This window comes from Hippoglossus hippoglossus, chromosome 3 (genome assembly GCF_009819705.1).
Source record: "Hippoglossus hippoglossus isolate fHipHip1 chromosome 3, fHipHip1.pri, whole genome shotgun sequence".
Lineage (NCBI taxonomy): Eukaryota > Metazoa > Chordata > Actinopteri > Pleuronectiformes > Pleuronectidae > Hippoglossus > Hippoglossus hippoglossus.
This window is the reverse complement of record NC_047153.1, coordinates 16365550-16500627: the sequence shown is the minus strand read 5'-3', so window position 1 is coordinate 16500627 and position 135078 is coordinate 16365550. Positions and strand designations below refer to the sequence as shown.

The 135078-nt window shown below is 42.2% G+C and overlaps 1 protein-coding gene across 2 annotated transcripts; it reads left to right on the top strand.

Annotated features, from left to right (window-relative positions):
* Positions 1 to 62947: 62947 nt before the first annotated feature.
* Positions 62948 to 134589, top strand: mafa (v-maf avian musculoaponeurotic fibrosarcoma oncogene homolog a (paralog a)). Of its 2 annotated transcripts, XM_034577953.1 has the most exons (4): positions 62948 to 64670; positions 72512 to 72577; positions 81892 to 81895; positions 87751 to 87760. In XM_034577953.1, the coding sequence occupies exons 1-2, from the start codon at positions 63703 to 63705 to the stop codon at positions 72537 to 72539; spliced, it is 996 nt and encodes a 331-aa protein (XP_034433844.1). In that variant the 5' UTR covers positions 62948 to 63702; the 3' UTR covers positions 72540 to 72577; positions 81892 to 81895; positions 87751 to 87760. The 2 variants fall into 2 exon arrangements, with proteins under 2 accessions (XP_034433844.1, XP_034433833.1); XM_034577942.1 differs by lacking the exons at positions 81892 to 81895; positions 87751 to 87760 and adding an exon at positions 133088 to 134589.
* The last annotated feature ends 489 nt before the right edge of the window (positions 134590 to 135078 follow it).

The following is a 135078-nucleotide window of genomic DNA, read 5'->3' as shown; positions in this document are numbered from 1 at the left end:
TCAGGATTGGGTTTGTAAGTTCTGAATGAAAAGAGGGTGATTTTTACTACAAATGTTAGTGGAAATATCTGATACATACGATAACAGGCAGATTAAAGGTTTAAGAAACATGAAACAAAGCAAACTTTTGTAAAACATGGGTCCTCGTAAAACCAGCAGATGTCAGTGTTGTCTTTGGATGTGTCCTGTGCCATAAAGACAGCCAGCGCTGAACCTTCACCGTAGACTCGGGGTGAGGTTCACCACTGCATGTTTAAATATGAAAAAAAGCTTATTTGTCTTAATATTATTAAGTTTTCCTTTTTTGTGCCAATGTGTTTGTCATTCAAGTTTACTACCTGGTGACACTGTCTTAGCCTTTAGTTTGCTGTAAAGGAGTTAGGCCTGTTGGACTTCATTGCAACATTTTTAATTAGACTTTCAACCGCATAGATTGTAAGTTTGGGAGTTTTGCGCATTAGCCATGTGAGTGACGGACAGTTCAAAATTAGAAATTAGATAAAATCATACTTTATCTCAAAAATCATAGACAGACACACTTTAAAACATTGTGAAAAGTAAAAACAGCTTCAATACAGCTTTACAATTTATATATAACACAAATCTATCCAATATTCCTTCTATTTTATTCTGTTTTCTCTGCTCAGTGTGTGTGTGTTTGGGTGGGTATATTTTTGTGTATGCATGCGTGTGTTAAGAGGGGATGGAAGTGTTTATAATAGTGCATCTTAGCTAATTTCAGTAATGTGATCCAGCCTCCACTAGCTGACAGTTTAATAGCTATTATTTGTGTCACACTCTCTCATAACACTCGTGCAGTAAATTGCTATATGTGCAGGAGACTGTGCCATGACTGACATCTTATCTTTCCATATCGTATCTATTGTTTTAATTAAGTGAAAGCAATGGTGACATTTATTGGTTTCAAAGGTACTTGTTAATGGCAGTATACGAAAAAATGATGCATGTAAATTATCAGGGTTTACGTTACGTAAATAATTTGTAAACCCTTTCCTAATGATTACACATTATCTTCCCACTGTTACTGTCAATTCATTTGACTACATCAAAAATAAAAAACACAGCGTTGGTGATGCAACGTCACTGCTCTCTCGACGAATGCCTTCTCTCTTTTCTCTCTCACTGTCATCTTCAAATTTTATGTGTGTGTGTGTGTGTGTGTGTTTGTAGTGAGATTTACTATTAAAATTACAGAGGCAGACTTCATTCTGTTGCCGATGCTCCTGTTTAAAGTAATGCCAGTAGCCAGTGTGTCAGAGCTGAAAGTCCTCACCCTGTCTGTTTGAACTATGGACTCAGTCCGACGTCTTTAGTGGAGCGTAATCATGTTTTTATATGATGTCACTGGTCGTTCCTGTCATTAGCTTGCCACCAGCTTGCCAGTTTGGGGAACATATTCAATGTTAGGGCGGTGCATGTGTTGCATACTCCACAACCAGCCACTAAAAGTGTATCTGTCTCCGGCACACCAGTTTGTTCTGACAGGCCTGCCACAATGATGACTGCATCAACCAGATGCGGCAGAGCTGCTTGCAAGCCAACCCTGACACGCCGTCAAAAAGAGCAGCCAGCCGTCTTCATGAGCCTTCTTCTGCCCCATCAAACCTCAGAGCCCATCTCATCCTGTACACGCTGCCACCATCCACCAGGCTGCTTCTCTCTGTTTGCTTCCCATGCTGAGTGCAGCCCACGTAATGCCTTCATTTAGCATGAATGTTGTTTTTATTCGAAAATTCAGGGGCGTTAAATGTCCTCAAATTATCTGCAGATGATCTGAACTCCCCACAATGACACTGTGACTGTCCTAAGTGAGCATGATGGAACGTGATTTGGGGAGTTTCGTTATGATCAACACTCTTGGCACCAGGGGAGCTTTTATTGGCAGCCAAAGCAGCCTCCCCCCTGTCATGCTCAGCTTCTGGACTGTCCTTTAGTTCACTGGAAGACAGGCGAGAGATCAGTCACCAGGACATAAAACACTTACAGAGACATTTGAAGAGTCCTCCAACTCACAAAAGATTGAGCATGATGTCACCACTTTGATCAACATCACATTTAGGGGTTTGTAAGCAGCTAGAGATGAGATGCTTCCTAATAAAAATCTGGTAACACTTTCTATTAAGGTATATTATTCACAATTAACGAGTTACTTATTAATAAAGTAGGTACTTCTACTTTGTTCTTAGAGCACTGAATGGAAACGGGACCTGTACATCTCAGTAGACTTCCATTCTTCTAAGATGTACCACATTATTCCAGAATAGAGTCTGTTTGAAGAGGAGGCAACCTTAGAATTGGGAACCTGTGTGACTTACTAAGCCCCAAACTACTTGTGAATTAGTTATAAGCAAGACCACAACACTACACATACCTGTGAGCATCTAGATATATACGTCTTCCTGACAATAGAAAATGTACATTTACAATTTACATAAATAATTGACTCAGATTAAGATTGAGATCTTATTTGCAGGTGAGACCAGCATAAAGAAAAATAAACTAATTTGTTTACACAACAAGATGACATTAGCCTGCCTTATGTAAAGGCAGGGTTGTTAATTTTGTTTCTGGAACGTTTTCGTCTTATTTATTGGAATCCTTTTCATGTCCCGATAACCATCAATAAATAAAGTCGTCTGTAAAAAAAAAAAAGGAAAAAGCTGGTGTGGCCTTCACAGAAGTGTATTAAACACGACCAATCATTTCATTTGGAATCTGAAATTATTGATTGGAGCATCTGTCCGTGCTCTCACTGCGCATGACTGTGGTCTCTGCTGGGGAGACATACACAGCTGAAGCAGAGACGATAGCCAGAAGTTAGCGAGCCAGTCACAGAAAACTTGGCTTCTAGCAGTTGTCAGGCAGTGTGCATTCATGTGTGTAGCTTTGACGAGAGGGCTGACGGGCGGGGGTGGAATGCATTTGTTGCCCTTTTTTCAAAGTGAAGCCTGCTCTGGCTATCTCATCCAGGATTACCAACCCTAGCTTTAATAACATGGGTTTGTAGAAACAGAGTGTACTTCTTCACAGAGGTAGCCAGCTGAAGCCAAATACTGAGCATGTTTTCCTTTGGCGGAACTGGATCATTAACAGATTCAGATGAGTTCAGGTTAGGAGACCTTTGTGGACATTTTACGTCAAGAAACATGCAGCTAAGATTTTTAAACCATTGTAATCAGGCTTTAAAAAAAACCTTGACAGTTGGTTGAAAACGTGAAACAAAGCCGTATAACATTCCCATTTGCTCTTGTCACAATTACTATGGCCACTAGAGGGCTTTGCCGTTTGAACCCAAGCATGACATTCGGAAAAACTTGCTGAACCGATACAGTTTAGTAGTTTGGCTGCTTTCATTAAGCTTTGCTTAAACACAGCCTGATATAATTCGAGAATAAATATTTGTTTTAAGAGGTCTGAGACACATAAACAGGGGGAGACAGACAGAGAGAGCATAATGCCAAATTCTAACAAAGCCAGGAAAAAAAGGATCTGGAAAACAGATATGTGATAGAGTGATTACGCACAAGCTACAACTGTCCGCCGTAATATCTGTTGTTTTGGCTGCCAAAACTATCATAAAAGTGCTGAAACTCAAAAGAGTTCCCCGGTCAGAGGAGTGGAAGCAGTTCCCTCACCTCAGGCCATCATCACGGGTGATCAAGACTGACATGCATCACCACAGGCTTTCGTGTCCAATAACAACACCTGTCTGACTCTCTGGGTGAAACTAGACAGAGGAATGCCGCTACAGATAACATTTCATATGTGCCACATTGCCAGAAGACATTGTGGCATAATGCACCAAAGAGGAGAAGAGATACGGAGAATCATTCTGGAAGTATATTGTTGAGTTTGATAACAAAATTCACGTGGGAACTTTTGAAATGTTGCTAAGTAAAATCTAGTGGCATGATGTATGCATGTATTCATACATACAATACAATATGTCTGTACTATATGTCCTGCATTTTCAACCTTCAGTTATAGTACTGTTCCACGGCAGGTTTTACACACTCACCAGAGGTAATTGGCTCCTATTGTTTTCAAAAATCAATAAAAAGCAGCTTGCAGAAGAGATACTTTGTCTTGGTGGTTCTAAAAAAATATTTGTAGGCCACATAACATTATAATATTAATTAAAATAGCATCATAAAGAGTTTTCAGTTTGAAGACATGATCGGATGAATCTAAATCTAGCTGTAAGCACAATCTGAGAGGTAGAACTACTTGAAAGCAAAGATTTCTGGGTCTTAGAAAAGGTGAAAAATTATGGAATACCTCAATGAAAATGCTGCTTGTACACAGACTCCTGGAGCTGATGAGGATCTTTGTTAACATTTCTTTTATTGGGCAAAATATGTGTTTTTAGTTTTTCAACTACAATGACAAGAAATCACAAGACCAAGCTTTTAGAATCATGGCAGCAGCTCTGTGAGGCCGCACTTATGGTAGTCAACGGGTTGCTCTGACTTTTATGGTCACATCATGCACGCAAGTGTTTTGATCGCCACCTGGTGGCTGGCTGCAGTATAGGTTATAAATCCCGCCTGCTGAGACTAACTCGCGAATGGTTGAGCGTGTGTTTCCATTCCCTGATTTCCACTGCGCAGACTCTGGCTCTTATCCGGGATATTTTTGGTTCATTTCTGGATAGTCAGAGGGAAAGGAGACGCGTTGTCCATCTTTATATAAAGTCTATGGCTCACATCAGCATGTGAACAGGACACACTCACTTGACAGCAATAGCATGCTGATGTTTAATGAAGTATAATGTTAACCACAGTCACCATCTTAGTTTAGTGTTTCAGGATGCAAGAAAACACACACAAAAAACAGTAGAGGTTAATAAATATATAATTAGTTTTTAACCAAATTACTGGACAAACTGAATTTTTAACCTTAAGAGCCTCTTAGCATTTGACTTTTGAAGGGGACAGGGTAATGAATCTATGAATGAATCCTGTTAACAAACTTCACAAACATACAGCAAAGAGGCTGAAATGAGAGCACCTCATTTCAGCAATATTGTATAAAGAAATATGCATGAAAAAACAAACCACAACAGCCATGCTTGATGAAATTACAGACAAAAAATGGTCTCTGATGAATTGGCACTTAATTACTGCTTGATTAGCATAATTATGCATGTTAATAGCATCTCAAATGAATTGCAGTTGTCAGGGGGGAGGAAGCATCTGTAGTGGCGGCAGCCTGATACATATTTTCTCCTATCCAACAGCGTTGTCTAACTCTTCCCCTTAAGTGTTCACCATTAATCACTACACACTCCTTTTCCTTTGGAGTGAAATTTGGCATTTTGGGATAATTGGGCTATTATGGTGTGCTTGTCACATCTGTAATAGCAGGCTAACGAGCCCCCTCGTGTGCTAGTATTCAGAGATGATGGCAGAGCATCGGCACTGAGTGGCATGGCAGGTAAAGATACGGCTCAGTCATACTGACACATATGATCCCATTATTTTAGCTATTACTGTATATCATCATACTAACATCCCAAATATAGGCTAGATTTACACTGCCAGTCTGATACAAACTGATGGGTGGTTGTATGACATGTCAGATTTGATTGTCCACAGAAAAAAACACAGGTTATACATTTTTCCAACAACATATACAAGAGTCTATTGCATAAAGATTTCAATTCCAAAACAGTTTTACTGGCTTGTGGCCAGACTCAGTTCTGACACCTGGGCAAGTCTTACACAGACATCTCTACTAGCAGTGAGTGCTGGAAGCAAATAATCTGCTTCCTTCCAACACCATCAGTTAGCCATGTACCATAGTTAAGCCATATCTTCATCTATATATGGGAACGAAGCCTATTACTGTATTTAAAGCATCACTATGTAACTTTGACTCAGCAACAGCGCCCGCTGCAAGCCGCACATGGTGATTCATTCTGTTGAGCTCTGTGAGCAATTAAATCTTCTTTTGAACAGAAAACAAAGCCTGTCCATCTCTTGACCAGAGCACTAACAGAACTGAAACACAACTTAAACTTTGAATATTACCCATGACGTCGAACTTGCTGGGCCTGATTCTGGCAATTTGTGTTGTGACTATCAGTCAGTTCCCACTCATTAAAGTTACGTAATGAAAGAACGGGCATTTGAGTCGAGGTGTGGGAATGAAAGCGGCGCCATTCTCTCTATTCCAAGTCAGTGAACCATCAAACTAATTTTGAAGCTGCTATTTTAAGGTAAAAATATGCAGAGAGAGAGGTAAGACACAGCAATCTGTGCAATGAAATCGTATGAACACATCTGACGTGTTAGTTTCTGTTGTGACACCTGTAAAAGTTTGAAGGAAAGCATGTTCTGGGTTGGAGTTACTGTCTCATCCTATAGCTAGCACCAGTCTACTGTACTGTTCCCTAAAAACAGCAACTTGCTGCAGAATGACAGACTTTTCTTGTCTCAATAACCTTTATGCTGTGAATGTGTGAATCCGTTATCCTGCGAGAATCAATTGTGTGATGGATTGCATTGATATCCCTCTCTGTGGCTTGCATCACAGATTCCAGAGATGACACAACCAATTTGACGGTAAACATTTCCTCCCACTGCCACTTCATCTGGCTCCTTATTATTGGCAGACGAGGAGAAGAGTGGAGGGAGACAGGGGACACAAGAGGTAGTCTCAAGGTTGCAGGTGGCAGCCAGGAACACTTATGGATTGAGGCAAAGGGCACAGTCTGAGATGAGCTTTGACTGCCTCATTAGAGATTCTCCTCAGGAGCATATCGCATTTGTAATCATCTCTAATCGCTTTTTGTTTGAAACTGTGTCACAAGTAACAGTCTCCTGTAAGTGAACTCCAAGAATATATTGAAAATTGGTGAATTGAAATCAAATACCTATAGAGCCTGTACTAATCAATGTCAATACTTTAAGATATGTGTTGTAACATCAATATAACTGTACAAAACATACTTTAACTTAAAATGTAAAAACCACCAGGTTTTAGGTAGGTGTAATTCGTGTGTATAATTAGCATGGCCATTGGCCTGTGTGGCAGGGAGCGCCGTGTTGGATATTAACTCACTGACGTCTGGTGGTCTGTCATTACCACAGACAGCCTCTTAATGCCCTAATGGCTCATTTACATTATTGATGAGGCAACCCTGTGTCACCATAAACACAGACTATTTAAAGGAAATAATTTTATGCAAACTACATATTGATGCACCAATGATCAATTGGCCCTTGTTTTGTGTGTTAATAATATGCAACTGTTGCAGGGTGAAGTACATCCTCAATTAGAGAGTTACTCTGAGGGCTGGCTGCGTCCAACAAGAAGTGTGACTGCATCGTTTGTTCTGCTGACGAGAGGCAGAACCAAAGAAGTGTCTTGAATGAGAAGTGTAATGTCTTCAATTCAACTTCAGTCCAGTGGACGATTCATTCTGACCTGTGAATGAATGTGATGTAAGTGCCTCCCCTTTCTTCTTCTTATCACAGAAACACTGGAAGATGCACCCAGAATCTAAAGCCCATCTATCTATCCATCCATCCATCCATCCATCCAACCTGGCACAAACATTCATTCATCCTTCCATCCATCCTGTTTCCATCCATCCTGTTTCAATCCACAGATCCCTCCATCCATCCTAATATGGGTAAACAGGTTAAACTCATCCAATAATCCAGATTTAACCCATCCTTCTATCCATCCATCCTGATTCAATTACCACCAATGTTTAGTGTCATGCATTTTTTCACCCACATCCTCCACAGGTTCTTGAATAAATGATTCCACTCATCATCAGATAATCAGTGGTCAATAAGTAGTTAAGAATGGGCTCATAGCACAATCCACCAGATGTCAAATTTGCTGGTACCAGGAAGATGAGTGTGGACTTGGTTTTACTTTTTAACTACTATATCTAACTTTGGTCTTGATCTTTATGTGATCACAGTGGAGTTTAGATTTTGACCACAACATTACATGGAAGTTGATTATATTACATAATGTAATTCATTGGTAACTAATTTCCTTGTTGATTTAGGACGTGTACGATAAGATCAAAGATACAACATTTATGACGACAAGAGGTGTAGCAGTTATTGCCACTTCCTTATGAACAGAATCTACATTATATAATTGCATTTCCTCTGCATATGTATCTTTGCTGAGGAGTCAGAGCCAGATGACATTTCATTAAGCTTATTCATTCTTACTTAAAGAAATTGTAGATATCCTCAAAAAAGGTCAAAGAAGATAAATGTAAGGATCTGATTGTTCAACTGCCTCAACTGCTCTTTAGGGATATCTCTTTTTTTCCAAAATACAATAATCAATATTGTGATCAATTACAATTTGTTGTTCACACAGTGATTCAAATGGGGTCTGCCAGGGCTGTTATTGTGTCCCTGACAAATTGGGGACATTGTTTGCATGCAGGGAGAGTGCCTGTCTGCCATAGAATAGCACACAGCACACAGAGTGACATGGAGGATTTGTCTTTCTGATTGATTGGTGTCATGCTTAAATGCTCATCAATCTCTTGATTTTTAAAAGCCATTCGTGGAAGAATCAACCCAGCGTAGACCCACTGTTTGGTGCAACAAGGTAGTGCTGGTAACTTCAACAACAGCTACTTTTCCAGCGGGCCTGTGGCAGAATATCGTCATATTGACTGTGAGCAGACGCTGGGGACAAGCTTTTCCGTGTATCATCATTTATATCTATGACCTACAAGGTACATGGATGTCACCACTTCCTATTCAATCAAAGATAGATGACCAATATAGATCATTTAAGTCTCTGAATACAACTACACGGCTCACAGTACCTCAGCCCAATGGATTACTCCCTTTTGTCTGGAAAGGTCCTATGGTATACATGAAATCCTTGTTTCACTGCTTATTTTCCTGAAGGTATGCACAGACCGCCAAAAATGTTATAATTGTGGTAAATTAATGTCCGTCTTAGAGGTCAGCCACAAAAGCCCCTTTGCCCCTTTCCTTCACTGACAAGGTATCTGTGGCAGTGCCTGCCTCTCTAAATTAAGAAGCCCATAAAACAGCTCCACTTTCAGGATCTCAATCATAGGGTGAGGACCCATCGCCACCCCTTAGGCCCCCTCATAGCCTGCTGAGCCCCTTTTAAAATGAATTACCACTGTCTTCACTAGTGACCACGGATCCTGGTCAGATTGATTGCAAAATATAAAATGTCCCTCTTCACTTTTGGCCCTTACATATATATCAGCCAGGAGGCCCATCGTTTATCAGGCCCAGTGCTAGTATTAAGTATGCTGACTGCTACCATTAGGATAACATATAATAATGTAAAAGGCTTTGAGGAGGGGGTCTCTGGGTCTCAGAAGCAGCTGTCATGGCCAGAGATTTAGACCAAGCTTAGGAAAATTTGTAGCGACAGTATCAGAATTTCCCTGAAGTGCTACCTTGTACTTCTATAATAACTGTAGTTGAGGAAATATGGAAAATACAAGGCAGCACTGCATATACATGCATGTAGCACTTGTGCAAAAAGCTGTACATGTGCCATTGACCCCATACATTCCACTTTCATATTTCATGAGTAATGATGTCAGAGCTATAGTAACTGGGAAAATAAGGAGCTGGAGTAACAAAAAGTTGTAGATTACATGAAATGGAAGCCAGTGACATGGGTCTTTCATGATGTGACATCATGTGAGTCCAGTTGAAGCAAAGGAAAGTGACAGTGGTTGTGACTGCATGACAAAGTGTCAATCACACACAGTGAAAGAAAACCCTCCCCTCTTCAGAGCAGCAACTTCTCCAGTGCCTCTCTGCCAGAGCTTTTCTGAGGTGTCAGACAGCTGGTGTCACAACTGAAGACCACTGTAATATTGCTGGTCCCCCTTGGAAGGAATCCATTGCCGAAAATAGCGTTTAACTAGCAACTTTGCTTTTTAAGGAGCATTGCTTTAAACATTTTAACCCTGTGTGTGTGTGTGTGTGTGTGTGTGTGTGTGTGTGTGTGTGTGTGTGTGTGTGTGTGTGTGTTTGTGTTGATTAGACCTATGTTATATATTTTGTTGACTTGTGTACTTACATTATCCAATTATCCATTTTCCAACAATGTTCAAACCCCCAAAAATCCACAACTTTACACAAGTTAACAGGACATTTGATTCAGGTCGCCTTAACTTACGTCATAGCCGCTTTAGATTTGCTCGTCTACGCCCCAACTTCTGGGAAACCGTTCGTATGACAAAAGAAAAAAACACTGTTAGCCATTTAGCCAGTTAGCCAGTTAGCTAGTTGGCTGTTTTTACCTTCAACTGTTTGAGTTGGTCACTTGTTATGGATCACCATTATTTGTTGCCATTTGCTAACATGCGTAACATGAATACATCCTACAAACATACATGATCAGCCATGAACACACTGCTTCACGACCTCATCGAACTAGGTCTTTTGTAATTGTTAATAGACTTTAAAGTCTTCCAGCTAAAATGTAATGAGCAGTCAAAGTTTAGATGATGTTGGTCCGAGCTCTGATATTAATGATTAATGCTTACCTGAATGACCATGTCCGTAGGAGAGTGAAAATATTTTATTTATATTATATTTTATATATTTGGTCGTGTGTCCTTTTAATACCCTGTCGGCTCTTGTTTTTGAGGGTGGAGTGAGGGCAACTGGGCCACAAAAAAATCTAATAAATAACCAACATTCAAGTAAACCTCGGTCAAAACCTTCAACATAACAGAAACAGCAGCCATTGGTGAAACAAAGACTAAGACATGTGAAAGGAAATGCAAATAGGTGTTTGTGAAGTGGTTCTATTTGTCTACTGTTATAGAAAAAAGCCTGCCTCCTTTACCTCACTTTAAACACTATAAAAAAAACTGAAGGAAGGAGACAATAGTGACCGTAATGTTTTGATATGCACAGAGATTGGGTAGACATTACTGCAGTCCTGATGCAAACAGCAGCCGAGCGGTTTGTCTGTCTAGCTGATGGCAGAGGAGAAAAGGGCTCCATATAAATGGGAAATTAGCAGGGAACATCGTCAAAAGTAATTAACTCCCCTCAGCACCACTGTCCATTAGCCCTGACATGATGACACGGGGGGGAAACATCCATGTCAACTCTGGCAGCCGCCTGCGCAGATCAGATAAACATTTTTTTGTTTTGTTTTGACGCCTGATTACAAAATGATTAGCCAGCGTGGCTGTCTCCTCCTTACCCTTCACCTCCCCTGTGGCTTGATTGACAGACGAGGTGATATGCTGTTGGTTCTGTGCAAGCTGTCCACCACCCTTACTGACACACACACACACACACACACACACACACACACACACACACACACACACACACACACACACACACACACACACACACACACACACACAACGTGACATGACTTTGGAGCTCTTGCAGTTATATCTGCGCTAACATGAATATGTACTGACTCAAGTACAATGTACATTTGACCATTCTCTCTCTTATTTTAAGAAAATCTATAAATCTATTTTGATCAAATGTGTTATATATTATTGTATATTTCTATTATTATATCATTTTGAATACACACATGCTGTCACAACTACAGTAATTTGCTTCCAATTGTATGATTTTTAAAAGTGCCCTCACAAGAAGTGTACTATATTGTATCTATGGTGTTTGCACCATAATTGTTTGCTGCAAAATTCAGTCATCAATCAGTATTTTGAATGTGAAATAGCAAAACCTTTTTCCTTGGGTGTTTACCAGGTTTAACATACTGTCATATCCCTGTGGTCGATCATTAACCAGCGACTCATGTTTGACACCAGCTTTATACAGCGTTAGATAAGGCACTGATAGCCTTTCTGCAGAACAGTGTCATAGAGTACACTCGTGCACACACTCATGCAGACACTCATGCATGCTCTACACATTTCACCAGCGCATACGAGCTGTGTTTGGTCACATGGTCCATTGCTTAAATGAGCTAATTATTATGAGATTATTGTTGTAATTATTTTGGAAACAATTTCCTCCAGTGGTTGAGGTGAAGCCAAAGAAAGTATTTGATTTGATCAGTGATGGAATAATGGATGACGGCCATGTGATTACTTGTGTAGATAAGAATGGATGGAGCACAGATAGATGCCCTTGTGTTTGTTTCAGTAGCAGTAGGAATGTTCATTGATCACCCATGAGGCTGGAGGAGCTCATATTTTGATAAGGATGTGATAAAAGCATGATAAGGACAATATCTAAAATCTTTGGCTGTATTGATTTACTGCTGGTGTTTGTACAAATGACATTCAACCACCTCCTTCCCTCCGAAACCATTTCTTGGATCGAGTCAGAGGAGATTCAGTCTCATTATATGTATGATAAAACTATGATTTATTCTCTGTAAATGTGTTAACAATATTTAAAATATCTGTTTGTACTGTCTGAGTAGACTCAATGTAGCATATCTATATTTAATACTAGCAATTTTGAAACCCATTGTGCTGCACATGTAGCTGCTAAATTCACTAATTTACATTTACATTTGGTGTCAACAGCTTTATATATTTTCAATGTATTTTCAAACAACATTTGCATGTAATTATTTGTCGTTTTCTGAATTTTCTCAATCTACAGAGTGATGTATCCAAGTTTTGAATGTTCCTCAAAGTTTTAAACCAATTGACTATTCATTATAAATTGATTAAGTGTCTTTGAATACAGAAAAACATCTTGTATGTTGCAGTAAATATTGCCAGCTCCTACAATGCTATGTCAACCTTCATTTTCGCCCAATAAGAGTAATAAAAGCCAATGTTTCAACTTTGGACCTAATTCTCTGTAACTGTAACCTCTTGGAGTACTACCAACATCACTGATGGGATTGTATTATGGTTCCATAATAGTAACACATTGCTGTAAAGTCATTATATTCATAAATTAAAAGGGCACTTTAAACTGGTCCATATAAAAGATTGCTGTAGCTTGAATAAACACTGTACACAACATCAGGTGCATCGAGTTTCTCTCTTGCCCAGAAGCAACACAGAGGACTTTGGTTTCCTTTCCCAAACCATCACCTAGCATCATCCTTCAGTAACTGTTGTGCAATCAGACAGGTGTTTATGCTCGATACGCCCTAACGTGCGACAGAATCATGTGCTGCCGCACATGGTTCTGTGCCTTGACCTTTGGTCTCAGGGTGGCACGGGAACAGCAGTCACATTTTAAAGCATGCTCTGGATCCTGTTTAAAAAATAATTAACTTAGTCACTGTAGGAAAAATAAAGATTAATGACAGACCTGCCCATGAATGCCCCTATAAAGACAAATGTAGTTTATTACGAATAAACTGAGACCATGTGCATTCCTGTTTTTACCTCAGTCTGTACCAACAAGAAGAGAAGCATTTGATAACATTTGTGCAAACATGTTTCACTATTCATCTGCTGTTAAGTGTTAATAATGTGCAGAACAAGTCAGGACTTGTTTATGATACAAGAAGATACAAAAAGCTGTATAAATATTCTTAGACAGAATTTATGAGGGTTCTCCTTCAGAGACTTGGTGAAACCTTCAATATTCATGTGGAGATGTGATGAAGTCATAGCTCGGTTCGGGACTGGTTCCTTCATTATTTTACAACAGACACCGGGTGCTCGGCTGATTATAAATCACCTTGGAAACACATGGTGATGCAAAATCCATGATGTGAACATCATGCTTAGAACCATATTTAAGCATTCAGGAGCACTGCTACAATTGCCTGTTAGCATGTATTTTGCATTTATTTACCAATTAAAAATGCATTTGGTATGGATTTGAAAGTACTATGCAAAGCTGCATTGCTCCTGTAAACAGATTATGGTCCTGAGGGACAGTGTGGTATTGAATGAATAAATAGGCCTACTATGATTTATGATAATGCATAAGAGAACCAGGGCTCCTACCCTCAGTCCCTTTACTCCAAGTGGGGACAGGGATGTTAGCATATTGCTACAGTACTATTACATTTCTTCAGTCCAGAGGAAACATGACTTTATTGTCTCATTTAAGCAAATTTGTATGTGATGTTATTTTAATCATTTTGCATATTGTATACCATGACTATACAATATAGTCATGGTAGTAGGTTAAATGCAATCTTCTTCGAAGACTGATGTAGGAAAGAAGAACTCATCCTGTGTACTTACTTTCGCTCTCTTTGCTCGCTCTCTCTCTCGCTCTCTCTCTCACGCACTCACACACACGCATGCACCCGCACACACACACACACACACATACACACACCTATTACCACTTTGCATTGACTTCCATTCATTGTGGACAGCCTATAATCATTACTAACCTTAACCAGTAGCTCATAAATTATGTTTGGCCTCATTATAGGACCAGGCTTTGGTCCACATGAGGTCCACTGGTCCTGACAAGGTCTGTGTTTATATTGGAAAAGGTTCTGAAGGGGTAACAAAAATGAGTACACACACACACACACACACACACACACACACACACACACACACACACACACACACACACACACACACACACACACACACACACACACACACACACACACACACTTAAGTTTTTTCTTATCTTTCAAGGAATATGAGAATCAGGTTCACCCTGGACTCTGATCTCCCAGCTTTGGCGCACACACAATCAGCAGGGGCTGCACGGCCCATGTTAAACAGCGAGTGGATGGGAGTGCTCCACGAGTGGGATAGAGGTGTTCGTTAAGGCCTCTTTCATTTCAGTTGACGGGCTGAACACTCCTCAGAGCAAGGGGAGATTTGGGGCTTCACTATATGTGACAGAAGAGATTACAGAGGTAATCCTGCCTGCTCATCGGGGAATCATCTAGTCTTAAACTTACTCTTATTAACTGGTTCACACTCACAGTTGGTGTAATTAACCAATCTCTTAATTTACACCCATTTGATTTAGTTTCTGTATTCAGCAGAGCAATTGGACTAAATATCTTTTATTCCTTGGCTAAGCTATGTTTCTTTCTAAGGCCCAGCTATTATCCTTTTAGCTGTCGGTTTGCAAGACTTTAGAATTAGTAGTCGTGTAGTTTTGTTTAACAATAGGCCTATCCAGCAGTACACCTAATTACAAGGATTCCTGGCTGACTCCAAGGTTTTCTACCCCACAGACTCGTCAGGCAGTGGTATAGTGAGACCTGGGCCAAACTGTTAAAACCAGACTTTCATAAATCAGGTTTGAAGACATTTTTTCCCCTCCATTTTGGTTGTCCATCAACAAAAACACTTCCCTCAATGTATGAATTTCAAATTTCTGGGGCCTGTACTAGAAAGCAAGATCTGTGGTAAGTGCAGGTAACTTCAGGTTTGATAAATTTATTCTGGGTTTTCAGTGATATTGAGCTGGTTCTCTGCTTACACGGGTAAATCACCATCATGACTTAAGCTGCATCTCTAACCTGATCTGCAGCAGGTTATAGCAGCACAATTCCTGTGCTTATTTACAGTATATCCTTACTTTAATTATTTCAAGTGTGTCTTTGCATTTCTTGGTCAATTCAGTTTTATTTATATTGCACATAATCACAACATACCTTATCAGGGGCGTATATGGAATTTTTTGGGGGGATTTGAAGAATGACTTTACCAATTAAATCTGAAGTAAAAGTAATAGCACCATTACAATAAAATATTACCCATGTTGGCTAATGATCTGCTAGTTCTGGTTAAACAGTAACCACCCACATAGCGTGTTGTAAGGAGTGAAGTGGATCCACCGTCAAATTGGCAGTGAGGATTTCATATCCAGTCTTACAATGGTTGAGTTAAATAGTATTGTGAGTGCACAGGAGAAGATGAGAAGGTTTCAAACTGAAGTCCAGGGATTTGCACAGGAAAACTGTTATGAGCAGGACCAAAGGAAACCACGTGCATGTATGGGGGCTTGTATTTGAGAGCAGGGGCAAGGTTATGGGGAAAAGAATTGCAGAATCCAAATATAAAATTTTGAAATATTGCTTTTAAAATGAAAGACCACAAATTTGAATAAGATAGGAGAGAAGTGCCATGTCTTTAATCACGGTTCCGTTGTTGACCCTGCGTCTGCATTCCACTGTGGATGGGAAATGCCCGTTATTTGACATGCATCATTCAAAACACAGATTATCATAGTAAATTTACAAGATTTGCACGTAAGCAAGCCTCTGTAGTCTTTACCCTGGTCCTTTTTTCTTTCTTTTTTTTACAATACAGTAGCCTAAATGTCTGCAGACCATGGACAGGAAGACAGCAACACATTATCATGGCTGTAACAGGGGTGTTTCCTCCTGCTGGCCCACGCTTTGGGAACCTTTGAAATGTAATTAGATGTTATCTGTCAGTAAAAAAAAATCTCTGTCCGGGTCATCTTGTGCGTGTCATGTGATTACAACGTTGTCCTGATAAGGGAGGCTCTTCAGTGTGAATGAACATGTGGCCTTTGGCCTTGTATGATTGTTTCATTATGAGTGTGTTGCTATGACTGGTCTAACAGTGAGCCTGCTTCAAATAACAAGAAAGGGGAAAACTTTATCATAATAACAGAACAAATAATAAATACTTTCATAGGAAATCTTAGTCACATTTTCTTTTATCTTTTTTCTTCCTAAACTGTAATTTTATTAACTTGGTGCCACATAGCAGTGAAGCTAAAACTGTGTTCCTGCCTCTTTTTCAATAGGTCCACATCAAACAGCCCCCCCACCCCCTTCTTTAATTCAATGAGACCAGTGTGTTGGTACAGCAGGGGTGTTAATGTGAAGGGTAAGTAGTGGAGTCACACTAAAATGTTAACGCCATGGTTAAGCAACATTAGAAGAGAACTAACAGGGAAGAGTGTTGTTTTTATAAAATGAAGAAAAGGTTTTGAGTCCTAACTTCCTTTGTTAATCAGATCGCTGTGGGCTTGACTTTTGTAAGTAAAGCTTTTTTTAGGGTCACACACACATTTGCTTGTGAAATTTCTGTTAACGTACGTGCGCATATGCTCACAGAGAAAAACCCTGTGCATTGAGAAATACAAGTGAGACACTGAAACTAGAACAGGGGAACTATGGATCTGTGGTGTGGTGTTGACAGGAGCAATATCCATCAGGCAGAGCTGAGGCCGCCCTGCTGTCTCCCTGTGATTGAATTAGAGTTGGTCGAGCATGGCTGCCAGCTACAAGAGAACCACAGGTGCTTCCTGGTGCCTGGCCTCGGAAGCCTTCGACAGTTTACCCAAGTTCAATATTGCTCCATGTTATTCTCAGTTGGATAAAGGTTTGAAGGGAAACTTAGACACATTTAAGGTCCAATATGTTAGAAAAATACCAAATCCTCCTGTGATTGGTTCAGAATTTTAATGTTTTCATGTGGATAACTCTGATGCCATAAAGTGAAAGAAACTTTAAGGAGATAATAATCTGCTTTCCTGTTTTCCAACACCAAACAGCCACAGTAGGCTGATATACCTCCACACAGGCATATTGCTAAATTAATAACATTCCAATTATTCCGTAAGTGATATTGATTGTCTACACAGAAATGAATGTTTTCCAGCTGAAGTGAATGTAAATTGGAGATGAGATTGGTTACTACTCTTTTCAGTCTGCTTCCTAGAGCACAATGAATGGACAGAGACTGCAAGGTTTTTACGTTGTAATAACCATATTCACCAAAATCAATAGCGCAGGAGAGGAGGCAATAATGCAGGCTAACTGAAGGAAATGAAATCAGACACAGCAAGAGAGGACACAAGTAAATAAGGTGATTTGTATTGAAGAGTAGGCTTTTCATTAAGCACAGATCCTGCGAGTGTTGGCCTGCATCATTTGATTTGGGGACACTTTTTTTTATAATCCTCAACAATAAACAAAATATTCTGGATCAGCACTTTTTTTGCGATTGCTATTGTTCTCAACAAAATAAGCAAGTCATTAAGAATTTCCTGTGTTTTACATCTACAGTGAGCTTTGCACAACATGTTTTCTCTTACACACACACACACAGCTCCCTTTTCTCAGGTTTCACCCATTACTTCAATTTCTCTACACTGTTCATCATCATTATTGGCCCCTTTTCAGTTCTTAATTAAAGCACACTACCCCGCCCTGCTTTCCACCCCAGTTCTGAGACCCCTGTGCAGTAGGATTATGGGATTACACCAGTAGGGTCCATGCCTGTGAAAGCCCTCTGTAGCAACCCGCGTACAGCTCGGAGCCCCGTGGCACAAAGGAATTCCAGGTGGAATTCTTCAGGAGGACTAACGGAGCTGTGGCCTTTGTAGGCAGCACAGCAGGTCTCTGCCGGCACCCGACTGCATGTTTCCATACTGAACTATACAGCGAGAGAGCACAAAAATGATTATCCATGTATTCAGTGAATTGGAATTCCATTAAGTCAGAATACTGAAATTGCCCCCGAAGAGGTGTGTGTGTGTGTGTGTGTGTGTGTGTGTGTGTGTGTGTGTGTGTGTGTGTGTGTGTGTGTGTGTGTGTGTGTATTTGGGGGGTGGGCTTGGAGTTGCTGTTTGCCCCCTTAAGTGTGGCAGAATTAATAAGACTATTACCTCAACAATTACCGCTCTGTGCAGCACCCAGGATTCATTTCTGTGGAAATTCGATGCCACTAATTAAAACTGTTGCCATCGCTCTGGCGTGAGAGTGATTGTCTCAGAAGATACATTCCCCACCGAATTACAAAGGCAATTTTATGAGTTGGAAAACTGAGAGCAATTATTTTAACAAGCATAAAGCATTTTCTATCGAGCAGCAGTCCCGGCTGATCTAATATTAGTGCTTGTACTATAAGCAGAAAAATAAAGAGTGAAGCCAACACGGGGAGAAAATGAGGCTCCTTCCTCAGAAGGCTGTAAACCAGGGAGGTGTCGACCTCCCGCTGCTGCTCTCTGTGTGGTCACAGACTGTCTGGCCATGGCCAATGTAGCAACCATTTTTACAGGATGCACACACACTCATACATGCACTCACCCCCCCCCCCACACACACACACATAAGGACATAATATATTACACAAAGTGCGCGCTCACACACACACACACACCAGACATGAAGACACCGTTTAAACGCATGTATGTGTATAAAACTGCGTATTTTATTTACACACTCATAATGAGTCATTCAATCAAAACTAGGAAAAACAATGGAATCTCCCTCACAAATGTGTTTTAGAAAATGTTAACATTGTTGGAGTGAAACTTGGTTTCGTCCTATTAAAAGTCTGGGACTGTGTGGAAGCATTAAAGGGGAATTGCAGCGTTTTGCTACCTGGACCCTATGTTTTAAAAAAAGGTTTGAATCGGTCCATTAGATCCTCTCAGCCAGCAGCCGCAACCTGGCAGCAGTGGGAAGAATCTGATCAACTTCCACGAAATGTCCACTTAAAGTTGTTTTTTTTACCAACATTTATAAAAACAGGGCCCAGGTAAAAAAATCCTAGAATTCCCCTTTAATCTTAACATGAAACCCACATTTTACACTTGTAAGAAGAACCTGAATAGATTTCATTTAAACCCACATTTCTGTTTTTTGTAATATGTTTGCCCAGTAATGTGTAAAACTCACCCTAAAGTCTTCTATTCATACAGATTGAGGTTTCATGACGCTGCATTTTTCTTAATGAAACAATCTAGGAAAGAGAATATACCATGATTCATGTCCACACTGTACTCTGGCTGGTTTGGTCTGAGTGTTCCCTCATTTAATGAAATTTAATTAGAGCAGATTGGATAAACAAAGGATAAAGACATTGACCAGATTTCTGAATGTTTTCATTATACGCATGTACGTGCATTACGTGTGTGTGTGTGTGTGTGTGTGTGTGTGTGTGTGTGTGTGTGTGTGTGTGTGTGTGTGTGTGTGTGTGTGTGTGTTTTCATGTGTCTCTTTACATCAGTAATTACCCTGGCATTAACAACCAATGCTATAAATCCCTGCTGCAATTAAATATGTTTTGACACAAGGGATCTCCCCAAACTTATCATTACTGATGTGCAAATTACACATATACCTCTGACATGCGCCCCCAATTAGTCACTTTGTACTGTTAATTAAGCAGCATTAATCTTGTGTGTATGTGGAAGCTGTGAGCTGAAAGTGGCAGCACCACAGGATGAAATGAAATAAAGAGGGTGGAGGTGCATGGGGGCTGTAGTGGAATGTGCACGTTGAGCCTGGACCCGGTATATTGTACTTTTATGTCACGCTTCAATACACACAGACAAAGAGATGATTAGGGATAGACGTCACTGCATGTGTAGAAATATGTACATAATAATCTCTGCAGGATATGGAGGACATTCTGAGACAATAATTATACACGTGATTGTCATGATCAGTTTTTAAATTCAAATGAAAATACGGGAAGTGCTTTGAATGTGATTATGTGTTATTTCTGTTGCTAATACAAATTTAATATTGGCTATGACTAAGTTTCCATATCAGCACCTGTCAGCTGAATGAATATACATGTTGCCTTGTGTTTACTTGCTCAGATCCACAATCGGCTGTGACCTACAGTCGTGACCCGATCGCTCCGACTTATAGAGTGTGACTTTTCACACTCACCCTGAGCAGTGCACTGCCTAGTTATTGCCAAAACACAAGAGATTCCTCTACATATCCAGTTGGTGCACATTCATCAGGCCTCCCACCCAGTCCGACGCTGTCCCTTCATCTTCCATTATATTTCCAATTAGGGTGGATTTTCAGGATTTAACATCATTTTCCCAGGTAAAACCCACTGTTTACACTGACAGTGTCTCTACGGGCGTCACTGGGAGTTTTTCAAGCCGATGAAACTTGGACCATTAGTGGCAGGAGAACTGTACTGTCACACATACAGCAGTGGAACCTCTGTACTAATATTCATGACACAAGGTGGTGTGTGAGTGTTAGCTAAAGCCTGTTCCTTTCTGCTGAAAGGAGGAGTGTGTGCTTTCCATTGCAATAGATGTTTGAAGCAGCGTCTACTTTTATCCTCTATACACTTTTATTGTTGATTCATTTTTTATTTGCAGCTATGCAAAAATGTATATGGTTACAAACGATAACACTAGTTAAAACAGGCAGATAATGGCTTTTGTTTTTTCAAGGCATAAATTAAGACATGATATAGTGCAAAGTAAATATTGTCTAACAAACTCGCCCTTGTGTATACTGCATATCAACATTAGATTTAGACAGAACATAATTTTTCTGTGGTAAACGGATATGTACCATAGTATGCGTGGAAAAGCTGTTTATCTGACTCTGTCCTCAGTCTCCTGCACATCTGGCCCTTAAATTACAGCTGCTGAAAACGAGGAGAAATTTACAGTGATCTTGACAGGGTTTCAGACTGGGCACGGAGCCCAGTCCCCTGCCTCACACAGCCTTGGAGCCCTAAACACACATGGGGGCCATTATTTGTAAAGTAGCTGTGGTGGCACCAGGGAATGATTTGAAAGGAGCGTGTGTGTATATATGTGTGCGTGCATGTGCATGTATGTGTGTGCAGGAACATGCGGCCAGGGTGTGTTTACTCTCCGTTATCACGTCCACACATCTCCAGTAAGTGGCGGGGAGAGAGTGTGCTGTGTCTAGGCGGCGATATGTGGAGATTATCGTGCTGTTCAAACCCCCAAACTCTCCCACCCACTTCTCTCTCTCCTTGAAAATGGATTATCTTTTCAAGTATTGTAAAGCACTTGAGTGAAATGTTCACACACGCATTTATCTCACTAGTGATTTGGCAGTGAAACCCTGCCACATGTGTTTATTATAGAGGTAGATAAAGCACAACTTAGTAAGGCTGCTCGGCTAGCAACGAGATCTGGAGGTTAATAAGTGATACTAGAGTGCATTTAAAAATTGAACATTGGAGAGCACTTTAACCTGAGGACGAAACATGGGCAAACAAAGTCACACAACTTGACAATCTTAAAAACACCTAAACACAAGAGAACCATTGGAAGGGCGGGGGTGACACAGCAATAAGGGAAAAGGGATAATATCTCTGGCGTGCAGCCTCGCTGTAAAGCCACTGGTTGGTCATGGCTCTGGGCTGTAGACGGACCGTCTCCTCACAGTGCTGGGTGAATTAGGCTGTGGTTCCTCAGCGAACCTCAGCCAGCCTCAGCAATGTGCTAAACCCAGACGTGACTTATAACTACCCACCAGAGATTTGGCCTCTGGACCGGGACTCGCACCGCAGAGCGGAAAGGCAAAAGAAATTTCATCACAAACACCACAAAAAGAAAGTGGGACAACTCATGACATATGTACTGCTATGGTAAGCTTCATATAATTGTACTAACTTCTCTACTCTCCAGACTGAGTGTGGTCGAGCTCTGCCAAAAGGCACAGTTCTGACCAGCGGCCGCCTTGGCCGTGTTCACCTTCGTGGTCCGCTGGTCAGTGCAAAGCCACAGGGCAGAGATGTTCTCCTGAGGTCTCATGACCACAGCTCCGAGGGATACTCCCAAGTGGGACAGCGAGTGGTTGGAACTGGTTTGAGAACATGATCTTATTTTAATATGATGCTTGCCATTCCAAATTTTTTCCCCAAATAAAGGCTTCGTTTTCACTAAATCCTTGAAAGGAAAATAAAGTGTATTTCTAGGAAGACTGAGGAATGGAATACACCAAGGCCATCTCATCATACATGCTAATGTGCCTCAATGAGAGAACACTCAATGTCTGTATGTATAGCCTCCTAAAAGTATAGTGGAAACAAATCAGTCACAAGGCCACAATTAAGTCATTACATAACAAGTGAAACCACAATGTCAGTGCTGTCCCACATGCACGCACGCACTCCGGAGTGACTCTAACGCTCTCTCCTTGTTTAAGCATGTTCTGATAGTTTAATACACAACGTTGAATGTAAGCTGATACAGGACGCCTGCTGTTTTTAAAGTGCAGCTCGTATCACAGAGGGTAACGCTCACTTAATCTGACTGTTTGTGCATCGTGCTTTCCTGCTCGCCACAGAATCTGGTTTTCATGCTTCAGTTATTAGATGCCATGCCGTGTTATCATGCTCTGGTTTGCCCCCAAGACATAAACTGACGTCTTATTCATTGGGCCTGGGAAGGATACTCATTACAACAACTGTTAGTCAGAATTAAGCCATTTTACCTTTAGTTAGCGTTGGCTTATTTCCACTGAATGTGAAGTAGTGATTTCAGAACATCTCCAAGAGGTATTTTTTTAGTCCTTGGGCCTGACGTAAGAATTATTCACCATCTTTGATGAGATTTACAGTTTAATTTGCAGCATGCAGTCATTTATTGATCTGGAAAAGCTTATTAGCAATCCCTCGCACATGCATGCTGAACAACATGTATCTGTCATCCCTCGCATGAGCAGCAGGTTCCTTTTGAGAAATCTATGGCTTTATCAGTTACACTGTGGGGAGTTGAAGAATGCTCCGCTGCCACAATACGCCGCTGTCTGGTCTTTACAATACACATATTGACACTTACAGCTTCGGGTTATGCTCACACCATTCTGCAATTTGTAGCGTGCAACTACAGCCTCACGACTTCTGTTCATTATTGACTAATAAAACTGCCAAATGCTCACACACCATGCAGGCCCAACACTTCTTCACGGTAATTACTCATCTTTTTAAAGTACAAAACTCATGTGGTGTACATGTCATTTCATTATCTCAGTGAGAAAGTGAATATTTTGAAAGCATCCAGCCCTCACTGGTTGAAGATGAGACTAAATAGGGGCAATATGTGTAAAATCCGTGGAACCTCCAAGTTGATTCAATCTGATTTTGATAAATTAAACTAACATGATTCAGCATCCGGAGCTTAACCCAATATACACGATGTCGTTGGCTTGGAGCTGTCACAGACTCTTCTTTGCTTTCTGTTTGGATTTGAAAACACCCATTTATACCTGATCATTTATACTGCTTCAGACTAACACATTTATTGGCCACCATCAGTCTTGCTTAAAGCAACCATGCATTAGAGATGGGGTTGCTGGGGGGAAATTGCCCTAGTTTGATAATGAGGCCTGCAAGAGATAGGCTGATGGTGGTGGGTGGGCTCGGGGAAAGAGACTTGGTAATTAAACTGTACAGGTGATTCATTCAAAGAGAAGGCAGTGCATGGGAATGTGACAAGCAGTGAAGATGAAGCTTAATTGCAAATGCTGGCTGCAGCTAAAATGAATTGTTCTTGCTGGGGTGTCTGTCTTGGCAGGGACCTTGCTGTTCAGATGAGTTTATCCATGAGAGACCTTACTGCTTTTACTTTATGTGTGTACTTGTGCTAATACAAAATACATCAATATAATATAGCTCATGTTCTCGGAACCAAAAGCACAGGGAGGAAATAATAGCCGATGCAAAGCATGGATCTATCTCGTTTCTTGACTTCAATGTGGGTCATAAAATCCATGAATAAAACTGATTTATCTGACGTTTATCAGATTTGTTTTGTGAATATTTCAATGATATGAGCTCATATAATACAGTGACAGGATGAATCTGCTCTTACTGCCAGTCACAAACAGTAAATCTATTGTTCATAACAGATCTATTAAAATCCAGCACGCAGCTGATCATGGAAAATATTAACACCTAGGAAAAGTGTTTCATTTGAACAGTTTACATCAGTTAGTATTGTGTTAGTCCACTTTCCTTCAGAGTTCACTAACCATCTGAAATATCTCTTCTGTATCTCAGTTGTGCAACCAGCCAGTTCTTTATGAAGGTGGAGAGCGTCGTAGGCAGGACAATATCCAGTGAATTTGATAAAATAACTGAAAAGGAGGAACGTCCTTCTGGAAATAACAATAACATGGACACTCATGTGCAACTTGAGTTATTTTGAACTCTGATCTAAAATGACTTAATGACACTTACTTGACTTCTTTTTTACCAACCTGAGCTCCAAAATCTTGTGACAAGCTGTTGGGTGATTCCATTGTAAATAGCTAATGGCCACAGTATCTCTGGCTGTGCCCAAAGACATGTTGAGTCTCAGTGTTGCCTGACAATACGGGATGTGACTTAAAAATATTCTTCTTCCCCTATCATGCATGCATTTTAGAATGGTGTTGTGTGTGCTGGTACTGACAAACAGATGGAAAATGTCCCTAATTGCTCTCCCCTGTCAGTTATGGTATGTGTATAAATGTCCTTCAGCATATGGCGATTCAAAAAAACTCATATTTACCAGTTCTCAGCTGCAAAAACTGTAAAATAGGAGAAGTGAGAAATAGGAGAATAAGAGCGCTGAAATGCAGAGGATAACTCAAACATAGAATCCCATATGAAGTAACGGATTTGCTGAGTTTAATCCTTTATCAAACAGACTACACAATGAAGCTGGGCCCTAATCTAAGGGAATTCACAGTCCATTTCCAATGTTTGGGCAGAGTGGATCCACAGGGGTGTCCATGGCCTATCACTGCTGTAACCTTGAGGAGGAATCCAACTATTCCACCCACTGCTCTTATTAGAAATAAGTCTGGTCTGCACTTATTTCATGCTCAGCTGAAGACATCTCGAACACGAACATGTGGAATTAGTAGGTTCTTTAGTCTGACAGTGACTGAACTCAAAGTGTTCAGTTATTTGAGCAACAGACTGGAGAATAATATTGGATTTTAAATTTCTGTGCCATATAAGCTTCTTCTTGATCCTCACAGACATTACCAAAACCTTCTGAAAGTCACTACATCCATTAACTTGGTTAATTTTGTCAGGTTTCCACCGCGTTCCCTTACATGTATTCTTTAATCACGACTAAGCGAGGATAAAAAGAAAAAGAACCAAACTAAATTTTATGTGACCAAATCATGAAGCAAGTGGTTGAATATATTCTTGGACAACAAAGTGAGCGCCGCGCGGTTTCAGCGAGAACCCGCGTTCGCTTCTTATCGGTGAATAATTAATTCTGGAGGCTGAAAAAATTTAGCTATTCATGACCTTGATAGTGGGCACATTAAAGAGGGGAGCGTTTGCTAAACGTGAAATTATATGCGACTAGAAAGGCGTAGCTACATCACTGGAGTCACCCCAGAGTAAACAAACGAGTTCAGCAAGCAGAGGAGGGATTACCATATCTCCACTTAACTTATTTTATCCTGTGAGAATCATCAATATTAAAGGGTAAGGAGAGGGAGAGAAACTGCTGAGGTGGGCTTTTAGCAGCAGGGTGAACCACTGTGTTTAAGGAGAGAGATAAATGAGAGATCTCCCTGGAATCTACAAAGAGAGTAAACATAGTCTTTTCATCTTTTCTTTTCACCGTACACGGCCTCTACATTTTCAAATGGTTTAACTCATCTCGATGTCACAGCCGTCCTCTTTCCCACCGCCTCATGTTGGCGAACTTTTTGTGACGGTTAACTTGTGTGTCAGTTTGTTTAACTGTGCAGAAATGGACACGCAAATATTGACTGTATAGTTTTCACATATCTGCAGCCTTAATAATGTTTTTATACACGTAATTGTGGCCGTAATCTGCAGCTCATTGCAGTTTTGACACTCGGTGAGGGTGATTCTAACTGAGGGCTGACCTGTGCTTGTGTGCCTTCGGGCTAAAAAGTCAGTAAATATGCTGTGTTTGCCCGTCATGCCAGTGTAGTTTATATTGTACAGAGGTAGATACTGCCTCAGGACTGTCAGAATCAGGTTGGTGTCTTTGGCATGTAAGTGAATCTACAGGGCACCAAGCAAAGTGCTGATGTGTGGACTTAACTTCTGTTCACGCCACCTGTCAGTCAAAAACCTGGGACATTGCACAGTCTCTACAAACAAGAAACAAAACCTCCGAAGACACGTTTCATACATGTTGCACAATGCCACCACGCACTCCTTCTTCTCTGTAAGGGAGAATATTAGGGACCTGTGCACATCTGTATGCCCTCGAGCCAGTGGACACACGCCAGGCAGCGCGGATACAGCCCAGGAGGGGGCCTCCAGCTACCTGCCAAAAACCCAGCCCAACCTCCAGCTGATATTAGTTATCGATATTTTACTGGCTGCCATTAAAACTTTAAGAGGCTGCGATTAGATGCAAAAACAAAGGAGATCCTTCATGAAGTGGGGTCACGTGGGGTCGTAAAAGATGGCTTTAAAAGGCTTTATTTAATGATATAAAATCCGCCCCGGTGTGCGAAGCTGTGGGGTGGGACAGCTATAAGAGAGAAGCTTCTGTAATGTGGTCTTCTGCCAGCTCTTACTACCTGAAGCCACAAGATTTGCAGTATGGGCGAGCACCATTTGCTGCTCGACTGCAGAGAACTTCAAAAGAGAGCTTAATGTCTTACACTATATAGATGATTATCAAATATCAGGCAGATATAGGTGGGATTTTAACAACTATATGTCTAGACTGTTAAAAATTACCTTTATTTCATGCAAAAAAAACACAAGTGTGAGTGTTGTAAGCAAGGAGCAGTTTGCATGTTCTTCCTGTGCCTCCAGGGATTTCCTCTAACTTCCTCCCACAATCAAAAAGACATTTTGGCAGTTTAGGTTAATTGGCGACTCTAAATAGCTCATTGGCATAAATGTGAGCATGCATGGTTGTTTGTCTCGATGGGCGCCATTTTAACGATCTAAGCACATGGTCTCGAGCGCACGGCATAAGTGCATTTAGAGCGTCCAAATCCTAAAAGGGTCGCTGCCCCAGGAGCAGGGTTCAACAGGGTTGTATTTCATCTCTAATTAATCATAGGTGTGTTTTGGGCATTAAATGCAATAAACCAAATGCATGATCGCTTTCTGTTGCCTCAGGGCAGCAATACGGCAACAATACTAACTAATCTTAAGACCAACACACCCATCGACACTGAGATGAGTACGAGTGCCTTTTCTATTCAAGCATTGTCGGTGGTGGACATGAAGGTACCAACTGTGTCAAACCTGTAGTCAAACCAGCTGCTACTTGCTCCACCTTAGAGCCCGAGCTGCATCAGAACCCATCAGCCTGAGAGAAAACAAACTGACAGACATTGTGTTTTTTGTGTCTGTACCCGAACCTTCCCCAAGTTCATGCATGTGCAGTGTAAAAAGGTTAAGTGGCTAGCCCAGCCAACGTGATCGATCCCCGCCCACACCCAAATATCATTTCAATATTTTTGTCCAGTATCCAAAATCTCCAGCTCCCCACAAAAGCATCAGGGATGCAGCCATTTTTTTTTTCTAATGGTAAATGGATTGATGGATGTTTCTGATCCATTTTGAGATTTTCAAAGTTCTAGTCTTTTTATAGCCTTATGACCTAAGTCATAGTGCCTTCAAACTGTCACCTATACATGTCTTTTAGCTGCATATAATTCATACAAATTAATATTATTTTCATATAGAACTGATAACTAATATTATGAAGTGCTATTCTGGACAAAGCTGTGTTTTGTGATCTGTGTCTGTGTATGTCTGTCCCATTTGACAACGCTTCCTAACTTCAACAATTCTTTCAAATAATTCCTCTGCTAGATGCAGATACGTAAATATATATTCTGTGTGTGTGTTTCTGTTTACATCCTTATGGATGCTTTTGTGTTGTATTGTTCTGAGTGCGTGGGCTGAGGTTGGCATGGACACTGCGGAGTAGGAGGTCTCCTCTGGCATCATTTCCATGTCCTCTGACCACCGTCATGACAGGGAAGCCACAATGATGAGGAATTTTAACATAGCGGTTACGGTAACGAGAGCAGGCCACAAACAACGCCCCTTGGTCTCCATTCCTCCCCATCCAACTCTCCTTATTGTTTTTCCCATTATATTTTGTCTTGCTCACTTAATATTCTTTCCTTCCTCTGTCTCTCTTGTCTTTCAGTGTCTCTTTCCTCTGAAACGCCCCCTGAAGCCCTCGAGGCTCTGGCTCGTCTGAACATTATCATCAGAGGCCGCGTGAGGCTGAGGTGAAAGACGAGCTTTACACAAAACAACTATGACAAAGCTGTCTGTTATTGTGGCACAGAAACAATGGCCTCATACAAGCTTTTGCAGTTAACACTGGCATTAAATGCTAAATAGCGGTAGAAAGAAAACTGTATGTTTCTTTATTCCTTCTTTTTAAAGCAGGTCAGCTCCCCCCAGATAACCCCAGATGTATCAGAGAGAAGGGAATATGTTTCAAAGTAGGTTCAAATAAGGTTTGTGTTATGTGTTTGTATGCACATATTTTTGTCTAGTGTCCGAAGTATCAATTTACACACACACACTAGCATGCATGTGATAACCCCATCAATGCTACTGAAGTTACTTCGCGGTGCCTCGTGAATTAATCTGGAGATGATTTACCACCTTGGCTTCAATAAGTCCACAGAGAAAGTGTTGACATTGGAAAAGTACATTTATTTCAATTTATTACAAACTCTGCGGCTTCATGTTTTTGCCATTTCACAATTTACATAAAAGTATTTATCTAAAAATGTCGTCATCACATCGTAAATGAATATGTACGTATTAGAACGTTTATTCCCTTTGGGCTCACATGTATGGAAAAGATGAAGTCGCATTGTGATTATTTTTTTTATGTGTTCATTAAATGGACTTTAACTACGTAAAGGTAATTTAGGTTAGCACTTTAATGGCTTCTCCTTGTCTCCTGCCAGTGGATCCAAGAATGAGACAGTGAGCCGGCCTCCACACCAGACATCGAGCTGGCTGTAAGACAGCAACTTGCTCCATCACTCCACTTTCTGTTCCCCATCCCATGTAGTTCTTTTTCTTTTTATGTCTTTCTCCGTCCTCTTCCTCCTTTCCATCTTCTCAAATGTCCCATACCTCGACGCTTCCATCCATTAATTGCACGGCTCCCTGTGTGCTGTTACCATTCCCAGGGGAGGTTCTACCATGAATAGCCAGCCTTGGAGGTTGGCTCTCTGGCCCGGCACCACGTCCCATTTGGCGCAGCTATGGTGGAAAAGCCGAGTGGTGACCACATAATGACCAGTGTCTGAGGGCCTAGCTAATTTTTCATGTTCAAACAGGCGGCTGACTACTAGGCCCAGACTGAGGCTAATGTAGGGCTTGTCAGTTCCCTCCAGGGGTCATAAAACATGGCAACCTGAGCCTCTGATGTCTTTCACAAAACGTGGGACGGCCTTCACTTGTGGCAGCAACAGATTTTTTAAAATCACATATAAATGCCAGACACACATCCAAACAACTTCAACGACAGACAACAGAGTATTATGAGTTTAGCAGCATGTTTTCATGAGTGCTAGAATTGAATATTTCTTCGACAGTCTCTGGTGACTAAATAACCCAGGGCCTACAGTACAGGTATCCTGACTGTGTTAATTGAAACAAAGAAATATCTTATTGACTTAGAATGATGACATAAACTTTTGGAATTGTGTTTTTCCAACAAATGAGTAGTTATGTGTCAATGAACACATGCATCCTGTCTGCAGCTCTGGCCCTGACCTCATTTTTAAGAGCTCTGAAGTTCATTTCCACAGAGGGAAAAGCCACATATTTCCCCTCCTGGTTTTTCTTCTTGTGGTCAATTCGCCCTCGTCCATGGACTGTGACCCCCCGGGTTGCTACACTGGATCCTGGCCTGTTAGCTCAACTTCACCCATGGGCGTTTGTTTACATTTCCCTCTGACCAGGGGCCTGTTCACTAAGCCGAAAAACCGCAATCACACTAAGCGGTCAGATGACAGCCAACATCTCTGTGAGTCCACCCGAGTTTTCAATCTATCACGGGGTGGCATTTGGAGCGTATGTCAAATGCAAACAAGTCTCCTGGTAGCAAAGTGGCATATTATATAATCAAAGAGCGAACTATATTAGGCAAAAGACAATGCGGACTACAGTTGCAGCAAAGCAGGAAGGACAGCTGGTTAACAGTGCATTAATACCACTGCCCATCATTAAGGCACGGGTGGATCTGATTTAAACGTGTGTATTGATTTAAAAATGATTTAAATGGACTGCATTTATATAGCACATTTCTAGTCTTATCGACCAATCAAAGAGCTTAACACTACAAGTCATACTCACCCATTCATACTGCACTTGTGCTACTCATGCAGCACTTGACTACCACAAACACACTCTCACACTGATGGGTACCTGAGGGCAATTTGGGCTTCACAAACTGACACACAAACTGGTGCTCCTGCTTCGTGATAGAGTCGTAACACAGAGCTCTCGACAGACCAGCTGCTCCTCTCCTTCAAGCATTGTGATGCTGCTGTTGGCTCCATTTCGTACAGTTCTCCTCCAACAAACTGCACGCAAACCATGCTTCCAACAGGCAGAAAGACAAACATCCTAAATACATTAGTAACAGTCCTCTTAGTGCAATAAAAGAAAAGGGAATATGGTTCTGGAAGGCATTGCATCCTGATGGCTACACTCAATGTGAGTGACTTGAGATTTTAAATAGGTTAGGTGGAAGAAAGCAGCTAACACAAATGTGTGGTGCTGTCTAGAAACACTAATTATTTGCAGGTATAAAAAGAATAAGGCACACAGATGAGCTGGAGTAAGAAAAATAGACCACCTCTATGATGACCCACATAATCCATTATGTAGATGAAGGCAATATTCATCTCGTGTGTTGTGTGGGTTCTTGGGAAGTTAAAAACACAACTGTCTGGATTTTTCCCCCCGTGTGTGTGTGTGTGCGTGCGTGCGTGCATGTGTGTGTGTGACTCCCCCTTTGCATCTTCATGTGCGCAGTGTACAGTGGAAATAACAGAAGGTGTAACATAAATCCATAATGAAGGATTGCCACTATAGTTATACCATATAGACACTACACCAAGTATATCCTGTTGCCCAAGACAATGTTGTGTACAGCTTCATCTAAATGATTATGAGCAATCACCTTTGCACCATTGTGTGATGTTTGCTTCTGTATCCTGCACACTTATTTTGCCACCCAAATTTTAACGAAGTATTTAGCAAATGCGGTTTTATTTGATGCTATGGCAGGATGTAACACACACACACAAAATGTTATTAGTCCACATCATTTTATAAAGAATTCAGATTATGCCTGTGAACCAAATCTGTCACTAAATGACTGAAATTGTTATAACGAAGGAACTGAAGGGGATTTTATATTCATCATCTGTTATCTCCCATAAATGGTTAAAAAAAACTAACATGCATGGTAACATAAATCAATGGGATGAAGACTAATATCCTCACAATAAAAATGCAAATTTGCTTCATGAATTCAGTATTTTTCCAATGAAACTAGTATTTTGTCAGATATTTTGGAGATAGACATTTAGTCATAAGGATATTTTACCGTCATCTGCACTTAAAGGATTCCTGTTTGCCTCTTATCATATTTCATCATCGTAAAAAAGGCACCACAAGCAGTTGTCGGTGTGGTAACAATCGCAGACACAAAAAAAACATGTGGTCGTGCTTCTGTAATTCTTTTACCAAATCCATGACATGTGCATCACACATAAGAAATACTGTTGAGCTGAAAAACCCTTGATCTCTTACTTGAAATGTCTCTGTGTGGATTTCCTGTGTCAGGAACACAGAGCCACTCTCAGCTTTTCAATCAACCTGGACTTTTTCTTGAGGTCTTCCAATGAAAGACTATTGTTATGGCGGTACAGGATGTAGAGCTTTGGTATCTTCATGTACATCATACATATAACCTCAGTGTACCCTGTGGCCTCGAGGACTGTCTGTCATTAAGTGAATGAACAGCAAACTGTTTTTAACGAAAATGCTGAAAAACAAATAAGTCTGGTGCTGCCTCGTCGAGCTCGGAGAACAGGGCAACAAAGGATGTGCATGTGCAGTTATGTCTTCAGAGGTGGATTACATGCACTGTAAATGAATATCAATCTTAAAAAGCCTCAAGGGTTGGAGACAGACTTAAATAAACCTGCCACTAAAGTGAAACTGGAGCGGGGCGTGTGCTTTCTGATGCAGCATGCTGCACGTAAAGGTTGGTCTCAGTAATCACGAGGCCACCCTGCTTGTTTAAGTTGTTTTGCTTTATTTTGGGAGGGACTATAGGACGAAACTCCAAGAATCAAAGAATGGAATTTGATATAATTTTCTTTACAACAAACAAATGTTGTGCATTGTACAGGGTTATGACAATTTGTGGATAAAAAAAAAGAAGAATGTTGGAAATTCAGATGGATATGATATATGAAGCTGCGCTGAGAGATCATGGGTTTCTCCTGCCTGCCCAATGATGGAGTTGTGTTACGCCAGCGGCGGGAAATCTAATGCAAATGTGACGCAAAAGAGGGCAACCTAAAGACGAGTTAGGAAAAAGAGAGGACAGCTACACCACTTCTGGTTTTGTGGCTACACGGTAGCTGCCAAAGCTGAGACTAACCCAGCAATTCACCCAAATTCTAGCCTCTTAACTCACGGTATCTCTAACAGATAGATGTAACACACAGAAGCAAATGAAGAGGAATTTATATGAACAGATGCATATATGGTAAGATATTCAATAGAGGACTCCTTTATAAAGTTTTAATAGAGCAGAATTTAAGGCATAGTCCATTGAAAAATGAAAATTCACACATCATCTACTCACCATTGTGCAGATAGAGGGGTGGGTGAAAGTGTTTGAGTCCACAAAACACTTTCGGAGACTCAGCTGTAAACAGTGTTTCAGCCAAAGTGACCTCTTTTTCAAACGTAATGAAACTTCATAAGACCTCATTCATAATTAACTTGAAACAGCGTCATTTACATCAGAGGACATTTAGGCTAAAAACACGGTGTCAATTTCGAATTTTCATGTTTCAGTAAACTATCCCTTTAAGTTTTAGCAGGAGTGAATAGCAGTGGAAAAGTTGGCCTTAAAAAGGGACAAGATTTAAACATCTTACACAATCCTTTTAGTTACATGACAAAGAGAAAGCAACTGACTTTCTTATGTATTTGCATCTTTGTGTCACTGAGTTCCCCATTGTGGCTTCCCATTGGTTTGCCACCTTTGTGTGATATATGAAAATAAAAAAAGATTACAGATAAACAGAGACCATCTGAAGGAGACAGACAAAGAAACCTCAAACCTTAAAGGACACACATTGTTTACGTCTGCGTGTACGTGTATTTTTTTTTTGAGTAGGGGAGGAGGAGGAGGAGGAGGAGGAGGAGGAGGAGGAGGAGGAGGAGGAGGAGGAGTAGGAGCTGTCAATAGCTTGTCTCATCTACAGGCGGACCTTCCATCCGTCAGGGCTTAAGTAGTTTTCCAACAGTACATTGACCTTGAGTGCCTGGTATCGATTTCCTGTGGTGTCGCACTGAGAGGGGTCGTTACCACATGGCCCCTGCTGTGGGGTGTGATCAGGAACAGATTCCTGAAATCCCGATGCGATGGTGATGGATAGCCAGCCTCTGCGGACCATCAATCCTCACCTACCGTAACCAGGGTGACACCTGCACTGAATTTATCATCATACAAGCCACAGACACGGAGAGTACAGTGTGATGCAGTGTTACGGCGTGAGATAAACTTTCCCCCAGGTACAAACAAACACATACACGTCCAAGTGTACTGTCTGACCTTAGCAGAGAGGCATATCAATGCATTACCTCCCCCAACTCATCGCGGACGGTCCTGGTGCTATCTACAGGGGGACTTGCGATTAGAGCGAGGATAACATTTAGATTGCTGATGTGACAAGATGATGAATGAGTAGATAAGAGCGTGTCCAGATATGTTTTTTTTAGCAACATTTAAAAGCAATCTACACTGTAGTAGCTTACAATCTGATGCACGTAGGAGAAAGTGAGTGAGGACTAAAAGGTTGGGCATTTGGAGCAAAATTTTTAAAATAAAGAACATGACCTTACGTGAACTGGCCTTTGTTCTCGCCTTTAAAGCAAATTATTAAAAAAGCAGAATAGAAGCCACGAGTTGTTACTTTACAATGAGAGAAAGTATATTTTCACAAGTTAAACACACCCCACCCTTTTTTCTCACACATGTGGAGTCCTTTCCCATCTACGGTGTCTTTTGTATCATATTTGTATCACATATTTTCTGTGTCCATCTTCTCACTGGGCAACAAGCACGGCTATTACGGCTGTTGTCTCAGGGGGAGCAGTCTCTGGTGCTTTCCAGACCACAGCTCAGAGCCCCGGCTGCAGGCCCCATGTGGAGGAGAGGGGCTTACAAGCTTTACCCACCAGGAGAACACTCCCTCTGCACAATGCTCCTTTTCACCGAGTTCCTTCACAGGCGTCACACAAACCCACCATGAGAGTGAGCCAGAGGTTTGAGGGAGCACACACACACAAGCAGAAGCAGTGAGCACGCACAGTACACATACACGACTATTTCCGCATTCTCGCACCTATCTATCGCCTTATTTCATCAACTCTGACAGCAAAAGAGATGAATGCAATGCATCGCTAATAGAAAAAAGCAGCACCTTGATCCCCAAACTTCTCGATATGCAGATGCTTAGCTCCCAACATCCTCACACTAAGACGTGGATTAGGTTGCATCAAAGGATAAAGGCTTCTAATCAATCGATTTTTTTTTTTTATCAAAAGTAAAACTTCAAGTTATTCTTGCTTTCGTATTACAACAAACTAGAAAGTTACTACAATGTATTTTATAATAGCTATATATTTAGAAATATTTCACTTACAAATGTATCATAATATACTTGAAACTGTTCCTTTCATTATTGCAAGCATCCAACAGTTCACCAGATAAAACAGAGAAAAAAATACATGTTGCTGTGATTACTGTAAAAGCCAAGTTTCTTTTTATCTGCTAATCCTCACAGTTTTTCTTTCCATCATTGTTCTTTAAAAAGACACTTTGAAATGTTTCCCTTTGATCCACTCCGTCTGACACTGGACCGGCTCCATCTCACCAGTGTGATTGAGAGCTGAGGAAGACAGGACTAATCTATGCACACGCAGGCTTTCAGCAAGTTCACCGTGCTCCGGAGCGCCACGCTTTGATAAGAATGGCTTTGAATGATTCCTTAAACTATTGATTGGCTTGGGGATGACATTCGACAGCAGAAGAAAAAAAAGACAAAAAAGAGAGAGATCAAATCGGAGGATTTACACTAATGTATGATACTTTAAAGGGAAGATTTAAGGTTGGAGGTTTCCCGTTTGCTTCCTCATTTGAATATCACTATTTGCTTTAATTTCATATGTTTCAATTACACATCTGAACCTTTTTTGTTTGTGTGTATGCAAAAAATAATTAAGCCCTAGGATAAAATTTCTAAATTAGGTGCAGAGGAAAAAGTGCTGAAAATATGGAGATGTGAATAAATTTGAGCTCAACACTAATGGCAAAGGAGAGCACTTAAAAATAGACCTATACTGGCATCAAGTTTGCATATTTTCCTACATATTTGTGGTTTCAGTGTGGCACAGTAAATACATAAATAAAAGCATGGGGTTGCAGTGTTTCTTCCTGTTTCCACTTGTGGTGTCCTTGTCCGTGGTCTGCTTCTGGCTGCTCTGGCTGTTGTACGAACAGCCTCCTTCAACCAGTTATTCACTCCGTGCACCACATGATTCATCCAGGGAGGTGCAGATCACCCTCGTACAGCAAACTAGTGACGAGACTTTACTTATTTCCTCCACTCTTCCACCACTCGTCTTTCTCGCTGTCTTTGTTTTTTGATGCAGAAGAGTTAGGGTTGTGATGTTCTGATTTGTTTCATATAAAAACTGTTGGCCTCGACACATTTTCATTGACACAAGCAGAATAATTGAGGCAACACAGGCGATCTTCGGGACACTAAAATCCCTACGTACCATTCATACCCCTGTGGTCTCATTCTCTGTCTTTCTTTCTCCTTTCTCCACATTGACAAAAGTGTAATTTGAACTGCGTTTCCCAGGGGCATAATTGTTTACTTCCTACTCACAGAATATGCAGCTATTGATTAGTTATCAGACCCTAATTGAGGTGTGGGCTCCCTCATCCTAAGATGTTCAAATCTATGATTGAAATGGCAGATAATAAATGAGCTAATAATACTTGTTAATAGTTTTGGCAACTTGTCCTGCCACCTGAAACAATGCTCTATGATTCCTATTCCTCTGTGTTTAACAGGAGCAGGCAAGATTAGAAATAGACTGCGAATAGATGATAAATGCATCAAGATCCGAGTTTAAAACTACAGGAGCAGAGGGGAACATTGGCTGGGATACACCATCTGTTTATTAGATCCATGCAAGTGCTGGGTCTCCCACTTTCTCTCTGTGCATTGTGTGCAAAAGGACTGACCTACATGTCTTCGAGCACCAGGAAGCCTGCACAGCTTTCCACACTTCTCAGCCTCCCTCGGCTCACAGCTCGGCCTGGCCTCCCTGGAATACCGTGGGCGGTTCCGGCCGCAGCTCCCACTGTGCCGGAGCACTGTGCAGAGCGCGGCGGCTGGAATGGGAATAGACAGTTAATGGGCACTTAGAGGATGGTGAAAACATTTTCCCCTGGAGACGCAGCGGTTTGGAGATTTCTCAGTGGGGCAAGGCCTAGCCAGCGCCCTGTCGCTCTCTTTTTCTCCAGCATGTCTACGGTCTCACTGTGTCTATGTCTATTTTTCAGCTCACTCACCCACTTTGCCTTTCTTCATTTCACTCTGATTGCCCAAGGGTTGTCATGTCTCATGTTCTGCTTATTCCAACCCAGCAATTACTTCTCCTTTATTTATTTATGCTAGAATACTGATTAACTGTTGGCATACCTGGGAAGCAAGTGGCCAGCCATAACAACAACAGACTGTATGCAACTACTGGTTCCATACTGTGGTTCGTCAACTGATGTTTTACTGTTTTCTTAAACCTACAGCAGCCCTGCAAACAAACACCTCCATTTTTTCCTTGATCCATTCCATGCCGCTCCTTTCATTGGACAGGCTACGTTGGCACACATCAAAATTAGTCAGCTTTTACTTAAAGTGAGTTCAGAGTGAAGCCTCCAGCTTCAGACCCAGCAGCAGTGTCTGGTGATGGGTACTGGCAGGGCCCCAAGCCGCACGTCCAGTCCAGACATATGAGAATGCCGATTGAGTCGGATGTCACCTCAGGATAAGTTGAAGTCAGCTGCACATTTTTCAAACCTTTCCCTTTGCTTTTGACTACATTTATACATGGCCGTCTTGTTTCCATTCAACTCACACCTCATATAAGTTTAGAGCCTGACATTCATTTACAGCAGATTTTACTGTGGTTTTTTTGTATACATTATAGAAGTGTTTTCCGACTTATTTTTGTGCATTTTTTTACTCTGAAGTCATACAGGAAAAATACACAGACAGGTGAGGAGTTGATTAACTTAATTTTTTCTTTAAAAAGAAAGGGCCATTCAAGGGCACTTTCACACCAGCCTTGTTTGATCCAGATCTTTGGTCTTTTCAGTTCAGTCCGGACGAAAACAACAGGTGTGAAAGGTTCCTCGGGCCAAAGTCTGGACCACAGGACCAAATTTTTGTTTCAACTAAAAGAAGTGGTCTCAGTCCGGATCAAACTGAACCATGGCTCAATTCATTTGCAGTGTGTAAACACTTTTTGGTATGGTTCAGACTTTTGGACGAAGTTGAGACAGCAATAAACAGTAGAAGAAAAAAAATGGGGGAATCTTTAATAGTCTCTCCAGAAATGGAGTTGCCCAGGCTTTCAGGATATAGCCTGCAGTCTTCACCTCCAACGATATAATGTTCCAGCGATGAGGACATTCATTTAGCACATTCAAATAAGTCTGAAGTTGTTGTTTCTGGTAGTCGTACCACAATGAAATTGACAAAATGAACTTGGTCATTCATTCATTTTTTCCATTCAGATAGAAAGACTACTACCTGCCAGATTGACAGCATGCCAATGTTCCAGTTGGACCAGTGCAAGCAAACATTACAGAAACATACATGTGTCAAAGCCAACTAATGACACTTGACTTCTCTGACTGGTGCACTGGGTGTTTTCTGCCACAGCAGAGAATGTGCCACAGAGGGTTGTTGAAATGTAGGTGCTTACGCTCTGCTTGTGGGAGGAGGGAAATCTGCAATGGAAGACAGAAGTGTCCAAATGTGACCCCCTCAGCAGAACCATCCAACTCTAAAGGCTATCTAATTGACTGGCTGGTGCTCTCCTGCCTCCCTCGATCCTCCCCCAGTCCCTGTGGATAGCCATCAGATGGATTGTGTGAACTTGCCCCTAATCAAGACCCATTCACCGCTAATGAGAATACGCTTAATGACCAAATAATGTGTGTGTGTGTGTGTGTAGGTCAGTGTGTCACAGTAAGGTGGAGGACATATGAAGCCTAAGATGGACATGAAGTCTGGGAAAATAAATTGAGTAACTAGAGTAAATGAAGTAAGAGGTACAAAACAGCTTTGAAAAAAGCGCAACTGAAGTTTTGATTAAATTCACGTCGGAAAAACTTAATTGTTAGCATGAACAACATTAAACAATGTGGCTGAACAGACCAAAAGGTACAGTAGCTGCAACATGTGTTTGTTAGCTTCTCTATCACAGTGATGGATCGCCTCCAGCCCGCTGATTGAAACCTTTGTTCAGCGACTGATGAGTAAATAAGTCAGGCAAATGGCAAAAGTGATTAAAATGTTTTTTAATTGTGATCTTTTAAGAAGGATGCAACATGAAGTTTTTTAATGCATTTTTCAAATATAATTTAGAAAATATAATTAGAGCTATGGTTTTAGTGCCAGGGGTGCTTGCTATTTTTAGTCTCTTTGAGGTCGCTAGCAATTACAACTTGATGAAAGGTCACACCAGAGAAACAAAGATAGAAGTAACTAGATGTTGCTACACTTTACTATTTTGGGTGCTGGCTTGGGTCAACAAAGAGTGTTGATTTTCTAGTTTGCATCCAGATGAGAATGATCTGAATGACAGGGACATTTTCTATCATAAAGCCACAACAGCCACCTTTACTTGTGAATCTTAAATAGGTAGTTTTGCTTTTACGTTTACGTCATTTTACAAAAAATGTATAAAATATATTGAATTTGTTGTCAGGTGTTATGAGTTGTTAAGATATTATTAAGTCTTCTTGCTGTTTATATCAAAGTCTGTCTTCAAAGTCTGCTGAATATCCTCAGCTTTAGTGTTAGCTACAGAACAGAAATGGATTTACAGTCTCTGCTGTCAATAAACAAGGAAGATGATAGTTAATAATTCTGTTTGTTGAAAATTATTTTGAGAACAGTGGAGAGCATCCCGCTTTGGAACAGGTGCTGCCAAATTGGAAAAAAATTAGTTAAGCTTGAAATATGTGTAATTTGGCTGGCAGTAGCAAAACGCATTGACCAAAGGAGAAAGACAACGTGTTTGCACAAATAGCAAAGACAAATTTAAAACACCAATGATAATGAGAAATGAAAGGAAGTGTGAGGAAGAGATGGATTACTGGGGTATAGGATATTACTCTCTGATCTCAGTCTGCCTCTTTATCACAGTACAGTGTTTATCTCATCCCAAGAGGATCTCTTTAGACCTGTTTAAAATTGGAAACATGGAAGTCGGTCTTTTGACCGGAACTTAAATAGGCCCCCAGGAACCTCCTTCCACCACTCTTTAGTGTGCTCAGTGTCCCCATGAGAGCATATAACTATACACCCATTAAAAAGGCCCTGGACGGCCATTTGCCAGTCTGCGATACCATTTTAAGAGCACGGGATAGGGCTTTAAATGGGCTCTTTCTGAGCTGATTGCGTGTCATCTCTGGAGCAGATTAGACAGCAGGCAGCAGGGTCTTTGGTGAAGCAGCATGCTCCCCTCTGCCACAGGAGAGGCAACTGAGAGGAGTCATCCATCACTGCTTTTGTGAAGCCCCCTCGCAAGGGGATGAGCAGCTAATGACTGCTTTGCTGGGGCTGAGGATGGAGCACCGGGGTATATCTGGGGCCCTCTCTTAGGGTGCACACTGAGATTTTTGGGACTGGACATGATTTTGTCTAAATGCAGCAAATTTTTCAAACTAAGGGGACCAGGAGTACATTTGTGAAAACGGGTAAGATCTGGAAGTTTCAGTGACTTGTTAGTTTCTTGTTGAGCAGCACACTGCAGGGTTAAGCAGAGAGTTGCTCCGGCTGGATTGTGTTCTCCTCCTCCACACTGAGCGGGGGCCGCGGAGGGGGGAAGGGAAACAGGAGATTTATGTCCTTCTGTGACACACGCTGCTCTAGGTCTCATGTTAATGGAAAATGAGATGTTTAAGAGTCTGGCAGAGAAATACAGCTCTCTTTAAATCCTTTGCTTGTCAGCCAGTGTAACGGCATTATAACCGTAGTCCAGCATGATAATGCTGTTAATGACAGTAATATGTCACTTTTTCAGAAGAGTTTCTTTTTGTTTGCGTCCCTGTGCAGTCTTCAGCTCCTTCAAATGGAGCTTAAGCGACACTGCACTGATGGCTATGTCAGGCCAAAGGCTTAACATGAAATAATTTGATATGGCCTGAAGAAGCCCCAAACGTGAAAGAGAAAGTGTGTTTTGACTGTGAGCTGCATTACTATTCAAACGGCAAGTTCATTCACAATGGACGCCCAGTTTATCAACATGTCTTCCCACTCTCGGCCTGTATACTGATTGGTCTTTCAGTGAAACGGGCTCACAATGCTTTACCTAAGGTCTGTGGGAAAATGACTCGGGTCATCATGGTGTAATCCTTTCCAAACAAGGAGGGACAATTCCATACTTTGCAGCCACCACAGTTGGCCTTTGTCCATCCAATCTGACATTCCCATAATGCCCACATGTTTCAAATGCCTCCTTATTCTATCTTTCTTCAATTCTGTGTCTGTTTACTTTCTGACGGGCTCTCTCTGCCCTCTGTTCTCAGCCTTGCTGCTAGTTGTTCTGCAGGAGAGGAACGGAGACTGGAGTGGCTGCTGAAATTCACAATTAAACCTATGGGATAAGATATAGATATACTGATGAGGCACAGAGGTCTATCTATCTATTATGGCAATGATTTAGCCAAAAAATCCATCTAAATATACTGAGCTGCCTCACTATTCATTTTTTTTATTTATTCATTTCACTTTCTTTTTACTGTTGTTACCTCATATCATATAACCTCATATCATCAGCAAATAATTGCATCCCCAATAGAGGTTACGTTTTCACCCCTGTACGTTTGTTTGTCAGCAGGATTACGCAAAAAAATCCTGATTAGACTTTCCACGAAATTTGGACTCAAAAACCCAATGCATTTTGGGTCAGATCAAGACTTTTTTTAACATTGTGAGATAATGCTTTGATTTAAATTTTCACCAATTTCCCAGGGAATAATTCATGGATCTTGATTAAATATATTAATGGGACTGATATCTGTGTCTGTGTGTGTGTGCAATTTGGTGCAGATCCAAATTAAGTGTGGATCTAGTGAATTTAAAAGTGTTTTTTTAAGGCGACTGTTGGAAATTGACGTAGGTATACACTCTACTGAGTGTCATCCTAGTTTAGCGAAGATTTCACATGTTGAAAAAAATATATTTTTGCGCAAGTTTCTGTAACAACGTTAGTGCCCCAAATTTAAAGCTTTTACATAATACAGTATATTTGTGTAAGCCTTCATGCGAATGTAGTTTGATTCTTTGAATCCTTACATTTGCTTTAGATTTTTATGCCTATTGTTACAAAACATACAAAAGAGGAGTTACCTCAACTGTAATGGCTTCGATACCATCATCAAACATCAAACTGGAGTCGGTTATCACTGCCAGACATCCCTGTTCAACACTCCATCCACAGCTCACCCTCATCAACCAACCCCTAAAACAACAGTATAGCAGATAAAAGCAGTGCTGTGTAAACCACAGCAGCCTCTCTTCCTCTTGAGCACAAAACCCACGGCCGCTGTTTCCCGTGTCACAGTCTGCAGCAGGATTTTATCCAGGAAAGGATGAGTATTCTCTTAGCTAATCCTACTTCTGTGGTCTTGGTGGGACGAGCCTGGCTGCGTACTAAAGGGGCACCAAGGGATTGTCGCGAAAAGACCCAAAATGAACAGCAGCTGAAATGACAACATGAATAACTATTAATTCAAATTGATCATTTTCATGTTTTGTATCATGTGTGTAATTTTGTGCACAATTATCAGAGCTTTCTTTTCGGTGATTTGATCCCAGATGTGGAAAAACAGTAGAATAATTCTCTTCAGATGGCACTTACTAAGTGATTTGTAACATTATAGCCTACAGATTATGCTGTTTGTACACCACAAGGCCCCTTATTAAATCTCATCAAACATAACAGCCCATATCGTGTCTTCTCTGCCTGGCACTCCTCGGAGATACACACTGCCTCGTCTATCTGGTCTGGACCGGCTCCAAAATCCTCCAGCAAGAACCCTAAATTTGTGTAACACGATCTGGACCTTGAGACGCACGCCTGCCACAACAAATTGGCCTCATGTAGAGAGAGAGGGAGAAAAAGCGGGTAGGGGGAGGGCTGCGAAGCTAGTGAAGATGTAAAGCTAGCAGAGGGAGGTAATCTTAGAGCCTCATGGCCTGAAGGGGCCCTGCCCCCTGATGCTCAGCATTTGGCCCTGGCCCAAATTGTGAGGACAAACACCATGTCTTTTTCAATTAGACACACTTCTCTGTGGTGCTTCATGGTGCAGTGATTTGGAAATGAGCAAACCGAGACTTTAACGGTTCTCTCTGTGAATTCTGAATCAAACTAAGTGAATTTAGTTGTTCATATATATGGTTGGGAGTGTGCTGTTTATGCCTGCTATTGTTCTGTGTTTCGGTTTCTAAAAGAACATTTTCAAGCTCAATTTAAAATGGACGAATGTGTTCTGCCAACTCGTGAATTTTCAAACGGACTGCTTGAAATCAAATATCCTCTCACATGCACCCGGTCTCTGCAATATTTCTGTCCTCCCTGTTTCTCTGTTCTGCTGTTTCTGCCTGGGCGCAGGTGTAGCTGCGGGATGAATGTGCCCCAGCGGTGTGTAGCACGGCTGGTTGCAAATTTAATGCATATCCTTGTAAATCAGAACTTTCTCTTGTCTAAGGTCCAAGTCACATCCCCTGCCTCTGTATAATGTTTTCATTTCCCTGACCATGTTTTTCTTGCAATGAAGGTGCAAATGAAATCACTTGTCCACCAGCCAAAAGAATTACAGCTGCATAAAGAGCCACACTGCATTGATTTTCTTTATATACTTCTGGACTGTTTTTGTTTTACTTCAGAGCTATGTGTTTAAAAGTTATGGGGTGTTGATTAGCACCAGCTACCTCTTCATTTGAAATAACGGAAGGGGAATTTCTGGAGAAAAATAATGTAGACTCCAACACCTCCGTCAAATGTTCCAAAATGTCCCAAACATCCCATGGCGTCCCTGCACCGTTAATCTGGCCAAAGTGATGTCCACAAATCAATCAAAGTATTAAACTAACAGACATATAAGCACATTGAGACAAGCAAGCCTGTCCCTGTATATGTTCATCCATTCATGATTTGTTTTCTCACTATTACATCTTTACTGTTGCGTCTGTGAATGAGCAAACCAATCAGAGGATTTATGGGTGTCTTCCACCCCCGTTTATATCAGCAATCAATGCCAACAATAACAGTAAATGTACAACAGGCCACGTCATACAGAGGGTGATCTAAGTTAAACAGTTACAGTTCGAGCTCCACTGCAGCTTGTGTTGAACTCAGATGTTGGAACTTACGTTGAATTTTCCTTTTACTTGGAAGCTATGGAAGGTCAGTGGCCAGAACGCAATTGTACCCTGTTTGGTGAAAACTGGAGGCTGTAAAGCAGCAGCGGGAGAGCACGTTGGTTTCAGGCTTAGCAAAGAGGTGTCTTATGTCCAGAGAGACCACCACTGTATTCAATGAGAAAGTCTAAAGAACTTAAACAGGTGTGGCTGGAAAACTGAGCAACTTTGTGAACCATGTCACCACAGAAAACCTGAACTGATGGGATCAATCAGAAGAAATGGAATAAGTAGGCTATTCGTGATTATAATTTCATTGCTGTGTCCTCACCTGAAATCACCACCACCTTGTGTTATTACTTTCAAATGAGCCCTTTATATCTACATCCATGGATCCCACCATGTTTCTACAGAAGCCCAGAGCAGTCAAACCACAAATGGACTCTGCTGAGGGCCTTTCATGTTTTTACCAGTAGGTTTTCATTAGTGAAAGATGGCACAAAATCCTTTACACTGAACCTTTTTTGCAGCAATTATCAAAAGTTAATCTTAACACATCAAGCTGTTATGGGCTTTAACTTAGGTGTGAGCCCGTGTGAGAATATAGTAGGATTCCCGGGAGAATTCAACGTGAGTGAGTGGGTCTGCTGATGACGTTTCTAACATCTCAGTGTTAATGTGCTACAAACAAAAACACCCCTCGCCTAAATGTTCCTGAGATTTTCCTGATGTTGTGAATGCATCTGAGCCAGAGAATCTCCCGCTGAGCTAATCATTTGTGGAAGGCAAAGTTCGGAGAAAGTCCAGACCCAATCGTACAATGCTACTTATATTGAAATACTTTAAGTTAATATTATTAAGATTTCTTACATTTCCAGCCCATCATATCCACTGTATAATTTATATGCAACATGGCCAAAGCCCTCATTGTCTCAGAGAGTTGAGACAGGTCCTTGGCAAAGAAATATCAGCTCAGTTGATGCAGCAGTTACTGTAAAATTAACACTTTCTATTTTTCACTTGAAATATCTTTCTTCTGACCCTTTCGCGTAGAAGACTGACTGGATGCATGTCTCCTCTTCGTGAACTCAAGGGGTTAAAAGTGAGACTTCCTGTCTTGGCACCGAGCCCAGACTAAGACAGGCCTCTACACGTAGATTTGCAGACCGCGAAACATCTGTGTTGGAGTGTTTTAACACACACACACACACACACACACACACACACACACACACACACACACACACACACACACACACACACACACACACACACACACACACCTTTGCAATACTGAAAGTGCAAACACACTCCCTCTTGCTTAGTTGCCTTCTCTCATATTTCAAGATACTAAGATAACAGTGTTCGTGTGGCTCATCAATTAATATTAAATCTGATGCACAGACACTCTTCTGTCTTTCTACAAACTGCAAAGTAATGCGGAATTTGAGACTCGAGAAGCTACTCTAAATGTCAAGAAATATGAAAAAGAAAATGATGTAGTATTTGACAAGGTAGGAGGCCAAATACCTATTTGTATTTAATGTTTTTCTTAAAATGATTATTTTATTGATTCCACATCCAAAAGCTGGGTTTAGTGTGTTTTTCTCTTCCACGTCAGCATACGTCCACAATGATCAGAAAGTGATCAATTTGCATACCTCTGCCAAGGCTATAACGCCCGAGCGCATCATGTTAGATAAAGTGGAGAAATAAATCCCTGGATCTGCCCATTTACTCTGAAATTTGATGGGTTCATTCTTGGGTCATGTCACACCCCTCCACAAAATTTCAGTATAAAATAATCAGTTTAGTAGTTTTGGAGTTACGGCAATGAAAACATAACCTCTCTGGCAGAGATAATTACATCACTTTAGTAATTGAGCAATAAAAAAGGTCTTTAGTAACATTACTTCTTTCCCTTAAAACAAATCCCAAGTAGCCTTAATAAACAGTAAAGATGTGAGGGATCTTTACTGTTCAAAAGATAGGAAACAAGACATCATGGCAAGTCGAGTCTGATTTTATTTGTTTACTTTGTGCACTTGCTCAAATAAAAAGCAACCAGCCTTTGTTTGGTTTTATCAAAGCCCTGGTGATGTCACAAAGCTTGTATGAAGTTCTGCCCTGACTCATATCTGCTGCCCAACTCCGTCCCCCGGGTCTCTTGCATCTACCATCTCACCAGCCACTAATTTAGGCGACAGATTGATTTCTTCCCCCCTCCTCTCTCGCTCTTCCACTTTCCAAATGTGAACCATGTCTTGCATGGTGTATAACAGGGCCCTTTTATTTATTTAAGGCCTGTTATGCCAGACATGCGGTATGCCACACTAGAGGTGCGGTACCCTAAGGCAATCGAGTAAATTAAAATCACAACAGTTGAAAGTAACAGAGAGAAACAGCTGTTGTACATACGCCTTGCTGGAGGGAAAATGAAAACTGGAAGGGGGTCGTTCTCTGGCCTACAACACAGTACATGTCAGAATATCATCATGAATGGCTATGATCTTGATTATTGTTTTCTGCCTGTGAAATCTCTCATTCCACCTATGTTATATATATATATATATATAGTTTTTATACCTCAGACTCATTGTGCTTCCCATCTGAAGGCTGTCGGCCCCCAGGGGGTACAGTACAGGAGGAATTACACCTCTGACCATGCCACTTGACTCGCCCATCTCCTGCTACAGGTGTGTTGTCTGATCTGGTTGTCTGAGGGAGTCAATTCTCTCTTTGTTCTCTCCCCCCCCCCCATTATTTAGTTGCTCCTCCAGGAAAGCTACGCCTCGCACTGCCAGTAAAGCACCGAGTACAGATGTCACACCCCCATCCGTCGACCCAGCTCATGTCACTCACTAAAACCGAGGTAATGGGCTCAGTGAGCTACAGAAAAACTTCCCAGAAAGTCTTTATCTCAGATCAGCATGAATAGAAAAGATATAGCACACACGCCAAAGAAGAGAAACAAGACAAACACAAAGGAAACATTAGCTGTCGAGAAGACACGGTGTGATTTATGGTTTTTGGAAATAGATCTTTTTATTTCCCCTCTTTGCAACTCCCTGTAGCCTTTGAGCTACAGTGAGGTTCAGCGTTGCTCATGGGCACTTTAGAAGAATAAGTGCTGTACCATCAAAGGCAACCCAACTTTGTTCTGAGACTTCTGCTCACAAATGGTTGTGTTACAGTTACACGACCACAGGAAATACTTACGACTTTGTATGGGTGACAGACAACAGTGGGGTTCCCCAACATCACACAGGATGTAATATATGAACATGTGGCATCACATCCTGCCTTCCTCTCACTGCCTCACCACATGACACTGAAGGAAATGCATACACACAGTAGGCACGCACACACACACACAAAGCGACAAGAAACACATACTTTCCCACACAAAAGATGAATCAGTTTTCACTGCCACTGTACTTCACCTACTTTCTAGGCTTTTTTCTTTGCCGTCTGTTTGCTGCTTAACCTCCTTCTGATTTTATGGAATATAACATATGTAATTTAGACAATAACCTCTTTTCGGGGATCTTCCTCATTGGCCTATATTGTAATAATTATAAAAACTACGACAGAACTTGTGAATAAAATTAAACTTTCTCTTTAAAAGACGTTGCACGATTTGGAGAGAAATATAAAAACTGAGCTCTTAATCCAGCGAGAGACTGAGAGATCCGTTTTGCTTTGTGTGTATCTGACTCAATGCCCAGTGTACAATAATGACAGAAGTAAAGCACACAGCAGTGATCAGTGGGATAAGCTCTCAGACCTTCCATACGCCCCTCTTCACTCTAATTGACGAGTGTAATTTGATGGCACTCGTAACAGAGTTAGAAAGCAATTAGCGTCAAGGCCCATCGGCACAAACAGTGCAGAGAGCCCACCTGTGGGTCACTTTTTAATTTGGTGAAGTGCTCAGTGCTTAGCCCAGGACTCTGCCTTTGATATACTCAGTAGATAGTAAATCCTGTTAGCGCAAACTCTACAAACTAACCCACCGACCAATATCCATCTAATCCACTGGTTAGGAGCTCACCAAGCCGCACAACAAATTATTAGGTGTCATCTGGCCTAGGATTAAAATCCAGACTCCTTCGCATAAGAAGAGGGGAGAAAAAGTAGAGATGAAAGAGAGGGGAGGGAAGGAGAGGGAAGAGGGATGAGGCAATGATGGGGGAGGGTGTTTAATTAAAGCGACTGATCCATGCTGTTTGTTGAAGGACTAATTGTCTTTCCCCCTGAGGAGGCTGTTTCCTCAAGGAGCCTCTCCAAATTACACTCCAGACGGTAAATCCTCGTTGGTGGTGAACACTACTGCACTAACTGGAAAGAATAATTCACGAAAAATAAGTTTATTTCAAAACAATAACAACACATGAGGAGATTCTCTTTGTTCCTTTTGTTCTTCTGAGATACTGTTGGTCCCCGGTGTCCGTGTTTGTTCTAATTAGGCCAACACTGTTGATCTTGTCAGATGCTGTGTTGTCCCTCCTTTTCCCCTGGGGAGTGTGTTTAACATGGAGTCCCCAGGCAGGCTACTTGACCCAGAAGGACCTTTGACCTCTCATTAAACCAGCTTGGGTTTCCTTCCCCTGCCTCGCCTCTGCTCTTTTGGCTCAAATTTCAGACTTTCTTGCCTTTGACTGTAACCCTGCCCTTGAGCAAATCACCACGTGGCTCCACATGACACAGAATATACAGTGCATGTCAGTCACTACAACGTGTCTTCATGTTCTTGTGAGGTTCATCACATTTTAATATGGGTGGTCAGCTATGCGCATTGTCAAATCAGTCAAGGCAAATTATATTCGCTGTTTTCCTCCATGAACCCTGGAGAACGAATTTTCTAGAGTTTGTCTTTCACATATGAAGAACACAGCAGGAGATCGTCCAAGTCAGATGTGTTGACAACAACAGGAAAATCTCAAGAGCCTTAAGGTGAGGGGTGGCGCCTGAGTAGAGCATGCAGGAGGCAGGAGGCAGGAGGCAGGACAGATTCCGCTGCGGAAATCACGTGTTTTTTTGTACTGCATTTTAACACCAGCCCTATTCCCCAAAGGCTCTCCATGACACCTCTTTTTCTCCCTGAGATATTTGTATTCTTAAAGTTTTATCAGTTCCAGCTGTCATGTGAAATGTTATCAACGGAACCACTTGTATCTCTGGACATAAACCTGCTGTGTTCTCACATGGCCTCACTCTGACAGTGTCCAGAGTTTTTACTCGGGGGCTGGCAGGAAAAAACTGCAGCAACTGACTCTGACATTTATGTGCTCACATGCAGCTTCTATCTAATCAGGTCAAATAAAGGGTCTTGTTGTACTGTTAGATTTGTTGTGAGTATCAATACCTGAGTGGATCCAGACATACTATCAGCTCTGATCAAATCCTGTACTATTACCATCACATATTTTTTTAAGGTGAGACAGATCATGTGAAGTAAAGGAAATAGCAAATGTATTGTGGCTGTTAAGTAGTTGGTTGGGCATCAAGCTTCTGCCAATGACCGATCCATCCGATCCTGTTTCGGTTAAACCCATTTTGTCTCAAGTCTAATCACTGTCCTCAGGTCCCGTTTGTATTCTTGCATGACTGGTTTAGGTGGGTTGTCTACAGATCCATTTAAAATCTAAAAAAAAAGTCTGACATGTGTCAACCTGTGAGGACCGGCACAAAGCTTCTCTTTCAGTGCCCGCAACTCCTCTTTCTGTAAATTCTGATTGACACAGGGTGATTGAGCTTCAGCAATGGTTAACTAAGCTCATCATCCTCAGGCTGAGTAATGAAGAGGAATTACGGGAAATTAAAAGGAATTTTAAATAATGAGAAGGGAAACTTCTTTGCCTTTAACTGAGGCAACTCAAACCCCTTTTCCTTGGTTACAATTGGCATTCAGTCCAGGATCAAATGACTCTGCAGTAGACATGGGCTTTAATCTGCTCCAGCTCTGATCGGCAGTGATGGAAACATGACACAATTTGAAACAATTTCTTCTTCTTCTTCTTCTTCTTCATTTTGGCACCTACTTGACTTGAACTTCCAGGTGTTGCCGCTTAAATAGCCATGAACATTTATATATTCATTTTTTCGTCGATTTTGCCTTAATGTAATGCAAAATGCAAAACTGGTAAGACAGTGAGGTGAGAGAGCTTCTCAGTTTTTGATGTCCAACATGACTCACTGGGGGAAAAAAGCCACAGAAATGCAAACTCCTCCACTGGCAATGGGAAAAAAGTCAGTCGCCTATTTTAAGTGTGTTTACGCACGATTAAAAAACCTGCGTATACCTTCTAATTTTGGTGTAAAAGAGGTGCCAGATGTGTCGACAGGGTTTTTTAATGGGGTATATCAGCTTGGCAGACAGTTACAGATTCACACAAACAAGTTTGCAACTACGACTGAAGAATGTGACTTCTTTCCCCTGAAAACAATGTTAACTAAACTCACACAATCAAATAATCAATATATTGCTGAACTTTGGTTGTTTGCTTCACTAATTTGGTTATCAGCATGCTTGATTGTTGTTGGACTTGTTTTGTAATTTAGAGTAAAAACAAGGTCTTGCACAATCAATTGGACAAAACTTCAAGATACATTTATTCCCCACTTGACACAGCAATAGTGTGGCTCTGACATTCTATAATATTGCGGGCATCTTTCGCAGAGTCAGAATTAGACTTTCCAGCATACTGTATATGCCCCCACAGGCATATAAGTCATGTGTTGAGTCCAAGCAGGGCCTCTGATTGGGTGCACAACAAACTGTCACCAGGCAGTTTAAACCAGTCAGATTTCTCAAAACTCCACCTACACAGACAAAGAGCGAACCTCTGGCCCCCGCTTAACCAAACAAAAGAGGAAAGGCAGAAATGAGCGGAGAGATTCCACTGCGCCGGACAATGACACAGTGTAGATCGGACATGTGTGTGAATGTGAGTGTGCTGAAAGACTGTACGCTGACAGAAGGGAGGCATGTCGGTGTTAACCCTCTGTGTTGACGGTACTGCAACGTCATGCAAGTCTGAGTCACCATCGAGTTAACACACCAGCTTTTCTTGATAGCAACTTTACACTGCAATATGTTCTTACATCAGTGCTAGTAAAAATGTTGCAGGGTTTAAATTGAAAAGTAATTTGAAAATGTTTTACAATACGGTGAGAAATTACTAGAAATTAAAACTTACTCTGTCCTTTTGTCCATAGTGTTGTAAAATCAATATTGTCTTCTATTGGGCTCTATCATATATAAATAGTAATGTTCTCTAATGGATCCGTTCTCCTGTCATTCTGTAGCTGGGCTTTGTCTGTGCTCAGTATGTGGACATGTGTGTCTACCTGGAAACCTTTCAATATTTCCAGCCTGGACTCATGCCTTTCACAGCCAGCTGCGGCCTGAATGGGCCAAATCAGGAAACACATAGCTGTCATCAAAACATACTCAACTGGCCAGGGGTCTTAGTGATAATAAAAGGGGAGTTTCATTTATGCAGTGATTATGTTTTCATGATCCCAGAGACGGGGGGCGATTCACCGTCATTGACAGGGTTTATTTAGAGTGTACATTCTATTTTTTCTTGTAGGAGGGAGACGGTTAGAAAATCCAGTGGCGACATGTTTTCAAGTTTTGTAAGAAAGTGAGCGTTGCCGCGTCTCTGCTCCCGCTCTGCATGGAGTGAGTGGGAGCAGCAGTCACAGATGGTGAACAAATGTTCTTTTGAGGGAGCGTTGCACAAGACTTGGTTCTTGCACGGCCCAGCAGTGAGCTATAGCTTTGCTGCAGATGGTTTGAAAAGCAGCCACCGACAAACATGTTCGCGGCAAATATGACATCTCCTATCAATTTGTGATGCAAGGCAACTTAAATAGTGGGACACATGTTTGCGTTATTGCATTTTTCCCTTTGTTTGTCCGAACACTTGCAAAATCAGTGATATGTATTGATCATTGCAGCTTAGACATTGCCCAGTTATAGTAAAGTAGTCAGAGTCATTCTTTCAATATCATCTAACGTCATTTGCAGGAGCTGCTTTATTCTCTGATGACTAAAAATGTTATGTATATTAATTTGGAATAAATATACACCCTGGGAAATTAGTGGCTATAAGAAACGGCTGCTTGAGGCAGTGTCTGGTCAACACGCACTGTTTTCACCGAAAAGGTGTAAAAACATTTCTAAAGACTTCAGTGGAACTAACACTATTTCCATTACATCTGGGATATTTCATCTTACACTAAATTACAAACCAGATTTTGCTCACAAAATTGCAGCGCAGACCATTAACACATAATTATGTGGTGTGAATAAAGGCTGTGTGTATGAAATACAAGCATTTGGACAGCACTGACATTTTTAGTTTTATGTGTCTTAAAGAAACAGAGAAAATGAACGTAAAATGTCTGGAAATTGTTGGGAGAGCTAGACAGTGTCCAAGCAGCTATATGACTAGAAGAATGGTTTTGTTTTGACAAAATCATATCATATCGTATCATTTCATATTTGACACATTGCCACAGACGTAGTTTATTAGATAGGACCTCTGACAAATGCTCCCATGACGAGACAGATGTGCCTGCTTCTGTTATCCCTGTTGGGACTTGAAAAACAAAAAGCAAACAAAACCAATCATGCAAATGTGATGGAGCTGCAGACAAATCATCTTCGAGTAACTTTCTCTGTTTAAGTGATTTCCATTCCTTCCAATCAAGTCTTCCCTGACTGCAAACGCGCTGCAAGGACCTGACCTGTTGTCATGGCCATTACATTAATGTGAGAACATGCAATGACTGAGAATGTTTCTAATGAATGAGTTAAGATTAATAACAAGATTGGGCCCAGAGCAGAGGGGGGGGGGGGGGGACAGAGGAATGAAGTGGGTCCAAAGAGGGTTGCCCTTGTGTGCGAACAGTGATGCCCATTGTTTTTGTAAGTAGGTGTTTTGGTCTGGATCGGTGGGCCCGGTGCCGTAATTGCCGCTTGGAATGTCAAGCCTGGTTAGAGGATGTGCTCCGACTACTGGGTGTCATTGTCCATGTGCGCTCCAACACCAGAACTCTGGAGTCACGGACCACAATTTAGATTATGAGCTTTTATTAGCCAATTTAGTCCCTCTGTCTCCATGGGAAGTGCATCCAGCACAGATAGTCATTTGAATGTCTAGTCTGAGTGTACGACAGCCATGTGATGTCTAGCTTGAGAATTAAGATAATTCTTAAAGTATAATGCATAGTATACGTCTATAAGTGTGCACTCATGTATACATATGTGTGTGTGTGTATGGTCAAAATGTGGAAGCGTGTGTGTGCTGAGGAGAAGTTGAATATGGAGTATGAACTGATACACCCTCACGTTAAATCCAGATCTGCCACATGTGATGTAGCCTGTTAGATTTCTGAGTTTCTACTACAACAGAGCAGCTGGCTTTAGATACACATAGTGGCAAAATAATGCTGAGAGGTTTTCTGCCTGTTAACCTCAAATGAACATTAATCGGTGGTTGGCCTCAGAGAATTTCAGTGACTTGTATCTGTATTTAACAATGGTCATGTTTTATCTATGCACACCTCTGCTCAGTAGCTTCAGGTGCTTGACCCGGCTCACCATGCTTCCCTGAGGTGTCATTACCAATTGTAGAGCTCTGAGAGTTATACCCTTGGGTAGGATTGGTACACGTTTATATATAAATATATATAAGGCACCTCTGTGCTTGCAACATGCAGAAAAGTACACAAATAGACTATACTCTGCATTTTTTTAGAACTCTCTGCTTTCTGTCCATAATACTCTATCAGACATTGGAGAGGGAGGTATTGTGTATGCTGCACCTGCAGCAGAGACTATTCTGCAGAAAGACTGAAGCTCAATGAATTAATCCCATTAAATGCTGTGTTTATCTACAGAAGACTGAGGCCACAGCACATTAGAAGATATTTGGTTTTCAGTGTAGTCTGTTTGGGTTATTGTGTGTCAAGTTCACTCAGATCTGTGTCTGAGTCTGTGAACAGATGTTGTGGCTGCACTCAAGTTCAAGAAAGATCTTAACAATACTGACAGCCTTCTCTTTATCACTTTACGACTTCACTCTGAACTAAGGTTTAAATGCACAGAGTGTGTACATCTGAGTTCAGGGTGAGATTGTACAGTGTATACGTACAGCTGAGCAGGCTGGTTATCAAGATGTTCTGAAATAATCACCACATTGACCCGGAATGAACGCCATGTATCATGTTTGCAATTATAAGGTTAGTTGTCAGACAGTAGATACAAATGCACATGTTGTGCGATGACAATCTCTCTTTCTCTTTCTGTTTTCTCTCTTTCTCTTTCTGTTTTCTCTCTCCCTCATTCACTCTCTCCCCATATCTCCCTCTGTGTCTCTTTCTCTGTCAGACAAGCCTGGAGACTCATTGTTCTCCAGGAAATGCTCTCACCATACAGACTGCAGGCTTGTATACTCTAGATTTAACCTCATAATAGCGTCACCAGCATTTAACCAACCAGCTTCCGTTTGCTTTATGTTGCAGCCTTGTTACAAATACAAAATGGACATTGACAAACGAAGGCGAGCTACGCTCACTCGGAAGGGTTCAACACAGACAGAGGGGAAGTGAGCAGGCAGCTGGACATAAAATAAGTCTATCTGTATCTTTGTTTTGACAGATTGCATCAAGCTTACAAGAAGCTAATAGGTGGATTTGTTTTGCACTTTCTGCCTCGGGACCTTTAGGCTTCCCGACTCTGAGAAGGCCACGTGGAGGGCAACGCCTGCCGCTAACACTCGTAAAGACTGACACACGTTTACCTGCACACACCAGGAGGCACTCACTGTCTCTCTCTTCCTGTCAAGCACAAGCACAAGTATACACTTAGACAGCAGTGGGAGAACGAGATTCTCTGTAATAGTTGGTGCAGGTGTGAGGACGTCGCGAAGTGGGAATTTCCAAAGGCCATGAAATATGCATGCTACAACAGCGGGGGCCAACAGCCGGGGCTTAACAACAAGTGTCTAGAGGAAGGGGCTTTTACTGGCCAAGCAGCACACCTGCCCTGTAAATACTCTGTCTCACTCCTCACTCACTCTTCTGCTGTTACACTGTGTGACTCAGCCTGAAGCAGCCTCCACACTCACACCTCTTTTAAACAGCCACTTCTATTTTTGTTCGTTATCTTTACACGGTATTGTGGATTGCTATTGTTCACAATCACTTGTAGCGAATCTGTAGTGAAGCTTTTTTTCAATCCATTTTGAGGATAACTTAGCCGTGATGGATTTATTTGTGCGGCAGATGCTTCTCTGATCTTTTTCTCAGTCCTGTAAGCTGAGAATAGGCCTGAGTATCGGCTCCTGAGCTCAGCCTCATCAGTGTCTCCCTCAGTCTTTCTCATTTCATTAGGAATCACTCAGCACTTCAGAGAAACATTCAATTACACTCCAATGGTAATTAAATGTTCCTCAAATGAGTTCATTTAAATCATCTTCATTTGGGCTTCAGCCGGGTTTTTAAATGCCGCATGCCGAACGCAGGGCTCACATAAACATTAAGCGCCTCACCCACTGGGAGTGTTTGAAGGGCCACGCTCGCAATCACAGTCAGATGACATTTTAACCAGCTTAGCGGTGGAACAATTGAAAAGATGTGGTTATTAGGAACAGATCCAGACTGCGAGATTCAAATGCACAAAGGCCCTGATGATATTGTGACTAGTAATGGTAGTATACTGAAGCATGTGATGCTGTGGTTTGAAGCCGGGGTACCCAGAGAAAATCCACGGACATGTGTAGTACATTTTAACTCCACCCAAAAAGACTCAAGCTGAAGAGGAATTTGAACCGGGAACCTTTTCTGCGGGATACTATGAGAAAGTTACATATGATTAGTTGCAAACATTCAAACCTTTATGCTCTCTTCTTTTGCTAAGATATTTTCAATTTTCAATCATCAAACAATTCAATTCTACAGGTTTTGTTTTAATGCACCACTCTGAAAGCTGTAAACTCTTTTCTTGTGATGTTATCTTCAGAGTGGAACATGAGCAAAGTGGATTCACAAAAAAAAAAACTTTTAATTGCCTCTATTGTGTGTTAAAAGGTCCACCTTCCACCACAATGGCCCAACCCTGTACAGTCCAACATAATAAATGTAATAATTATGTGTTGGTGAAATAACTGTAAATCATTTAATGACCCTACAAGGCGAGAGTTATTTTTAAAAGGGGATTCATCAATATTCTCCAGGGGTACATGAAGAAAGGTCAGAAAATCTCTCATTAGACTGTGAGCATGCGCATGCGTTTCCCGCTTTGTGAATTTGTATAAGAACGCATTTCTGAATGGGTTTGTGTCACTGTGTTTGGTTGTGTATCTCTGTTTACTTGTTATTGGGGGTGATGTGCATGTTGACTGTGATTGGAGATATCTACAATCAGAGGATCATGGGACAAGAGGGGCCAACAGCATCTCAATCACTCATACAAATTTAGCCATTTTCCAGCAATGAGACGTCATCTGTCTGACAAACAAATTTTGTTTAGTTATTAATTTTTTATTTTTTTATTCTACAAGTCTTTGTTCTCTGATTAAGGAATGAGACTTCAGTGTCCTTGACAGATTGTGTTTACCCCTCTTGAAATTCTTTGGCTCTTATCAAAGTGTGGTTTGGTGTAGCAGACAGTCATTGCTCCTGTATATCTTCACTGAGTCAATAGTCTTGTATTGGCATATTTGACAAACACTGTGTGGAACACAATGGGATGATGGTCTCATTAAGTTCAGTGTAATAACTGTGTAACAGATGATGAAGGGATGAGAAAACTCCACAGATAAAGTTTGTATTGATGAGTTAAAGAGCAACAAAACAAATCATTACACCAATGTGACTGTGTGTTTATTTAAATAGGGACTTAGGGGTAATATCTAATATAAGGTGGTGCGTTATTTTCCTCCAATGACATCATTATCTTCTCAACAATAGACACCAGGGCAAAGACATTTCAGAGGTGTTGTTTTCTGGTATTTCTGCTGGACCTTCACTCTAATCAGCCTGCAAACGCTCTGTAATTGTGAAAATTACACTTCATTGTTAGTGCCAGTTCCAGGCAACAGTGGCTCAAGGGCAAGTGAGCAGCTGAGGGTGGAGGTTACAGAGCCTGTGCAGGAGGTGACGACTTGCACTGCAAGTCCTATCAGCCCTGTATGAAGAAGATAGAGGAGGTGGATGCAATGCTATATGTATATACAACCTCATGTGGCCCATCTATCCATACAAAACAAAAGGTACTTAAAATGTTAAAATGATTGTTTAGCCCGTGGGGTGGGGGATTGTAAATTCATGCTCCTGTCTGTGGACATATTTAGTGATATTGGCATTATTGCATCAGATATGTCCTCACTGTAAAATAAAATACCAGCTACTTACTTCCAAAACATTACGCAATCAATGATAAAAGTAAATATATTTTTTTAATGTGTCCTATTATAAAATATATCTTATGGAATTCTTAAATTTATTATCAGGTAAAGTACACTTCAGCTCGTCTAGTAGAAAACTGTGTCATTGTATTGGAAGTAATTGCTTTAACATTAAGTCATATCAATACTCAAACAACACACACACATAGAAACGCATGCACCAACACACAAGCACACACCAGTATAGACAAACAGGTAAAGGTACACACACAAACACACTCACACACACAATTAAAAATGAAATTGCAAGTCGTGTGAAAGCGTTGTTGATGTCCAAACCCTGGAAAGATATCCAACAATTAATATATCAATAAATTGCCATACACATTAACTGCACACATGACAGCAAACCAATACATTATATGCATGTGAATGTAATTATGGCTAATATGCAAGCCGCTCTGCCAACTCTTCTACAATATTGACCAGTCCTCTTCGATTACCTTACATGTGGTGAATAGACTAGTCCACATTTATTAGCCACGGAGCATTAATTAGCAACCACGTTATTTAACTTGACAAATATTCAGCTGGAAGGAGACGGGGAATCAAATACGAGGGATTCAACCTCAAAACCCTGCGTCACCCTGAAGCCACATGACGCCGAGGCGGTTTAGAAAACATGTGTGACTCTGCTGTTCACAGGAACGCAACACATTCACTGGTTTACTGCTGGTCCCTCGCCATCAACCCAGAGAACTAGCTCAGGGTCATGTGCCAGAGCTCTCCAGGCACACACATAGCAGACTGTAGCTGTAGGCTCCCAAATACTTTCCACCGGTGTCAGAGAGGCCATCCAAGATCCACCTCAGACTTGAGATCTGCTCTCCTCCTGACCTTGTTTTGTCTGCTCTGTCCTCTGTCGCACCCTTCTCAGCCTCACCCTCCTTCTGACTAATGGATTAAGGTAATTATGACACGGCTGTGCCCACATTCTGCTGGTGGGGTGAAAATTGATATTCCAGCTTTGTTGTTCTCACTAAACTGTTGATGAAATTGCGTTGCCCCAGATCAACCCTTCACGTTAAAGCACGGGCAGTTTGGTTGTCCTCTTCGTTTTAAATTTAAAAGGGGTGCTCAAACAATGAGGGGTTTTTTTCCCTCATATTTTAAAGCTTTGAGAGTTCATCCTTGCAGCTACATTGCCTGTGTGTTTGCAGGTGCTATCAGCTTTCAGGTATTCACCAATCCTGACATGGATACAATAACAGGCTCAGGTTAGGGGCGACTTACAAAAGTGTTGGAATGCAAAGAGGCTGATTAAATGGCCTTATCAAGCCCTGTCTGGAACTGAGCAACCACACATACACACACACAAACACACACAGACACACAAGTGACTCACTGACCTCTGCTCTTTCCATTGTATCACCTCTATTGCGCTCAAGAAAGAGGCGTTCAGACTGATACCAGCACTAATACTCTGAGAAGATTACTGACAGATGTGGTGAATATCTCTACACACTTAAAATAAGTGAAATGTCACTATGGACAAGCAGCCAGTACAAAGTTGTGTGTGGAATTGTTGCCATGCCATTATGTTATGCGTTGTGGGTTTTTCCTTCAGCAAAGACTGCAGAGTTGCAGACTTATGGAAACTGTTCATATATGGCCCAGAAAAATCAATTGGAGAGCCGTCAGAACCCTTTCCAATTTTCCAAGTAGGACAACACTGAACTCTCACAGACTTATCAGGAGCGCACGTCAGACTGTGTACTGTGATGGGACCTGGTCACGCTAAAAGACAGATCTTACCTCTGCCTTCTGTAAACTGAGTATGTCAATAAATTCGACAACAGGCTGTCAAAACAGAGGTTTCAATATGGGACCGACATTTTTGACTGACCATAGACGCTCATCTTAAAGTGTCAAAGCAACACAACACTGCAAAGAAATGTACACAATGCATTCTGTAATCTCTAAGAGGTTAACAGCCTATGTAAAAAAAAACATATATATATATAATTGCTCCACACTAACTCTTGAGGATGTAATTTTAAATTTTGCATGTCTAAATTCAGTCACTGCCAGATTTGTCATTTACAACACTGAATGTACCTGAATGTGTTGTAAAATGAACATTTTAACTGTGTTATTCAGAATTTTGCGGAAGTTAAGGCAACGGACCTTATCAGCAATCGTGACGAAAACGCCATAATCCTACAGCTCTCCAACAGCCGCTGTATAATGTGTCTGCTTTTGTTTCAAAAACCTTTCACTTTTTTTACAAATGATAAAGTCTGAAAAACGGGATGGGCCCTTTTAATAAGATCGCCATGTTTCACATCACCTACGTTGCTCCTCCACCTCTTCACGTGAACCTCCCTTCTTCCTGTTTCGATATAGGTTCTCTTCACTGCAGCCCAATCTCTCTCTCTCTCTCTCTCTCTCTTTCTCTTTATGTAGATCTCCCTCCGCTCTGCATCATCAATAACTTCAAAAGCACAAAAGCAGCTAAATTAGGTCCGCCACTTTCTTCTGTCATGACTAATGAGCTCTCCCTTCGTTTGTGTATTAGTCTCGCTCGGCTGTGGCCATACCCCAGGGAACGGGCCACTGCTGTGCCTTCCAGTGAACAGGTAAGCCCAAACAGATGATACGGCCACAGAATTGAAATAGAAACAATAGGCTTCTGTCTGAATTTGTTTCAACCACATGCAAAGTGTTGTGTTAACACGCTAGCAGATGCATGTACTGTAGTTATCCCTTTTACAAACATTAAGTCACTGTCAAGAATACGTTTGTGTTGGGTTAACTTCAATTTTATGTTTTTACAAGCAAAGAAAAATTATTTAAACCATTACATTCCACATTTCCCTGTTGTAGCTTCATTGTGATCTATATTCCTCAGTTAAAATACTGAAATATAGTATTGGTCAGTGTGTCTGAGCATTTGCTTTAGCAATTGAGACACCAGACAGAGACAGACAGAAAAGACAGTGTTTCCACTCAATTTCGACGAGGGAAAACTTAAAAGCCACAAACTGAGCTACAGTTTTTGGACAAGTGCTGAACTCCGTATGGTTATGAAAATATCTGGCTGATAGTCTGGATCGTCTTCCATCGCTCCTGGCACAAGTGATGTGACTGATTTGGTCTATCATTAAATAGTGTGCATCCAGGAATCTAAAAATACACTTTGTTGAAACGATGAGATCATACACTTGGAAAGAGAGTGAGAGAGCGAGAGAGAGAAAGAGAGGGGGAGAGGGGGGGGGGGGGGGGGGGGGCAAGAGAGAGAAAGAGAGAAAGAGAGGGGGAGAGGTGGGGGGGGCAAGAAAGAGAGAGAAAGAGAGAAAGAGAGAGAGAGAGAGAGAGAGAAAGAGAGAGAAAGAGAGAGACTATCATTAAAGGCTTTTGTCACAGGAAAGAAATGGTTATTTGTCAGCAACATGTCAAGAGAGACCACAAAAAATCATCACTCCGACTGGCCGGCAAGACCAGGCCTTCTAGGATAGCTTACATCACTCTTTCCCCAAATTGCATTATAATTGAATGAGTAAACTACCATGTGTCGTCACTTAATTGCATTTTGCTCCTAATGCTGGTACAATGGGGAAGTCAAAGTTGAGGGCATAAATCCCATGCTAATGTCATCCTCGTGGATGAATTCAGGTTGGGAATAAAGCTGAGTGAATTAACATTACATGGTTCTAGATAAGGAACTTCATCATCATCGTACACACAAGCCAATTTGATATGTGTCAGTATCAAACCACGCCATCGGTGAACAAAGATCTCTGTTCTGTTAATGTAAAATAAAATATTTTTAAAAAAACATCACAACGGTCCCCCTTACAAATAAAATATTCTGTTGACCACATCTTCTTTACAGTCCTGATAGAAAACATGCCTGATCTATATGGATAAACCCATTATGACCACTTAACTAGACAGGACACACACAGTACTATAGGAAAGCAGCAATACCCAGACTGCCTTATGTTATTGTTGTACGTGGATCAATTAAAAGTAGCAGACCTCTGAACTTAGAGAAAGTGCAAAGTACGAGAGTGCTTTATATGACTCCACTGCGACGCCTGTGCCGCTGCTTATAGATAAAGTGATTTTTATGGCTGTACAACATAATATCAGTTTGGATGGAACACTGGGTTCACTGGCATTCACTTCCACCAACATGACTTCTTCCACACAGCGAAGGTTTGATTCTCTTACGTAACTCCAGTGAAAGTCACAAGGACCATTTACTCTCATTTCCTCATAATACAAATAAAGAAAAGAAGGGTACACTTCATTTTTTATGTGTGTGTGTTGCAAACAGTATGTTTTTTTCCATCCCTTTATTAGAACTTGTAATTGTTTCTGTGGAATTTGTTCTCTATCACAGTGACTGAGGGGGGAATCCCATGCACGGGAATGACCAAAAGGTGGCAGTGTTGAGTTTTACAATGGTGTGCGAAGGCATGACAGATTTCCTCATTCCACCTGTCATATTATTGTTCACTCGTCTTTTTAGTTACTACTGAACACAGTCAACGCAGTTCACTAATGTTTCATATTGTTATTTGAATAAAAAATAACAGAAATATCAAAATTTGTAATGTATAAGTTGAAGGGGTTTTAGTAGGTGAGAATTTAAATTTAATATGTTGCATTAAAAATATGAAAAAATATGAAAAAAAGAGACAAAATAAAGTACAATAAATTAAATGTTCTGATTAAAATGAGAAGTCATGAAAAAAATTTTTAACAGAGATTTAAAGGAAAATGATGTATTTATGTATTTATGTATCAATTTATATATCTATCTATCTATTTTTCTATCTATATATCCATCTATATATCCATCTATCTAATCTTACATCCTTTCTTTCTTACTGTCTTTTACGTGTAGGTTTTTCTCTTTATTTTCCTCGGTGCTTCACATTGGGACGATCATGTTCAGGTTTTAACAGCGTGCACGCTCCACTTCATTCAACTGAAATAAAACGTAACCCGGTGGATGAAATGGTCGCTGGGTGTAAAAAGTCAGATTGGGGAGCAGCAGTCAGAGAGGCTGACAGTCAGCTGACGGCCTCTGACAGTTGAGGAAAGTTTGCTTTCTGCAGGTTACTAATATGTTAATTAGCTCTCGCAGTGTGCGACCCTATTGGCTCTTCGTCCGAGTCAATTTCCCATTTGCAGCCTGACGTCAGGGCCGCTCCAAAGCTCTTAAACTCATCTGCTGTGTGATCCCTCTAAAAAATCGCCCCACCAGTCAGCGGCTTCCAACGTGCGCGGCTGCCTCTCGCCCCCTCTCTCTCTCTCGCCGCTTGTGCAATGTCTCCCTGAAGAAAAGCGTAAAGTGTTAAATGTTTGAAACACAAAACCGCCGAGTTTCACATGCTGAAAAGGGACTCCGCTGCTCGTGCGCGCGGCACCGCTGTGTCCGTGCGTTAGACTCCGCACCACAGAAAAACTCCTGCGCTCTGACGCCCGCGAGTCCGCGGCTGCACCCGGGGACCAAGAAAAGCTCGTTTTTCACTCTCCAGACAAACGCGTAAAAATCAAACTGGCTCACGTTGTTCCCAACCAGCCCAGTTTGACAGCTGCTCTTCACCCCGCTTGGAGGACTGTCAGCAGCAGCAGCAGCAAGAGGATGGCATCAGAGCTGGCAATGAGCAACTCCGACCTGCCCACCAGTCCCCTGGCCATGGAATATGTTAATGACTTCGATCTGATGAAGTTTGAAGTGAAAAAGGAGCCGGTGGAGCCCGATCGCAACATCAGCCAGTGCAGTCGCCTTATCGCCGGGGGATCCTTGTCTTCCACCCCGATGAGCACGCCTTGCAGCTCGGTGCCCCCTTCCCCAAGCTTCTCGGCGCCCAGTCCGGGCTCGGGGAGCGAGCAGAAGTCACACATAGAGGATTTCTACTGGATGTCCGGTTACCAACAGCAGTTGAATCCAGAGGCGCTGGGCTTCAGCCCCGAAGACGCAGTCGAGGCGCTGATCAACAGCAGTCACCAGCTCCAGTCGTTCGATGGCTATTCCAGGAGCCAGCAGTTCGCTGGCGCAGCCGGGGCAGGAGGCACCATGGCCGGGGAAGAGATGGGGTCCGCCGCGGCGGTGGTGTCGGCGGTCATCGCTGCGGCGGCGGCTCAGAACGGAGGGGCACACCACCACCATCACCACCACCACCACCACAGTGGCGGCCACCAGGGGCCCGGCGGCCAGAGCAACGGCATTTCTGGCTCAAATCAAGCACACTTGCGCCCGGAGGACCGGTTCTCGGACGAGCAGCTGGTGACCATGTCGGTGCGGGAGCTCAACCGGCACCTACGGGGGGTCAGCAAGGAAGAGGTGATCAGATTGAAACAGAAGAGGAGGACCCTAAAGAACAGAGGCTACGCGCAGTCCTGCCGCTACAAGCGGGTCCAGCAGCGGCACGTCCTGGAGGGAGAGAAGACGCAACTCATCCAGCAGGTCGAGCACCTAAAGCAGGAGATCTCCAGGCTGGTCCGGGAGAGGGACGCGTACAAAGAAAAGTATGAGAAGCTCATCAGCACCGGCTTCAGAGAAAATGGATCCAGCAGCGACAACAACCCTTCATCCCCGGAGTTTTTCATGTGAGTCTCGACATTATCGTGAAAAAAAAAAAGAATATCAGTTGAGTTACTCACCCCCCGCTTAAAAAAGTTTTCATTATGAAACTTTTTTTTTTCTCATTTGACCCAAAGCCAATAGACCAAGAACTAACGTGTCAACTTTTTTAAATTTTTTTATTTTATACATCTTTTTGAAAACAAGACTTTGGAAGGCTCTATTAATTTTGAAGAGGCATATTCAGAAAACCTTCATCTACTTTTTTTTCTTTTTTTTGCTGTCATACATAGTATCTTAGCTCGTAGTCTGTCTGTCAAGATTTTTTCATCGTTGTTCATTAGATTTGCGGTGTTTATGATTTCCTCAAAGTTGATCCATGAACTTTACGCAGCAGTATACGAAGTGTGCATGCAGGCGCTCAGCTCACCAACTTGTTTTTCTCCATCATTTCACTTCGAACTCAGTGTACAGATCCCTGTCTAAACTGCATCCATCGACAGAATGCTTTTTTATTTGTTGTTTTTTTTGGGGGGTGGGGGGGGGTGGGTCTTTTTTACCTTTTCTTTTTTTTTTTGTCTGCCAAACTTGGAGGATTGAGAGCCTGCAGCCGTTTTGACGCCACCTCATCTCATGCTTGTTATTGTGTTGAGCAACAAAAGACTGTACTCATGACAAACTGTTCGTTGTTGTTGTTGTTTTTTTTAAGACATGTTGTTATTGAACTGCCCTGCATGCTGGACATGTACGGGTTTTCTTTTTTCTTCGTTTTTTCCTGTGCTTGAAGATGTCCTTTTTTTTGTCGGGTGACTCCAGCATGGCATTCATTCATTTATGGCCTCCTCACTTTTTTGGGACTTGAAACAAAAAAGTGACAGGACCCCCCCCCCCCCCCCCCTCTCCCCCCTCACCACCACCACCACACACACACACACGCACACGCACACGCACGCACACACGCACACACGCACACACACTCACACACACCCAGACAGAGCCCTTGCAACCTATCCAAGTGCATTTCAGCTGTGTTGAAGCGCACCACCATCGGCTGTCATTACACAGGCTGCAGTGAATGCGCAATATGCGTCCACTGCTGGAAGTGGATCAGCGGGGATCCTGCATGGTGCGAGTGAGGGGGGAAAAGAGGAAAGACTTCACTGATAGAGGAAAACCACCGATCCATTTCCTGGAAGTGTAGACTGTTCAAACGCCTATATTGTTATTTAAAAGATATTCCATTGTGCATTTGTCAACCGTTTTGAATCATTTTTTTACAGCGTAATTTAAGTGCAAAAGTTTTACAATCTGAGTTGCAAGAGATAACATGTGTTACAGGTTGATGCGTAAAGATCATTAAAGGTGAGACGGCTGCACATGAAGTATTTTTTAACATCGAGAGGTTGGCTCGTCTCCATATTGTGACAGTGCGTGAGTAGCGATTTTGCAGCATGTGCTTCAAACACAAGTGATCTCCGCCACACGTATTTAAAACGAATAAACTATCGAGGGTTTTGGGTCACTCTCTCACAGATGAAATCAAAGTAAATCACCATGCTTTTTTTTTTAGATTTGTGTTTCTCCAACGAACCGACACATTTGGGATTGAAATGCACAGAGAGAGGAAAGAAAATGTCGCCTGTATGTAGAAGTTAAAGAAACGTTATTAAACTGCACATGTCAAGGAGAGGAAAGAGGCATCTGTTACGACCGAAATTCGTAACATTTTGATACTTTTATTATTATTATTATTATTATTATCGGTTCAGGAGGAGGTTGTTTTGTCTTCAGCGAACTCAAAGCAATAACAATTATTATAATCAATAATGTCTGGACATTGTTAGATGGTCAGGGATTGACACCCTGCATGTATAAAAAATGAGGAGGTTTACCATCCGCCAACAAATCTTGAGAATATGTTAATTAATCTTTCATCTTATATATAGTATATATATATAAAAATATATATATTTTGCTGTGCAAAATTATTTCACTCACTAACCATATGTGATGTTCATATGTGCTCGTTTTTTCATTTCATACAATTAAATGATATGCAATAAATGTATGTAATTGTCCTCAATAAGTTTCTCACTTTTTCTTTTCACTTGTCCTGAGATTTTGCATTTTCATGCTTTTGTGACTGAAAGAATCAGAGGAGATGAGTGCACCACATTTGATCTTTACATCGCTCCTTTTAAATGTGTTTTTCCTACAACACTCATTTCATAATTGGGACAACCAGAAACACGATTTTTTTCCATCATAAAGTTTTCCACAAATTTACGCAGAACCATTACGCAAAAAACGATTGGAAAGCAATTACGGTTGAGACCCTGGTCGTTTTCGACGCATGAGTGAAAACGAGTCCGGTTTACAGATAAGTTGATGGAAACACAAAAGAGTCAGACACGCAGTGGCCTACATATGAATTGATCAGACACTGTCCCATACAAGTTTCACATTTATTTTTCTTTAAAAAAAAAAATCCCCAAATAATGAATGAAAAAATATTTGAATGATCCTTCAACGTTTTATCATTTTCACACCATGTCCATTAAAAACAAATCTTCACACTCAAATAATTGTGTGCAATGAAATCTGATCTTTGTATTTTCTATTTAACAGATTTAGAGCCATGAATTCCATCCTCATGTGTGGTTATGGTTTAACATATTGCAGCCTGTTCATTTATTGTCAAATGTGACCTGTGATTTGTGTGTGTGTGTGGGTGTGAGAGAGAGAGAGAAAGACCCCATCCCTCTCTCTCTTTCTCTGCATGCTTGTGTGTGTGTGCATGTGTGAGTGTGTGTTTTCCATGAATAACAGTATGAAAGGATGATTTCTCTACATGTGAATTTCTTCTGACTGCATGTTTTCATATTTGCACTTTCCATTTGCCCTTTTTCATATCACTTGCTTCCTGATGTGTGTGTGTATGTGTGTGTGTGTGTGTGTGTGTGTGTGTGTGTGTGTGTGTGTGTGTGTGGACTGTGTCCCTGCTGTCTGTGTTTCTCAGTCACTGTGTGCTCACTGTCATTAGCATGTCATCATTTGGCTTTCCCAATTTCACCTCGCTTTATCCTGTTTGTCAGTGGGCCGGGATGTTTGGCCTGGAGCAGACATGCTCTCGGAGAGAGGGGTGAGGTGGGGGGTGCAGTGAGGGCACAGTCATGTCAGGCATGTGAGGGGGCGCTGGAGAAGGTGCCAATACAAGTCAGCTGCTGCGGTGAGCAGAAGAGCCTCAGCCCTGCTGCGCCCGACCTTGCATCTCAGCGAGCGTTGTGACATCTCATTTTGACGTCTTTCAACATAACTTTTTTCACTGCGCTGATGCACCAGCTGAGGAAAAATGGCCACTTTTCTAAAGCACAGGAGGGAAAATTCTGTTGTAACTTCTGGGACAAGGAATATAGCCTCGTGGGCATCTTGTTACACTGTCCCAGAACAATTTGTTTGTTGAAACAGGAAGACCAACGTGCCAAAACACACTTTGAAAAACACACTAAGGTTTCTGAGGACAGATTCTGTCTGGATTCATCAGCTTTTTGCAACTTAGCCCCAGTTAGGGTCGCGCAAGGATGTGAGCAGAGGACATACACAAAGGCACCTTTCATAGAAAATTACCACACTGTCACTGTGTGAACAAAGCACGGAGTGATCAAGTGTTTGCACTGACAGAAGACTTTGCAGTTTCAAATTTTATATTTGTTAAATTTACAGAAAAGCCCCCTCCCGCACCATCTGCCAGTGATGATTTGCTAAATAGCCTGTCAGAAAAAAAGAGACAGTTTTAACCCAACACTTGTATCCCACTCTGTTTGGTGTGATCTCCTCTGAGGTGCATGCTGCTGCTGTGGTGGATGATTTGCCCAGAGTGAGGGGAGAAGCTGAGACAATAGGCGGGCTCGGGCTGAATTAAATGATTTTGCTGATGATTAATAGTGGTGTGGGCCACTGGCTCCTGCGATGTAGAGATGATAAATCGTGAGTGCAGCTCCATGCAGCTGTGCCATCGTTGGGTCTTTGCATGCACACACCATGCAATTTACAGCCAAGCCGCTCTCCTTCTTCCTCAATTTATCTAATTACATCTATTTGATCTGAGCTATAGTGCTGCTCGGTTTTGATATTTCATATTAACTACAACAATGTAATAAACAACTTCACGCAGGATAACTGTTTTCTTTTCCCCCTCTTTAAAGAATACATTTCTTAACTTGCCATATTAAAGGGGAGATCATTTTCTTCTGTAGTTGGGAGTCGGGCTGTGCTTCTCCAAAGGCTGTGCATTTGTGTGATGTGTTTTTTTATGTGTTCTGAGTGGAATGTGAAAAATGAAAATTGGGTTTCTGTTTAAAGCCGCCTTGTCTGACTCTTTAGCGTGTTTATTTTGATTCATTCCTCATTGTTAGAGATCAGTTAAACTTAAACACACGCTAACCACATAGACACTAGAAGTGAAAACACACTTGCTGGCCTACACACACCAGCACAAACACCAATACACACACACAAACAATAAATGTTGCTGTGCAGATTTACCCTCACAGCATGACATTCCTCGTTTTTCTGGCATTTATACGACTCAAATACTTAGGTCTACGAGCTAAGTGACATTTTCGTGAAGACGGATGTAATTTGCAAAAGATGTTTCCTCTCTTATATCTGTGGCACCGATGCGCTATGGTTACGTAAGTGATAAATCTATCGATCTTCCAATGATGCACTCATATGGAACGTTGGCGCTATGCGGGCTGACAGCATAAGATGCAGCAGTGTTCACTCAAGTAGCAGTACGCCAGTTGACAGAACCAAAAATAAGGGCTGGTTGGGGGTAGGAATTCTCACAGAGTTATGATGGTTCCAGAGGAAGAGATGGAGAGAATCCATTGTGTTGCCGTTTTTGTGTGTGACTCTGCATCTCTTAAACTCACAGCGGCTTGTGCGAGAGGTCGATTGGTGGCTAAGTAGAAAAAACGTGGGCTTGAATGTGCGAGTGTGTCCGTGCATGCATGTGTGCCTCTCTTGTCGTCTTTTGGGGAAGAGGATGAGCAGAGGTCAGAAGTTACAGAGCACAAGGCTGCTCTCAAAGTCATTAGAGTAATCCCTGCCCTGGGGAGCCCATGCTCATTTCCTCTGCCCAGAGCCCACTGAATGAGATGTACATTCACATCCGACATGCTACAGCACACAGTAAATTTAAGACTACTCACTGCCAATTTTTTTTTTTAACCCATTTCCTGTATTTCACCACTGTCTTAGAGTTACACTCGCAGCATGCTTGTTTTTGTTACGCAAGTTTGTTTCTGAGGAAACTACATCTTATTAGTTTAAGGCAAAACAACATTTAGTGTAAGTGGTTTTTGGAGTATGTAAAAACTATAATATTAGTTTGTATGTTTATATGAATATATGTAGGTCGAAATACACAGAGAGTGTTTATGTACGCAGCACGACTTCTACCTTAAGAGAAGAACAGTGTGTAGAACAGGGCAGGCGTGGTACTTGGCCGATGCCTGGCAGTTTTAGTTTCATGCTGCCAAACATTTATCTTCTTTTTTTCTTTTTTTTTTTCAGCCCACGTAGCTGAAAAGAGAAAGCCACTCAGTCTCTGTCAAGTTGAAACAAGGATGATAAAAATAAGGCAGCGTTTGTACGAGTTTAACATTCACAGAAGTGTAATGGAGATCGTCCGGTGCTGTTCGTGGCCAAACGCAATGATCACGGAGAGCAGTTAGTTATTTTCAAAGCCACATTGTGCGAGGGTTACATTGTGGGTGTTGCAAAGACACAACAAAACAAGTCGTGAATCAAAGTGGGCGTCTGAAACTGGATGTCAGTCCTGAGCTAACACTTTAATTATGGTTTGAAAAAAGAAACAGATCTACAAGAGCGAGAAAAGTCTAAGCAGTGTTAAATGTTTGTTTCATGTTTTTATTTTGCTAGTAACTTTATTTAAACAAAGAAGTCTGGCAAAAAAACGGACAATTACTTTAACTGTCTAACAACCATTTATGATTAAAAAAATTAGTTACTTAATGATGTAGTGAAAATAACGAGTTAACAGATTAGTCAGGTGTCTCCACACAACCAGGTGGCAGCCACATCTGCAAACAGTCTGTCGAGAGTCTCAGCAGACACAGGGTCGAAAAAGACTCCTCTCACTTTCCGGCGAGGATGAGAAGTAGAGCACAGACACTCGCTTATTCAGAACGAAACGGACATCAGGGATCAATTTAGATGCTTATTTTATCAGAGTGGGTTTCGCTCTTTCTATACATTCTTTTCCTTCTCTGTGGCAGAAAGTCACTGCGTGCTTCAAACAGACATTAGGCGAGCGCGCGCGGTGTCATTAGAGAGTTGTCCTTGAAAGACTGGCTGCAGGTTATGTTGGTAATGAGGTGGTCGGGACTTGCTAGGGTAATTTTATATGTCTGTAAATGGACCCAAACCATGAGCCTGTGACTTAAATAAATGCAACACCATCTCTCAGCAGTCCCTTTGCACACAAGGTGACAGAGTTGAAAGGAAGAAAAAGGAAGAGGGATTAGTTTTTCAAAATGGCATAGAGTCTTCACATTTCTTACAATAATAATAATCCACAAAGAACATACAGTGGGGACAAAAAGTTAATTAGTTTCCGCATTTGTAACTTTTAAAGCATCCTTTTCATTAAACACTGCGCTGTAGCAGATCCATTCAGGATTTGGTAAGAATACGAATTCTAAAAAATCAATATTCAGATATTTCTTTGCATGAACAGAATAGTATTTTATATTTCTTTCCGTAGCACCTACAATGTCCTCAACCACCACGTGTGACATGAATGAAAAGAAAATGAGATATTTTGATTCTTTTCTAACAGGCGATATGCACCAACATGTCTGCTCTTGAGTATCTTTTATTCTGGAGCCAACCCCAAACCTGCTTTTTCACTGCAGCTTTCTCATCAAAACCAACATATATCACCCTGATGAAAGTTTATACTCTGTGATTCAGATGCTTTTTTTCCTGCTGCAGTACTAATATCATCGTGCTGCATCCCCTCTGTTTTCCTGCACGTCTATATACTCTGTCCAACTGAGTTATGTGGCGTTTATTTTAAAATCTGGTGATTTAAAATTTCCTTCACTGCAGTGCACGGCCAAAGCATTTCCGAAACAGATTTTTTTCCTTTAGCGTTTTAAAGGAACCCTGCTTCCCACTTGAGCACTTTTTCTCACTTGTGTGGCAACATTTATAGGCAATTTTTAAAAAAAGTCTATTTGGACCTGCCCAGAGCAGCATAAGGACTTGTGAGTGTTTTGAAGGGGTGCTTAGGAAAATGTCACTCATGAGGTGGTTTATTTCTCTGCTGAAAAATAACAATTAATTATGTACTTCAATGAAATGAGCAGGAATAAAGGGCCGGGCACGACACTGTTTTGCCTTTTCTCAGAATCGGCAAACTGTGTGCTTAGATATTTTATTTTTTGTCTCTTGTGGTTACAATGTTTTGATGCATGGGTTCTGCCTGTGGAATCTATTTGCATGCAAATTTTTACATTTCCTTCCGCATCAAACGCTTACTATGATACATGTACTGTATTTCAGCAGACAGACAAGGTGAGAGTGAATCTCAGTCGGAATGGATCTACTTGTTTCTCTGTGATTGTTTGCGTGTGTGTGTGTGTGTGTGCGTGCGTGCGTGCGTGCGTCTGTGTGTATGTGTGTGTGTGTGTGTGTGTGTGTGCGCGTCTGACAGCGTGAGAGTGGCACAATAGAAGAAAGAGAAAAGCAAAAAGGCGAAAGCACCATGTGTATTTACCTTCAAACTCATTTATCCATCCTGATGTGTTTTGTCTGATCTCATTTGCTCTTTTAGGTCATCGAGAAAATTCCTCCATCTGTGATTTCAAGCCCCGCTCCTCTGTGCCCTTGGCTTCCTGAGGTAATAACACTTCTCACTTGATCTCTTTAAGCTTTTTTCGTTTTGTTCCTGCCTGTAATTTCTACTTCATAGCAGCGAGTGAAGTTGGATTTGTAAAACAAAGCTGTACATATAATATCAAGCACGGTTTTTATATATACAGTATGGCATTATTATTACATTATAGGCATACACAATGACATTATATTAGTCAGTCATTAATTATTCATTAGAATTTCATATTTAATAGGATATTGCACATCTTCTATAACAGACATATAATGTACTGTAGTGTCATTTCATATTCATATGCTAAAGAGCGCACACCTTCTTTATGTTGACAATATCTCTCTCCATCACGTCTCTCTCCATCTGCCGTAACTTCACTGACTGCAGTATGCATTCTGCTACCTCATTTAAATCCATGAACACACACACACACACACACACACACACACACACACAAACACACGAAACACAGAGGTTTGCAGTTGTCGTGGATCAACAGCGCAACCAGCAGATTATAGTCGCCCATTCAAATGTAAATCACAAGTTCAGATTTTGTGTGAAAAAGGCAGAGAGAAAAAGAAGAGTGTCTCGGACAACGGGAGAGAGACAGAGTGAAGAATAAGCTCCTCGTCCTGAAATCAATTCACGGAGACAGAGAGGAACCACGGGCAAATGTATATTGCAAACCCAATAGTTCCTCTAATGTTTTCACTGATTGTTCCACAGCACGTTCCCCATGATGTGATTGGTCATGATACATAAGAATGAGCTGGTATTCATGACGTTCCACCATGGGGGGGGGTAGAAAATGTGCAACGTGTGTGTGTTTGTGCATGCATGTATTTGTATCTAGTGTTATTTACTTGATTGTGTTTGAGTGGGGTGTGGGATCAGTGGCTGGCCTTTCTCCAGCTCCACTTAACTTCCAGAGGGGAAGAAGGACAAAAGCCATCAGGGAAGACAAGGACAAATCATCTTTAGATGAAGTGTTTTAAGTGCTCTGATTCTCCTCCCACGTCATCACCGTGAATTAGGTGCCCTCTGCTTACTGCTAAGGGGTGAAGAATATAAACAATGCCAAGGGAACGGATGTTTAGCAAATGAAAGTGGAAAACCATGAGGGTGTCTATCTTAGTCATCGTCGTAAATCTGAGGTCCCTTGCCATGCCGCTTCCATATAGTGACGTCTGACAACCTGCCAGCCCGGCTCACAGGGTCTGCGTGCGGTGTGGTCTGGTCGATTCTGTTCTTAGAGGTTTCAACCATGGCAGACGTTGTAGGCAGAGCTTTGTCTTTGTTTTATGCAAATCCATGCATATGAGGAGGGTGAGGGGTTGTGTGTGTGTGTGTGTGTGTGTGTGTGTGTGTGTGTTTGTGTGTGTTTGGTGGGGGGGGGGTGTGATGAGCAGTCTGGCCACGTAGCTCCAGGAGGACAGACTGAGTGATGGAGACGGAGAGCCAGGTCTCGGCGTCCTTGCCTGGGGAAAGAGTGTCCCGACTCTGGCCTGGACAGCCTAGACGCCACCAGGACATGGTGCTCATGTGCCTCTATCCCATCGTTTGCAAAGAAAAAGATTAGTCTCACATATATATTTACTCTGTGAAATGTGGAGCTGGCGAGGACATCAAGAGAGGTTAACGTTGTATGAGACTTCCAGTGCGTCTCACCTGGGACTGGTGTGTGCGTGTCTTGTGAAGGCAGGCACACCTCAGGGGTTCGCTACGTAAGGAGACACTGAAGTTCAGCCCAGCCGGGAGCTGGAGCACCCAGAATGTGCTGACGGAGAAAAAAGGCCAGGTGTGTTTATGTGCACCGTAAGTGTGTGAAAGAGGCCGTGAGAAAGCGAAGAGAGTGCAAGATTTTGGGGAAGTGTGTTGGTCTTGAGTGCATGTGCACATGTGTGCGTGATCACATTAGCATAAAGTAACAGGTACACAAGGCCACTGACCACGTGACAAGTGCGCAGCTGGCTGGTTTGGGTGAGACCTGCTGAAACAGCGTCACCCACACTGTAACTAGTGATAACGATCCAGTGTTTCTTCCTCCTCTATATCAGTGTTGTTCTTCCGTGCAGCAAATTGCATGTTTTCAAAGCAGTTTGGTTCTCCCATCCTCTTTCTCCCTCTCTGCCCCTCTCTGAGCTGCGTGCTCACAGTAACGGTTAGTCGGAGGCTCCTCTATCACACAGGGCTCTATTTCTGGGTGCGAGGATGTTGAGACGTTGAGGGCAGATGAAATCGATCCAAATTGACCTGTCATGTGGAGGAGAAAATGAATGAGATAGAGGAGCGGTACAGAGGCCAGAGAGAGAAGAGGACTGGGGTGGGGTGGCAGAGCAGAAGTACAAAAACAACCTCCTGCTCCATATGGGTCAAAAGTCGAGGGATGATTTATTCAAGACTGGGTGTTATCCCTCCTTCCCCCTCCCCAGCCCCGCTCCGCTCCACCTGCCTCTCGGAAAGGAGTGAGAAACTGGAGACTGCTCAGGAGGAGCGCACTATATTTAGCCCCGGTGGCCAAAGACACTGTGGTCTAACTTTATACTTAAAATCACAGATATCCATGTACAGTGAGATGGGTACAGTTTGCGTCACTGCAAGGCATCCGGCACAGAGGCAGAGGCCAGAGGCTTTAACTGGGAGTTTCTTCATCACAGAGGATTGTACAAACTTACTGGAAGCCAAATTTACTCTACATTGAGTATTAGTATACAACAAACCAATGTCTTCAAATATGTGAGCACGAAGAAAGATCTAAACAAGAAATTCAAATTTTTACACCTGATTGTGAGAAAGATACTATCAATGAAACGAAGAAAGGAAGGCAGAGAGATGTGGAGGAAGGAAAGAAAGAAAGAAAGAAAGAAAGAAAGAAAGAAAGAAAGAAAGGGGATTTATGGCTGCGTTTGTATGTGAAGTGGCACTAGATTTAGCTCAGTGTATTTGGGCAGAGCTCCACTTTGCTAATTATTTTCCCGTGGCAGAGTTCTCAGCGTGGCACTCCTCTCTCGCTCTGAGGAGAGAGGCTCAGCGGTAAGTGCTTAGTCAGCCCCCCTCTTGGTGTGAGATACTGTTGGGTCTCTGGTGGACTGTCAGGGAGGCGGAGCAGCACGGGACCAAGTCATCGGAGGGGCGAAGGCTTTCGTGAGAGGGCAGGCCCATCATCGACCATCAGTGGAAGGGAGGGAAGTAAAACACCAGCGTCGGTGACAGTGAACGAGAGCTCTGTTTTGTACAGTCCTCATCATCGTGATAGTTTGCCGATTGTAAAAACCAGATGACACTTGCGTAACCTCCTCATTTTGGACATTATTACTGAAGTCTAATATGTAATTCTGTAGCAATTAGCAAGGACACGGACCCTGTACTGTTTCTACACAGCCTTGTTTCTCTGTGCCTATCTCTCGGTCAGTCACTCCAGAGGAAGCTGTCTGTTTCTCTCTTTCCTATCTATTTATACTCCAATGTCAAACTTGTCTTTCTTTCTGTCTCTTCCCCTCATTTCAGAATGACGTATGGCTCCTCCTCCTCCGTCTGCCCCGCTATCCTCAAAATGACTCTCCTCCTCCTCCTCCTCCTCACAAACAAACTTAGCTTCCTTCCCCTCACCTCTGTTCCCGACGTCACTTTCCCTCCCTCCCTGCCTCACCCTCCCTCCGCCCCACACTGCACCTGCTTCCCTCCCGCTCTCTCTGCTCCCTCTCCAAACGTCACTTTCCCCCCCTCCGCACCTCCTCCACTCCTATTCTCCCCCTCGTTAGCTTGATGAATGGCTTCACTGCAGGGAAAGTGCTGATTTTCATCCCTCTGTCTGATTTCTGCTGGCTGTTATTAATTTCAAACACTCAGAGAAAAGCAAGTGAGTCAATAAATAAGGAAATGAACACACTTCATCCTGCCATACAGCAACTCTCACAGTCATTCACCCAGGGTGCGGGTCCTCTGCGGAGGCCGGGCCTGCATTTATACTTATAGAGTTCAGCACCCCTCTGGAATCACAACATATTTCAGTGTTTCATAAAGCAAGAGTGAAAGTCGCCTGGTGCCACTGCATCATATCAAATGTTTCCGGAGTATTTTCAGTATCTCGCTTCACTCTGACAAACAGGGCCAGAGGGAGACAGAGCGGCACAGAGCAAATAGCTCGGCAGAGTCCTGCAGCGTCCTCTCTCATCTTTCATCTTTCACACTCGTGCCACATTAAAGAAATGTATACAGAGGGTGACAATGGGACGGGAGATCAGAGAAGATACAGGGTGAAAGAGAGGCAACGAGAGCGGCACCCTAACAGAGTTATGGCCGCACGTTAAACGATGCTGTCCGCACGGCACGTCTAAGTGCACATTACTTACATTCCAGGCTTAATGCATTGTGCCTGCGCGTTAACATCAAACACAAATAGCCTTTGAGACAATGCGACTCCCTCAGTGTTTTGCTGTCGGACACAAACACTCGCACCATAAGTTGTTGTTCTCTATTTTATGTGTTTAATTAATTTGAGTTGGGATATTTAATCAATCTGCGATCACCATAATGCATGCACGGACACAGAAACTAAAGCTTGAGATATCATCGCGCTGTTTACAAAGTGTTAGAACAAACAGTCTGGCGGAGCATCCTATTAATACACGTCTCAGACACACACACACAAATACACAGAGGCTAAAAGTTGCTGTGTTAGTTGTTGTTATAATGTTTTCCAAGCCACTGACAATTAAAATAATATCTGGTATCATAATTATAAACAGACATCTCTTCAAACACTTTGATTTTAGCTTTATAAGACTGTTCCAATGAATAAATGTCCAAACTGTTGAGGAACCATGAGGAATTTAATATATAGGCGATTTCCATGTAGAGTAGAACAATTCTTTTGTCCACCCACACTTGATGTTGTGTGAAAGTAAAAGACATTTGACCTTTAAGTTTAAAATACACTCAAGTTTATGTTTATGCAGCAAGGAGGTATAATCATTTAGAGCCAACTTTGGTGTTAAACTGTGCTTTAGTTCTCTATTTCAAGTATTTTTGGGGCCAACTGTTATGTAGTCTGACAACTTTGACAGTTAATGGTTTCCCTGAGGGTCACCTGAGACTAAATATACAGCATGTGAGAATACATCGATAGGGAAGAAAGACATAAACATGGTTATAGCTCTATAGAGTAGTTGTTTTAGTACTTTTACAGAAGTTGTGAAACACATTGTGTTCACTTACAGATTAAATGAAAATACAACCCTGCAGTAAATATCTCACTGAGTATCTGTCATTCCTCATTTAATCTGTGAATTAAAAAGATATTGTGACTTGTTGTAAAGACATCCAAACATATATTTAGAGGAGGAGAGGAGAGGAGAGGAGAGGAGAGGAAGAGAAGGAGAGGAGAGGAGAGGAGAGGAGAGGAGAGGAGAGGAGAAAAAGAGGAGAGGAGAGGAGAGGAGAAAAAGAGGAGAGGAGAGGACAGCAGCCTGTATTAGCAGTAGCTGCTGGGGATAGTGGAGCCTGTATGTCTGCTTCATGGCTCCGTGAGCGCAGACATAACTATTGTGTTTACAAGGCTGAGTTGGTCTTACTGTTAAATTATTGGGGTGGGGGTGTGTTGAAGGAGGAGGAACAGAGGGAAGGGGTGGGTGGGTGTGGGTGTGTGGGGGGGGGGGTAAATATTTGTCCCTCTCTCTCTCATAGTTCTGGTTAACCAGGCTGAAGAATGCTCTTTGGTTCTATAATTACAGAGTTTGGGTAGTGTCACCCTTGGAGAGCACTTGGCCTCAGAGACCTGACAGAGGAGAGCTCTCTGCAGTGACCGGGCCTCAAAGTGTGGAGGCGGAGGAGCAGCACACGTCTGCATGTTACCTCAGTGCACCGGAGAGGCATGTTTGGTTAACGGCCTTGTGTCGAGAGGTTACTCTCTTAAGAGCGACACAGGCACGCCGGGCCGAATACGCTCTGAACTCCATTTTTACTCAGACCCCCTGGGAAACAATGTTGTGGCCGAGACAAAAACAGAAATCAAGAGAGACCCACATTTCTGGTCGGCTCACCCAAACTTATTTTTTTTCTCCTCTCACAGACACTTGTGCAGCCTCTTTGTTGAAAAATATACAAATTCTGCAATGCCTTTAGTTTTGTCCTCTTTTTTTCTTTTAAGTGACTTGGTGCCTCATTTATAAAACAATGCATAGGATTCATACTAAAAGTGTATGCGCGCACAAAGGCTGAAAATGGCGTACGCAAAAAAAAATTCAGATTTATAAACCTTTGCGCATGCACACCTGAAGACAAGGTTCCCTTTATAAATCACAGTCCACCTGGAAACGTGCGTATGTGGATCTGCCTCATATCCCGCCCTCTACACGCCCACACTCAACCACGACTAGTCAATACAAAGCAACGAATGAAATGAAATTAACCAATGGGATTCTATTGTGAATCATGGCATCAAGCGATGAGAAGAAGAAATGAAGCTTCTGACACAGACATCGAGGTGATTGTTAGTGCGGTGGAGGACAAATTGTTTGGTGGCCAAAGCAGAGGTACCACTAATAAAATAAAATGTGGTACCGTGCTGCTGCTGTGGTTAATGCAGTGAGTGAGTGTGAGTAAGACAGAGAGGACAGTGCCTGAAATAAAAAAGTGGTCAGATTTAAAGGTGGAGATAAAAAAAGAATTGTTTCTCATTGTCAGAATCTAATCGTCGCCTGTACGGATATTAATCATCCAAAACTGCAGGATTATTAAATTCAGGGACAGCTGCAATATCCCCAATCTATAAAATTGAACAGAATTATATTATTCCCACAAGGGGCTTGAAGAAGAAAGGTACAAATTATACAGTGTTAATCATATCACACACAGATCTGTCGGCTTATTAACCCAGAGTGGTGAGTACTTGTGTTTGTGCTGGGAAGGTTCAGTTCCGTCGGATCAGTCCAACATCACAGCTCTAGAGAATCTTTATTAGCTGATGAGTCAGTCATCACCAGGGGCCAGGAAATCCTCATCATCACTAAACTAAACATTTCTCACTAGTCCTTCTTTCCTCGTACTCCTCTATCAGTGCCAGTCGGTTCTGTAGCTGTTATGCTATGTTACCGTAATTTGCTTTGTGTTGTTTTATATCTTTTTCAATTGAAGGTTTATATGGAACAGTTATGTCGCACGAGCACAAATAACGCTGTTGGTTTTAATGTTAATGATGAAGGGGATCAATAATCTGGCTTCAATTCATCTCCTCACTATCCTGACTACCTGTCTCAAAAATTTTCGTACGCATGGGTTAAAGTTCGCACAAAAGTGTGCACATTCTCCCGTCAAGTTTGTTTTAATAGATCCCAACCTTTACATGGGAAGTGGCGTACGCACAAAATGAGGTTTGAAAGATGCGTACGCATTGGTTATAAATGAGGCCCCTGGCCATTAAAGGAGAGCGATGAGTTCACAGCTGATGGTCTCTGGTTGCGAGGAGCGGAGAGCAGTGTAGGATGACATTATCGGAAGTTGCTGGATATAGACATTTAAAAAAACACACACTCACAGACACACACACAGACACACACACACACACAGACACACTCACACTCTCTCACACTCTCTCTCACACACACACACACACACACACACACACACACACACACACACACACACACACACAGAGAAAGAGAATACTATGGTGCACTTTTCTCAGTATAAACTTCTGTCCACTTGGATTACACTAATGACCCCTGACAAACCATAATAAGACACATGCATCTCTATGGACACAATCCACGACCAAAGGAATGGCTTTTTGAAATTCTGCTGCATGACACTCTTGTTAGCAAAAAACTAAACCATCACTAAGTTTCCTGTTGTGTCCTTAATCCAATAGGTCATTGTTAAAAAAAAAAAAAGAAGAAAAGTAAGATACAAACAAATGCATTGTCAATATACAACCTGGTGCACCACAACTGCCATTAGTGAGAGGGATGTGAAAGGAGGGTGATGGAGAGGGACAAAGCTTTCTCTCCATCCCTGCGGCTGAAGTGGAATAGTTGTGGTGACGGGTTTTGACAGCTGAGGGAGCGAGGGAGCAGGAGGGGAGTATCACTCCAAAATCCTCGGGAAACGGAGAGGAAGAGTAATTTAGGACGAAGTGGCTGCTGCACACTCTCAGGTCGTCTGTTTTTATTGTCTTTCTCACTTTTGGACATACACATACACATTTTTTTCACTCACTTTGGTTAATAGATTTTTATTGTGGGAAATCTCTCGTCGCTGCATTATCATAACGATTCAGCCAATAAGTATTAATACAGACTCCTCCACCGTATCCCCTGGGTCAAAATGAGACATTCGTCAAACACATATGTCAAACCAGAATCAGATGCACACACAGACCAGCACACTGACACTCATTTCCTTCCCCCGTCTCTTGATAGTCTCCCTAATAGACCTCTCTCGCAGTGGCACACGGCTGTTGCAACATTCACCTACTATTGCTTTAATGAGATGTCTGTGCTGTATGTGCGTGTGTCTGGATGAGTGTGTGTGTGTGTGTATCTGTGTGTGCCTGAGAAAGAAAGATGTTAGCGATCCTTGTGGCCCTGTTTATCTCCACCCTTGTGTTGGAGTAGAGGGAGGTCAGAGGCAGGGCTGCGTGTATCCATCTCCATTCCCACGGCTGCTGTCTCACAGGCACACTGGTCACAGGAGAATGGAAAGACTATAGATTTTTTTTCCTCCTCCTCCTCCCTACACTCACCAGAGCAGGAAGATTAGACAGAAGATGAGCACAGCCTGGCCCATTCAAAGCAGCTTTAAGCCCCAACACTGGAGGCATCTGACCCAAGCGCTCTGGTTCATGGAGCACAAGTGCACACAAGAGTCATACACGCACACGCACACACACACACACATACACACACACACGCACGCACACACACACACACACACACACAAACGCACAATTCGACTAAGACAAGATTCCTTGGTTCACTTTTCTGGTTCAAAGCTTGGTCACATCGTGCCTGGGTGTTAAACACAGGCTCTGTGTGCTCTTTATGTTAACACGCTCCGAGCACAGGTACACACACACAACACTGTCGGAAAGGAGATTGACAGTTGCAAGTTTAAAAAAAAAATTTTTTCCTGAAAACATGACAGACAACAAGCTGACGAGAGTGAGGAGGGAAGAGAGACCATGTGGGGCGGGAGAGTGAGAGACAACGAAGACGGATGAAGGCAAAGAGGAACAGGGAGATACAATTCAAAGCTCTGCTGCTCTCACTGGCAATTAAAATAATTTCAGTATAATTTGAGTAAGGCCTGAGCCGTCTTATCAGCTTCAGATAAGTCTCCTCCTCCTTCTTCTCCTCCTCCTACTCCACAGAGCGAGTGAGAGACCCCCTGACTGAAAACTGACACAGTGTGCACAGATAGCTGCCTCCTCTCCACTCACTTTCCATCCCTTTGCACAAGTATTTAACGATGCATGCTCTAACACACACACACACACACACACACACACACACACACACACACACACACACACACACACACACACACACACACACACACACCAGACACACACACAGTCTGTCTAGTATTAGCCAGTACTGCTGAATTTGGAGGTTGGGTTACCTTACCCATACCACGTATTGAAAAAAAATAGTGGTGTGATAAGCTGGTGTCATTTTCTCACCTTACCTGAGAAATCATCGTAAAGAGTTTGGCTTTGTAATCGAAACTACAGGGGTGGAAATTTTGCTTAAAATACATTGCGAAAAAGAAAACAGAGAGGAGAGCGTGGGCAAAGCAAAACTAACCAAGGACTGAAACTTGTCTCCATTTACTGGGGTTAACTGCTCAACAGAAAATGCACGGGTTGTCTACAGCATGCAAGGACAGTCACTGCGGAAATGTAAAAATGGTCTGAGTGACAATTGGTGAAGCTTCCTGGAAATACTTTTGACACAGACCGGAGTTGATCAAGTCACGGTTGCGTTGCTTGGGAACAGCGGGGGCGGATAAAGTAGCAACACGGCTGTGTGAAACCTGCATCCTGACGATTTGAGGTAAACCTGACTTGAGTCACTCTGGTTTGTAAATGGGCGCATCCCTTGAGAACGAAGGCCTTTGGTTAGAAAGAGGCTAAGGACATTATCGTCATGGTTTAACACAGACAGATAAACTGAAGATCTCCCTTGAGATTCATGAATCTCCCCTGAGATAATTGCTCAGTTCCTTCTGCATTGGGACTGTGGTCAAACTGTTGACACTGTTCTTGGTAACTGCTGTGATGTGATAACTGACTAAAGACTTTCTGCTACTTTACATGAACAACTGTGGTCGGACATGGTCAGTGGCAGTTTGTCGGTGTGTGTGTGTGTGTGTGTGTGTGTGTGTGTGTGTGTGTGTGTGTGTGTGTGTGTGTGTGTGTGTATATCAGGTAGGTTTCTGAGTGTTGGGTCATGTGTGAACCAGTGATCTGCCGCTGTGATTCACACATCGCACCAAACTGCCAGCAACATCAGCATGTTTCCCTCTGTGAAATAGAAAGAAAGAAAGACAGAAAGACATCAAATGGAGAACTAAACTATTTGAATTGGATTATATTTGGTGTGCACCGTTAAAAACCAAGATGAGGTGTGATCAAGTGATAATAAAAATGTGTGTGCGGCATGTCTGCGTCATCTGGGATATGTGTTTGTCGTCACGGACACACAGAGAGCAACGTTACAGCGAACAGGAGGTGGGTGCAGTGCCCTTACCATACACAATGCTCTCACAACACCTACATATGGAAGGTTCAAGGGCGTGCACACACACGTAAACACATGCACACACACCCACACAGGCATTTTACTGTAAAGCAAAAAAAACTTCCACAGAGGAATATTAACTGTCGATGTCATCCATTTTAAGACAAATTTCTTTGCCTTGTCAGATTGTATGTTATTTTAAGTGAGCACAGTTTCTTCACCCAGTCTGTGAATAGATACAGTATAACGCAGAGTGCGTCTGGTTCCATACACTTGGCAGCATCCTGTGCACACACTGTGTGAGTGCTGTAAATAGCCAGAGTGTGTCGTGCATCTCTGCTGTGTTTGGACCTATTTTAGAGCTGACACAGGAAACAGGGCCATTCTGACAGCCACCCTGCCAGCCGGTACTGCACACAGCAGCCCCGGAACCTTCTGTCTCACACACACACACACACATATGCACGCACGCACGCACGCAAACACACACACACACACACTCACGGAGAGACTAGATTTTTCCATGTTAACAACCTACCAGTGCTTCATCCACCTCATAGACTTCCATGGATCATTTAATTTCCTTTTTAAGTCAACACGCCTTCTCTCATCTCTCTGCTCTCTTCCAGTTTTCCACAAACTCTGTCTGGAAAGACCTTTAACAAAAGACCCCCGCTGGGTCACTTAGCGGCCCCCGTGTCCTCCACGCGTCCCCCATCTTGTCTTTCATTGTTGCACAGTTCAAACCTCGCAGAAAAGGGACGGCTTCACTTCTCAGCCGGCTAAACCGAGTCTCGCCGTTATGCTGTGTTTCATATCGCTGCATAATAAGCAAAATGATACCTCTGGCAGAGGGGAGCTCAATTACCCAAGACACAGGTTTCTGCTTTCAGCTACATAAGACAGCTGGAAACCTGGCACAGTACACAAAGTTAATTTGGAGTTAATTCATGCTCTCTCTTTTTGTTATTCTGGTTTATGTTTCTGTATTGTTTTTTTTTATTGCATGTGTCCACCTGGGTGATGTAATTTAATTCAGCATCTCTGTAATTTATTTACTTGCTAAATATTTTTTGAGGGAGTTAGAAACACTGAAGTTCCGACTCTGTGAGTAAAAAACCTAAATGAAGCCGCATCTCAGTAATGTGACTGCTTGCTCATTTACAGACCGTTAGCACACACACACACAAACGCCTCTTCAAAGGCTGCAGCAGAGAGCCACTCACCAGCCTCTCATATTTGGGCTGGAAGATAAATTCTGCAGGCTGCTCCTGCCTTCCTATGTAATTATGTGTATGGTGATGTGCTTTTACAGCCTGCCTAACAGTCGGAAATTATCTCCCGGAAATGAAGTCCAATTAATTGTGGCACTTTGCAGGCGCGCGCGTGTGCAGAAACACTGTAATGACACTTAACGGGAAATTGGCTCCTGTTGAAATATTTAATATATAAGTTGCAAGTTCAAACAACCTTGTATGATACTGACAAGAATGGCTTGCTCTTGTTTTTCTTTACATACAGACAGACACACACACATACATACAATCCGCCCTCATGAACAACTTGGATAAAAGGAGTCAGGAAAAGTGAGCCTGGCCCCTTTGGACCTTTGTTGCATATCAACCCCATGTTTCTCTCCTCAGACAGTACTTCCTGTCACTCTCGGGTGCTAGAATGCCAGAATATATGTTGGGAAAAAAAGGTAGTGAGGTAAATTGAGTGATTTTGAATGAGGTGTATGTGCGCCCACTGTTGATCTCACCTAAAATGGGAAAGTGTGTAAAAGGAAACAGCAGTCTTTTAGGGTCAGTGACATACTGTTTCACGCCAGAGTAGCTCTCTATTGTAGAGACGCACTGTGATGAGTCTGCACTTTTGCAGAATAGCACATTTTGTTTTTGTCCCAGGGAGGGGGGGGGGGGGGGGGGGTTCTGCCCAGAACCACTGTCCAGACATTAAACCATTCATGAATTAAATGTTTCTTCAAAAATGTTTTATTTATTACTCGATCAATATTCTGATTCATTTTCCTATAGGTATTTTGAATATATGGACCCATTGAGATTAGTTGTTCCTTGACTTCTTTTTCTTTGACTTAATTAATCAATAAACTAAAAGATAAACACTTTAAAAATACATTAGTTCTCCAGTTTTCATCACTTAAGGAAAATTACACATGGATTCAGTGTTTGGGACTTCTACAATATGCAGTGGATTTGGCTGATTTATTAAATGACTCCCCTGCTGCATTAATCAAAGGATTGATAACTCAATAAGATTCCACAGGATATGTGAAGATTAAAACATACAACCACCTGATCACATGACTAATTGTCTAATGATTAATTGCCTCTGCTCTCATAAAAAAGCCCCAAAGTGGCAAGAGTCAGGTTGATATTTATTAAATCTGGAATTTGTCATTTTAAATTAACTGTTGTGTCATGTATCACTTTTGAGGTAATGTGCAAAGTGAAAATTACTATCAAACATCTCATTCTACTAGACAGGTTTTCTCAAATATATTCATGAGAGTGTGTGTGTGTGTGTGTGTGTGTGTGTGTGTGTGTGTAGGTGTTTACGTTCACCTCCACATACTAATTCCTTTATGTTTAGAACCTCAGGTCATTTTGCTCTGCTTGGCTACACACAACAGCTCGCTGGTCTCAGTGCATGTGTGTGTGCATGTGTCTCACCGTGTTAGGGCCTTCTATAGAGCCGTTCGGCTCGGCAGCATGGCATGTAAATGGCAGCGGAGTTGCGTGAGTATCAGCTGGAACGTGTGCTTGGCAGGCAGCGGCCATGCTATTAGCGAGCGCTAACAGTTTTATTATTAGAAAATAAACGGTGCGCTGCAAAACTCTGAATGTTATTAGCAACTAACCATCTGGGTCTGACAGCTGTGTTCAGCCACCAACATGGCTGAACTGCTAATGGCTATATCCAAAATCTGCACTGTTTATCTACGATTCTTCTCAGATTGTCTGTCAGAGTCTCGTCCTCTCTTTCTCCCCCTCTCCTCCTCGCTGGGGTTCTTGTGGACGTAAAGATAAGTGAGCGGATAATAATCAAACACAAACACTAATTTCATGGCACCACACACCGGACTCAACAAGCAGCAGAAGCTTTGATATGTTTTTTTTCCCGACCTATGAAATGAGCCTTTTGTCTTATATGACTGTGTTTCATTTGTAATGGCAACCCCAGGCCTACTTATCTCATTTAGCTGTAAAAATAAAAAACATAAATTGAAAATAAAGATTATTCCAAAAGCAAAACCACAAGAAGAAATCTGGTGCAGCTTCTGTCTGCTCTCATGGAAACCCGCTAATTTACTTTTGTTCAACAACAGAACAGTTTTACACACAAACAGAATACACCACCTCAGGAAAGAAAGGCATGCTGTTTACTTGCATTTGACCTCTTGCATGTTAACTTCCACAATCCGTTGCTTTTTATGAGCAAGCATGAGAGTGTGTCGGCACACATTCCTTTTAAAACGTTTTTTTTTTCTCTGCATGTGTGTTTTTCCTCTGAGATCACAAAGCTTCGCGGGGCTTTATTTAAACAGATAACCTGCTACTAGAGGCCCCCAGCATTCCCCCAAAACCTCCTAGCACCTCCTCGTGCCGCCGCGCCTTAACAACAAACCCCATCGAAAGGAGACACCTCCAGAAATTAACGCTGTTATTGCAGACATTGCAGAAAAACCCTACCCTGCAGTATTTCTCTTTCTCCAGCAGAAAACACTTTTCCTCCACTAAAACAGGCCAACTCCTTCTAGGGGAGCGTCTCCCGTGCTTGACCTAATCTACATGCATACTTACCTTCCTTATATTTAGGGACGTCGCTACCAGGCAGCGTGAAGGACTCTGGATGGCAAAATAATCTATTTCACATATAGATGCACAGGACTAGCGTACAAGAATAGGAATAGTGTGTTTTCAATTTCGCTGACCCTCTTTTGTATTTTTCCATGGTTATCCACTGTCTAATTCTATTTATCTGAGTGTTTCTTCACTGTCTGCTAAGCAGCTTTTTTTAAAGGCAATTCTATTCTGTTAACTTTTGATTACTTTAGACGACTTTGTGTGTTTATTAAGGTTGAATTTATAAATATATATATACTGTATATATGTGTGTGTGTGTATACATACTCATGAATACGAATCAAAATAACAGGAGGGCTGTACAGATAGTGACACGGCCAGTACTTGTGTGTGCAGGGATATCGATGCATTAAACGTACAATATGTAACGTCGTGAAGCAGCGTGCCCATGATGAGAGTTGTTGTTCAATCTTAATTCATAATCTTCTTGGGTCCACTGGTTCCACTGTGTCTTTGTGCCTTACTGGGAGAGCCTCAGTGACAGAATACGCAGCAAACGGCAATGAATAATCATGTTCCAAAACGAGTGACTAATACAAACCCTGGAAGGAAAAAACAGCCTACTGGCTAACTGCTAACTGGCTATCAGTGTGTTTTTCCTTTGTTTGCTAGCAGAGGCAAAGCCACGGGTAAAGCTGATATGACGCAAGTAAAAGCCGACTGGAATGAAACGTCCCATTTCATTAAACTAATTGTGGATTTCTCTGGGTTTGAACACTGCTGGATACATTTTAGATCATGTAAGAACACAAGTCAGCAAAAGATATAACACAGGTTTAGTTGTTTTGAGACATTTTAACGAAGAATTGTTACATACTATATATTGAATGAAGCACAAACATGAAAGAATCAAAAGCGTCTGTCCACTGCTTCGTTAAAGGAGCAACTCTTGAGCGTTGTTTTTGATGCTCGGATTACAGCTTCTGTTGTCTGTTTGGGCCAAAGTGATTCATTCTTAAAATCTTCAAGAATCGTTAAAGGAGCTGTGAATCATTCGGCTTTAGTGGAGAACTTTGCTATAATTTGGAATAATTATGGGTTTGGACATCTGGATGCAAGAGAGGGAGCAATTTACAGATTTGTCTGCAAGTGAATACTGAGCAAATGAGTCACTCTGGCAGGGGAAAAAAAATCTATTGGGTCTTGGACCTGCTGAAATAAGCAACACAGCGGCAACAGTATTCCGCCGGCAGTACATGACTAGAGAACGGCACTGAGTCGAGCACATGCCTCCACCAAGGCCAAACAATCCTACACACGTCTGTTTATTTTTTACATCTAGATCCATATAGTACCTAGTTGATAAAAATATGCCTCAACATGTTAAGCTGGATCCAAACCAATATCTAATGGGTTCTCCCAGGCCCCATGCCTCCACCAAGTTTGGTGCAAATCCATTCAGTACTTTTTGCATAATCCTGCTGACGGATAAACAAACAGACACGGGTGAAAACAGAACCTTCTCAGTGGAGCTAACAAACAGCTTCTGAAACGCTATCAAACGCCCTGCAAGCAAGCACATTCATTTTACTCTGCCTGAGGTTTGCAAAGGGACCACTTCTTTTTGATGGGGAGTGTATGTGTGTGTGTGTGTGTGTGTGTGTCTGCCTGTGTGCGTGTGTTTATGCAGCTAAAAGTGCACATCTGTGTGTTAGGTGGTTAATGCACTTGACTTGAGCCTGACCACAAATCAAAGTGATGGCTGGTGAGTACCACATACGAGAACAGAAATGAAGCAGATAAGTGTTGAGATCAAACAGACTTTCCCTCGTCCAAAAGCTCCCCGAGAGGGGCGGGGGGGCTGCAGAGCACTACTCTGTGTACGTCTCACTCAGCGGAGGCAGCGCGGCGACCACTAACGAGGTGATAACACGGACAGATGATAAGTTATTAGGAAAGAAAAATAAGATCAATCATGTCCCTTTTCGTTGCTTGTTTTAGTGTTACTCCGTGTGTCACTGTGTAAATACAGAATATGATTTCAGTGCCTCAGTGGATATGTTATATGTGCGTCTTAACTGGGATCAGACATGAAGTTGTCCACACAGCAGACGATGGGACTCTGAGGACAGATGAGGAATGATGTTGATGAGAGGTCTGTGTCACTGGGCTGGCTGGGAGCCAGGGCCCTAATGCAGACTGTGGAGTGTTAGAGTTTGACAAGACTGAATGCTGTTTGTCTGACAGCAAGATTACTGCTCTGTCTGAGACCAGATCATACCCAGACCCCTTCTGCTTCTTTTTTTTTATCTTCACTTTTTTTCTGGATGCAGTTTGAGTTCCCTGCTCTGCTCTGCTCTGCTCTCCTCTTCTTGTCTCTGCAAGGTGTTACAACTGTCTCGAGTTGATGGTGACAAACCGAGGCTTTCGTGTGCAGTCAGCCCGGCTTAGCTGGACAATAAATATAGAAAAGAGCAGAATCGCACTGGTTTGTAATTTTATTCTTGGACATACTCAGTGTTCTGGTAGAGTTTGTGCACCCCTCGGCCACTTGCATATTTTCTTCATTTTCATAATGAACAGACATTCAAATTTAGCATTTCTTCACATGTAAATGCAATATTATATTTATTGAACATTAAACACACACACACACACACACAACCATTATTGAGTGGTCTTGTATGGAAAATTGGTTATTAGAAGTTGTCAGATTCCAGAGCTGAACCATGAGCTCCTCTAAGCCACTGACTGAGGATCTGAAAATGAAGCTAACTGTCTATGAGGCAGGGGAGGCTATAAAAAGGTATCACAGTGCTTCCAGTTTGAATTTTCCACGGCCATTAAAGGGAACTATGGAAGTAAAGACACGCTCTGGAAGACCGAGACTAAAACTGCACGTCTGCTGGACAGAAAAGCAAAGCCAATAACCCCCACATGACTGCAGAGGAGTTGCAGGGAGGACCTGGAGTGGTGCTGCATTGTTCCACTGTGCAGCATTGATGCTATATGGAAGAGTCATCAGAAGGAAACTTCACCGGCACCCCCATCACGAAAGTCCAAATTTGGCATATGCAAAGAAAGCAACATCTGGATGAGCCAGAGTAGTTTTGGAAACAAGAGTTGTGGACAGATTAAGTTAAAATTGAGCTCTTTGGCTACAATCACAGAATGTGTTAGGTGCAAAAAAAGAGGAGCAGCATTTGATGTCAAGCCTGGAAGTGGAAAAATTCTGCTTTGGGGCTGTGTGGCAGCCAGTGAGTCAGGAAACAATGCTCAGATAGACAATAGATCCCACTAAATATCAGACAATTCTGGATGCAAATCCCCTGCAGAAAAACTGAAAAGATGCTGGCTTCTATGACGGGACAATGATCCAAAGCAGACCTCAAAATACTTCAAGAAACACAAGCTGAAGCTTTCGGAACAATCCTCACAGTCCCCTGACCTAAACATCCCTGAAAATCTGGGGGCAGATTTTAAACACAGATGTTGCTTGTGTGAAACATCCTAAAAATATCTCAGAAGTTGCAGGGATCTGCAGATAGAGTGGGTGAACATTCCTGAATCAAGAACAGAAAGACTATTAACTGCTACAAAAAGTGTTTACAAGCTGTGATATCTGCCAGAGGGGTGATAATAAGTACTGAGTTAGAAGGGTGCCCAAGCTGCTGTACATGCCACAATTACTGTATTTATCTTTTATGTTTACTCCTAATCACTTCCAAAATTAACACAATATGTCACTTGTACAGTGCCGCAGAAATGTTTCCAGGTTATAAAGACAATTAAAAACTGGTGGATTCTGCTCTTTGGTATAAAATGAGTGCACAGTATTTACACTAACATCCCATTGTTAAACCGACTCTTTCCCTATCAGCCTCCTTCCGTCATCGCCTAATTCATCTCAGGTATAGTCACCGTCCATCCAGGAGCTGGGTCTTAACTGACTCTATTCACGACAGGGTGGCAGAATCAAAGACAGCTTTACAACAGCACTTCCTCCGCAGCGACAGACAAATTGTTCTGAGGGAGAAATACGGACTTTCCTCGTCCATTGTCCCTGTGGTGCAAATTCAAACACAGAGCAATGAATACAACGGCACGATCCTGCACTTGAAATAAAGCTCGTATTCAGCCGCCTCTCCTTTTCGTGTTTTCTCAGAATAATACTCTCAAGTTGTTTAGAGATTTCAAAGAGGATTGATTTGGTAAGTTATGTCTCTGCTGGACGAAACGTGTGGAATGTGTGCGAATGTTGCGAGCACTGCACGGGGAAGAGGTTATTACACAAATGGACGACGCGAGACAAAGACTTTGATATTATCATAATTAAAAGTGTGCAGCGCCATATGGTGAGGGAGAGGAGCTGCACATAAACAATCAAATTGAAAGCCTATCAGCGCACAGAAATACACAAAATGCTCATTTTTCAGCAAAAGGAACTGAACACACACTTCTTCATAACCTTCTCCTCTCCTCGCCCTGTGTGAGTGTGTGCCTGGTCAGTGCCCTGGGCCTGCTAGGGGTCTACAGTATGCTCCAGGAATAGTCCAGTCACGTGGCCGCTCTGTGGGATCTGTTCCCCTGGCAGGAAGCTGTTATATGGTTACAGTTATTTTTGTTGTCTGTCTGGGGATAGTTTTTACTGCGCTCCAGAGGATCAATAATTGTCATAAAAAGACTGCGTCACCCGGTGCCCTCTTTGAGCAGGACAGTGAGGTGGTGTGTCGAGGTTAGGGAGGTGTGTGTGTTTGTGTGGACATGTGCAGGAGTCACATTTCAGGCTGTATTAAAAATGTGTGAATATTTAGGTCTTTGTATGAACATGCATGCATCAGACATTTGTGTCTATTATCACTACAGGTTTACATGTGTTTCATTTTATAATACAATGTGGAAACTGTGAGATATGTGCAAGGAAAAGAGCTGCAGACGATGTGGTATGTAAGGATCTTAGTTTGAGGTGGAATGGTTTCGCCACTGTGTTGCTGAATTGAACTCTTGCGTGCTCCACTGCATTGTTTACATCCATGTTATAACTCCACATCTGCACATAGTCGTTTACCTCTTTGACCTGCTGCACCCGTCTGCTCTCCTGTCCGTCCCTTTTACGTCTGGAAGGCCACATCCCTGTCCGAAGCGTGTCTGCCGAGTATCTGTGTTTCTCCTATAGCTTGTCTACAGTATACAGTATATGTGTCACCATAGCCCTGAAGCTGCAGTCAGCCCTGGGGACTCAGAGAGGACGTCCTATAACAGTGCAGGCAACGGAAGCTGGCTCCCAGCTAATTGGTTCCTGTGTTAACGGCACACAGAGACAGTGTCAGAGTCAGCACTTTCTCTCCCTCTTCCCTCGTTCCCTCTCCTTTTTCCCTTTCTCCATCCCACCCCCCCCCCCCTCCCTCCCTGCCAACCACAGACGCCGCAGGTTTGACATCCCTTCAGGACACATGCCTGAGCTAATATGTACATTGCTGGATGTTTGTGTGTTGACAGAGAACTCGGGCGACTTGCTGCCGCTGCCAGTTTGACAAATAAATGATTATATATATGTAGTCAAAATCTAAAATCATGTTTTTAAAATTAAGCTTATTTCTCAGCCTGTGAAATCTGCCCCTTACCAGTGCATTTCACTGTCTATTCCTTACTCTTATCTCTACCTACAGTCTGGCCCGTCGTAGTCCCCTTCTGTCCTTTGCGTCTGTCTCAACCCACAGCAGCAGACTTCACAGTGGGCACAGCAGATCAAGGTCACTATGTAGCTGTGGTTACGTTGCCCCTCCCCCCCCCCAAAAAACAAACCGCCCCTCCCTCGGCTGATGGCCCCAATGACAGAGAAGGTAGACTCCAGCCCAGGTAATCACAGCTTGTAGGTGTCTGTGCTCGGAATCGTTGCTTCTCCTTGAGTGTGTGTGTGTGTGTGTGTGTGTGTGTGTGTGTGTGTGTGTGTGTGTCTGTGTCTGTGTGTGTGTGTGTCTCCTTACACACTGTGAGAGGAGATGACTGAAGTGTATCCCACTGAGTTGGAGTGAACCTGAAAAAAAAGCTGGGCCCTTTTTCCTGCTCTGATCACAGAGTAGGTGTGTCGCTGGCTACAGGCGGTTGCCATGTGTTTATCATCACAGGATGTCCTCTCACAAACAGGCTCAAACTTTGTTAGCCTCTCGCTAACTCACACTCACATCAAGTAGCCTATTATCCTCTACATTCTCCTGCTCACGCCAGCAGATAACTACTGTTTAACTGTACACGTAATCACATATGAGTTTGCATCAGTTGTCAGCCATTACTGTACCTATATTTAACATTATTTCCTATAAAAAATACAATATATATACAACTGATTTGATTGGTAAATATGTATGAATGGCATTTGAAGAGTTTATTTTTGACCCACGAAGATCGAGGGGGACAATTCAAAAGCACAGGCATTTGAGATTGTAGTAGGCATCCTGTCAAGCGTGTTGTTAAGTTTAGGCAACTAAAGTATTTGATGAAGTTCAGGAAAAGGAGGTTGTTTTGCTTCAGGCATTTGTTTTGGGGGAAATACACTTATTCACTGTGTTGCCAAGAGTAAAATGAGAAGTTCTATTCTGCTCTCATATCTCTCTGCTAAATATAACGTAGTTTAGCTTTACTTAAAGATCGGAAACAGCTATTGGCTGAAGGTAACAATATCAGCCTCGCAGAACCTCTCCCCTTAACAAGTTGTTGTGTGGTGTTCATTAAATCCAAGTGTGAAAACTTCAGGTCAGCAATAAATATTCATTATCCAAGATGTACAGGTTAACCTTAGCCAAATGCATTTTGTTGCTTTAACATGAATTCATGTTTTCTTGTATAAGACATTTGAAAATCTGTTAAATGAAACATTGGGAAATTAGGAAACTTGTCTAACCGCTCAGCTTAGACAAAAGTTTACAATCGACTGTGTCCTCTCACAAGAAGTGTCAACCAGACGCCTTGTGTGTCAGACCCCTGTCTCCCATCACTCCCCTTTAAGTTCTTCCTCCAGCCTGTCGACTCCAGCGCTGACCTCCTCTCTGAGGGTGGCCAGCCCAGGCTTGGCCTCTCCTCTGCCCCACTGCATTAAACATTGATGGAGCTGTAAGAGAAGGCTGGAGCCTGTCTCCTACTGTGGTCTGGCCCTTGCCTATAGCCCGTCTCGTCTCTGGCTGTAACCTGTCTCCTTTCAATTCTCTCTCCCTCCTATTTTCTGCGATTTATATCTTTGCTGTTGCTGTAGTTGTTTGAATGTGGTCTAACGACGGTGTCTGCAGCCAGCGCTGTTCGGTGCAAGGAGACACATCAGATCTCAAGAAATGAGAGTGATAAGTGTCTGTTTGTGCCTGTGGCCAGTTGCAGAGCAGTGAGACACGACTTCCTAGAAATGGCTGTGTGAGTGTCTATTTGATTCCTGTATTTGCATCACTGTGTGGTGCATTTATGTTGTGCATTATGCGTTTTACCACAAGCACAGCTATATGAAAGGAAGTGGTAGGAGACACAAGACGGCAATACTTTCCTTCCTTTATCTCTCTCTCTGTGTGTGTGTGTGTGTGTGAGTGTGTGTTCCAGTACTGCTGAACATTATATCAACAATTTACTGCGACTTTATTCTCCCAAAACATAGATGTGTGCCTAATCATTACACAACAATATATTAATATAATACTTATTATAAAATAGATTCTAAACAAGTGTACACACAATTCTAAGTATTAATAATTATAAATTGGATTTGTTCAGTGGATGCTAGAAAAATCCCCAGAGCCAGCAGTGACGAGCCAAACACTCACAGATCCAAGAGGGATTCAGTTGCCTCGACCCCACCTCATCCTTACCCCGCGGAGCCCCCTACCGCCCCCCCAACAGATCTGCCCCACAACCAACAAGTGGTGGAGTTCAGCAGCATACCAGACCTGATACTGAGTCCGGTTAGGACTGTAACATGTATTTATAGAGTGCAATGTGAGCAGGTTACGGGTATTAGAATGTGAGAGAATGAGACGTTGTAATCTAGCATGTGTGAGAATCGATGTCTGGTATTTGTTAGTGAGAATGAACAAGTTCTTTGGGAAAGCACATCTTGTGTGTGTTTGTGTGTTTAAACATGGCTGAAGCAGGATTGTGTTCATCAGAAACGTCTGATTGAGTGGCCACAAGGCATGATGGCTCTAGACAATGTGGCAGACTCATGTGTTGGGTCCTGAGAAAGTATATGGCTTCAGCCCCTCTGCCATTAACCCACCACACAGCCCTCAGGCAAACTTAGAGTAAGCATACTCCCTGTTCTGAACTACACAAAGTAGAGATGTGATACATCCTGCGAGCACCGTGCAACACAAGAGCAGCACTCTTTAGAAAATGATATAATGATGTGCTGCAAACACAAAGGAGATGAAAAGGTTATGATTGCATTACATTGTTTCCCTCAGTTGATGAACTACATTTATTATTTTTCCACCAAGAACAATCCGATATGATAAAATCATCTGAACTGGCAAAACTACGCTTTAAAGATACTCATTAATTTGAGGCGCTCAGACCAGTTGTCTGCTTTCAAGAAGAGAGAATCACATGAGAATAATCCTGAGTAAAATAATCACAGCTCTGAGCAACAGCAAACGGGGATGAATAAATAAGGCTGACTAAATAAATGATCAGTGATTGTTTGGCTCTAAGTGCTGTTGCCGTAGCTCAGCATCCTGATTTAGTCGAAGCCTTCAGCCATCCCTCAGTGGAGCTATGGTCTTAGCGGAAGAGAAACAGCTAAAAAGCCCCATTCTTCTTCATACCTTCAATATTCAATGAGAGCGCTAATTGCACCACGCTGAAAGAAAGAAAAAAGTGTGGGGGGGGGGAGAAGTGGGAAGGTGGGAGGGATCTACCGGCTAATGGTCCGTAGGGGGAAAATAAAGGAGAGAGGAAAAAGGGGGGATTTAAGAAGTTAGACATATCCTCAGGAGGTTCCTTTCACTGTGTTTTTACCTGTGCGTCTCTTAGCTATAATGCTAATGCTCATTAGCCAGTCTGTGTGATATCCGCCGGTTCACGGCTACTGTTAGCGACCGTCACCGGGAGCACTGTGGTGAAGCGAGTGCATCCAGTGGTTACACACGCGCTACTCTGTTGTCAGCCGGAATCCAACGCCAGCCTTTTTTTCTTTTTCTTTTTTCCTCCTCCTTTCTTGTTTTACCTCAAAAGTTAGTTGAAAAGATATCTTGGAATATATTCGCTCAAGGTGCACCCATTTGTGAAGAAGAATTGGGGGATGCATATGCATTAAAAAGTCTTTGTGAGTATAAAATGCCGGCTCAGCACTTTAGCCTCCCCTCATCCTTCCACTCCAGTTCTCCCTTTAATCTTAGGCTGAGTTATAATACAATAAGTCCTATAATCATTGGATCTCCTTCTCTCGACTTACCTGGGATAAATGGATACGTTTAAACAGAGAGGTGGGGAAAAAGGGGAAAAACAAAATGATGCAAACTTATATTAATCATTATAAAAAGAACGACAGAAAAAGTAAAATATGGTTTAATGATTTTTTTCCAAGTGAATATTCCACTTCTGACCACAAGGGACAGCGTGCACAGGGCTGTCTGTCTCAGGTACCAGGCTGTGGTGTCTCCTTCTCCTCTCCCACCACTGTCAGCCCCTTTCACTGTCCCCCGGTATAACGGCAACTGAAATACTGCTGATTGGAAGTTTCTCTCATAAATCATGCCATCCACCAAACAAAGCAATAAAGATGTTTGTTTGCATTATTGAAGGAAAAGTATTGCCTGAGGTCAGCTTTAAGCAGCCGTGTGTGCATGCTCTCTTAAAAATACATGTTCACCTGGGTGTGTGCTTTGCCAAGTAGTTTTTGCGCGAAAAAAAAAATGTAATTTGCTTAAGAAAAGCAGATTTTGTTGAGTTCACTTTCTCGGTTTTTCGCCCCCATGCAGGAGTAATAGCATTTTTGATTGCTCAGCCAATCAGAAATCAGCTGAATGTGGGAGTTTCATTGTGAAAGCGGCGGTGGGGGTGAGAGGAGGTATATACTGGAAATATTTGTTTGGCTTAATGCCTGAGCTTGTGCATGACAGTTTGTGCCCTTTTAACGTTTCAGTTCTGTTTTTGGGGATCATTTACAACTCAATCATTTTATAACAGCCTGTTCGGTGGTATTCATATTGATCTCAGCGGCTGCCATGTTCAGGCTCATAAACAGACTTTACCTGAAGTGTACTCTTTCTGGGCCTTCAGATCTTTTATTTTGTCTTTCTTTCACTTTTCATCTTCTTCTCTTTCTGCAGTTTGTCTCATCCAGTTTCCTATATTGTGTTTTTAGTGCACAAATAAAAATATAAATGATTCTTACAATTGATATCATGTAAAAAAAACTCACATAACCATCTAACCTCAGACGCAAGCACAGCACTCTCTGGTCATTTTTCTTGATTAACTGTACATGAATTAATGAAACTAAGTACATTTTCTACAAGCTCATCTGACACCTAATGTCGATGGCATATTATCCATTTAATAACCTGGCGGGAGTCAGGACACACACACATTACCTGTGTGAGATATTTTTCAAATGATTACTAATTAGAGAGCAACCCAACCCAGGTCTCTATCAACAGTGTCCTCTGCTCAGCTGGTCAGTCAACAGCATTCCAGCTTAAGCTTGAACCTGGTACACTCATTAAAACTAAACCCAAGTATTTGGTTTGCGGTCATGAAGCCTTCAAGCGATTCCTCACTGCTTGTGTGTGTGTGTGTGTGTTTGATGAAAGCGTATAGCTCTGTCCCCAGTTGCTGTAACTTAAACTGGTCCACGAGAGTCTGTTCTGGACTCTTGACTCTACTCTTGTGGCCTTCAAGCATGCAGCACTTCATTCTGAGGAGGATTTCTGCTTTGCGAGGCCAACACACTCCTGTCTGACTGAGGTAGTTCCTGAAGAAGACCAACAGTTCTCCAGTTTCCCCCTTGAGGGAGTTAAATCGCAAAGCTTCAGGTCACAGAGACATTTTAAAGGTTTAAAGGAAATGGGCCTCATTGCGAGTAGAGGACGTGCAGTGGAGAGAGTTACATGTAAGAAACGGAGAGACATTTGAGAAAGACATTACCCTTTTGTTGTCTGCCTGCTTTTAAAACTTTTTTTATGATCCTGTTTACTCTGCCTTCTCATCCTTTCCACTCCTACCTATCTCTCTGTCGCAGAAATGACGGATAGTAAATGGCTTCCTAGAGGGCTGCTGCAGAGTGAGGGGGTGAGAAACAACCTGCTTTTGTTATCTTAACACCCAGCGGCATGCCAGTGACAACCATCAAACATCCACACTCCACACTTGACATAAGCAGACTCAATTGATGTGGAGGGAGCTGGGAGTGACATGGTCGGTGGAGTGAGAGTGCTGCATCCTGGGCCTGGCAGCTTTATGAGCCCGCGGGGGTCATAAAGACGCAGGCTTCCAGGCCGTCAGCTGCTCCCAGGGTTAGGGTTAAAAAAGCATGAGGGGGGACTGGGGCAGGATGCCTGTTCGGTCAGAGTTCATTCTTATCTGAGCAGGGTCTTCCCATTCACAGCAGAACGAGTGGAAGCGGGTTGCATACTGTATATAAATGCCGTGACTGCTGTGTGCATGACCTAGCAGCCATACACAGAAAAATATAAACGATAAAAAAAAACTATTTACCGGCACATACAAGTATTTTTAATACACACAACTGGTGGTAAACGCTGGAAGAGATTATTTCCTGCTTTTTCTCATACCTGTGACATGTCACTCACAGATGGATGGGTCAGTGTTTGTTTTAGCAGCCATGTCTTTGGCTGACAGGAGGAAGCTGTGGGAGAGCTGTATCAGTGTTTGGACAGATACTACTGGGTCTGAAAGACACACACTGTCCACAGGCCGGCTCATAGGGTGAGGCAAGGTCAAGAAAATAAATAAATAAAACACCCTGACATGCTTTCTAACCATACATCCAAAGCTGTGCTTAAATAGCCCAAAGAAATGGAGAAATAAAAAAATAAAAAAACGACTTGATGAACCAGATGGGTAGTTTTACGGTGCCAGGACTGTTTGACTTATAAGTTATTAACACATTTTTTACATTAGTCTGTAATTTGTACATCTTATTTAGACTCTGTCTATGGTCATGTAGTAAACCCTGCACATTTTGTTGCTAACAAACACCAACAGGCAGAGGACTATTTTAACACAGACTTTTTTTTACTGTGTGTATTTGCCCTTGTTTGCCGAGCTTTCATCGTGATTGGAGGTGGCCCACTTGGCAGGAAGTTTAACAGTGTTTTATAGAGTAGAGTATTCCTCCCCGTCCCGACCTCCTCACGGTGGGGAGTAACTGTGACCAGGTTGAGAGGGAGACAGCGACACGGCGAGAGGCACAGACAGGTTTAGACACAATGGGAACACACACAGGCCTGCATGGGCATCTGCTTCCACTGAGATCCCACTGATGGAGAGTAGAGACTTCACCATCTGGAGCTCCAAGGCACCGAGATGCACATTCGCAGACACTCACAGTAGCATTTACACTGTTGGTTCCCAAACTTTTTTTTAGAATGCCCCCCTTCAGAAGCTAAAACATCCCCCGCCCATACATCATTTTTTGTATTATTCAATAATAATGATAGGGGAAAAAATAATAAATAGGTTGAATATTTGCAAAAAATATAGGTCACCAAACTTGCATCAGTAAATTCTTGTTTATTTTCATTTGAACATTTTTATTTTCATTGAAACTATACATTTTCACAGAACGACTGACTTAGATGCACACATCTACACACAGTTTATATGCAGGTTAAATCTGTTGACACAAATGCAATCGTGCAGCAAAGTTTGTCAAAAAAGCAAAGCTTGAAACTCTGTTGTCGTGACTAAATGCAACACGGTGATTCAGTGCTAGCCGCGATGGTGCAATCGCACACTGCTGTTCTAGGCATGTGAGCAAGCGTTCCCTTTACAACCTCTGACAGTAAAATGTGAATCATCCGTTGTTTCACCATCATCACACTCGGCCTCCCTCAGGAACACAGTATGGGGGTTGTGACCACTCCAGTCTTGGTTTCTAGTAACGTGTGAGCCAGCACAGACGCACTTTATCCTCCCTTCTTCCCGTTTACTTATACAGATGAAGGTCAGGTCAGAAGTGTTACATCAAAACAGCATACATACATATTTAAATCTCTATAGCCGTTTTCAGACATGACCTCCAGAGGAACTCCAGGGGTTTCCTTTTACTCTCCGCTCAGCCGCATACACAACAGCAACAAATCCTCCGGATTGTTCAGATGGGGGCTGGTGCAGCAGGCAGAGGCAGTGGTTTTATTTACATCACATCAACACTGTCGTCGGCTACTGTCATCACAAACTCTCTTGACATATTCGTCTCTGTCTTCTATGTTTATGACTCTGCTTGTTAGATATTTGTTTTATTTTGTATTATTTTGCGTCTGTCGCATGTATCAATCCCCCCACTCGCTCGCTGTGAATCTTGTGGAGGATCTCCTGCTGTGTTCTCACGTGGGCTCCTCCGGACGTTTTGCGGAATTTATACTAGGGGGCCAGACAGAGAAAGTCCGCAGACACTCAGCAGGCTAACACTTTTGCATTCAGAGTTTAGTGCATGTCTGAAAGCAGCTTAAGTTACACTTAACCACAGACCCCTCACACACAACACACACATTCACACACATGCACGAACACACACTTTTCTCTCTGTAGTTTTGAGGATACTCATTGGCATAATGCCTTCCCTAGCCCCTTACCATCACAACTAAATGCCTAACCCTAACCCTAACTTAAACTTAATTCTAACCCTAACCATAAAACCAAGTCTTAACCCTCAGACAAGCCTTTGAACTTGTGAGGACCAGCCAAAATGTCCTCACAATGATCGTATTGAACCAACAGCGGCCCTCATAACTATAGAAAGACATGCGCGCATGCAAACAAACACACATACACACAGACCCCCTAGCCCCCCCCCCCAGGCCAGGGGAAGGGGAGTGGGGGTTCCAGGGAGAATCTGTGGTAAAGGTGGTCACAATGAGGTTCACAAATGTGCATGTGTGTTTGTGCCTGTGCACTCATGCGCACCTGCAGGCGCAAACCTACATCCGTGGGGGGCCAAGAAAAGAGAGAGAGAGATGAAGGTAATGAAGTCTCTGCTGCCACAGATAATGCATCATATCTCTGCACCTCAAAAGTCACCAAAAATGGGAAACTGCAGCCACTGCTGCTGTGCAAACAAAAACACTAACAAACTCCAAACATCTAAAATGCCCGCTGACATGTTCCGCTGAGCGAGCTTACATAATGAATGTTGGTTTTCAGCAAACTGTCTTGACAATGAATTAACTGGATTTATTGCGATGCTACATCGTGACCCAGGCTTTCGGCTGTTAGAGACAAAACACTAATGCATCCAGCTATGTAGGTGTGCTGCCTTTGTAGTCCTGTGCTTTTGTGTGTTGTGGGAAGCTGTTTTATTCACGGTTATATTGTTTGACATTTCTAAAAATGTATTATTTGTGAAACGGGTGTATTGAATTGCCCCGGAGGTGCTGTGTTCAGGCCCATAAACAAATGTTGATACATGAGAATTGGGATGGAGTGTAGTATTTGTGGGCTGAACATCGCAGGCGGTTTTGGCACCATGACGCTCATAAGAGAACCATTCCCCCCCGCCTATGTGCACAAATGAAAATAAAACATTTAATTCATCCAAGCAGCGAGTGCAGCTATAAGTCAGCGTTTGTAGGAATACGTGTACAGGTGTGTGTGAGATTAGGGGACGCACATTGTGTGTAAATAAAAGTGGAAGTGAGAAGAAAGCAAAAGTGAAGGCTGTGGCCAAGCGGCTGCAAATTAAACTCACTCTGAAAAAAATGTATCACCAAAATAGCGTGTGTCTACAGGATTTGTTTTACTGTTTCTTCAACTCTCAGATTACAGCAGATGGTCAATACAGTCTGATGCAGCTGGATCTGTCAGGTGCAGAGAAAAGGGAATCTGTGATCACCTCCATCACATGTGTATTTCTATCCAGTTTTTATTTAAAGGACTATCTCGCTTACTGCGAGTCTAGAACGTCCCCTGGACTGTCTAATTTCTTGTCTTACAGTTGTGTTTGTTTTGCTCTGTAATGCGATTGTCCGATATGAGATGCACCTTCCCAGCACTGCGGAAAGAATGGTATCTATTTCTGATCCTTCCTGCCATGGCCTAGAGCAGGCATCCATATCTCACCATAACCCCATCGCACTTCTCTCTCTCTCTCTCTCTCTCTAGACCCGTATCTCTGTCAGCCTCACAGAAGTCAAACGCTTCTTCCTGTTTGGTTTTGTCCGACCAGTACCAGCTCTCTCTCTCTCTCTCTCTCCCTTACTGCTCGCTGCTCTCATGTTTAACCCGACTTAACTGAAACCGCTGCTATCAGCCTGTTTGCCCCAGTCACAGGAAGTCGTGCTCTGAACTCGTGGCCTCAGAGATGATTACGAAAAACAGGTAAAAAAAATTTAAAAAAAGAGCGAGAAGTGAAAACACACTGAGAAGGAACATGTAAGATAGTTTAGGTGGAGGAGGCCTGAAAGTAACACGTGTGTAATAGTGAGAGGGCGATTGTCATAAGGGAGAAGTGCTCATAGCTGGAGAGAGAGAAAAAAAATCAAAGATGATTATGAAGTTAAAACAAACAGATAAATAAAGAGAAGTGATATAAGAAGACAAATTGACTGTTGTTTCCCGAGGCTATGTATAATTTATGTTGCACTGCATTGGTTTGTATGTATTACACTGTAGCTCTCCTTCCATTTAGATTAAACAAACATCTCAAGGTTTCGATTGCTGCTGGAGTCTGCGGTACAGCCATCATCTTTCATTCACGCTTTCAGAGACGTTTTCTGTTTGACAGTCTCCTCCATGCTGCTCCGTTTCTGGTGGTGTACTCTAAACCACTACACTCCCACACCGAGCGCTGCAGCCCAGCAGCTGAAGGGTGAGATGACAAGTACAAAATTTAAAAAGACAGCCTCCCTTTGGCTTAGTTACAAGAGCAGTCACACACAGCTAGTAGGCGCTAAGTCTCACACTGAGTGCGAGGACAGCAGACGTGAGCTCCGGCAAAGCTCCGTCTCCTGAGTTATGACGCTGCCTGTCCGTTCTGCTGTTACAGATCCAAAGTCGAACTCACTGACAAAATGTGTGTTGGGAATGTTTGATGAGTAAATGAACAATGTTGGCAAAAGAAAGGCAGCGGAGGCGGAGGAGTGGCGATAACTTGTGTGTGTGCATCTCTGTGGGAGTGCATGAGGGAGAGAAGTTGAGAGATGAAAAGATGAAGAGGCTGGAGACATGAAGGAGGGACAGACGGCACGGAGGACCACTGTGTGTCTAGGAAAGTGAGCATTGCACCGTCTAATAGAAACACGCAGCAGCCCATTATGGAGAGGTGTTTGAGAATAAATCATCTAACGGGCCCCCTTTCAAAGCATTACCCTGTCAAACCTAATCTAACCTACCTCTGTCTGCCCCCCCCCTCTCCTCTCCCACCCCCTCCACCACTCCTCTCCTCCCTCCCTATGTGAGCAAAGCCATTTGCCGCCTCAGGCAAGGGCTGGGAACATAAGAGCAAAGTCACAGCAAAGCCGTAGACTCGAGTCACCACCACAGCGTCTCCTCTCAGACTGTGAGCTTTGATTCTCGTGAATTGTCTGAAAAATTGTGAACTGAACTTTATCAATGTGTGTTTGGATCAATATTTTTAGGCCTAAAAAAATCACAATGTTTTTATTTTCCAAGTACGCTGTGAATGCATGATTTGAAAATGAATTTGTTTCCAAATTCGATTGGTAGAAAATTTTACAATGTGAATGTCGGAGCTTTTAGAGAACAAAAAAATAGTTAATTGTCTTTGATGTGACCACTGCTGCAGCAAACATGGATGAGAACCGCCTTCCTCATGTCTCCTCTGTGTCTGTCACATAGTGTGGTTTTCACCACAAGACACATCCCCTATCCTTCTGGGAACCATAAGGCCAACCTCTATGACAGCACGGCAAAGCAGCAAATAGACTAGTGCACAGACTGTGACCGCGAGGAAGGAGTTTTAGGAGAACATGTCTACTGATTGTACGTCTAATGCTCCTAAAGGAAGCACTACAGTGGCGGTTTGATTCTAAGCCTGCTTTATTTAATTTTAAAGGTATAAATTCTAATTGTAATACCTGCATAGAAACAAATAACCTGCAGAAGTAACATCATAATGACTCTGCAAGGCTCCAGATACATGAGAACTGTTTCGCACAGGTTTGCACTTCCGTTCTCACTTAAGGACAAGCCCCATTGATTGGTTTGATATGGGGCAATAAGCCTCGTGTGTTTTTCCATGGCTCCCTCCAGTGCTGAAGCAGGCTGATGTTCCGCCCTGTGATGTGTGGACACATCGGGCCCGGCTGACTGACAGCCCTGGATAAGGGATAGTGTGTCTGCCCTCAGTGCCAGCACAGCTAGAAGTGATAAACACCGGCAACATGATCCAGAGACAAGAGACGCCTCTGCCTCTGACAGAGTTCAAACTTAATGCACTTCTATTCTTCTTCGCCAAGTCCAGATTTGCTTAGCTCAACCCTGCGGAGCTTGGCGTGGTCTGGCCAGGTGGAGGTCAGTGGAGGCAATTCAAGCAGTTTTTTTCTTTTTGACCACTCATGATTGGTTCTGCTCTTCGCCACAAACATAGACAGACCATCATAATTTCAATCTGTCTGTCTGCCTCTGCTTTAACGCCGGGCCTTTCAGTATCCATTATTCCAAGAGATTCTCCTATTCAACATTCCTATTGCACTGACAGGACCTAAGCATTCTCTCTGGTCTGGAATATTTATGGAAAGTTTATTTTATCTGCAGGTTTTTTTTTTTTATTGCTACTCGTGCGTAAATAGCCCCCCATAGAGTCCCTGGTCCCTGCCCTTGCAGTAATGGCAATGTAAACATGGGAAAGTAATTTGAATTCTAACAAAGTGGAGATTAGCTGGTGACAGTTTGTGGCATGGGCGATTATTTCTAAAATAATCCTGTTTTGATATGCATCTGCGTCCCGGCAGGAATTTTCAATTTGTTTTCCCATTGCCGCATGTAAACAAGCTCTAGTGTCTCCTTATCATGGCGTCACACGGACAAGGAAAGCGCGTATGACCCCCCCTCCCCTTCTCCGCTTCCCTTCCCCCTCCATCTCACCACACAACCCGTCTCCTCCACCCTGCATCTGGTTAGTGGCTGTGCAGCCGCGCTTGTCTGGGTTTCAACAAGTCTCTTTATCGAGAGCAGGTAGGGGTTTTATGTGTGTACCTGCAAGTCATTTGCAAACATGAAGTCCTCAAAACGCACCTCCTGAATATGTTCTGCTTGAGGGGTTCTGCCCATTCCCCGTCTGAATAGGCAAATGTGCAGCATGGCAAAATGGCCCCCTGTCTGCCAAAGGAGCCATCCGACCTACAGGCCTGGGGCAAGTGATAAATGTTTACACTTTTGATTGTCAACTCAGAGTTATGGAAATAATTGACTATTTATTTGAATTACTAGCACACAAAAATCCACTTTAATTTAAAGTTACAAACTTCAGCCCAAATATTACTGAAAAAATGCAGTGTTATGAAGATTTATTGTTGTAAGTGTGATTTGGCTCCGTTCTAGACATTAAGGGGCTATTCATTCAGTTACCATGGCGCCTGTGGAGACGGTAGAACCACAGAAAGTCCTGAGCAGCAAGGTATTAGCTGTTTACTTTACCCTTCTTTCATGTGCATCGAAAGTCAGGGGGCTATTTATCTCTCACTGATTGATTGCTCCTGCCTGAAGCTAATCAGCATGTAGCTCGTTGTGTCTTAATGTTTATGGGGATTATAGGAGGATAAACATGGTAATCCCCAATGTTGTGCAGGACTTCCAATTATCACGCTCCTTCACCAAAAATAAGGTCACCATAGATTTAACCTATTAATGCAATATAAGCCAGCCAACATCCCTCCGCTGTTCATTTCTCTAAAGTTGAATCCGTCTTTACACCCAGACCTGAACCCACAGGAAGCCGGCTGGGGAGTCACAGGTGACTCATCTCCACGGCAGCGGGTTGTGACTGGAGCTGACCAGCTAGGTTAGGCTGTGGTCGCTGCCGTGACGGACGCAGGCTTCCTTACAGATAGAGATAACAGGCAGAGGTGAATGTCTAGTCTATGCTGACAGTCTGGATCAATTAGGGATGGATCACTTACATGCAGCGATCGTTACAACCCCACCCCGATGCTCAGGTGGAGCCATGGAGTGACTCACGGCTGCACAAAAGAGGTGATGATCCTGACTGAATCATGTCTTTACCAATCGGCAGCTTAAACTGTTTTTTTTTGTATGCACACTTCTTTGTCTTGAATTGCATTTGGGGCAGTTTATGTGAAGTTTAATTTAAGAGTCGAGAAGAAAACCTTTGTCAGAAATATCCCGCAATCTCTTATTGACACCGACTGCATGATTGATAAACCTGCTCCTTTCACGCCATTAACGGTGTGCGAGAAGAGTGGATGCAGAGTGGCCTGGCTCTCGCTGCTAGCCACCCCCATATCCTCCCTCATTAATCTACTCTAATACATTCACTGCATAGAGCTGCTTTCCCAAGGAAGAGCAAGCAGGCCTTAAATTACAATACAGAGGAGTGGAATCATTACTACCTTTAATGTTCCCAATCTAATTGAGGCATTAATTTAAGTAGAGTCTCCAGCGAGGATTATTCATAACTGCTTTTTAATTTAGAATGGTGATCAGCAGAAATATTCCCCAGATCAGACGCAAAGTCCCTCCTCTGGTTTCCCCCTTCACGATTTTTCAAAGCCCCTCGACATTTAGGGTGAAGCAGGGAGAGAAGAAGAGAGCAGTTGCTGTTATTTTAAAGAATAAACACGAAATCTTCTACGTAATGCTACAGATCATGTTTTTCTGTATGTGAGCTGCACACAGAGAGACAAAAGTCATATTTTATTCTATCAAGGGGCCTGGATTCAAGCACTAGCCTCCGCTGAACTACACAAACGTTACAAATTAGTGCTTCAAATACTTGAAGCCTTGTAAGGCACCGTATAGCTTTAATTTATTACAGGATGTAACTCGTCAACCCATGTGTACAATAAGCTGCTGAAGGTAAAGCATAAACAGACGACTGAAACACGCCTGCGTTGTTCTGCCTGAATGAACACAATTCTCTGCTGAGGCACCATGAGCCCGGGGACTTTGGGGCCTCAGCAGGTCTCAGGTCCAGGGGGAGTTTTTAATAATTCCACCGTATCTGTCTGTGCTTGTGCAGCATAAATCTAACAAAGCCATTGTTGTTTAAAGGATAATGTTGTGATTTGGGGTGATAATAAATTTGAGCTGCAGAGTTTCCTGTATCTTTGCTGACAGAAATGGATCATTTCTGGTTTAAAGCCACAAACAGCAACAACAATTGAAATAAATCTTTTAGGTCATTAATGCCTTTTGCAAAAAGAGTCAGTAAAAAAAATTACAGAAAAGGGAAATGTTCTTTATATTTAGTATCCAATAGTAGCACTTCTAGTTGTGGCGTTTTCACAGGCCCCTTATTCCCCTTTGAAATCACTTACTTGAACAGTGAGGGTACCGCGGGGGGGATTATTAGTGAGGGAACTCCATATTGAACAACAGCAGCCAAATTTGGCCAAAGGGGAGAAATCAGCAGCCCACGAGACGCAGGCATCTGATTGTCGGGACTCTAAAACACACAACCAAACAAGAACACTTAAGGGATAAGCACGCAGCGAATACCGACACAAGCGTGTGCGCGCACACACGTGCACACATAACCCAAGGGACTTGAGTCACACTGATACTGCCGCGGTCCCCCTGTGGCACTAGAACCAGGCATGGCATGCCATCTGGAGTTGGGAGGAGGATTTGTTAGAGGGGTGTTGAAACCAAGTGGTACATGCTTCGACCGTGCGGCTGACCATCTGGCTTGGCATACTGTGTATCGGTAACTTTGAGCAGTCCTGCAACAGAGAGGAGGGGAGATGGATGGATGGAGACAGAGGGGGGAGATTGCTGTAGGGTTAAAAGCAGCCAGAGCTCAGTGGCACCGATTTGATGGATGTACAGTATTCCGTATAGTGCTCTCCCTCAGTCTGACTCTCTGTGTCTGTCTCTCTGTCTTTCTCTCTCATTCCATCTGTGTCGGTTGCTCTGCTGAGGAAGTAAACTGGTCTAATTTGAAACTGACACACATACCTGCACAGTTGTTTCCTTATTTTTCACTACCGATTTAAACTGTGTGGGTGGTGTATTCAGTGTTAGGACGGTGAATAGTGGATAATTAAGTAATCTTTGTAATAATCATTCAATTATTTTATTGATGAATCCCTGATGTGGCTTCAGATAGTTTCTCTTGTCTGACCAACTCTAAAACCTGAAAAAATATCACTTTTATCACTGAAGACGGAGGCAAATATTGACATTTTCAGAGGCTGAAAGCATTTAAATACAAAATTAGATGAACAATAAATTGATTGTCCAGAATGTTACCCATTCATTTTATATTGCCTGACTGTTAACTATACTAATTTAACTGTGTTGTATTAGCAAAAACTTTGAACAAATTTACAGTTTTCCTGGCATTTATTGAGGTTCGGGGAAGAAAAGGTTGAAAATCTTTTACAAATACGATTTAAATGAATGGTGACCTTAATGCCAATTCATTCTATCATTGTACTTAAATAAATAAATAAAAAAAATAGCTCAAATATTATTTTAATTACTCTAAAATGAAGAGTAAGAGAGATGACGAGGGGTGGAGCTGATGTTTGTGAGGAACTTGACCCCCTAACTGTGGGATGACTCCCAACAGCACACCGACACGCTTGAAGTCTGTGAAGCTCAAAGCTCCATGATGCTTTTTTTACCTCCTTGATTAAGCGAGAGACCCACAGAGAGAGAGAGTGAGTATAAAGGAGGGAATAAGCAAAAGTGAGATAAAGAGAGAAAAAGAGGATTTATCTTATGAGCCTGTGTGCGGTCTGACTCATGTCCGCATTAAGTCAAGTGAGGTATCCACTTCCCCTTAATATTTCATGGTTTCCTTCAAAGAGGCCCTGCCATCTGTGCTAAAGTCTCTGTGTGGGTTCAGTGCAAGAATTCAGACTTCCTACCTGGTATCCTGAACTTGTATAGAGTTACCTCCCTCTCCTTTACTGATCACCTTCATCACACACTTTATCGTATCCCTCCAGAAGCCATGAGCAAAATCACGGTCAGTGGAAGAGTGACCAGGCGTATATTTCACTGGGTTAGATGAGGAGAAATAAGAGGCGAGGGCTCGCTCAGCACATAAAAAAACTCCAGCCAAATTGGCATCGAGAGCAGCGACTAGCAGAATTCTCAGTTTGTGTTCTCGCAGATTTAGCAAAGAAAAGTGGTGTTTGCACGGGAACGTCCACCCTCTCTCTGCATGCATGATGAATAAAAAAAAAAAAAAGGATTCATTTTTTTTTTTTTTTAAGAAACGTGAATGTGTATTTATGTTGGTGCCCAATCACGGATCGGTCAGAGGACTTTGAGGGTTGTTGAGAAATGGATGGAATCTGGTATCACTTTAACATCAAAGCCAGGAGAGGGTGTAGGGTTCCTAAATACATCATGAATATTGCAAGATTGTAAAGTCACTCTTTCTGATCTGGAAGAGAAACTTTTGAAGAGCCCCAGCCCGTCTCCTCCGGCCCCCACAACTTACAGTAGCCGAGCGGATGGGCAGTCCATTAACTATTTAAATGCACACAGAGATGTGAGAAGTAGTGGCCAGCATTTTAATGAAAAACAGAGAGCGGATTGGCTCCTGACGGGATCGCTCTGTTTCTGATTACCATTACCACAGCTCAGAGTTAGATTTATAGGCCTGGATCTGATTAAAGTTACATTGATATTTTCTTTTCGTCTTTTGGAGTCGGTGTATATGCATGCTCTTTTCTCCTCGACCGGATGTGTGGTGCAGAATATTCACGGCAGCTCCATTTTTATGTCACAGAGTCCAGACAGTGACAAAGTGCGGCTAAATCCAAATAGGTCTATGTCAAAGCCAAAGTGTCATCCATCCGTCCTGTTTCCCCTGAGGGGGTTGTCACCTATCCAGCCTCCACCGGTCCTATCTTGGGCTCTGTGCTAATAATGAACACCCTGTATTTAAGCTGGGTGAGGCCCAGTCATGGATTCTGGTTCGAGGCAATGGGAGCCCACATGGGGACACACTGCCTGTTTGAGATGAGAGATGGGGGCTAGAATATATCACTCCTTCAATCATTAACTGTTGCCATCTATAATTAGGAAGGGTATGAGTCTACACTGCTAAATCAGTCATAGCTTTCTGCATCTTCATACCATACAGGTTAAAGCTGAAACATAAGGTCTGCTCGGATATAGTTCACTGGCATTTAAAACTATTTGTCTATTATTTAACAAGTGTGATATCCACAGCATGCGACAAAATCGTCACTCTTTTCTGTGATGATGTCAACAAACAGGACAAGCAGCTGAATCCACTGAAGTTTGCTGCAGGTAAAAAAAAGAATTGTACCTGCGGGTCACTTGCAGTTTAATGCCCTCTATTCCCTGACATCATCTGAGTAACAGTGGAGTTGCAACTGGAGCCGTCCATGATGACGCAGTGCAATGCTGTATTAACAAGAGGAGTTTGTACATTTCGTGAATGGCTTAAAGCACAGACTTTTATTCTGAAAGAGGCCGGTTAGTATTTCCATCTATCAGGTCTCTGAGGTTATTTAAGTGTTGTTGACACATTATTATGCTTGCCTGAAATTGTGTACATTAGCGTTAGGGTTAGATATTGTAAGGGAAGTGCTGGAGGTTATCACTGAAAGTATTTGAGCATTTCATTTTCTGAACAGAACTTGGTGCACTCCTACATGAAATTGTTTCTGAAAATTTCTGGGGAGAGTGCACACACTATACTACACTTTCTTTTTGCCATTTTTTTAAAGGCAAAGTTAAGTTATTCAAAAACATTTGTAATGTTACTTTAGCAACATTTCTATATTTTATTTAGTTTATTTTCATGCATGACTCATATTTGGGGGGAGACACGTCTTGAGAGTTTGTGTGGGACACAAGGCTGTAGCGTCGCTTGTCAAGTTTGACCTCAATGAACATGTGAAATTAATCTGCACTGATTACTTCTTTCAAGTATTGTCCTTTATGATTGAAGAAAACAATTACATCTAAAGCAGAGGTCTGTTCTCGCCCTCAAAGGTGTCTGGCTCAGTATTTTTACCCCTGAGACGTTGCAACAACAGCCACTGCAGGTCCCTCGGGCAGGGTGCTAAGTGGCTGAGAGGACAGGGGGGCTCGTGTAGAAGACTATGCTTCTGTAGACAACCTGCCTCTTTGCACTGCTCTCACTTCACATACAAGCTCTCCCCGGCACAGTCAATAAACTGTTTGTTTTAAGTGTCTCTCTCACTTTCATTCACTCTGTGTACCCCTTGCTTTGCTCTCTGTGCCCATGATATGAAACGTCTCTCTCTCTCTCTCTCTCTCTCTCTCTCTCTCTCTCTCTCTCTCTCTCTCAGCTCTTCTGAAGCAGAGCTCAATCTTGCGCTGCAGCGCAACAGGAAGCCGTTTAGAGTGTAGTCCCCGCCATTGTTCCAGTCTGTTTCTCTCCAAAAGCTTTTATCGCTCCTAAGCGCTCTGCCAGGGGAGAAACAAAGATAGTTTGCCGCTGCTAAAATTGCACCCTGGAGGTTTGCACATTTAACATGTGGAACATGAAATAAATTAACAGCGACGAGATGCAAACTTGGATGACGGTGGATCTTCCTGTGAGTGATGACAGCAGGGTCATACACCGTGGCAGGGACACTGCAGTTTCCTCTTTGCTATCTCACAGCTCTCACTCGGGCTTTCCTGTTGCTCTCAAACTTCTTCTCTTCCCTGGAAAGAACTGTGCCTTTGTTTTACAGATACTGGGGGCATATAGATGCTTTATTGGGGTGTTTTTATAGGTAACGCAATCTCTGAAGAAAAACATCAAGAAAAGTCTTGACATAGTGATTAATATACATTTGTCAAAAACTCAGAAACAATGCTGGGCTGTGCAAACTTTTTACATAGTGTTCTGAGAAAATGTGTTGAGCATTAAAAACAGGTTCTATAAATTTGAGTCATGTAAAAGCTACCAACAGTGGTGACAACATATAATTTTAATGTCAGCCACTAATCAGTGTAGGAAAAGGTTTTTAGTTATTGTGTTTTGTGAGCAACTTTTATGAAAATGTGGGGTTTACTGACCACTACACAAGTAAACATGTAATTTAAATGTTGTATTTGATAAAAAAGAAAGAAGGAAAGAAGTGAAAAAGAGTAACACGTGTCAATCTCTTGGATAAACAGCAATTACCACAAATTATATAGATTATATGAACATATTTGTATATATGCATTTATGAATATCAGTCCATTTAAAAAGTAAAATGGTTCAAATAAACAATTGTTTAATACAATTATTATTATTCAAATAATGTCTAATCATCATGACTACAATTTAAATATACATATATATGTGCGTTTTGGATAGTCATTGGAATATTTACAAATATTTGAATGTAAACCAAACAAACACATTTGTGTGTGTATGCAATTTACATACACTTACGGTCAGATGTGTGTGACTGCCCCTTGACCTGTCTTCTCATGTCTCAAGTCTATTCCTTGACCCTTGCTAGGATAAGCTGCTTTTGGATAATCAATGGACATAAGTTAAAGTTAATTGCCAAGTCACAATGTCACAGACACCACAGACTTGCCGTCGAGGACCACTGTATGTGTATGGGGGGGGAGCAGTTGTAAGAGGATTACAAAGAGCAGATGTCTGTGTGTTTAGTTTTGGCTTTGGCCCAGACAGGTTCAGGTCAGACTGAGTTGGCAAGTTCCAAGAAAAGACAGAATTTATGTCCCTGAAAACTGCGTCTCTCCCTCTCTCACTCGTTCTGTGAGAAGCCATGGTGCTCCCAGTCGCTGATAGTTACAGTAATGAAAACCATATCATAACAACAGTAAGAGCATGTAGTACAGTATATGTTATCATGAAGGGTTAGGAAAATCACCCCATAATTTCAAGACAGTGGTACACGAACTAGCAAGATCGTTTTTTTTCCTTTTGTAGCACAACATTACACCATAACTTTTATGTAAATAATTTAAAATGCTACGTGAATTATTCATCAAGAGTGGCCATAAAGCCAAGGCAGCTCTCACTATGGCCGTATTCCATGTTTTAATGTTCTTTACTGTAGTGACTAAATGTGTTTATTGTAAAAGACATCGCTGCATTGGTTTGTTGATGCCGGGCTAAATGCATAATGTGAATGTGTACAGACTTCTGCAGGCAGATAAGGGCTCATTGGTGCTGCCACTATGTCTGCATGCTGTGGCAGCAGTGTGGAGCTGCTCATGCTGCACAGAGACGGTTTTAGATTTGAACTTGTTCAGTCGTAGGCAGTGGAGGATTCCTCTGTGCAGATGCAGCCTCCTCGGGCTTCTGGGGAAGAGCAAGATTGATCTGCGCCTGCTCACACAGCAGCATGTAGGCCTGTGGCAGAGACATTTTACATGGAAACGGTGGAAGTTGGGAGGCCACACAGGATTTTACAGATGTGCTCCCCATTTAAACCCCTGAACCTCCAGCCGTCGCGTCTTTAACATCTATCATAAAGCACTCCTGTCCTCTCCTCCTCTGTGATGAGGGAGGAGACTCAAGACAAACGTGAGCCCACGTGCCACAAAGGAATTGGGACTAGAGGTACTGCACTGGGCCTGAACCTGAGGCTGGAGGCATCCGACTGCGGCGAGTTTTTGTCACTCTGTCAATGTCTCTTTTCTCTGTGACTTATGTCCCCTCCGGCGTCTTTGGGACTCCATTACTCCTGTGTGTGTTGTGAGAATGTCAGGACCTCCCCGTGTGGAGAGCATGTGTCTAAGATTGATGAGCAGAGGTGTAACCGTGACCTGGCTGACTGTCACTCTCACCACATCGACAGATTTACACGGAACAGGCGCAGGAGCTCTGTGCGTTATGGGAGAGGAGTGTGAAGCCCCTGGATACAAGTTGTAAAAGGGGGAAGGGTGAGAAAACCGATTTATGAGCGCAACGTTCCTGAAATTTCTTTAAAGTGGAACCTTGTCTTAAAATGTGTTTCAAAAGCGAGGGAGAGATAATCTGAAGGAGACGAGACTCTAAACTGTGGAGTCTGATGTGTGTGGTACACATGGTTCAACATGAATCAACCTCAATCTTTACTGTCAGAATAGCATTATTCCACGAAACCATGACTGGTCAGAAAAATAGTAGTGAAGATCACTTTGAGGTGGGTTCAATAAAGCCTTGTTTCGACCAAACATTTAGTCCCAGGAAGTTTTTTCAAACAACTAAAAGGTTCCTGCATTACCACTGCGGTCAAGACCAGGGGAGACTAGTTAAATTAACTCACTAACATAAGAACAACCTACTGCCGGAGAGGATTGACCGCTGACCCAGCGATGAATCGAGTCCATCTTACAGGTCCATCAGTCTTAAGAACAATAGAAACAAAACTGTTCACACATCAACAGGTTTTTAAAGATTGGTAAATACAATGATGGAGTACTCAACCAATCAGGCATGTTTATCACTGCAAGCCCCACCCAAAAATATCTAGTACTTATATAATGTACTCCCCCCCCCCCAAAAGCAAGGGTTAAAGGGGGTAAAAACATTTCCCCAGCACTTAAAACCCTGTTCCCGACACGGTGGAAATGCAAGGAGTTCCTGCAAGTGTCCATGTAATTACAGGGGAAAGTTCCTGTGGTAGAAACGGGGCTTAAGTGATATCAGATTACACATAATGACAACATCCAGAAAAGACAATCAAACATAGATATAATTTGGAGTCAAAGTCTTAAAGGTGTCAAATTAACAAATCAATCAGCATAATTTATCATTGTGGTTTATCATACTTGTGCTGCATTTAATTGTGTTGTTCATTTATGACTTTGTGTTGGATCCAGATAGATTTAGATTCTTTGTAGAGATTATAACAGATGTTCAACAGCACAATCACATGTGCATGAGTGTTTAAGCGTTTGTGTGTTTTGATGAACTGCCTGAGTAAACGATGTAAACCTACCTTTTCTGGTTGAGATAACCTTTACACTTCCTCAGTGCCTGCACTCATGCAGTCGTCAGTTCATCGGGTTGAGCAGGGTAGTGTCTTTTATTTCCTCCAGAGAAGCAGTGCAGGGCCCAGAGCAGAGGGCTGGGGCTTTGTAATCACTGTCCTGTCTCTGCCTCTGCATTTCTCTGTCTGTGTTTTCTGTTTGAATTGGAGCTGACAGCCTCTCAGTGGAGGAAGGGCTTTGAACCTGAGGGCTTCTCTCGCTACCAGAGGCTAATCGCTACTTCAGAACAGGGGACTGCCCCTAAACAAACATTTACTGCTGTAAAGACAGGGTCGGCCCCTAACGATGTGGGTCAGCTCGGCTTTTTACAGCAAGGCCTTTATGGAGACAGATGCCAGAGATGGACAAATAGCAGGACATTAGCTGTCAGCAGCACTAGCACAAGCCAGATCTGGCTGCACTTTAATAGCTGTTTGTTGGTGGAGAGGAAGAGGCTCATAAAAAAGGAGACTCTTATCTTCTGCGGACCCTGTGTGTTTGTGTCACAGCCAACACTGACCCAAATGAAACACAACCAGACCAGACCAGTCCAGGCAGACTCCACACAATCTGATAATTGCAGTGCATCTACATGGGTAACGGCGTCTAGCTGTCTTTATGGCTCTCGCCACTGTAAATGATTTGTCAACACGGTAAATGCATCTTTATACCAGGAGAGTGTAATGTAAAGCTGTGATTTTTCTGACGCCATAATCATTTCATCCAATGAGGTTTTATTTGGTGACAGCGCTGAGGGTCTTTCTCTGCCTGAGGAGCTTCGCTCTCCCACTCCACATGCTCATACCTTTAACGACTTCTTAAATGTCACAGAATGTCAGGCGGAGGGATAAAAGCAGAGGACCTCCTCCAGCTTGCCAGTGATCCTCAATAGTTTTTACCATGCTACTGCGCTGCCGGGCAGGACATATGCACTCAGGTGTGGCCCAGATTTCACCGGACGGTGACATGATTTAATGCACTCCCTACTAAAGAGCCAAGTGAGAAGAGCTCCTTGTCAGTGGAAGAACCCTGATTGAGCACAGCAAGCCTTTACAAATGTATCCTTTGTGCATAACTCTTAGAAGAAAATCATCCATCACATTCATTTCCATACAATATATAACACTTCAGATCATAAAGCGTTCTCTGTTGTGGGCCAACCAGTTCCCTCGCAAACACTACAACATTTTTTTTTCTTTATTTCAGATAGATTTAAAGTCAGTGTAAGTCGACTGTGTATTCCCTGGGGAACAGACTACTGCTGTGATGAAATAAGCATCAACTCTGCTCAATTTTCCATTGAGCTAACCAGGCAGCTCATCTCCATTAGTGTTAGTGTAACCAGCTCCGCTCTGGATCTCTTTAGCTGTGATCTCGCCAGCAGCCAGCTGGGTGTTATGTGTGTGTGTGTGCCCGCACACGCTTGTGTGATTTTGTGAGAGCTCAGTAGTCTGAGCCCTACAGCTGTGAGAGATCTGAGTGTAAGGCCACGATGGGGCTCCGTTAAGCTCAACAGCGTGAGCCTGTATCAATTACGCTGCAACAGCGATATGGACACAGCGTGCGGTCTTCAAAGACAAAGACTTATGACCGCCCAGCGTCTCCTCAGCTCCTCTGGCCACAGAGTCAGCTGGGTGTAACCTTCAGACAACACACACTAACTAGGGAGGAGTAAGACACAGCGTGGAATATTTTTCCTTATTCTCTGATTCTCGCATTTACTACTTGGAAAGGAAAATGATGTCATGATTTTAGCCTGTAAATACAAAATGTAAACATCGTATGATTTATGACATTTGATTCACACTAACAAACACTCTTACAATGTGGGACTTATTTTTCAATTTCGCTGCAAACAATTTTATTATACATCGCATTAAGTCTCTTTGTGGATCCACTTTTGAAGCTTTTCCAATTAAGTAATTTGAATTTCAATTGAAATGAAAGACAGAGAGCGAGACCGAGTTTCCTCTGAGGACAATGTCATGCCCTGTGGCCCGCCTCACCTCTGGGTAAGAAACCTCTGTGGGGCAGCGCTCCTTTGAACATCATATGGATCTCGTTCCCGGGCTGGAGACTTGTGGTATAGATGTATAGATGAGCTATAATCCATGTAGGTCTATCTCTACTTCCAAACTCCTTTCCAATACCTTTGTATCTTTATAGCCCTACATTCAATACCACTCCAAAGGCAAGGTGATGCCTTTGAGAAAGTTTGAGAGAAACTGTCTGCATAGAGCGTCTGGTATTTTCCTCCACTCCTGGTTAAAGAAATGACTGCCATATCAGCCAGTCAGCCGTGGACTGTAGGTGTGTGTGTGTGTGTGTGTGTGTGTGTGTGTGTGTCTCCCCAGCTTGGTAATGAATGAAGGTAAATGGCAGGGTATGAAGCACTTCCTATCGTAATTTCACACTTGTCAGCTCTTGTGAGGAAACTTCACCTTTACACAAGGATAGCAGAACAGGCCAGGCCACAGAAAACAGACAGAGAATATGTCTTCATGTTGTGGGATAAATTCTATATGCAAAGAATTTCCCTTGCAAATATGATCCCATTCCCAGTCGCACTAAAAGAGAGCAGCATTTATACCACTATACCAAACGGCATTTTAAACAACCTGCATTCTTAGCTGCCAATTGTTAAAAGGCATTTTAATAAATACACAATATACAAAAATGATAGATAAATTAAATATAATATGGTTCTAGTAGTGTGTGGTTTTAAATACATACTTCTTATCCACCATTATACCTTCCAGGAGGAAACATTCCCATATTTTATGTCACTGTTTCTTTACGAAGACAAAAGTAAGTTTTTTATTTCAGTTTATGTTTAAGAAACACCTGTTGAGCAAAATATACAGGGTTTATAAAACAAAATCTTTATGCATTGCTTTATGTGTTGTTGTATTGTTTAACATACACCACATAAACATTTATCCTCAGCATAAAATTTAGCTGCAATCTGTTCAAAACATCATATTAAGATTTCTTATTTTCACAAACACACTTGCATTAAATTGCAGATTTTCGGAGACGCACACGACACATCTGAAAATGTCTCTGTCGGTGCAATATGCGTTCTGTTGAGACAAATCAAGATTTAATAAGTGTACAGTAAATAAATAAATACAAAAAACAGTCTTATACTTCACACTTAGATTTAATTAAAACAATTTGAATATAGAATTAGGATCAAATAAAGATAATGCTAGAATATGAGCACACGTTAAGTTGGGTCCGTTCAATTTGCAGGTTGCGAGATAGAGACTGTGAAAGTAGAACTGCAAACATTTGTGTGTGTGTGTGTGTGTGTTTGCGCGGGAGAGACTGAGCAGGGAAAAGGAAGGGGTGAGTAGAGGGAGGATATGAGAGCCTTCTCAGGGGACCTTAAACAAACTGACTAAAGTGGTCCTGTTTTCTGATCAGGCACAGAGAGGAGAACACTTAGCACTGCTGGAGACACTCTAAACAGCCACTGAGGAATTAGCCTGTTACTGGGAAACTTCACAGCTCTCGCACTGGGCCGTGTCCCCGACTAAGTAATACAGAAAATAGAACAGGCAATAAACGCCAACAAACAAATGCACACATTCACACACCCATCTGTCCCTAACCCTCACTCACACACATACACACTAACACACACCCACACACACAGGTGCATAAGGACATGCTATATCTATGCCAATAAGTGTAACGCTCACCGTAGACACCAGCACGGATAAACACGTAAACACCCACACAACACAAGATACCATATGCGCTGCGGACCCTCTGAGGAAAAGCGGCAGATAATGAATGGGCCCCTCACACACTCCAGAGAAGTGTCGCAAGTGACTCGAGACAAGGAAAAATATGTTTTCACTGAGGAAAAGCAATGACCTTATTCCTTCTCTGTGTTCGTACACAGTATCCTTTTGCCTGCATCACCAGGTTTTGGCGAAACAAAGATGAGCTTAAATTTAGGCCCCATGATGTCAACACAAACACAGGATAGAAAGTTCATTTTTAATTAGGTGTCCCCCCTTTTCTAAAGTTCATTTCAATTAGTCCCACCTCGGCCCCACTTTCAGGTCTCAGTGATTTGTCAATGCCTCAACATCTATGTAGCGCAGTGTGGTCACAATGCAGCATGGTAATGCGTGTGTGTATGTTTTTGCATGCGTGTTTGTGTTTATGTTTTGTGTGTGTGACCTCGACAAAAAGGGACTCCTGTGCCCTTGACATTTCCCTCTTGTTTTTATGATGAATTGCAGGGGTTATTTACTAGTTCATAGGAGAGATGCACAGATCGCTGCTTTGTTCCCGAACACGCGCAAAGAATGCAGAGACATCCATAAAAATAACTGCTCTGGGAGTTTCACTGTCTCTCCTAATTGTAAAAGTACAAATGTTTTTTTCCATTAGTTCATTTACTCCATCCACGTGTGTAAAGATGCTGAATTGAATCTGCTGGATAACATTTTGTGTTTATTTTGGCAGTATTCCCTTTTGAAATGAATCATTTAAAAAATCTGGTATGTCATGGTTTTGTAGGGTTTCTTACTCTGTATGTTTTACTTGAGTAAGAGACAAATTTCTGTTGCCTTGTCATGGACGATTACATTTTTTTCTGAATCTGACTGCTTTATTCCCAAAGATCCTTTTTAATTGAAGTTAATTTAACTCTATATAGAGCATGTCAACTGCCTTTATCTAAATTCAGCATTTCAGAGCAGAACGTGTGGAGAAACCTGCAGACAAATCATTCTGCATGGTTTTATGTAGGTGCCGTGGTTCGATGGCCTATATGTCCTATGTAGGAAGGTGTTCTATGTCTGCTCTGTCCATCCCATGACACCCTCACATAAGCCGATCAATCAGCTGTAATGAAACCCATCAGGTCACCTTTGAAATTTATCATTTTTTTTTGTGGACGTAAAATGAAACGCCCCATGATGGTATGGAGGCTAAATTTAGAGTACCTATATGCTAACATGTCTCTACCCCTCCTCCCAGGTTTATGAATTATGCTGAGTGCATAGAGGCAGGTAATATCAAAAGCCTGATCTTGGACGTTTCACTTTGTCCCCTTCTTTTGTTTCCCAGTCAGTGTTTGTCGCTTTTATATCTAGATTGTGCACTTGCACATTCCTGTCCTATCGACGCACAGAATCAGAAAGTTTTAAATGTAAACATAATGTGAAATGTTTTGTTGCTCATCAGCATATATCTAAAAAAAAAAGAGAAAAAACAGCAATCACCTGACTGCCTGACTTATCTCTTTCACCCTGTGGTGTGTTTCTCTCTCTGTGTTTCTGTCGCCGGTTTGAGGTGCTTAGCATCTCTTGTTTGCACACAATCCGTCTGTAATTATTGCCCGCTTCAGGCTTCACGCGCTGTGATGCGTCTTTTCATGAAGCAGCTTCATTTGCATAGATTTTGCCAAGAACCTCTCAAGTCTTAAGGAGTGTGCTTTAAGAGGAGTTTAAAGATGAGCAATCAGGACGACAGATCGCCTTGTTTGTGTTAAAGGCAGGATCAGCATCAGCTGAGGCGCACACGGCAAATTGGCTCTTCAAGTCAGAAGGTGCACAAAAAACTTATGAATTTGTTTTGGATGCAGAGGGGGTGGGTGGGGGGATTCCAACACTTAAGTGGATTTTCCAACAGTTAGGGCTTTTTTTTTTGAGTACTCAAGCCAAACCTGGCAACGTCCGACTGTACGGTTCATTTTCTGCAGATGGCACACAAAAAGTCCTTATTCAAGCGTTTGCTAAGAAATAAGCTTTTCTTATGTGTTCGTTAATTTGTTTATTTATTTCTTTATTTTGTTGTCATTTTTTTTCTGCTGAACACAGCTGCTTGGGCCCCACCATGCAGAAAGCCTCAATATGGCTCTGTCTGTAAATCGGAGTCCGGGGGCCTAGAGACAGAAAAAAGGGGAGAACCACCCGGCGAAATTTAGCGCACGATGGCTCCCAGCGGGCATCATTTGGGGACCGGAGAGAATTTCCCCCCCCCCGCTTCTCTCGTTCCTTTTTCCTGCACGGTGAGCAGGTTGCAAGGCTCAACCCTAACATTGCTGCTGACACAACCACTCAGGGACGGCTGTAACAGCTCTCTTAGCATGGCACCTGTTATTGAGCCGTCAGAGGGAGCGAGAGTGAGAGAATGAAAAAGAGTGTTGGAGAGGGAGCGACAACAAGGGAGGGAGAAGGAGGTAGGTGTGAAGGCAGGAAAGAGTGAAACTCAATTGTAATTTCAGGGCTGTCACAGTTGTGAGAGCCGGTAATTCTGCTGCCGTGTCGGTGAGCGGACGCACTTGAATGCTCCTCCCTGCTGAGACTGATCCCTTCCCTCATAGTCCAGACTACTTTCTTTTATACATGCATCTCTAATCAGAATAAACAAAGTGATAATAAATAGATGCACATCAGACTACTTTGTAACCACACAGCGGAGTGTGGCTGTATTGTATAGTGGATACTCTCCTGCTGCTTCTGTTTTGTTTAGATACATAGTCTCTTTTATTTTTTCATTTTAATGCAACAGAAATTAATCCCGTGTCCCTTTTATGCCAGAGCTTTCCTTTTGTCTCCTGCTGAATACGATTGACTTTTGGATTCATCAAAGTAAAAATGAGTACAAAGATTTCTAAGTCTCAACTTCTACCGAAACAAATGACCTTTCACTTAAGTGTTATTTTCTTCTTTTTTAGCCAATTCAGTTTATTTTAGGAGCTATATCAGTCATTTATAACATGTCATCACAACTGTTTGTGGTAGAAGTATGTGGGGACAAAAGCAAGACAAACACTAGGTCTGTTTCATTTCTCTCAAAGCCAATCGTCCGAGGTGCACGGCACTAGATGTCCATTCGAGCAGAGCAGTGGCATTCCTCTGCAGAGCAATCAAAATGGATTAAAGCCACCACGCTCCGGCTGCCTCCACGCAAATCAGATATGCCCGTGATGATGATAATCAATCCGTAATAAAATAACACAACATAAATCTGATAGTGTTGTTCCAACAATTTTAATAACATAGATTTAAATATTGCCATGTGCACTGGAGTGATTTATCGATGAAAAAGTGCTATCAAGCTGATATGCACCCCCCCCCGTTTCTGGTGGCCCGCCAATAATACCATTAACTGCATTGTTCAAACTCATTATGTGATGAGAAACACAATAATAATCGCAGGACTACAAACGCACAATTTCTCCAATTGAGCTAATCACTTTTGCTAGCATTATTAGTCGCTCTTCCTCTCTCTCTCTCTCTCTCTCTCGCGCTCTCACTCTCTCGCCTGATCTCTTGCTCACTTTGTCATAAATCCTGCGAGAGGCTGTTGTATAAATCCCTCGTGCTGAATTAGTATTGTAATTTCGGGTATCCACGTGTGCTTTGCCGGCACAGACCTTGGAGTTATTAATCTGGGGGACAGGTGCCATAGAAACAATATGCTGAGCGGTTGGCCTGGATACTGGGCCGACCCCACCCATGCCAAAGCCCTCGGTGCATTCAATTAGAATAACAAGGTATGGACTGAAGCCCAGTGGTAGTGAACATTAAAAAAACTCTGTAAAGGCTGAAGATGTGTAATGTGCTGATCTTTTATGTTTCATTAAAACGAGTTAAGTTTAAATGTAGTTTGCGAAAGATCTGACTAGTTCATTTTTTTATGTGACATAAATTTAACAATATTCACATTAACGCAAAGATTAAATATAAAGTTTTTGAGGAATGTCCACGTTGCCTCTTTTGACACTCCGGGTTGTGTTTGGAGTACCACAAAGCGTGATATTGTGAGGGTTACCTCCTCTCTGATAGAAAAGCTGTTACGCCGCACATATGGCCCACTGACAAACATGACAGATGAAACACTTTGTTTGCTTTTGTTTAAGCACCGGCTCTTCTCCTAATACAAGCCTTTTAAGTGATCAAAAAGGCCCGGCGATATTTGATGTTGTCTGCAGAGAGAGAGGGGGGAGGCAGAGGAAGTGTCATCCGGTGATATACAGCTCCAGTCCTCTGTCACACAGCGCAGTGTCTGCTGGGAAATAATCTGACATCTTGCGCTCGACACATCTAAGCGATGAGGAGAGAAGGAGGGAGGGAGGGAAGGGGAAGAAAAAAGAAGGGGGGGTGGGGGAGTCGAAGGCAAAGAGTGATGGGACAAAGAGAAGAGGGAGAAGAGAGAGGCGGAGTGGGAGTGTAAGCGGGAGAGTGAAAGGAGAGAGAGAGGACACAATCAATTCAGCGGCCCCATCTCCATCATGTCATCGCCTGTCAGCATAGATTTAAGAATAAAGCTTTTGAGAGACTTTCCAGAGGTACAAACTGATCGATTCCCCGGCAACGTGGGCCCAGATGGCACTGACACGCGTCACACGGCCGCTCAGAACGCAGCCGACCCCTTTGTGACCACATCGCAGGGAACTTAACCCTAAGTTTGTGGTGGGTCATGGTAAAATCACATGACTTTTCAAATGCAGTGTTCATGGGTTGGATGTTAAGGCTGTGCCCACAACTTGGATAGGGAGGGAAAAACTGGTGATGCTTTTGGGTGGGACCATTAGAGAACACAGAGAGGCAAAGATGAAGAGAGAGTGACGGAGTGAATGAATCGAGTCATTAAGCATGTGTTTGTGCGAGCTCGACTCCCATATGACAGAGCGGGGTGGCAGAACGCTTCTGCCGCCGATCTCCATAAACAGACAAACAGATTGGCTCGTTTGCTTCTGTCCTCTGGGCAGCGTTTGTCTCCAGCTTTCTTGGGAACGCTTAGGACTTTCCTCCCCGGGTCTCGGGAGAGGCTGCTGCCTGCGCCGTATTTCAATTTGTAGCCTGGCTTCTTTTAATTAATCTACACCACTGTCAAATGTCAAACTCATTTAGAAAGCACATCTCAACCATTTAGTCCATAAGTAGCTGTAATTTAATATTTAACTGATTTAATGAAGTATTTGACAGATTGAAATGTTCTGAATAATTCAGAAAATGTTTTAGTCAAAGAACTGCATGCATGTTGGTTGCATCTTAAGCAGTTGCTCTCTTATCACCAATTTTCATCAATGGGCGAAGCTATTTTCTGTTCCCCAGGGGACGGACACATAAACCTGTCACAACCTATAGATTCCTGTGCAGAAACACCCCATTGTTGTATAAGTCTAATGTTTCTTAAATGTCATAAAGTGAGCATGAACTTAATTACTTATTAGACATGCCACTTTCCTTTTTTGTGATATTTTGTAAAAAAAATTGTCAACTTCTGCATGGTGCATATGCATTCTAAATATTTGTTTATTTTATTGTACTCGATAATTAAAACAAAAAACCATCAGGGCATTTATATCCTCACACTGGTCAACGTCGTCTCAGACATGAGTGAGAAAGCTGAATGTAGAAACAGCGTTGAGATTCATGTTCAAGCCTGATTTTGTTGCTCATTACATTTCGGTTTCATTTGACGCAGTGTGCGAATCAGGGAAAGTGCTCAAAATTTTTTAAACATAGAAGATAATGATCCAAACACATTTTAGCTGCTTTCCTTTTTTTCTTAGTATAGTGACAAAAATATTTGAATGACTTGGCCTAACAATGATAATAAAGGACTAAATGATGTGTTAAAAGTAATATCTGCCGGCAGAGTGGAACAAATTCTCCTCTGGCCAAAGGAAAGAGAAAACCGCACTGATTCCACTTCTGCAGCACTGAGGGGAAAATCAACCTCTGAGTATAAAACCTTATGAAATTGTACAAAAAAAAAGATGAAACTGAGATAAAACTGACTCTTCTTCCTGTCACTGTAAATCGCTCTCACACACAAGCATTATTTTTACCCAACTGCCTTTACTTCCGATTATTCAACCCTCTCGCTCTCGCTCGTCTTTTGGTTTCACTGTGGAGGGCAATCGTTACATGAGTGATGGTACCCATCAGTGTAGTGCATGTGTTGTAAAACTGTCAGCCACTGACAGATTGACTGACGTGGTCAGCCCTTCGATCACAACCGCAAAGACGAGAGACATACAGAGCTAAAGACATGCGCTGAGAGAGAGAGAGAGATAGAGAGCGAGAGAGAGAGAAAGAGCAAGAGCGAGAGAGAGAGGAAACAGGTGCATTTGTAATGTTTTGCTTTTTTTCTGTGAGCACTGATCAGATCTCGCACTAAACTTAAACCATAAAAAAACAAACACGACTGCTTCTCAAACGAGAGCACAGAAAGACAAAAAAAAAGACAGATATATTGAGAAGTAGTGTTCCTCTGTAATTTCCAACAGCTGTTGATTCAAAGGGAAAAACTTTATTCGGTCCAGATGGTCTCAGTCAGTGGCAGAATGAGAGAGCTGACTTCATTGGCTCCAGCCATGTGTTTTTCCTCCTGATAGAAATTAAAACGGTCGTTCGTTTGTCACTGCTCACTACACAGCTTAAAATGTAGCAATGAAACGTTCCTTGGCGATAATGCACCATAATTACTCAAACGCCTGTTCTTTATCTGCAGCAGAGGGAGGACAGAAGGAACATTTTCTTCAGATGAGATTTTAAAACCCAGAGAGTTTGCTCAAGCCACAGTAAAAGATGACGTACCAAGTCAAAAGTAGAGAGCCACGAGCCTGTCACCCTACCAGAGGAAATGTCAATCCAAGTGACAATAGAGTGGAGTTTGATGTTGCCTTGTATTTCTACTTCTAATCAGCTGTTAACCTGCTGTATTAACATGGTGTGTGAAGTATCAGTGACAAACGTCAGCAGCTCCTCCACAGGGCCCGGATCCTGACAGGGGACGAGAGTGGATGTCTCTCTGCCAGCAAACATCTCACGCCTCACAAACGAGGTGAAAAACACTGCGGTGGCGCGGGGAGGTTAACGGTTGCCTCAGACTGCCAGTTACATATAAATTCAGACATGCATCGGAAATAAGAGTAAAGAGTGTCTCGGCAGTCACCGTTACGGAGATGAAAGACTGGAGCGCGACAGAGGCTGAGTCATTGCGGAACCAAACTGACACGGAACAGAAAATATATGTACAAGCTGGTGGGTTTTTTTTCTCTGCGGTGCACATCCAAAGTCACACACGAGTGGTACGGCTATGTACGACCGACATGTAGATGTGACGCTTGCTTGCTTGACTCAGACTTCCACTACAACATCCTCGTCCCTGCAGCACCACATTAACTGCGAGTGCTGCTCAGTGAATCATGAGAGGAGATGTTCTGTGTGATAGTGACTGTTCCCCACTCGACCACTTGCATGAGACCAGTCATGATGCTTTGTGGGAAATATCACAGCCGCTTGCCTTAGAACTCCGTTTAATTTTGGTGTTTTTTTGTTTGATCACTGTGTCTTGTTCAACCTCCGTGTGTTTAAAACCTGGCAGGAGATTCATTGAGCTTTTTCTGATGCCTGCTGAAAATGTCAGCTGTTGAGGTCCCTACACAGTTTTACCAACCTGTCCTTCTTCTCCACACTTTACTCCACTTTACTCTCTGCATGAACTGAGGATCATATAATCATATGAATGTATGCTTTATAATTAACAGCAGAATTAGTTGTAGAAAATAAATTAGTTTTCATAATTTTCACGAATCTATAATTTAAACTATTGACAAAAATGTCAATTTTATTGAAAAATAAATCAAAAACCCTTGATGAATTTCTGCTAAACAAAATGGAACCAGCAAACATATTAAATTGAATCCACATTGTAGCAGTATCAGGTCTGAGACGGCAGCACAATAAAACAAAGACAAATGTTAATGTTCTCTAATTTGAAGAAACAGAATTGAATGTCTCACAGACACAATTTGACTGTTTAAACAACAGATTCATCTTCATATTCACTGTATCCTCTTTTTTACTGCACTGAAAGAAAGGAGAGGAATGTTTCAAGTGTATGATTTTCTCACACAATGCATTTATCATAACTTTAAATGTGATTAAATCACGTTTGTGTTACAATAAAAAAAAAACTGTGTCGAAGGAAATTGAACTGGGGAAACTGCTGCTCAGTTTGTGCTGAAACAGATAAAAAAAATAACACAAAAGACAACCACAAGATTGTGAAACACTAAATGAGTATTGTGGCGCTCTCATTGTGGCTCAGTCTATACCCAGAGCATCTGATTGGGTAATCTGTGTCTCTCCTATGGCCTTTTAAACTGTACATTTGCTGACAGTTCAATCATTTACCACTTCACAAGTCATCCCTGTGTTAAGTGTCTGTGTTAAACTCTTCAAAACAGTCAATATCCACAGAGATAAGAGACGGGTTTCTCTAAAACTCACTGTTAATGATAACCGGAGTTTCCAGGGCAGCGGTAGAGGTGGACCTATTAAGTCATTCATGATTAGTGCTAGTTATCTCTACTAATCTGTGATGTTTTGGGGTCGTGTGCTTCACTTTGAGGCGGAAACAGACGCTGTGACCTTATGAATGATGACTAACACAGAGCCAGTCAGACGAGTAGCGGAACAACACTCCCCGCTCGGCCAGTCAAACTTGATTTCACCTCACGGACAAGAGAACTTAACACTATTCACCTCTCAGTTTACAGAGGACATGAACGGCACAACACACACACAATGTGCATTTAGGGATCTGTGTATTTACTGAACTACAGTGATGGTGGTGATGCAGAAAGAGAACAAAAAAAAAATCTGAAAAACAAAAAAAAGAGTGTGAATGTGAAAAGTTAATCAGCAAACGATTGATATTTAATTTTAACATGAAGAGACGGTCATCTGCTCCTTGTAACACATCAAATCATCCGCTTATAGAGACCAGTGTTTTGTTCACTTTGCAGAGAAAGAAGTTCATACACAGATCAGATCAGATTATTGCACTACAGTTTGCTTCGGTTTTCTTTCTTTTCCTCACAAGCTACACGCTAATGGAAATACTAGCAGTAATTTCTGTATTCAAAGCTGTCAAAAGTATTTTTTTACTATAATTTGTCCCCCTCACTCTACATTGTGGATTGTATGTGTGTGTGTGTGTGTGTTACTGAGTGTGTGTGTGCGCGCGCTGAGACAGAGTCGGTGAGACAAATAGAATAGAGACAGGCTATCACCAGATGAACCACGAGCATTTGCATCTCAGGAAGTATGTCAGCCAATACGGGACAGTCCCAAGGCGGAGGGCCTTGGTGTTTTTATGCCCTATTTCATTAACATGCACATGCAGTGTAGGGACAGAGTGGCATTAATGTAACATTCATATGAGAAATGCAGTGTTTTGTTTTAAAAATGTATCGTCTCAATTCTGTAAATGCAGACAAACATCGAGCTTGCATTGTTCAAACACTCACGAGTAAAGTCCAGTCTCAAAGCTACACATTCCTTCACATTATTTTTGATTTTTCCACAGCGCTACTTGACGTTATCCATTTTCCTCTTCCAGTAACGTTGCATTAGATTTCCAATATTCACGGTGTGTTTTTCCATCTTTCACAGATCAAGACTTCATGGGCTTTTTAGATGAAAAATTATCAATACAAGATGAAGCATCAGCAAAAAAGCAGTGACACATTGCCAACATGCTCTTGTTCCCGGTGCCAGCATCAATAATTCAGCCACTAGCTCATAACTTTATTTTCAATGCATAATTGAGGCCGACCAACGTTTTCTGTAGCCAGTTATATGTAGAGTGATTTTTAAACAATGAGAGGAGCCGTCCATTAAGCATTTAACATTTTCTCTTTTCCGCAACGTGCTGGAAAGTGTGAAGTTCTGGGGCCCGCGTCTCTCTCTTTGTGATTTGTGTTCAGTGGTGTGAGAGGTGGGGGGTGTTTTTGTAGCAACTGTAAACATGAAAGTCTTAAGATGATAACTGTGGGAAAGATGTGGTGAGTAAATGAAAACGTGTCGACTCCACATTAAAACAGTGCGGTTTGGAAAGGAAGAGGGGGGTCTCAGGGTGAGTTGAGGTTTCTGTACCTGCACTCGTCATGTGATTTGTGTTCATGTGCGCAGTGCGTGTGGCGGGCGATTTACAGGTTGTCAAATTGATTTTTATTAAGCTAATTATGTAGGTATCTCAGTTGCCTGTATGTTTAAATATAAATCTTATTTTCAGAAAGCTACTTTCATGGACCCTCCTCCATCCAGTCACTCATTATATGACCCGACCAGAATTCTCATTTGCTTTGTACTACTGCTTAATAAATATTGATTTACTATTTTAATTACATGTTAATCTCAAAACACATAGGTGCCACGGTTATGACTCTCTCAAGTCACTCTGCAAATTTCCTGTTTGCAAATATTTATTGAGGATGGCATCCTGAGAGGGCTATAAAAGTGAATAACAATCATTAAACAGAGACTAGCTGTCTACAATATCTGCACAAGTGTCAATATCAGCAGCCGAGCTTGACCCGACCACTAATCAATTACATGTACTGTTTTATTTTATCTCCAAAGACTATGATTATACAGGCACACACACAAAAGGAAATAGTTAAACAAAAATGTAAAAAAAACTGCTTTATTGAGTTAAGACACTGACACAGCAAATCAGTGTTGCATGTTTTAAAGCCATATTCAAAGTGTAATAAATAGCAATAAATGATTAAACACAAACCTTTATACAACGTAGCATCATTTATAGCTATTTAACCTTTTAGATGTTTTTCTCTATTTAGTCAACTGAAAAATAATTCCTGGTTTTACTTGTATTCTTGAAAAATGCTGCAGTTATTGCAGCTGTCTAATGAGTCATTTTGGAAACAATATCAAAGCAAAAATAAATGGAAAAAGTCTGACAGAAGAGTAGATTTACTGTGGGTCAGTTTTAACAGAAATTATGTTTTAATAAATATTATTATTTCTGCCTGATGTGATGACAAATGTTTCAGTGGACGTATGAACCTGAGACATTCTTGTGATTTATAAATCAGTCTCACTCATTTTTTTTTATTATCTTTAACCTACTTTTATTTTATGTAGTCAATGTTTATCTAATTCAACATTGTTCAAATTAAAAGTGACAAAAACAACATCACAGAGACTTAAATTGTGAAATGTGGACTGAGGCAACATGTAATAAATAAAACAAAAGTTAACAAATAAGCAGACATTTTTAAATTGAAATGGACAGTATTATTGCAGTACTACTATTCTCTGTTTATACAAATGGTGAAAAACATAATTTGCTCTACACTTTATTTACACCTAATTCTATAGTCAAACCTGCCTGTATGCATCCCCCCCCCTCCTCTTTCAGTCTCGCCTTCCCTTTCTCTTGCTTTTTCACTCTCATTTCAAATCCTTCAGTCACAGGCTGAGACTGCATTAGGATGATTAGGAAGGTAAAGATTAAAGGGAAATAATGTTGTTGGTTTTCAGCGAAAAGCTGTAAATGAGGAACAGTATAAAACCTCATTTTAATCTCATCTGGCCCAAACAAAACGGACAGCGTGTAAAATATTTGCTTTAGATAAGAGGGTGAAGGAGTGTGTGTTTGGGGATAATCCCTGCAGTATGTAGTGTTTGCATGGTTTGTTCCTGAGATCAAGGTTGCTGGTTTAATTGAGCTCGTACTGGACCCAGAGCCGAGAGAGCAAGGCAGAAGAGCATCGACAAACTATGAAATGGTTCCAATATGGCCAATCGATGAGGCTTTGTGAGCAGCTCCCTTGGGGCTTTGATTTTCCTCTCAAACAACAATCCAGGATCTCCGCTCTTCAAAGGCAAACTCCATCTTTGCTGTTATTGTTGTTGTTGCTCTCCCCGCGTTTGAGTGATGTCATCCGAGGTCGATTTTATCCATGTCCATAAAGGCTCTCCCACACTTGAATCACCCGGGAGACGTCCTCTGTTGGTCTGTGCAATGGTTACAACAACCAATAAAGGTCAATCTCCCATGGTAATGGCCAATTGGGTTTGTTCCCATTATTGGCCCTCTGAGCTGTGGTCAACAGATGGAGAGCTGGCACCACTGACACGAGTTACACTCCAACCTTAAGGAGGCTCCGCTCTGTTTCCAAGTGCTGTTGTGCGACTCCAGTCTCTCTCTCGCTGAGCTTGTGTTGGCCCATACATCACTCTATCATGTGCAGCTCCTGTATATGGGGCCCTGTCACAGTGGCATCACAGGAGCGTTGCCAGTGAGGGCTAACCGTCTAACCATTTCATCTAATTGCCTCATTAATGATTCACTGGTGTTAGGCTGCTCTAGCACTTCGCTGTGGGGAGCAAATCGTTCTGATTGGTTTGCCTCTGTCAATTATTGATGAGGCAGTGATCTGAAGTGCTAACACCTGGCTTTGGAGGTCCAAACGGCCCTGCATTCCCATCACACACTCTCTTATCACACACCCTGGGACCACATTCAGTGTAGAGGGGGCTTAAGTCTTGACTGTTGCTGTTCTCTGACAGTGGATGTAGCATGCCCCGGGGCAACGGCTGTGATCTCAGTTGTAGAATATTAACTCATAGAACATGGCTCACCGCTGCGCACGAGATGGACAAAACATAGACATAACGCTCGCAGTGATTTGTGCCGCAAGTAGTGGAAGGCAAACACAGACAATGTCACATGGAGAAGGAGCCGCTGATACTGCTGTGTGTGTGTGTGTGTGTGTGTGTGTGTGTGTGTGTGAGATGAGACCACAGATAACAGTAATATCTCAAGTGAATGTCTTTAGTAACAGTAGGAACACAAATACAGTCTCGACTGCATCTTTTACAATGATAATTGCATTTATATAATATGCTCAAGAGTATAAAAAAACACAACCTTCACTGAGGAAAGATTTAAACTTAAAAGAATAAATGTGACATTTAACATGATAATTATCAATATCGAATGATGGACATTTTTATCTTGAAATAATTTTTGGTCATATCATCCAGCTTGTCCATATTTGTTTGGTTTATGGTTGTTTATATCGGGTGCAGGGTAGGAATCTTTACAGATGGGTCATGTAGCTATAGTATAGTTGTAATATTCTACTATATCTGGACTTGTGTTTAATGTGCCACCCACAATGTGCTGCTTCTGGCTACATGACTCATTCATACTCCGTGCAGGAGCTGCTGAGGCCTCTCACCAAACTTTGTAGTTCAGGATACAACAGCAGAACAAAGAGACGTATTTCTGCGTTTTAACAGAGTAAAGCGTGAACACGTTGATTAATGTAAAGGGATGTAGACATGGAGGAGACTCACACTGTTAGTGAATTTGCTCGTCTTTCTTTGGCCTTAATTGAAGATGATTAAAGAGTCACCCCCCATGCTGACGCCACTGTCACTCTGAATCCCAGCCAAGTGGGCTTGCCACGTACACTCACAGGGTGGTCACTCTGCCTTTGTTTTCGAACTGGAAACAGTGACAGCAGAGCCGTCCCCACCCCCCAAATAATGTGACTCACTGTGTGTCACCATAAACCCTGTATGGACAGACAGAGTTTACACGAGGCGCCCCTATATGGCTCACAATGTGTTCACTCACTAACTTATAGTGCACGTTATGTGTGTGTGTGTGTGTGCGTGTGTGTGTGTGTATGTGTGTGTGTGTGTGTATGTGTGTGTGTGTGTGTGTGTGTGTGTGTATGCAATACGCTAAAGTGTGTGAGAAAGTTGTGGTCTGATTCAAACTCTAATTACTTTTTTTTTCTCTTTTCTTGTCCGACCCCTCCTCTCTCCTCTTCCCCTCCATCGTTCTCTTTCTGTCAACAGATAACCTACCGGCTGAGCAGTGATGACATCGCGTCGGCTGACCAATCGCAAGAAGGCACCTACAAAGCACAACAATAGAAAATGACTTCACGGAAGAACAAAAGAAGAGACCCGCTGAAATCCCTCGAAATCCCTACAGCGAAATTCTTGAAAGCCTCTTACTACTCCCGTTTCCCTACTTGATATTTTACATCCAGCTTTTTTCTACAAAACACACTAAAAAAAAAAAGAAAAAAGAAAGAGGACTCGTACTAATGACATTGTTGACAACGCCAGACATTGGAGGAACTATTTTCTCTAGGTGGGAAGATCACTGATGCATGCTTCTGTAAATAGATCATGATAAAAACCCTATTCTTATTCCTAATATAGGAAGTATACCAAGTCGCTCTCACCAACTTCATAAACCTTCACGACTGTGGATAGAGTACTCATGGTTCATTTTTTTTCCTATATGAAGTCAGTATTCTCCTTACCTCCTCAGAGACCATGTAATTATCATTTCCCTCATCATTTCTCTACTCGTTGGAGTTAGTTGGACTGAAAAATTGTACTTCCTCTTCGTCTTATTCTCTTTACAAAACAGCCTAGTCTTCCTCTCCAATATCCACACAAGTACATGTAAATAGAGATGAATGACGACAACAGCATGGAACAGAACATAGTGTATATGTACCACTCCCCTCGTAGATCACAAACCTCAGTATGTGGATATTTCAGACAACCTTTTTAAAGCGTTTAAAATATTGAACTTGTTTTTCTGATAGTTAAAGACATACTCCCAGGTATCTGGACATTTTCCTGTGTATATGAATAGATGCATAAAGGCAGTAGCTATAGATAATGTGGTTACTTGACTACCTGGCAAGAATAATAAGGCAGCAATTCTTCTGGTTTCATCACTGAACGGTCAAAGTGAAGAGGAAAAGCAGGCTGTTCACCTGAGCCCTGTGTCCTTTCTAAACCTTTTTTTAAACATTTAAAATTTTATAGTATTGTAATTTATTATTTTCTCTCGGAAGCTATCTACTTATTTTTCTGATTGCAATAACTCCCTTCCCCATCCACATACAGTATTTGGGTTGGAACTGCTGTAACCGTCAGCCTGAGAGGACACGTTTTTTTCTTTGCATGGTTTGAAACGGTGCTCTAACAAGGAGCCTGCACATCGAAGAAAAGGAACTCATCACTGATTGCAACGTAGACACGAGGACTCCGACCTCCGTCTCCTATGGATTCTCAAGAAGACACAAATGGACAGACAGATAATATGCCAAGCCAATGAACAGACAACCTCAAAGGTTACCACTCTCACTAGTGAAGACAGAGCAAACCTTTGCATGGACAACAGGGAAAATGCTAGCTCGTTGAACACCTCAGCTCCATCACCGTGCATCCTCTACCTCTCAGTGTGTATTGTGCAACAAGAAACCATGACTTTTTTCAGTGTCCCCGCTACTGTCCGCACAGCAGTGGGGACACACAGAGGGGGGAGTCGCTCAGAGCTGAATTGCACTGATGGACAAACACGGCAATGGGGAAGACAAAAACATTTACTCACTTTGACTCAAACACACACACACACACACACACACACACACACACACACACACACACACACACACACACACACACACACACACACACACACGAGTGCATGCATACAGATGCACAATCATACACAGCGCCACTCGAATATATTGCTGTATATATGTACAGTGTATCCACTATGTATAGTCCCAGATGCTGTACTTTGCATGTTGACTTGTAGATGGAACGTGACCATTATTCATAGAAGAGATTGAGCAGGTAGACCGAGTCAGTGGGTTGACTCTCTGAACCAATGCAAGCTCTTTGTCAGCTTTACATCCCCTCACTTTGCTTTTGGAAAATGTATGCTAACATGACTGAAATCGTTTGACCGCTCCCGATCCTCTTGTGCAAGGTCCTCGTCAGCCAAACGGTGATGCTGATGGGTTTTAAACCCTTTA

What these genes read in the sequence shown, in the direction of transcription:
- mafa (XM_034577942.1), top strand. Translation starts at nt 63,703, where the DNA reads ATGGCATCAGAGCTGGCAATGAGCAACTCCGACCTGCCCACCAGTCCC. An exon ending in TCATCCCCGGAGTTTTTCAT is followed by an intron (nt 64,671 to 72,511) that starts GTGAGTCTCGAC and finishes TTGCTCTTTTAG; the next exon opens with GTCATCGAGAAAATTCCTCC.